Below are 144179 nucleotides of genomic sequence, written 5' to 3'. Positions count from 1 at the left end.
CATTAAGGCACATGATATAAAGAATAAGAATAAGAATAAGAATAAGAATAAGAATAAGAATAAGAATAAGAATAAGAATAAGAATAATGTCTGGGTTACTGCAATAAACCCGGCTAGTTTTGAACTAAACTAAACTCCAAAATGAGAGCAATGTTTTAACATTAAAAAAAATGTGTCTGTTTTGTATACAATCAGTTTTAGAAGGCAGTCTGAAGCTGTCCTGTTTGAAAAGTCAAAGCGCCTCTGACCTCGACTTTCTCCTCCCGGAGGTGGACCTTGCGGGCCAGTTGCTCCCGGGTGCCAACGTCCGGGTACTTGGTCTCCTGGAAGAGGCCTTCCAGAGCCTCCAGCTGCTCATCGGTGAAGATGGTGCGGTGCCTCCGCTTCCTGCGGCAATGCAGCTGGTTGAGGAGCTGCAGCTCGGTCCGCGACAGGCTGCCCATGTTCATATAGGACATCATCTGGTGCGGGACCGGAGAGATCAGCACCGATCCCGGGCTGTCGTAGCCTGCATGGCGGAGGGACGAAGAAACATCCCACACTGGTGAGTTGAAATGGTTGGAACAATCAAACTGCCACAGCGTGTATATACATATAAACAGTGCACATGAGTCATGTGGCTAATTGGAAACTCAGTTTTAGGTTGTATATATGCAGATTACAGCTGGTGCGTAAAATAACGGAAATGTGAAATTTAAGGGTTGTCTCTTTTTATCCACTTGAAGACTTCTTTCTCATGCCTTAAAAATAAACAAACTACAGACTTAAAACAACCTTTCCTTTTGTACGAATACAATTATGTTAAATTCATGCGTAAAGCAACAATTTGAAAACGGGTCAGTGACACTGAACCCGCAACAATACTGGGGTAAAAATACAGACATCACACATGCATCTGACAGCAGATTAAAAATATGTTCTGTATGGAATCGGTTTATGTGTAAATGTGCAGATTTTAGTTCACGCCTAAACTAAGGTTGCAATTGGTGATTTTACGCATAAAATTAGAGATAATATTTTGTCTTCTCAAGGAAATGTGTCGCGGAAACACAGATCGTAAAACATCAAGCACTTTAGGTAACAAAACAACTCTGTGGAATCACAATCTGCCATTTAAACAATATGTTGTCTCCGAAGTTTGGGGTCAAAATGAGACCTGGTGCAACGAAAAATACAGTTTATTATATGGTGTCTGCAAAAATATTACATTTTTATTATTGTTGATGTTACTTAGAGAAAAACGACCAATTGTGCATTTGAAACATAGACTATAAAAATATGAATGTGTGTTTAATTCTGTGTTGATCTCTGATGAGTTCCACGCCAAAATTGAAGTTAAGTAAAACAAGCAGGAGTTTGGCTGTCCTACCTGGCGGGATGCACGGGCACTGCTGCGGGCTGAGGCCGGGCACAGAGCCGCAGCACGGCGGAGCTCCTCCGGCGCCCTGGACATGCAGCTGACCGTAGTAGTAGCCGTTATATCCTATCCTGGTCCCGTTTACAGTCTGAACACCTGGGGGAGAAGGCCCGCATGTGGCCGAGTACAGTCCGTTGTAGTCGGTGTAGATAGAGTCCGTGAGGCCGGCAGACAGCACCACCGGGCCGCTCCGGTGCAGCAGCAGCGGCTCCTTGCAGCTTGGCCGGCCGGACAGGATGCTGTCGATGCTAAACATCCCGGCGGGCATCACACCGGTGATCTGCGGCTCGGAAGCGGGAAGAGTCGGAATATTTAAAATTGCTCGGTAAAAGAGAAAGTCCTGGACTGAAAGCTTTCAGTGCTGAGCGGAAAAGGTTCTCTTAAAACTGCGTCATGATGACTATGGAGGGTTTTTTCTTCTCTGCATGCGCAACTCCGCAAGCTCGTCTAGAGGATGCGGACTGGTTGTTTAAATGCGACCTGCTGAGAGCAGGGCTGTCTTTATACCCTGCTGACGTCACGGCTGCTCTGGGATCAGCTGCTGGAGCTCGCGGCGTGAATGGCCACAGATCTGTGTATTGAGAATTAATTCAATTAAGATAATCCGCACTGTTTGCAGACTTTTGGAAACTCTTTTGCTGGCTCACAGAAGCTCTTCCTAAAGAGTAATCCGATTATTTTCTCGTCAGTGAAGGCATCATAATCTAATGGAACACATTTGCATTAGTGTTTACAATAAGGGGTCAAGTCGGAGAGTGAAATCTAAAAATGCCAAATACCAAATATAAGGAATTTATTAATCAATTCATAATCTTTAAATTGTATTCAGCCAGTAAGGTTACCGGATATGCGTTCAATTGTTGTCAGTAGGTTTAAAATGGGATTTGTTGTTGCTTTTTATATAAAGCTAGTTAACGGCAAATCACAGCATGCTGGCAATTTTGCGAGTAAAAGTGATTAAGTCAGATTTTTCAATATAAATATTATTTAGAAAATTTAAAATCAGCGGTCATATCAATAGGTCTACACCAAACCTCAAATAATTTTGTTTTGTATTTATAATTTATAAATGCAGCCTACAAACGGACGACGTGCTATAAGGTGATTTATGTATTTGTCATGCCTTATCATCATTACTATGAATGTATTATTTATTATTAATTTAGTATTAGGATACTATAAACACTCCCAGGACATATACTTTAGAAGTTAATACAATATGATATGACCTAAAGATTTACAGCGACAACATGGGTAAAGGTGCAGTTAAACTGTAATCAAGGCTTTTATTTGCCTTTCTCTCCCCTTCCCCACATGCGTAAATGAATAATAACCATATATACATGTCAGACAGAAGCCTCTGGACATTATATCTGTGATTCATCTCATTAACCACCCTCCGCTCGCTTCTCCGCGGGGAGACGATCAGCGCGTTTCCTCCCAGGCAGCAGCTCCCTCTCTGCGGGTCAACAACGCCGAACATTTCCCCCCTGACCGAGATAAGATAACGGCCCATTATCGCCTCCATTCAGCCTGGAAAAAGAGTACTTATTGCATATTTACACCGCTAATCAACATGTGCTGAGTGGAGGTGGTTGTCTGTGTGTGTTTGTGGGGGTGCTGCTGTGGAGGAACGTGGATTCCCGGTTCAGACCTTAATGGGACTCACTGATTGCATTTAACACTCAATGTGTTCTTAACACATGCTCACGTCGAATGACAGATAAGTTTGTGATTTGAAAATGTGCCGTTTATATGGGAGATGATTAGCGCGGGACACACACAGTTCGGCTCTGTTTGCAGCGTATTGTCCTCCACTAATGCGGCAAAGAAACTGATTTCAATCATCTCCACAGATGAATTCCACGGACTTGTTTCCCTGCACGAAAATATGAATTACAATAATTGGACGTGCTATTTTAAATTGTGGATAAAAATATTTATCCGGCATTAACGTCATTCTACTACACACTGCGAAAACCATATCATAGAATATTGTCGAAAGAAAGAAAGAAAGAAAGAAAGAAAGAAAGAAAGAAAGCATTTTAAAATGTTCGTTACTCAGTATTTTTTTATATTTTAATATGTATAGCTTATTTATGGGAAACATGTTTTAACATGGACGCGTCGTTTTATTCCTGTTGAATAGATTGTGTTTTTTTGGGGAAACAAAAAAAAGACACATTTTGGAAGATTGAGGACTTCTGATAATGATGAAGAAAATAATCCCCACCAGCCTCCCGACGCAGCGATGTTGTTGACTAATGCAATAGTAATGTGCCATATGGGAATAACAAAGATTAAAACAAGGATATGCATTAACAAAGTTATATTAGAACACACATTATGATCCCGTGTTTCTTGCGTAATAATTATGTTTTCTGGTTTGTCATTCTGTGGAACCTCAGACAGCTGATGGGCATCACATTTTCATGATACAATAATATTTGTGTAATTTTGTTCTATTCCTTACTTCCACCCTATTCCCCTTCACAAACTATGTTCACAGATAACACATATGGATCATTCTTGTTCAAATAAATGTATAATTCTCTAAGTACCAAGAATGTGTGTTTACTATGTGTTGTCTCCAGAATGAACCTGTGTGCATTATTACCCTGTGAGAGTTATAACAAAAACATTGACCAGGGTCGTCATGTATACATTGTCCGAACTGCACATTGCTCTCTTGAGGCAACAAATGTAAAATAAGAATTTAGAAATGTATATAAAAATCAAATGCATCACAAAACATCAATGAAAGTTCTTTAGAGAGTCATTCTCATATGTTTGTTTGTTTTCCCATATGTGGCTCAACTTGAAATGTTATTCCCAATCCAAAATGCAACATTATATTGAATCATGAAAAACATGTCATCAGATATTACGTGTAAAGACTGAAATATTTCTAAAACCCCATTTATAAATATTTAAATTTTAGGGTCAGCTTTTTAGGGTGTGAGTCTCAAGAAGACTTGCTGTTGCCCCCAAAGCAATGACATTTAGTAGTAGAATATAGAATCTGAACTCAGCAGGTTACGGTTACTATTCCATACACATTTCTAGTGATATGAAAAGCAAAACAGGAATTGTAGGTTTAAAATCAACTTTAAATTGTATTTCCTTTCTAAATTCCAGCTCAAATAATTTACAGGTGGATAACATTTGAATGTGACACATTTTATTTTGTGTTTAATAGCACACATGGATGAGTTTTTCACCTCACCTGCATGCATGAAGTCCTGTTGTTGTTGTTGTTGTTGCCTTTTGATATGGAAACATGTTCTCCTTGCTGAAAAGCCTTTTCTGTAATACAGTCACACTGTGATTCCCGCCCAGTGGAGAATGGGAGAGAAAAAAAACATGGACATATGCTGTTATTATTTCCACCTTTATTTCTATATTTCTACCTCCAAGTGGCAGTGAAAGGGCCGAGTCAAAAGGGATTTCTATGAAATGAAACGTCCATTTGAAAATAAAAGCTGTGGAAAAGCGGCGTGAAGGCAGCACTTATAGGTGAATAGAAGCATCAATCAGTCTGCTGATGGAGGCTGAAGACTCACAAAGCTACAATAGCAGATGCATCTTTATATATCAGAGCCCTGATCTGAAAAACCTGGTTAAATACGACAAATAAAACAGGAAGACTTGGTAATGCATCCTTCCAAGAGGGGATAAATACATGGTGAGGGCTGTCCAGGCTTTCACACTGATGTCCTTTCACATTTGACTGCAGGAGAAAGTAAGCATCCACATCATTTACATAACTACAGCATCAGAAAATAACCAGATAGATAGATAGCTAGATAGATAGATAGATAGATAGATAGATAGATAGATAGATAGATAGATAGATAGATAGATAGATAGATAGATAGATAGATACACTTTACAAAAACACTTTATTTACATATTCTTAAAACAATAAACAGTTTACTAATAAAGTGTAACGAAAAATCATATTAACGTATCAAAAATATATTTATAAATAACAATTCTATAAATATATAAAAATTATCCAATAAAACACTGTGCAAAGTCTAAACATTCATTATTCACAGTGCAGATAATATTTTTAAAACACCAACGTTCTTTAAAAGTGTCGAGATCCCCGGTATGTTTGTAAAACCTAAAATCGAGCCAGAGTCTTGCCCTGATGTTACAGAGCCACACTGTCTTGGCCTCTTGCCCCTCTCTGTTGTCAACTCTGGTTTTCCTGCTGATGTATATGGCCATTTTAGCCTCTCCCGAGAGGAAGTTTAGGAGCTGCAATTTTTCTTTGTTGTCTTTTTTGTAGGCAACTCCCATGATAAAAACACTCTCGGTAAAAACTACGTTAAAAAGACTAAAAACCAATGTTAAAAGAGAGAAAAACTCTGTGAGTCTCTTACACTCAGTAAAAACATGGAATACAGTCTCACATAAATTGCAAAATGGACACTTGTTAAAAACAGCAGGATTAATAATAGAGATAAAAGCGTTACAAGTGACAGCACCATGTAAAATCCTCCACTTGAGGTCGGCTGTCCGCTTTTTGAGGGGAGGTTTGTAAAAAAAACCCACTGTGGGCCTGGTCCACTTCCTCCACCCAGTCTGTTACTCCACACAGTGGAGGGTCTGCTGCACAGGCCTTTCTTGTGGATGCTTTTCACACAGTTCGTATATAGAGTCTTTTTGTCGGCTCTGTGCAGCGTCAATCCTGGCGGGTTAGGGACCTTGAGCAGGGGACCGGTCAGTTCTCCCAGCCCTGGGCTCAGGTTGATTTCCGGAAAAGGGTCTGCTGGGTCTGGAGAAACCTTCCCGTCACAGTACATTTTTATTTGGCTACTCTCCTTCCCAGAGAGCCTCTGGCTCCACAGCTCCAGAATCCTCTCGGCCACTCGAGCGGAGGTCAGACCAAGCAGAGAGACCAGGGCTCGGGCATCGCTCAGCGCCGGCCCCACTGCATTCACCAGTTGCTGCAGGCACAGGGTTTTGGACCTGCACAGCGGGTGTGCTGCTGCTGCTGACATCCAGCCTGGCTCTGTATATTAAAGGCTCCTTCAACAACCAGTGCAGAGAGTCCGACTTTGGACACCTTTTATGATTAAAAAGGGCCCAAGACTTAAAAACACCCTGATAAAATGGAGGCAGCCCATTTTATTTTATTTTTTTAGAATCAGTTAAAAACAGAGCAGCATCCAGCCCCAGGTTATTTACACGTCAGAGAATGCAGTTGGTCCCATCTCTCCACACCAAATCAGCCGGGCCGGTAAGATATTTTTGTAAAAACTGAAGTCTAAAAGTGGCTGTTCGGCTGGCGAGGTGGACAAGGGCCTGTCCCCCCTCCTCTCTGGATAAAAACAGCACCCCCTGTGGCACCCAGTGTAGACCATCCCAAAAAAGGTCCACCATTTCTTTCTGTAGTTTTGCTAAAATACCTGAGCTAGGGTCTACACAGGTCAGACGGTGCCACAATTGGGATGCTACAAGGTTGTTTAAAACCAAAACCCTACCTTTAAAAGACTGAGGAAGCAGCCACTTCCACTTGGAAAGCTTTCCCTGAATCTTTTCTGTGACTTTCTCCCAGTTCTTCTGGACAATCATTTATTTTCCTAAAAACACACCAAGATATTTCAGGCCATCAGTTCTCCAGGTGAGGCTCTGGGGAAGAACTGGGAGACCGCCACGCCACTCCCTGACAGGAAGGGCCTCTCTTTTCTTCCAATTTACCCTCGCTGCCGATGTTACACTTAAACTATATACTATATCTGTTAAAATGTCCGCATCTCTCTGGCTTGTAATAAAAACAATAATATCGTCTGCGTATGCGAATAAAACAAATCTGCTATTAACACCAGGTAAAACCAGACCTTGTAGGTTGGAGCGTATTTTGTAGAGGAGAGGTTCCAGGGAGAGCCCCTCTACACACTCTAAAAGGAGCACATAGACTACCATTACACTTCAGCAAACTCTCAACTTCACTGTACAACACCTTGATCTTGTCTATGAAACCAGCACTGAACCCAAACTTCTCCATCACTTTCCAGAGGAAGTTGTGCTCAATGCGGTCAAAGGCCTTTTCCTGGTCTAGAGAAATCAGACCAGTATCAAAGCCCAATGAGCTGGAGACCTCCAAAATATCTCGAATTAGGTAGACATTGTCTACCATGGACCTGCCGGGCACACAGTAGGTCTGGTCCCGGTGGAGGTCTTACCATGGTCCCACCACTGCCTAAGACTGTTAAAATCACCTTTCCTCTGCCTAAAAACACTCCAGAAATAAATCAAAGCTTCTCTAATAATTGTTAAAACTGAGTTAAAATGCCAGTATGCGCTTCTTGGCAACACATTTCTAATAAAAACATTACATGAAAGCAAAGAGTGATCTGTAAAACCAACAGGTATAATATTGCACATTTTAAAAATGTTAAAATGATGTTTAAAATAATAAATAGGATCTAACCTGGCAGAGGAAATCTTATTTTCAGTGCAGTGGGACCATGTGTATTGTTTAGCATCTGCGTTCATCCTCCTCCATACATCCACCAGACCATGAGAGTGGACCAGCTGCCTCAGAACATGCTGGGACATTGGATGCGGCTCTGCGTGGTTCCGATCTAAAAAAACTAAAGTTAAAATCCCCCCCCAAGAATAAAAAATCCTCCGAAGCACAGCTATTTAAAACATCATTAATGTTTTGTAAAAACAACTTCCTCTCTGCACCGATTGTTGGGACATACACATTTATAAAAACAGCATTAAAAAGGTCAAACCGGGCTTTTACTAAAAGCAACCTCCCCTCGATAAAATGCTCGACCTCCAATGAGACTGGAGTAAAAGATTTGGAGAAGAGGAAGCCCACTCCTCCACTTAGAGATGTGTTGTGACTTCCCCTTGCCACTCCCTCCTCCAGTCTATCTTGTTAAAGCCGTCGCTGTGCGTCTCTTGTAAAAAAAAAGGACATCAACGTGTTTTAATTTTGCAGTTTCATATATTTGTGTCCTTTTATTAAAAACTATGGCTCCGTTCACATTAAAACACCCACTTTATCCATGGCTGAGATTTTAAAATAAAACATTAATAAAAATTAATTAATTAAAACACCCATCATCACTGTTTGTTTGTTTTTTTACTCTAAGCACAAGTTTTTTTAAACTAAAAACCTCCTGATCAATGAGGCCAGACTCCTCTCTTTGGCTCATATGGAATCTGGCTGAGGTAATAAAAACGACTAAATCCGGAAAGTAATCCTCAACTTTTACTCCGTGTTGGTTTTTTGTTTGTTGGAGAAAAACGTTCAACATTTCAGCTGCGCACTCCTCTTCACTAAAACTGTCTTCTGCCTGTCCCTGCTTCCTGACTGTCTGTCCTTCCTCTCCGACTTTACTATTCATGGGATCACTGGATGCATTCTTACTCTTTTTTTCCCGTTGTGTGGCAGGTTTTTGTTTTTTTGCCTCTTCCTCCATCTCAGCCTCTTCTACCTGCTCACTCCACGGAACCTGTATTTTACCTGTCTCCTCTCCTCCTACACCACCCATTTCCTCCTTTCGTTTCCTCTTACAATACCTGTCCCCTCTGCCTCTCCTACACCACCCATTTCCTCTACCTCTTCTACTCCCAAACCACCTGACTTTCTCTCCCTCTTTTTTTCTCTCTTTTTTTTCTTCTTTTTTTCCCACCACACCAAGTGAATTAACACCACCTATGCACCTCGATGATGCGGTGCACCCTCTCCACCTGGTCCAGGAAGATGACAACTGCCCCTTTCATCCGTGCCAGAGACTTCACACTGCCGTGTCCGACCTTGTCTCCCACAGCTAACCCGATCTCCTCAACGCTACACGGGAAGCCGGCTGATATTTTGATCCCGTGCTTCCTCGTCAGCTTGGTGTAGTCTTCATTTGCCATGACGTCAGACGCCGGCCGGCAGAACACCGGCAGGATAAAAACACCCAAAAGCACCCCAACTATCAACCAAAATGCACCAAAAAGTAAACTAAATCAAACTGTTACCAATGAACTAAGTGAAATCAAACCCATTATTAAATAAATAAACAAAAATAAAGTATCGAAATAGCACCTGCTCATGCTCAGCGTCTCACACAACCAAACTCCCAGCATACACCGAGAGAGAGAGAGAGAGACAGAGAGAGAGAGATTGTCTGATTGTCGTTTTCAGAATGTTAAAAATAATTGTCAAACACAGCACTCACCAATTATGATGAGGGATTTCACATGTTGTTAGACAATCCATCAATAAGTTTATTTGAAGCATTCTGAGAATGTTAAAGACATGGGATGATTGCCACAACACGTCCTAATTCTAAATAACAGAATATGTTGTTTGCCAATGACTCCCAAAACTACATATGACATGCCTATGTTGTCAAACGTTGCAGTTTTAAACAAGTTGTTGATATTGTGAATTGAAACAAAATCTATGTGACCTATGTAGCCTATGTGACGTTTGTGACATAAGTTAGGTAGCCGATGTGACATAAGTTAGGTAGCCTATGTGACCTATGTGATGTAAGTTAGGTATCCTATGTGACGTTTGTGACATAAATTAGGTAGATGATGTGACCTATGTGACGTAAGTTAGGTAGCCGATGTGACGTTTGTGACATAAGTTAGGTAGCCTATGTGACGTTTGTGACGTAAGTTAGGTAGCCGATGTGACGTTGGTGACGTAAATTAGGTAGCCGATAATATGTTGGTGACGTAAGTTAGGTATCCGATGTGACGTTTGTGACATAAGTTAGGTAGCCTATGTGACCTATGTGACGTAAGTTAGGTAGCCTATGTGACGTTTGTGACGTAAGTTAGGTAGCCTATGTGACGTTTGTGACGTAAGTTAGGTAGCCGATGTGACGTTGGTGACGTAAGTTAGGTAGCCAATGTGACGTTGGTGACGTAAGTTAGGTAGCCGATAATATGTTGGTGACGTAAGTTAGGTATCCGATGTGACATTTGTGACATAAGTTAGGTAGCCTATGTGACCTATGTGACGTAAGTTAGGTAGCCGATGTGACGTTTGTGACATAAGTTAGGTTGCCTATGTGACGTCTGTGATGTAAGTTAGGTAGCCTATGGGACCTATGTGACTTAAATTAGGTAGCCTATGTGATGTAAATGGAGTAGGCTTTTCAGCATTTCTATCTCTGTGTTCATGTAATCTCAAAAGAGGAAAATTGAGAATGCTGTCACGTTTCCTCAAGCATCTGCTGCATGATGTGGACTGTCAAGTCCAGAGTGGAGAAGGGGGAGGTGTTTACTGCATGGAAATGTATGGGTTTTTGTGGGGGTTAGGGTGGGCTGTGTGCTTCACATGTAGCTCTGACTAAATAAATGTGGTAAAAGAAGAGATGCAATGCAGGATAAAAAAAATAGCACAGAGCAGTGTTTGATTGATCATTTACTAATATTTTTTGATAATATGATTAACTGATTTATAAAGCATAGCATACCCTAAAATTATGCTGCAGCAAAGATTATTATGTAAGACTGGAGAATGGTTTAATATAAGTTCTGTTAATATTACTTATATTTGTTTTACTGTCACTACTGCTATCAGTCATTATTACTATAAAAAAGTATTGTTTTTACTGATACTACTATTTTTTACATTCACTATTACTTGTACTATTATCATTATCAATCTTAATAGTGTTACTATTGCTTTCACTATTAGTATTAGTTTTACCATCAGTTTTATATATTATTTGCTATCTTTCAAGTTCTCTATCTTACTGTTGCTAATACTTTTGCATTTACAATATTATTTTTCAACGATTGTCATTTTTCACTATTTCTATCACTATCACTGTTAACGTCACTATTATTTGTACTATTACTATTACCATAACTATCACTATCGCTATCACTATCACTCTCACTATTGACTACTGGTTTACATCATGGTAAACCGCATTAAACAAATGTCATAACATTGCATGTGTTCAAAGGAAAAAGTAATTAATAACATCTTTAAAATCTACTGAATGATGATGAAAATGATGTTTAACACAGATTGTTAATGTGTGTGTGTGTGTGTGTGTGTGTGTGTGTGTGTGTGTGTGTGTGTGTGTGTGTGTGTGTGCGTGGGTGTGTGTGTGCGTGTGTGTGTGTGTGTGTGTGTGTGTGTGTGTGTGTGTGTGTGTGCGTGTGTGTGTGTGTGTGTGTGTTAACTTCCTGTGTATTTGAAAGGAGACACAGAGAACTCTATTAATAGACTTCTCCCATAGACCATTCCACACACATCTGTGTTTGTCTTTCTATACTTGTGAGGACCCTAATTGACTTGATGCATTCTCGAGCCCATTATGTCACCCTAACCCCCACCATCATAACTAAATGCTTAACCCTAACCTTTACCCAAACCTAATTCTGACTTAACCTAAAATGTCCTCACTGCAATATTTTTAAAGTGGCATTGGTCCTCATAAAGATAGCAAATCAAGAACCTCACACACAACAGATATCTGTATTTATTGTTCATGTCAGATCCTCTGGCTGGATCGCGCTTGGGCTGCGTTCAATGTGTACGATGAAACCCATGTGTTGCTCAGAACAGTTTGCTACAGTTCAAGGAGCCCCCCCCCTCCTCCTCCTCATCATTCCCACCACTGCAACATGAAAAGCGTCTGGTTCTCGAACAAAACCACAAAGTGCCTGTAACCTGACCACACGTTTAATATTTGCCTCTCCCATCAAAGGGCAGGAATCACAAAATGTAGTTTTTGTTGAGCAGTCATGTACTTCACACATGAGGTTCAAGTAAGTTGTAAACATAATTATCCTCGCACAAAAAGGCCTCTGCTCACTGGGCAACAAGTGGCCATGATGAACGGAGCATTTCGATGCCTTTCATGCTTCTTCAATGAGATTCTGAAGACAAACACCAATTCACTTTTTATTTGGCCTTCCTTTAAAGCTGCATGAGGTAAACACTATAATAAAAAAAAAATGACTCACATTAAAGATTATATGATGAGCAGGAATCAGGCTAGTAATTATTTGTTGACTGAGACTCTAAACAACTGCTTAATTTGCTCATGCCTCGGACCAGGTATGGAAAAGACAACAGTGATTTAATATAAAGGCTATGAACCATATCATGTGAACAACACACTGCACACTAGAGCAGGGGTCTTCAACGATTTTCAGGCCAAGGACCTCCAAACTGGTGTAACTGGTGTTTAAGATTTTCACATCATCTTCTTGGGAGGACAGTCTTCCTCAGTTACCAGTCAAATGTTTTCAGAGCAGTTAGAAATAACCAACTACAGAAAGAGGAACAAGGTGTAAAAAGCGTCACAGTAAACAAAGTGTTCACATTTCAAATGTTAAACTTGTTTTTACTTGACTTTCTGAGAGTGGGTTGCAGATAACACACATAAAAGAGTAAAAAGTGTTTTATAATTTCCTGTGGTTTTGTCGATGGAATGCACTTTAGAGGCTTTCAAGTCAGTTGGGCATTTGGGTTGATTTTGTTAAGAACAGCCCTGAGCTGTTGGCAGGAGCAAGAGTTAAGATTTCAGATAAATAAACATACTATTCAAAAAGGGGACAAATGCAAATGTGTCCATTTTCAAAATGGCAGTGTGGTACCTGCTATTGAGCCATGCCTGTGTCAAGTCATTTTCTACTTAAATGGTTTCAATTCAGTGCTAACGTGGTGTTGTCAGAGGACATAAATGCCCCCGCCGCTTTCTTTCAGTCATCAATCATTCATTATTACCAGAATCCATCAGCCAATCCTGGTAATTACTGATTACAGGCAGGCAGTGATGTGGCAGGATCAAGGAAGCACACACACACACACAAACACACACACACACACACACACACACACACACACACACACACACACACACACACACACACACACACACATACACTGCTGTCTGAGTGTGTGTCATGTCCCGAATCAGAAACACATTTACACATTAGAAGGTCTGAAACATGCTCTCCGACTCCCCCTTCTTTTCACAGAGGTGCTACTTAACACACTTTGGAATTATAAGAAATTCAAATCAGCTCTACTGGCTGTGGCAGGAACATAATGGAACCTACAATTATTCTATCAAAACAAGCGGACACAGACGCTCCCTGGATGGATTGAACACATTAGAATATAAACCTTAGCCCTGTCTTTGAAATATCTTTTACATATCCACATAGGATTGTCATGGCAGTGTGTGAAAGGCATTCAGTGCGCATTTACATCCCTCCCATCACTTCTAACACTGTACACAATGTACGTTTCAAGTCTGTTCCAGTCATGATAGGATCTTACATGAGAGGTTTTAGACTCAAAATATTGCACAAATTTCATAATTTATAAAACAAACTACACTACCTTTCTGTACCTGAAATAGCATTAGAGACTGTCCACAGAAGCACTTTAACGCTCATTATATCATAAATCTTTATATGGTGTTTTCTAAATACCTTGAGACTGCTTCAAATGTCAATTAGGTCAACTGTTGGTGTACTGAATAATACATGGAAGTCATGTGAGTGTAGGTGAAAAGTGTCTATGTTTTTATGCACATTCTCAATTTGCACATTAAAGTGGAAAAGCTGTACATAATAAACATGTCAAAAAAATTATTTCACCTGTCCGACATGTAAAAGATTCAATAAATGCTGACGCAAGATGGATTTTCTGTGGAACAGACCTGGATGTGGGACCATCATCACTTAATCATGAGGTGAACACGAATGTCGGACACAGATTTCCTGGTAATCCATCCAATAGTTGTTGAGACATTTCACCATAAATGTCAACCTCATGGTGGCGCTACAGGTAAAGTCAGAGGATCACCAAAGTTATTGGCATTAATAAATGTCTGAATCAAACTTCAAGCAATCCATCCATTTGCTTTTGAGCACGCTGTGACTAATACAACCTTTAAGAGCATCTGCATGTGTGTTCCTTTTTGGTTTCATAGCTGATACATCTGAGCCTGAGATATTAAACCTCTGCAGGGTAGATGTTTCCATGCTGTAGCTGAGGAGCGGCCGCAGTGTGAGAGTACCTTTGCTTAGCTGGACAACAATGTAAAAAATAAATAAAACGTTAACGCACTCTCAATGTTAAGCTCTGGTCTTTTTTAAAAAGCAATATTTTATGGAGGACTGGCCATCAGATATCCAGAGAGCAAATTAAGGAGAGCGGTGACATGATGACAGAAAGCAGCTTTGTGGCAGCTGCATTTCCCCATGTGTTTCTGCTTCCAGTAGCTCTGGTGTATGGGCCAGACATAGACACTATCCAGGGCTGGTGGCAGTCACTTCCATCACACAATGATGATCTAGGATCTGTTCTCGTAGCAGTTTCAGAAGTCCAGATCTACTATGCTTGTTCCGAGCTTTGGAAGGCCTGACCTGAGTGCAACATATAAGTAACATTTTGTGCAACATTGGCTTTCCATGGACCATATTTCCCATCAACCCTATTGTTTCCGAGACCCACTGTTACTCCTAATTGCTTTTGGTTTCACTTTCAATGCCAAAGTAATGTATTGTGATCAGCCTTTGCTGGTTCCTCCATCAACAGCTAAATATTTACCAACTGCTCTTATTTATTCCATTTTAATTTTTTGCTTTATTGTTTACCTCTCTTCACAACATTAGTGTCTCCCATCTTTCTAACCGTTCCACCATAGCAAGAGTTATATCCATTTTTACTGAACTCTAAGTCCCACAGTGTGTTGAGACTAAGCTATGTTTGAACTTCAGCAGAGCTGGTGCATTCGGCTGCCGGAGTCTTACTGGACACTTTGTTAACTTTCCTTCCACTATAAAGCCTGGGCCTCAGTGCTCCGCAGCCTGCCTCATCTACCTTCAGAGGCCTGATAAATATCAAGTGTGGTGGCACAGCACCAAGACCCAGGGCACCAGGGGAAGGGGAGCACAGTGCAACTCTGAAACAGAACCAGATTGTTGAGACCTGGGAGGTATTACCTAGCCAGCACCTGGCTATAATGGGTCCCACCCCTCTGTGTAACTCAATCTAAAAGCTTAACTCTGTTGAGCTACTGGCAGAGGTCCCCCATTAATCCATTACAGGTGCCAAACAGCCCACTCTACCCACTGCAGGGGGAAAAGACGCTTCAATACCTGTAAAAAGATTTGCAGAGATATAATATATATTTCTTTCTATAGCTATTTAATACAGTTTGTCTTAAAACACAAGACATAATTTTCAGCAGAAGGATGTAAATCCTTTAAAACCTTGAGGTCTTATGAGGGATTGATATGAGACAATACCCCACTTAAACTCCCTGGTCACTTCTTGCCCCTGGAAATTAGAGCTGATTTTAACAGTGCCACCATTGTGATTTACAAATAATTTGACAGAGCAGCTAAAAATCTTTAATATCCACTGATGACAGAAAGGAATTAGCCGCATATTTTCCTCCAAACTTTTAATTGTCTTCCTCGTTGTGTAAGCCTGGGCCCTAATCCCATCTTTATATGGTTTGAGTATTAACCTCCGTCAAAAACACTGACACAGGTTGCCAGCCTGCTCCAAGGAGCCCTGTGCGAGGCAAGGTGCGTTTGTTCACCAGCCTCAACGTGGCCTTTGTTGGGCGCTAAGGGGGGGGGGGGGGGGGGAGAGTGGCAGCATGAGCAGTTATTCAGGAGCCTGAGAATCAATCCAGTATTACAGTTAAGCCATGTAATAATTACCATCATTACGGGTAACTGGAGCACGGAGATGACCAGGCTCTGCTCATAAACCTCAAGCTAAAGCTGCACCTTCCTTTAGACGTTGTCATACACATCATTTAATAATCTTGGAAATACATATCAATATTCCCCCGCAGCTGAAAAGTGTCAGAGCTTTGCCCCGCAGCTCTCGGGATCTGTGCTCTCTCCCAGGAGTTTACAAGGTCAACTTCCATATTTCCCCTTCCTTCCCAAGCACACTCTCAGAGTGGAAGTGAGAGGCTTTTACTGCAAGAATCTGTGTAAAACTCAATTATTGAGTTGGTTTTGGAGTAATTCAAATAATCATTACAAAGTGTTTTAATCACACACACACAGACACATGTTGTAAGAAGAGAAGACACCGCAGATCCAGTGCTGTGCAGGGGAGATATTCATTGCTTTTGGGAGATGGGCATTTAGCAGATCCTCTTAGCCGTCTGTGTGTGTTGGATGGAATTCACTCGCTATGTTGCCCCGTTTAAAACACTTCATGCCTGAAATCAACAGAACATTTCATTACAGCGAGCATATCTCTTGCAATAAACAATGCTTGATAATGCTTTAAAACCGTTACTCAACCTTAAACTACACCTTCTCAAATTTGACCCTCTCAGTTTGTTGTTATTGGCACGTAACTGCTGCAGATTTTTATCGTAGCTTGTGTAATTCAATAAGCATGAGGGCATTCTAGCAACAGCCTCAAACCAATTCACTGGGTTATGTTATGGTTAATGTAATACTCATTTAATATGCAGTTATTGGAAAAACCTGGGAGATATGCAGATAATACAACTGGGAATAAACAGCAAAAGGTTCCATACACAAGCTATTTCTTTCTTTCTGTGCAGACACAAAGGAAACAAGAGAAAAGTGCAGCGTCTGTAAACCACAGGCTTCATAGAAAATCATCTACTTATCCCTCACAATAAAATGCTTTAATACAAAACAGCATAAGCAAATGCAAATATAAAGGTCTATTCAAACTGGGAGACAATAAACATTGATGTCCAAGATACATGTAAACCTATACAAAGTAAAGCAGCCGTTAACTGTCTGTGAGAAAGTGAGTAAAAACCTTTGTACATTATATTTCTCAAGCAAATATTATTCTCCACTACAAGATGATATAAAATTATATTTCTATTTGTATTATCTTGTTCACACTTCATCTTTCGGGACTTTAGAGGCTGTGGAAGGGTGTTGTTTCTACTGGGCCTTCACAAGAAGGATCTAAATCTTATGTTTCTACAGTTTCTGTGTGATTCACGTACTGAGGTCTCAACACTCAGTGTCCTCTGAGCATCCAGCTGCAGGAGATGCTCAGACATCCAGGACTGAAAAAACCTTCTCTGCTGTTTTTCAAGAAAGAAATCGCAAAATTGCAAAAGTGTCCTAAAAACACTTAAACTTCAATCAAGCTGAGAGCGGTGGACTCACACCGTGTTGTCCACTCTAGAGAAGGCTTGTAAAATGTCAAGCATTGTTTATTTATTCAACAATGTACTTTAAATGACTATAATTTACATTGACTAATCCATACACACAGGGTAATTAATAAAATAGTAATATAAGAAGATGGCACTCTGCATGATAAGTATTTTTACTTTGATAAAAGTACATATTGTTGATAAAAAAGTACTATTACTCTGTGGTATTGTTTCTCTGTGAAAGTAAAGGATCTTGTTACACTACTGCTACACGTCCTTTGACCTATCTGTGTTATATTGTATATCACATGCAGAATATTACAATGTGTTCAGTATGAGGGAAGGACTGGATGTAAAGTCTCTCGTAGTTTAACCCCTTTGCTTGCTGCCTATTTACACCTGCAGCAGAATACACATCCACTCAGTTGGAGGGATCAGCCAGGAATTTGGCCGGCTAATTGGGTCTTAACTTTCCAGCAAGAGAATAGTCCTTCTCAGACTTTAGTACCCGAGTAAGGAGGGAAGAGGGAAAAAGTCTGTTTTGAACTCTAGTCGCCTTAATTTCCTCTGCAATGAAAGAGAAGAAAGATTAATGAAATATCCTCAAATCCATCCTGTTTCATTTCTATTAAATCAGCAGTGAAATTCAAGCGTCCTGCCCAAGTGAAGGAGGGGGGACTCTGGGATAAAGTTTCCCCATGTTCCTAAAGAGACTCCGTCGCTTTCTGCTGGTAACCGATGATTTTTTGAAAATTCAATTGTTGCTGAAGTCCGTATATCAAGTTGCGCTTTGATTCCCCCTCAGACTGAAAGTTATTTAATTATGCTGGGTTTTGTACAATGTGTGGGATAAATAAGACATGTTCCATGAGCCTGACATGCTTCTCTTTTACTGTGACGAGCATTTACAGAACTTTTCATAATTCACCCTATTGGATCAATGAATAAAAGCAGCTACAGTATATCACTAACTACACTACAGCATCCTTTAAATTCAGTTTGTGTATCCAGCCAGTTTGAGCTTTTGCCACAAATGGAGCTGCACTGAGTAGGTGTAGTGTTGATACAAATGCAAACAGCAGCCTCCTCAGTAGAGTCCATTGAAACAAACTGAGACGAGCCAATTGGAGTCCATGGAGTCGCCTAATCCCATCTCAATTAGAATGGACTAATAAGTATCCCTGTAATTAATCTGACAATAGAGGAAGCTGGGGAACAAACATCTTAAAGCACTAAAGCCATTAGACCTGCAGCTGTTTGTGTGTGTGTGTGTCTGTGTGTGTGTGTGTGTGTGTGTGTGTGTGTGTGTGTGTGTGTGTGTGTGTGTGTGTGTGTGTGTGTGTGTGTGTGTGTGTGTGTGTGTGTGTGTGTTTGGGGGTGTTGGGAGCTCTAGCCCAGGGGATGCTTGGAATACATGTACAATATAAAAACAGTTTAAAGCTGTTTGTATTAATAGTGGATCAAATGATTATGTGTAATGTGAGTGAGATCACATGTAGTGACAAATCCACAGAGAAGTAACAACTGTTCTACGTTCCCTTTGGCTCTACAGGACTTTCAGCTCATTGTTTGATTCAGTCTCATTTCCAACTGCAACAGCTGTTTTCAGCTAAAACCCTGTTTTGTATAGTGAAGCAACTCAGAGCAGGTGAGACAGGACAGGACGTTTTACATCAGGTAACTTGACAACAGGAGTTTTGAAATGCATTGAGCAGCTATAATGGCAACAACAACAACAGCAATGTCACTAATAACAAATAAACAAATAAAAGTCTAAAGTACAATATGTCCTTCTTATGTTTAAAGGTACAGTCAGTGATTCTAATCCAACGCACTTTTTGTCAAATTCAGTGAATATCTCCTCATGATCCGCTGGCTGTCGGTTGTGTGTGTGTGTTCATACACAACCCGGCTCTGTAAAGGGAAACAGACACACACAACACTATTGCAGCCAATCAGCAGCAGGGCACATTGGTGCAGTGGGAACAGGAAGGACGGTAAATCTTTTTCTTTCAAATATCTACAATCTTTCTCCAGAATGGCTGACTGCACCTTTAATGAAGGTGGATGTCAGTCTATAAGGTTACAAATTAAATCATTTAATCAATTTGAAATTTAATTTAACATTTGTGTGCATGTTATGTATGACAACATTAAAATAAACATTTCATACTTTAGTTTTCAGGTTTGAAAAAGAAAATCATAATTAGTGACAAAATGAAATTAAAAACTCATCTTTATCATTTAAATTAAATTATTTCAACTCATTTCTAATTGTTGCCTTTGTCAGGTTTGACTAAAGGGTTTGGGAGAGTCTTGTCATTATGAGCATTTTTATTTGAAAAATGTTTATTGTTATTTATGTTCTTATGTGTATTTATACTATTTGCTCTTCGTTAATATTTTAAAAACATTAGTTTTTTCGGACCTGTGTTGAGCTCATTGGTGTCCCCTGCAGTGCACAGATACGTTGAAAATCACATGTTTCACTTGTTTAAAAGTACAAGTTTAAAGAATACTCGGCGTATATGTAGCCATTTTTTCTTTAGAATTTTCTTTTAGTTGTTTTGTTGTTGGATGGACATAACATGTGCCTTATAAAAAACCTTATAATTCATGTGGAATATATAGAATTTTAATGCTGAGTTACCAAACTGTTCCTGGTTGTTGCGTAGCTCTGGTTATCTGCTCAGAGGGGGCATGGAGGTATACACAGGAGAGTGACTGTTGACCCCCTTTTTTCACCCACTCTCATCGCTCAAGCGTGTGTGTATACACACACAGTGGCCGTCAGCAGCAAATTGCCCATCAGACTGAGGACAGGCGGTTAGATGAGCGGACGGATGGCACCTTTAGGATGTGTGGCTTTTAAAACCCCATAAACCTCCTGAGCTGTTGGGCTAAAACTCTGCTCTCTGAGTGTGGACTGACAGTTGGCGTATTCCAGTTTGACGATGATTGGTTTACCGTGGAACACACACACACACACACACACACACACACACACACACACACACACACCTTTGTATTACTGTACTTTTGAAGGCCTCAACTAGCATAATCTCACCTTGGATGATTTCCCTCTCTTTCTGACCCCTCACATGACATTTGGTTCTCATAAGTATAGAAAACCCCGAACATGCACACACTCAAAAGCACCACCACCACCATTAGCCCTACTCCTCCAGCCTAAACTCTGCACTCTGTCATTTGGAACAATAATAAACAAGCGCAGAGTAGAGCTTAAAACCTGCTGAAATATATTACAAGGGAACAGTGTGGTTGTAAGTGTGTGCGTGTGTGTGTGTGTGGGGGGGGGGGGAGTGCACTTCAACGTCAGTGTAAGTCCCTGTGCCATGCTGACCAGGGCCAGGCTTGCCACATACACTTATCTGATCCTTACGGGTGGTCCAACCAGCGACGCCATGTTACTAAACCTCACAGATCTTGATGTCTTCTCCGCTCCAACACTCTCCCCGCGTGGATTTAGACCAAACCTGCAGGAACGATCGGAATGATGGAGAAGGGAGGGAAGGGGGAAATATGTGGTTGTGGACTGGGGCTTATACGCCTTTATTTTTTAATGTTGCTATTTTCTATTGGCTTAAATGGGTGAATGCTGTATTTTTTAAAACATAGCACAAAATGCCAGGAGTTTTTCTCAGGCGATGGTTGTTAAGCAGATATACAGCCAGTGTCACAGTTAATGGATCCATTGAAAGCCGGGTTTGTTCAAAGGATCACAATGAAAGTGATGGTGAAATAAAATTTTAAGCGTGTATAAAATAGGGACAAAAAATCTACATTTACCTTAGACAAAGACAGAATCACAGATTTTTAGAGAAGAGAAGAAATTAATTTTAGATAGAAAGACCAGATTTTACATTTCAGATTATTAATGTATTTAAATAATTGTATTTACTTCATTTAGCATCACATCAATATATTTTACCAGACTGTTATGGTAGAGACATACTGAACCCATCTTCATTGTTTTATTCAATAGAATCTTTGTACAAAAAGGAATAGAAGATATTTGTCTGAACGAGTCTTCAGAATTAATTATAGGATTGATTGACCTCTATGTGCTCACATACTGAACTGTTTACAGCAAACTAAAGTGCTTTCATCGTAGCACGGGAAGAGACAGGCATGCGGCACAATTCCTCCAGGTAATCACAGAAATAAATAATAAACTGTTTGCTATGCAGATCCAGATTATTATTATTTTTATATCATTGACTTTCACCCACTAGTTTACCCTGATAACATCAATACATAAAATAAAAAATGAAAGAATGAACCACGACTTTAGTTTTCATTTTAAGCGTCAATATTGTAGTTACCACTGACAAACACAGAGAGGAGCCCTTCTTATACCCCACACTGTTAACACATTTATCATTGCACAAAGCGGGAAAATAAATGTTTTGTCACAGTAGACACTTTGACATGTGACAGCAGGGAAAGTACAGCGTTAAATAACCAAATGAATGAAGGCTGAATTCTATTTAGTTGCTCCAGTTTCTGCTGTGAAAAAAGGAAAGAAATGGAAGCAATAAAGAAGAAGCTGCATATTAGGTGTCAACATCTGTTTAAGATAGTTACATCGTCATAAAAACGCTTTTTAAAATGAAAAACATAGCATATGTTTTATCATCATCTTTAAAATCATTGATATATTGAGAGACAGTAATCATCAATTTTGACACATCCTCATTTTTCTTATTTAGCATAACCTGTTCATATTTATTTTTCTTTGATGTAATGTTCTCATCCTGGCTTCTTGTTATGCATTTACATTCTCTCAATGGCAGCATGCAGTATGTGCACAGAGGACACTAAGGTCATGACCTTTGTACTCTTTTCTCAGACGGACAGTTTAAAGTTACACATCATGCAACAATCTATACACTGACCGTTCATAAATGTGACCTTAATTAGGCCAAACAAATCAATCAATCAGATGGTTAACCATTTTAATCCAGCACAATGTATTCCTCTCAAGAAACTGTGAAACATGCAGCTGTTTTCAACATCACAATCATGACCTAAAAATGGAACTTCAATCATGTGATAACAGGTATTCAAATAAAAGTAATGGTATATTAAAAAGTATTTACAAAAAATACATAAAATAATAAATTAAAGTTATATGAATTAAACAAGGAAAAGCATAATTAAAAGAAAATATTCCACATTGTCTGCCATTTAAAAGTATGACCCCAGTATTTCTAAAATCATAGGTATGGCCCTGAAAACACTTCTACTGCTGCAGCATTATTATATTTTGTCTTTTTCCAGAAAAGGCTCATCTGAATTGCATTGAGAGAATTATAGATATACATCTATATTAAAGATTACAAACATTGTTCTATTTATGGTCTTACATTGTCTCAGTTAAGTGTATCTTATTGAAGGTTCAATGTGTAATTCCGAGCCACCAAAGAAATAGGGCGCAGTGTTTCACCTCTAAACTAGATCCATTATATCTCTAATGTTCATATTTTAGTTGTAGTAGTTTGTCATATTTATTGTATTCTAATTTATTCTTAAATTGTGTATTGCATTTACTCCTGTGTAATGCCTGTCAGTCAGTCAGCAGGGCAAGAATACCAAGATTCGACCGAACTGCTGAAACTCTGATTTCCGGTCAGAAAACTGCTGTCTGATAATCTTCAGGCTGATCATCTGTGCTTACTGGGCTGATGTTAACGGGGCTGTAGTCCGTGTGACTTTAGGATAGTGGTGAAACAGCTTCCTGGTGGTGGTTTTCTTGTTTCTGCCAGTTTGAATGTAATCTAATAAACAAATTATAAAACAGGAACATGGCTGTAATCTTTACAAGCGAGTCAGACTTCTTCTCTCTGTACTGAGAGCAGACTGCAGCTACACTGACTCACTATCACCTCTAGAGGAACAAGTGGTATTACAGACTGGACGGAGCGCAGCTAGCTGTTAGCATGCTAACTTCAGGAGATAGCTCTGCAACACAACACACAGCCTTCTTTAACATCAACACTGTTACCTCTTCACACTCTGTTGATGATGTTAGTTCATTGTTTTAATGTTTTAAGTTTAAATTCTGGCAGATCTTACACATTGAACCTTTAAAGAAATCATCTCCTGTCTGTCATTATTAAAGCTTACATGTACACGTGTATGTCCCCCGACCTCTCTGTATCTAAACTAATCTAATTCATTCATCTTAGCTAACATGTCTAAATATCTACATCTAACTGTATGTCATAGGTCAAAAGTATATCATGAATAGTGTCACTGACAGTCTGCATAATTCCCATTTAAATAAAAACATATGGCATTTCATCATGTTCTGCAAAGCTTTCACATTAACTGAGCTGTAGCTTAGAGTGTTCCACTAAATTCATCATTACTCCTCTGCAGGAGAATTAAGCCATTGTGACACCGGCTTCAGCAGCTGGCAGGGTGTGTTACACATGAAAACATCAAAGAGGTGAATCTGATCTCAGGCTGCAGGAAACCAGCGCTAGCCTTTGCAGTGAACCTAGATGGCTTAATGTATGGGCTTTGTGTAGTCTGTGCAGAAATGTACATGCATGTGAACAACTCCCTCATTTGTCTTGCTTCAGGTGACAGACGAGAGCGGCTGATGAAACCTGCCTCTTCAGAGTCCATATGAAAATAATTATAGAGCGTGAGATGACTGGCTTTGATGAGGAGGAGGAGGCGGAGGAAGGCCGAGGAGAGCTAATACATAATCAATACAAACATTAACATTCATAGAGTTAAAGGTTGTTTTTGTTCCTCACTCTCAATTTAAATTAATGGAATTCTCCGTTTTCACTGTCTTTTGCAACAGATAGGAGGAAAACAAATCCAAAGGGAAGTGTCATTGTATTATACTATATTATAACATTCCAGTACAATTACTTTACGACACTAATGTGGCACATTTTAAGTGTACGGAGCCTCTGCAGGCCAAAAAATGGCATATTATATTAAATGTTGTTCCCACACTAGCTGTTTCTTGGGTTTCTATTTAACATCTCCTGTTAAGATGATAACTTGTAACTTCTGGACCTCCACTGAGTTGGGATCTTGTTGAAAAATTGTTGAACCTGATTAATCCTTCTCTAGCATTCAGTCGGGTCAGCGGAAGGGGAAGTTTTTTATGTCCAGTAGTTTAGTTTCTGAGATTGAGCATGAAAGTTTGTTCTTGACCTTCGTAAACTAAAGTGCTCTCCATACAGAGATATATATGTATATATATATATATATATATATATATATATATATATATATAAACTGAAGGTAACTACCAAAGCACCTGGAATGGTTCTGCTCTCGTTCTCCATGATATCCCTTGGAGATGATAACACCAGATCCACGACAGTAAATACATTTTTGTGTAAAAACCTTTGACAAGGCAAATAGCTTCTTATTGGCAGGCAATTTTAAAACACTCATATGTGAAAACAAGCAATATAAAAGTTTCTTATCCCCACATGAGGCTCGGGAAATCCCAAGTGTCTGAGCCTGGAATGAAAGTTGGAGTTGCATATCATGCACAGGCTATCTGTTATGTATATATATATATATATATATATATATATATATATATATATATATATATATATATATATATATATATATATGTATATATATATATATATATATATATATATATATATACATATATATATGTATATATATAGAGTAATGGCTTGGCCCATCCGCTGTAATTCCACAAATGCATTTGAGCTTTCGCATCATGTCAGCTTCACGTAGCAAACATAAGAAAACGATAACAGCATGTCAGTGATGAATAAAAAAACATATTAATTTGTCCACTATACATTTTGAATACACCATCAGCACAAACATGCACCTCTCCATTCAGTGAATATTGCTCTTGGCCTCAGCCTCGGCTGGATTAGATTGAATTGATAGAAGAAATGTATTGGAGATAGAGAATTAGAGGAGCATACCTCCTGCTACAATGCCTAATCACATGTGGTCAGAGTTACTCCATTTGCTGTTGTTTTTCCCCACAGCGGAATTTTATTAAGTTGTAAGAGATGTTTTTTAAATGAAATCTTCCATTTTAAGAGAGAGGAAATGTGATCATGGCATGTAGATATTGTGCAATTCAATAACTGATTATCAACTCCTAAGACGCCCGTATGAATAATATAATACATTGCATTGCTTTTGAGTTCTTTGACCTATTTATACAACAAAGAGATGATTGTATTTACTCTTTAACATTGCCGTTTAGTGGGGTTGGTCTTCCCAAATAAATATCATTGGACCCTTTTTGATAGTTAGATCCTTGCAATGAGGCTTTCAACATGCTTTCAAAAAATTCCAATTTGAAGTAATAATTCATAAATTGGACCCGTAAAAGAGTTTAACGGAGCTGAACTGCAAATAACACGAGGGGAACATGTAGTGTCTGGCCAAACCATTACATCACATTACCATAATAACAAGCAAAAGAACTAAAACATCTACACATAAACCGAGCCAGTTCCATAATAACTATGTATAATAACAACAACATTTCTTTACTTGCAAAATGATCTTCAATATAAACAAAGAGAAGTGTTCTCAGTGGCAGTGTTTGGTACAGTCTTGGGTCCAACTGCAGACATTTAAAGATGTCTTCCTCTACGTTTAAGGAGTTAGTTCACCCATCAACAGAATCATCGCATGTAGTGCTCACCTCCCTATGCTGTCTATGGTCCCAGAAAAAGCTTTCTATTAAATGGTGTTAAGGAGAGTGGAGAACCCAAAAAATGAAAGTGTATCAGTGAAGACTTCTAAGGAGTCCAAATCAAAGACAGCAAAAAAGTTTATAAAACATCGCTGTTCGCTAGACTATTGCTAAGTATTTCCTGATTATCCTCCTGGGAATTTCTGTTTGCACTGATATGCTTATTGGTAAATGGACTGCATTTATATAGCTTTTCCAATCTTTACAACACGTTAATTCACTCAGAGTCGGTGGCTACCATACAAGTGCACATCAGCTCGTCAGTAGGGATAACCATTCATACACACACTCACACTTAAACTCACACTCCAATTTGGGGTTCAGTATCTTGCCCAAGATCACTTTGACATGCTGACTGCAGGGGCTGGTGACCGAATCACAGACCGTCCGACTGCTGGACGATCACTCTACCTCCTGAGCCACAGCCGCCGTACCATAGAGAGCCCCAAGAAATGTTTGCCCCAATTTTGACCGTTTGACTGTGCCCCAACAGTCAATGTATGGAATGTGTGGATGTTAGCAGTAGCTAGCTAGCAAAGTAAACACATTGGAGTCATAAGGCCACAGGATAAATGCACCTTTTCTGCGAAGTGTCACAGAAGTGGCCAACGGAGTGTGTGAGTGTGTATGGTACCTTGTATGGTAGCCTGTGACTCTGTATGAATGTGTGTGAATGGGTGACATGTGTTGTAAAGCGCTTCAGTGATTGCAAAGATTGGAACAACTGGCTTAATAAATGCAGCCCATTTACACACAAAAAAACAAGTTCAAAACCTGTCAATGTGGAAGCTTTTTCATTGCTAATTGATGAACATAGAAGTTCATCAGAAACATTCTCTTGGGTAAAGATACAATATTTGGTTTGTTTTATTGTGCAGTACAATCCAGAGTTAATGCTTTTATGCTCCATCTTATTTGTGGTATTCATTTTTTCGAAATGAAAAGAGGGAAGATACACACAAGCGAGAGACGTTTACTTTGACCTGAACAGACTGCAGTCGGTATGAAGGCCTATTGAGTTTCAGCGTAAGGCTTGACCATTTACAATCCAATCTGAAGCGCCCGGAGGAAATTAGCTCTCCAGCTGTGCAGTGATCTCACACACATGGACACCCTGGTTGATCTCAGTTTCATCCTAACCATTTCACAAGCTGATAACCAAGAGTGTGCTGTCATAACACGCTGGTATTGCGTGCTCAGAGAAACCACGTTGGACACTGAACTAAACTGAGCTTGAAATTTGGATCTGATTGCATGGCTGCGTGCCGACTGCAATTGGCCACACTGGGAGTTGATGGTAGACTGAACCATAGCGTCCCGTACGCTGAATGCAGTAGACCATTTTTTATACTTGTTGTTCACCCCCATCGTAGAGGGCTTTGGTGAAAACGAGGGGGAAAAGTAGAGTCTAAATTAATAGGGGCCTGGTTCATCCTAACCATCCTCCCTTCAGCAGCCTGTTAGAGGCTTTCTCAAGTTTCCAATGACGCTACAAGCTAAGCGGAGGCACTGGGAAAGGGAGACGGGCTGAAGAGTAGAGTTTCCATCCCACCTACCATGTGGTGCCCTCACCGGACCTGAGCCCACTATAGCCGCATTTATCCTATTACACCAATCTGCTGGGATCCACTTCATACACAAAGAGTCGGAAAATGTGCAATACGATGGAATTGACAAGAAGCCGCAGTTGTGGTGCACATCATGTCCATGAATATAATTCCCATCGATTTGGGCTGCCAAACATCTCAGACCGGCTTAATACCTTTATATCAAATCCCTCTAAAAGCGTATAATTTCCAGTGATTGCTCACACTTGCGGCCTACTTACATTCTCATTGACAACCAGGCGGTGGCATGACTCCAGAGAACACACTCTGTCTATCTAGTGTTTCCGTGTGTTGCCAGCTTATTTATTCTGCACAGCTTTAAGTGGTGGCTGTGGAAAAGGGAGGAAACAAAGAGTCATTCTCAGACCATGTGTTAAGTTAATATAGAACTTTTTTCACGCTGTTCCGCTGCTGAGTGGGAAAATCTAGCATGCTTTAAGCCTTTTTCAGCTCGCACATATTTCAGAGTCCGAGTTGACAAACTGCAGAGCGTTTTACATCATCCATTTAAATGGCCAAGCGACATCTAAGCTGTCAGTAATGTTCTGCATGAATCTCTCGTAGCCCATAAGACTGAGTGAGATTGATCTACATTTCCTCTAAAACCCAATCAGTGGCTGTAGTATGGTGTACTCTTTTGAAGTCACTCTACTGTGAGATAATTAATACAACTGAACAGTAGGCCTACAGAGGTTGAAGGTGTTAAAGATTAATAAATTAATAAAGTGCCTGTAATAAAAATAAATCAAATGAATAAAGAGAGACTGAATACATGATATAACCATGAAATTGTGAAATAACTGACATTTTCATCCTGCTTTTTCATAATAAAATTATTTTTATTATGTCCCTTTTCCAAAGTTATTGTTCATTTTACAAAGGCATTTATCTCTGTGGCACAAGTGACAATTACAGAATAACTAATGTTTACATTTATTTGCCAAGATTCTCTTGAATCACCTGCTGTAAAGACATCATCATGAGCCATAGCTGACATTAGCTAACACGACCTAACATTAGCTAACATTAGGTAACATTAGCTAACATTAGCTAACATTAGCTAACATTAGGTAACATGCGCTAACATTAGCTAACATTAGCTAACATTAGCTAACATTAGCTAACATTGGCTAACATTAGCTAACATTAGCTAACATTGGCTAAAATTAGCTAACATTAGCTAACATTAGGTAGCATGAGCTAACATTAGCTGACATTAGCTAACTGCTTCTGTTCGTACCAGATCAAGTAAGACTGGAGCAGCAAAACCCCTGAGTGTCCTGATTGAGCAAAGGCTGTGTTTTAATGCCTGCGGCCGACCTCAGTTGCATATTTCATGCCTTGTAGCCTATATTGTAGCCTACATTACATTTCCGATGCAACATTGTGGTATCTTTCAGTATGATTTATGATAATATCAAAGAAAAGTGAAGTTTGGGATTTTCTGGCAGGGATGTAGGGTTGGGGCTGACTGTGCCAGTCCTGGTCGTTTCTATGATCTTCGTCAAGTAAACCACAAGTAGTGAGTAGGCCTACTTGCTTTTTCTTTCCCACTGTGACTCTTGCTAACCCGCCAGTGACCAAACAAAGTTAACCAGATCTGTTTCTATCTGGATGTCTTGCAGTGCAGCGTGCAATTTTGAATATATTTGAGGGGAAGTTTGTTCCAAGATGCCAGCTTCCATACCAAAGAGCGGCTGTGTGTTTGAGCACGTGCAGCAGCACCGCTCCAGTAGGCTTTATGTCACGAGTCCAAGCTCAAGTGAAGCAAAGGGTCACCAGTAGTCTCCGACCACACTTCCCAAAACAAAAACCAAGGAACAGACAGCATAAGAAACTGTCCAGCCCACAGTGAGCACTGAGTACTGGGTATATTTAGCGCCTTGAGATTGCTTTTAGCTTTGAAAGGTGCTTTATAAATACAATTTATTATTATTATTATTATTATTATTATTATTATTATTATTATTATTATTATTATTATTATTATTATTATTATTATATCAGTGCCCTTGTATTGTGTGTTGAATCATTTAAAAGGGGTTTTGGCAGCGTCATCACTGGCCCAAAATTTCAAAAAGTAGCCTACTTTAATAAATCTGCAGTTACTCGACAGAAGCGAAGGAAGATTCAGATTAATCAGAAAGTTTTGTTTGTAGATGTTGAAGGAAATGGAAAATCACGTGGAACAACAGACCAACTCTTTACTCTTGCAAGGATCCTGGAGGGGGCCTGGGAGTACACCCATCCGGTCTACATGTGTTTTGTGGATCTGGAGAAGGCGTATGACCGGATACTGTGGGAGGTGCTGCGGGAGTATGGGGTGAGGGGGTCACTTTTGAGGGCCATCCAATCCCTGTACGCCCAAAGCGAGAGTTGTGTCCGGATACTCGGCAGTAAGTCGGACTCGTTTCCCGTGAATATTGGACTCCGACAGGGCTGCGCTTTATCACCAATCCTGTCGTGATTTTCATGGATAGATAGAGGCGTAGTCGTGGAGGAGAGGGTTGCAGTTCGGTGACCTGAGGATCTCATCGCTGCTCTTTGCAGATGATGTGGTCCTTATGGCATCATCGGTCTGTGACCTTCAACAGTCACTGATCGGTTCGCAGCCGATGTGCAGCGGTTGGGATGAGGATCAGCACCTCCAAATCTGAGGCCATGGCTCTCAGCAGGAAACCGGTGGATTGCCTACTCCGGGTAGGGAATGAGCCATTACCCCAAGTGAAGGAGTTCAAGTACCTCGGGGTCTTGTTCGCGAGTGAGGGGACAATGGAGCGAGAGAGTTGGCCGGAGAATCGGAGCAGCGGGGGCGGTATTACAGTCACTTTACCGCCCCGTTGTGACGAAAAGAAGCTGAGCCAGAAGGCAAAGTATTCCACAGTATTCACAGTACTCACAGTATTCACATAATTCACAGTACTCACAGAATTCACAGTACTCACAGTATTCACAGTCTTCACAGTACTCACAGTACTCACAGTATTCATAGTATTCACAGTGTTCACAGTACTCACAGTGTTCACAGTACTCACAGTACTCACAGTACTCACATTATTCACAGTATTCACAGTATCACATTATCACAGATTACAGTATTACATTATTCACAGTATTCACAGTGTTCACAGTACTCTCAGTATTCACAGTATTCACAGTACTCACAGTACTCACAGTGTTCACAGTACTCACAGTATTCACAGTACTCACAGTACTCACAGTATTCACAGTACTCACAGTATTCACAGTATTCACAGTATTCACAGTATTCACAGTATTCACAGTACTCACAGTATTCACAGTATTCACAGTATTCACAGTACTCACAGTACTCACAGTATTCACAGTATTCACAGTATTCACAGTACTCACAGTATTCACAGTATTCACAGTATTCACAGTACTCACAGTATTCACAGTATTCACAGTATTCACAGTACTCACAGTACTCACAGTATTCACAGTACTCACAGTATTCACAGTATTCACAGTACTCACAGTACTCACAGTACTCACAGTATTCACAGTACTCACAGTACTCACAGCATTCACAGTACTAACAGTGTTCACAGTGTTCACAGTATTCACAGTATTCACAGTACTCACAGTATTCACAGTATTCACAGTTCTCAGAGTACTCACAGTATTCACAGTACTCACAGTATTCACAGTATTCAAAGTATTCACAGTGTTCACAGTACTCACAGTATTCACAGTATTCACAGTACTCACAGTACTCACAGTATTCACAGTATTCACAGTATTCACAGTACTCACAGTATTCACAGTATTCACAGTACTCACAGTATTCACAGTATTCACAGTATTCACAGTATTCACAGTATTCACAGTACTCACAGTATTCACAGTACTCACAGTATTCACAGTATTCACAGTACTCACAGTATTCACAGTATTCACAGTACTCACAGTATTCACAGTATTCACAGTATTCACAGTATTCACAGTACTCACAGTACTCACAGTATTCACAGTACTCAGAGTATTCACAGTACTCACAGTACTCTCAGTATTCACAGTATTCACAGTACTCACAGTATTCACAGTATTCACAGTGTTCACAGTACTCACAGTGTTCACATTAATCTCGTACTCACAGTAATCTCAGTATTCACAGTACTTCAAAGTATTATACAAGTAACTTACTAGTTTTTTTTTATTTGACAATTATTTAACAGTACTCACAGTTTCTCACAGCATTCACAGTACTAACAGCGTTCACAGTGTTCACAGTACTCACAGTATTAACAGTACTCACAGTACTCACAGTACTCACAGTACTCTCAGTATTCAACAGTATTCACAGTCTTCACAGTATTCACAGTATTCACAGTCTTCACAGTACTCACAGTACTCACAGTATTCAACAGTACTCACAGTACTCACAGTATTCACAGGTATTCACAGTACTCACAGTGTTCACAGTACTCACAGTGTTCACAGTATTTCACAGTACTCACAGTACTTACAGTATTAACAGTATAACAGTACTCACAGTATTCACAGTATTCACAGTACTCACAGTACTCACAGTTTTAACAGTACTCACAGTACTCACAGCATTTACAGATCTAACAGTGTTCACAGTGTTCACAGTATTCACAGTATTCACAGTACTCACAGTATTCAAAGTAATCCACAGTTCTCAGAGTACTCACAGTATTCACAGTACTCCAGTATTCACAGTATTCAAAGTATTCACAGTGTTCACAGTACTCACAGTATTCATTGTCTTCACAGTACTCACAGTACTCACAGTATTCACAGTATTCACAGTGTTCACAGTACTCACAGTATTCACAGTACTCACAGTGTTCACAGTACTCACAGTGTTCACAGTACTCACAGTATTCACAGTGTTCACAGTACTCACAGTATTCACAGTACTCACAGTGTTCACAGTATTCAAAGTACTCACAGTACTCACAGTATTAACAGTACTCACAGTATTCACAGTATTCACAGTATTCACAGTACTCACAGTACTCTCAGTATTCACAGAACTCAGAGTATTCACAGTATTCACAGTATTCACAGTACTCACAGTACTCATAGTATTCACAGTATTCAAAGTATTCACAGTACTCACAGTATTCACAGTACTCAGTACTCACAGTGTCACAGTACTCACAGCATTCACAGTACTAACAGCGTTCACAGTGTTCACAGTACTCACAGTATTAACAGTACTCACAGTACTCACAGCATTCACAGTACTAACAGTGTTCACAGTGTTCACAGTATTCACAGTACTCACATTATTCACAGTTTTCACAGTACTCACAGTATTCACAGTATTCACAGTATTCACAGTCTTCACAGTACTCACAGTACTCACAGTATTCACAGTATTCACAGTGTTCACAGTTCTCACAGTATTCACAGTACTCTCAGTGTTCACAGTATTCACAGTAATCACAGTACTTACAGTATTAACAGTACTCACAGTATTCACAGTATTCACATTATTCACAGTATTCACAGTATTCACATTATTCACATTATTCACAGTATTCACAGTACTCACAGTATTCACAGTATTCACAGTAATCACAGTACTTACAGTATTAACAGTACTCACAGTATTCACAGTATTCACAGTATTCACATTATTCACATTATTATTCACAGTATTCACATTATTCACCGTACTCACAGTACTCACAGTGTTCACAGTACTCACAGTACTCACAGTATTCACATTATTCACAGTATTCACAGTATTCACATTATTCACAGTATTAACAGTATTTACATTATTCACAGTATTCTCAGTGTTCCCAGTACTCTCAGTATTCACAGTATTCACAGCACTCACAGTACTCACAGTGTTCACAGTACTCACAGTACTCTCAGTATTCACAGTATTCAAAGTATTCACAGTACTCACAGTGTTCACAGTACTCACAGTACTCTCAGTATTCAAAGTATTCAAAGTATTCATAGTACTTACAGTATTCACAGTATTAACAGTACTCACGGTACTCACAGCATTCACAGTACTAACAGCGTTCACAGTGTTCACAGTACTCACAGTATTAACAGTACTCACAGTACTCACAGCATTCACAGTACTAACAGTGTTCACAGTGTTCACAGTATTCACAGTACTCACATTATTCACAGTTTTCACAGTACTCACAGTATTCACAGTATTCACAGTATTCACAGTCTTCACAGTACTCACAGTACTCACAGTATTCACAGTATTCACAGTGTTCACAGTTCTCACAGTATTCACAGTACTCTCAGTGTTCACAGTATTCACAGTAATCACAGTACTTACAGTATTACCAGTACTCACAGTATTCACAGTATTCACATTATTCACAGTATTCACAGTATTCACAGTATTCACATTATTCACATTATTCACAGTATTCACAGTACTCACAGTATTCACAGTATTCACAGTATTCACATTATTCACCGTACTCACAGTACTCACAGTATTCACAGTATTCACAGTATTCACATTATTCACAGTACTCACAGTGTTCACAGTATTCACAGTAATCACAGTACTTACAGTATTAACAGTATTCACAGTATTCACAGTATTCACATTATTCACAGTATTCACAGTATTCACAGTATTCACGGTACTCACAGTACTCACAGTATTCACATTATTCACAGTATTCACAGTACTCACAGTATTCACATAATTCACAGTACTCACAGTATTCACAGTACTCACAGTATTCACAGTCTTCACAGTACTCACAGTCTCACAGTACTCACTGTACTCACAGTATTCACAGTATTCACAGTGTTCACAGTTCTCACAGTATTCACAGTACTCACAGTGTTCATAGTATTCACAGTAATCACAGTAACTTGCAGTATTAACAGTACTCACAGTATTCACAGTATTCACAGTATTCACATTATTTCACAGTATTCACGTATTCACATTATTCACAGTATTCACAGTATTCACATTATTCACAGTATCACAGTGTTCACAGTACTCACAGTACTCACAGTATTCACAGTATTCACAGTATTCACAGTGTTCACAGTACTCAACAGTATTCACAGTACTCACAGTACTTACAGTATAACAGTACTCACAGTATTCACAGTATTCACAGTACTCACAGTACTCACAGTATTCACAGTATTCACAGTACTCACAGTATTCACAGTACTCACAGTGTTCACAGTGTTCACAGTATTCACAGTATTCACAGTACTCACAGTACTCACAGCATTCACAGTACTAACAGTGTTCACAGTGTTCACAGTATTCACAGTACTCACAGTATTCACAGTATTCACAGTACTCACAGTACTCACAGTACTCACAGTATTCACAGTATTCACAGTACTCACAGTATTCACAGTATTCACAGTATTCACAGTATTCACAGTACTCACAGTACTCACAGTATTCATAGTATTCACAGTACTCACAGTACTCACAGTATTAACAGTACTCACAGTTTTCACAGTATTCACAGTACTCACAGTACTCACAGTATTAACAGTACTCACAGTACTCACAGTACTCACAGTACTCATAGTGTTCACAGTGTTCACAGTACTCACAGTATTCACAGTATTCATATTGTTTACAGAACTCACAGTATTCACAGTGTTCACAGTAGTCACAGTACTCACAGTATTCATTGTCTTCACAGTACTCACAGTATTCACAGTATTCACAGTGTTCACAGTACTCACAGTATTCACAGTACTCACAGTGTTCACAGTATTCACAGTACTCACAGTATTCACAGTGTTCACAGTACTCACAGTATTCACAGTACTCACAGTGTTCACAGTATTCACAGTATTCACATTACTCACAGTACTCACAGTATTAACAGTACTCACAGTATTCACAGTATTCACAGAACTCAGAGTATTCACAGTATTCACAGTATTCACAGTACTCACAGTACTCTCAGTATTCACAGTATTCAAAGTATTCACAGTACTCACAGTGTTCACAGTACTCACACTACTCTCAGTATTCACAGTATTCAAAGTATTCACAGTACTCACAGTATTCACAGTATTCACAGTATTCACAGTACTCACAGTGTTCACAGTACTCACAGTATTCACAGTACTCACAGTACTTACAGTATTAACAGTACTCACAGTATTCACAGTATTCACAGTACTCACAGTACTTACAGTATTAACAGTACTCACAGTACTCACAGCATTTACAGTTCTAACAGTGTTCACAGTACTCACAGTACTCACAGCATTTACAGTTCTAACAGTGTTCACAGTGTTCACAGTATTCACAGTACTCACAGTGTTCACAGTATTCACAGTAATCACAGTACTTACAGTATTAACAGTACTCACAGTATTCACAGTATTCACAGTATTCACATTATTCACAGTATTCACAGTATTCACATTATTCACAGTATTCACAGTATTCACATTATTCACAGTATTCACAGTGTTCACAGTACTCTCAGTATTCACAGTATTCACAGTACTCACAGTGTTCACAGTGTTCACAGTACTCACAGTATTAACAGTACTCACAGTACTCACAGCATTCACAGTTCTAACAGTGTTCACAGTGTTCACAGTACTCACAGTATTAACAGTACTCACAGTACTCACAGCATTCACAGTACTAACAGTGTTCACAGTGTTCACAGTATTCACAGTACCCACATTATTCACAGTATTCACAGTACGCACAGTATTCACAGTATTCACAGTACTCACAGTGTTCACAGTGTTCACACTACTCACAGTATTAACAGTACTCACAGTACTCACAGCATTCACAGTACTAACAGCGTTCACAGTGTTCACAGTACTCACAGTATTATCAGTACTCACAGTACTCACAGCATTCACAGTACTAACAGTGTTCACAGTGTTCACAGTATTCACAGTACTCACATTATTCACAGTATTCACAGTACTCACAGTATTCACAGTATTCACAGTACTTACAGTACTCTCAGTATTCACAGTATTCACAGTCTTCACAGTACTCACAGTACTCACAGTATTCACAGTATTCACAGTGTTCACAGTTCTCACAGTATTCACAGTACTCACAGTGTTCACAGTATTCACAGTACTCACAGTATTTACAGTATTAACAGTACTCACAGTATTCACATTATTCACAGTACTCACAGTACTCACAGTATTAACAGTACTCACAGCATTCACAGTTCTAACAGTGTTCACAGTGTTCACAGTATTCACAGTACTCACAGTATTCAAAGTATTCACAGTTCTCAGATTACTCACAGTATTCACAGTACTCACAGTATTCACAGTATTCAAAGTATTCACAGTACTCACAGTATTCATTGTCTTCACAGTACTCACAGTACTCACAGTACTCACAGTATTCACAGTATTCACAGTGTTCATAGTACTCACAGTATTCACAGTACTCACAGTGTTCACAGTATTCACAGTACTCACAGTACTCACAGTACTCAAAGTATTAACAGTACTCACAGTATTCACAGTATTCACAGTACTCACAGTACTCACAGTGTTCACAGTGTTCACAGTGTTCACAGTATTCACAGTGTTCACAGTACTCAGTGTACTCACAGTACTCACAGTATTCACAGTATTCACAGTACTCACAGTACTCACAGTACTCACAGTACTCACATTATTCACAGTACTTACAGTACTCACAGTACTCATAGTGTTCACAGTGTTCACAGTACTCACAGTATTAACAGTACTCACAGCATTCACAGTACTAACAGTGTTCACAGTGTTCACAGTACTCACAGTATTAACAGTACTCACAGTACTCACAGCATTCACAGTACTAACAGTGTTCGCAGTACTCAGAGTACTCAGAGTACTCAGAGTACTCACAGTACTCACAGTATTCACCGTACTCACAGTACTCACAGTATTCACAGTATTCACAGTGTTCACAGTACTCACAGTACTCACAGTACTCCCAGTATTCACAGTACTCACAGTGTTCACAGTGTTCACAGTACTCACAGTACTCACAGTATTCACAGTACTCACAGTCCTCATAGTATTCACAGTACTCACCGTACTCACAGGACTCACAGTACTCACAGTACTCACAGTGGTTCATTGTGGTCATGCATGTGGAATGGAGAATTGTTTGATCTACAACATTATTAACTGAACAAGAGCTTTTTAAGAAACTCTTTGCCCACAGGTTCAACATATTCATGATTATGTGTTTATCGGTTTGTCCTGGTCTTTGTTCTGTGGTGATTGTATATTTATGTGTGTACTTGTCTGTAATCTGGCGGTGGATTACATCACACCCCTGTGGTTTTTCAATTACCCCAGTGACAGGCCGGCAGTCGTAATGACCTGTGAGAGCTCGGTTCTGTTCTTTGGCTACGTGGGCCCACCGTAAACCAGTTTGACTTTGGGTGTCTGTCAGAGCCGGCCTGTATTTACACATAACTCAAACAAGCACCCTGTGTGAGGTATTCTGGCTCTGGCTGACAAGACCAAGGTTGCCTATTCACCGCTGGAGCCCTCTCTCAGCCTAGACATGCTAATACCAGGAGGCTACGCTGATGGAAAAGGATAATAAAGCAATTTCTTTGTCAACAGCCAGGCGTGGATGATGTTGAGCTGTTGCATTTGGAAAGGAATGCAGATTTCTTAAGCTATCTTTCTTTTTCCTTCAGGCATCATCAATGCTAACGCTTCGGCCCCTGCGCCCTAGAAAATAATTCAGATGAAGTGGTCCCATTTTGAGCCTATCCATCCCCTCCTATCCCCATCCTACTGATTTGTAGGTAAATCATGGCTGTCAGTATAGTAGCAACCCTGATTAAAGTTCAGGGGTTTAATAGATCATTTTAAATAACCCCCAAATTACTCCCCTCTCCCCAGCCGATCCACCTGGACCCCTGCCCTGGGTGCATGGCAGTCTTCAGCCGTCGCAGGGCGAGCCAAGTCCAGCCTCGTGGTTCCTGCCTATTCCCCCAGGATGGTGCGCTGCAGGCCTAGACCAACATTCTCAGCTGTGTTCAATCTGTTCTGAGACAAGCTGGCTATGAGAAAATGCGAAGGGAAAAGGCACTTGTGCACACACACCCACACAACACACACATACAGGAGGAGAGACATGGAAAATCCTGGACAGTTAGCGCACTTTGTCCACTTGGTTCAGCTGGAATCTGTCTAGAAACACCCTGACTCACACACACACACACACACACACACACACACACACACACACACACACACACACACACACACACACACACGCACACGCACACACACGCACACACCACCTCCACCTCCCAGCTCCCCGGGTGACTGGAGTCCGTTCCAATTAATCGTGTTTAACCATTCTAATCACACTTTAGCACATTAATCCTATTTTCAATCCAAAACACATTTTAGACGACCAGCATGTGGCCTGCTGATTTTTTTTCTTTCAATTTTTTTTTTTTATTGTTACCGCAAATTAGACGAAACCCAGAACCGGCTGCAGGCCCCTGCTTCAGCCTGCACTCTCATTGAACCTCGACTTTCAATCTCTTTTTTTCCCCTCCTCAACTCATAGGTAGAATTTATAGCATGACGCTGATGCCTTCACTCAAAATATGTCCCTGCAGAATTTAACAATTACCTCGGGTGAGGTAATAAGTAAAAGGCTCGGTATGAGGAAGTGCACTTTTTCTCCTTGATTAGGTTGTATTATTTGTATCATGTGGACACAGTCCCAGTATCTTATCAGTTTGACATCCTAAGTCACCAAGACAGGCAGATAATTTGAGCCCAATCCATCTGCTGTGGAGCAGCGCTGGAGGGCGGGCTGGTCATGATACTGTATCTACACTCTCATTTAATGCTTTTGGAATACATTTGAGCTGTATAATTTCACTATGGATCATCTGGGGGCCAACAGTTATCAAGAAGAGGGAGGTTGTTGTTCTGTGAAATTACGTCTTTGAGGTCCTAAAAGAAAAAGAAAGTGGTGTTTTCTGCCTGTTTTTGTGTGTTTGGAGACTTTCATATTGGCAGCAGTGGAGGTGTTTAGCGCCCCCCAAGGTTCCTCCTGGAAAGCCATAGAAAAATCTCAGATTTAACCTCTCCTGGAGCTCTTAAAACCTTACAGCCAGGGGTCCTGTAAAAGGTGCTGGTGCATTGATAATTGAGCACTGCAAAGCAAACAAAGCGTCAGAAATGATGTTTTAATGGGCACTTTTGTTACTGCCGGTAGAATGCAAGACACATTAAGCTAATTGAGTTTTAGAGTCTGTGTAAAACTGGCAAAGAGTAATATTCAAAATTATGAAAATAAACAAAAGGGCTACTCATAGGAAAACAAATGACTTGGAAGCTGAGTAAACTGAGTGACATCACTGAGTCCCTGCTCAGCGTGTGGGTAGAATGATGTAATGGGAGCCCGAGCTGCACGCCTGCCATTGACTTCTCTAACCTTAAAGCCACCCCCCCCAAACCAGCCATACACCCAGCCACAGCGGTGCTCTGACCGACATGTTTTAATTAATCACAAGTTCATTAATGCTGAGAGGCGAGCCTGCGACTATTCAACACAGGAAAAAACACTTGTGGTGGCATGACAAGTTCTCCTCTTAATGTGGCTGCTTAACATAATGGTGAAAAAACAGACATTAATCCACAAGGAAGTGGGAGGGCAGAGAGCTGCAAGTGTTCTGCATAAGCTCTTGTTAGATGCAAACACACAGGAGTTAAAGTCAGAGTCAACAGCTCCTATCCTCAGAGGTCAAACAGAGCACTGCACACTAACAGTTGGTTGGATTGTAAGTACTAAACGTTTCCTGTGTAATGAAATGTACACTTGATACCAGTATGTGATTTAACAGAATGCTAGGATATATTTTTGTATTACATATCTTAACCATGTTTATGTCTTTAATAAAAACAAAATGCATGATAAAAAACAAAATTACAAGTCCTCCGAACTAAACAACACAATGCAGGACATATAAAATGCTTTTTACATTTAATGTCTTCCAAAACCATTTTCTGATCTAACACCCCTATCATTAACCTTTGGCTAGTTTTAGAAACAGAACTTGGTCAGAGTTACGGAAAGGTCATGGTTTGGGTTAAAATAACTATTTAATTAAGATTAGGGGACCTTGGTTTAACATTATAACCTACAACTGTATCTACTGAAACAAAAATTGTCTTATTCCCCTTTTTTACTTTGATGTGGCCGTTGTTTGGGCCATAGAGGGTCTTCCTTAGGTACACATGTGAACACATATCTGTACTTTTGTCAATATGTGATAACACATCACATAACATCTCCTGATTAAATGATTGTTAAATGTATACTCAATATTCGTCTTTGTGAGGGTGAACATAAGATTCTCATCTAAAAATGATGTTTTAGAAGATGTTGTTTCATGCTATTGATTTGGCAAATAAATCATACATGCATGGAACTAATATGTCAAAACTGTCACAGTGTCCTTACACAATTTGGTACACCTAACAAGTCAAATGTTAAACGTTCGACATCTTATAAAGGTTTAAGTAAAAAAAGACACTGAACATTTGTTATGCAAGTAAGAATATGTGGCCAAGAGTAAGGCCTGATATCAAATGACTCATCAGGCTGAATAGTTGATAATGATGATTTGACATCCCATCATGAATTGTCATGAGAAACAGGGTGGGAACTTATTCACCTTTACCTGAGGAAGAACATCTGCAGTGTAATCACTGTCAGTAATATCCATAATATGCATAACTTTCAACTTTTGGTTTGAATAATAAATACAAAGGTTCAGATATATTTTTTATAAACATAATAAATTAGTTATCTTCAAACATTAAATTACTTCACGTAATCCTCAAGTTTGGAAATTTCACAGGATTCATTTTAGTTTTAAACATTTTGAAAGTTTGGTTAACTTCAGATAATCTAAAGTACAACAGTGCTTTTCATGCGTTGTCTATTTATTTGTACTGTACTCCTGTTACAGTGAACCTGCTCCATTTTAGCACAACAGAGACAAATCTCACTCACCAATTACATTATTGTTTACTCCCAGCAGGAAGTGATTTCCACGACCAGGACGGAATCCGCATTGTTCCTCTTCAATCAGAGGTTCAGTACCTTGGAGTAGACTTTACCAGGGAGGCTGAGAAGTGTGATACCCCTGTAGTTGGCACACACTCTCTGGTCCCCCTTTTTAAATAGGGGAACCACCCTCCGTCTGCCAACCCCTAGGCACTGTCCCAGACTTCCACGCAATGTTGACGAGGCGTGTCAACCCAATGAAAGTGTTTTTTTTTTTTAATCATTACTGCCAACGGGACAATAATGAGACATAATAGTTATGGTTTTAACTTTAGTGTGCTTGCTTATGTGATATGCCTCATGTACTTGCTGTTGTGATTTTGATCTCAAAACAGTTCTCACTAAATAGATGAGATTCGAAGCTTTCTAAAAATATGTGACATTGCGCAATAACTAACGTGTGGACAGCCCACCGGCGGGCCGTCCACCTCTTATGAGGTTTTAACAAATATTAATGATAATTATTACATTACAGTCATTCTCATCCAGAGAGACTTACAGTGAACTAACTACAGGGACAGTCTCCATGGAGCAGCTCAGGGTTAAGTGCTTTGCTCAGGGGCACAATGGTGGCAGCCCTGGTATTGAACTCACCACCTTCTGGTGTTCTGTTTGGAAACCGAACCACTAGACCATCACCACCAATTATTATCAATAAAATGATTAATATTAATAAAATCATTAATAGGGTTGATACTAACATGGTACTACAATTGTGTACATGCGGCAGATCAAAAATCACTAAACTGTCTTCATATTATGGGTGTATTTATGTTTCGTTATATCATGTTGTTCTTGCTGTGTTGCTGCTGTTTGTTTCTTCTTTGTCTTGTACTGTCAATTGTTTTTCACGCTGTTTTAATGCTGGTGATGTCTAAAACAATCATCCTACAATATGGACAGTGAACTGCAAGTTCAGTGCAGAGCAAGAACACGATGCCTTCTGGACTAGAAAACATGTTGGCAGTGAAGATAAACCATCTTTAAAACTATATAAACTGAATTATTAAGAGAAAGGAGTGTGTATCACCTTCTTGTCACTCAGTGGAGCTCCAACATACGTGGTCGGCTGTTAGATTCCCAGCCTGACTCACCTTTTAACTTTTCAAATCCAGGTTTGGATTTCTGTCACAAAGTGTGTAATGCAGTAAAACCACAACAAACACAGTTGAAACTGACAGGTTGTCCAATTTTATTTAGCCTCCATCAATTGGATCCCAGCTCAGAAAAGGTATAATTTGTTACATAACCTCGCCTGATGGCTCAGCACTGCTGCTGAAACATGGTGACCTGAGTATGAAGATCCTTACTATCCCATAAAAGTATATGGAGTCGGGCAGCTGGAGCTAATAAACGGCTGCTGAACCCTGTAAAACCTTTATAAGTTCCTGCCCGAGGGTGAACAGGAGAATGGGGAGTAAAAAATACAGGATGAACTACAGGGGAAGGCACCAATAAATCTGCAAGGATTAGGATTGAAAACAGGGATCATACGTTTACTGTCAGAATGAGTCAAACGTGTCTTCTGTCAGACTTGCTTGACAGTGGATGGTGTAAATGGTGCAGGCTGGCCACACAGATAGAGACAGCTGCATTGGGATTATCAGAGAAAGTCTTTGACCTTTATCACAAGCTCAAAGTGCCCCGACTAGAAATAAGTAGGTGTAATGGCAAGAAGGAAAAAAAGCCAGCACTTATTTGAGTGTTCCTATCCAAATACCCACCATCTACTTGGCAAACACCTTCACAGTGAAAGAGGCATGCTTTATGAGAGTGTTAGCTGAATTAACAAATTGCGACGCAAACGAGAAACATGCCTAAAAGTAAAAACAACCCGGTATGTTTGTCTGATTTCCAGCAGACTCCACCACCCCTTCCATCTCCCTGGAATTGTAGCCCTGACTCTAAAAGTCTAAAAGTATTAAGAGGGCGGTTTGTGACATATGCCCCCTTTTTTTAAGCCGAGGTGTTTTTTCCTATTAGATTTATAATGTTCTGCAGTTTTTGGGAGAGCCAAACATTAGCAAGTTGCAGGCTTCTGGCCCCAAGAAACACATGTAGTGGCCGTGCCCTGACAGCAGAGTAATATGCACTGTCAGGAGAATTCAGACACAACAGGACTTAAATGGGAGGCTTCGCTGATGCCTGTCTGTAATTGCCCCAGGTCACGGCCGCTGCTTCACTGCAGATGACCCAGGCAGGCATTATATATTATTACAAGACAAGGACTCCAAACCCCTCATAAAATTAACTATCAAGGGTATTTCTCCCAACTTTTAGCTCTGGAGTCCTGGACTTTGTAAAAATCAAGACCCCCCTTCTGTATATACTTTTTTTTCCACCCCCCTGTCTTTTTTGAACATTAATTCCCAACAATGGTACTTTTCATTTGAGTGAGAGCAGAGTAAGGCAAGACTCTGTCAGCATATGGTGAAGAGTGAGGGGATCCAAAGATGACCCGGCTAATGGACGATCACTGAAAGGGAAATATCTTTGCCCGAAATGCTACAGAGCGCTTTCTCTCCCGACTCTGATGGTTACTGCTTATGTAAGTGTCAAAAATATCCCAGCCTTGGCATATTACAAGCTGCTACTAAGCCTGAAAGTGTTGTTTTTGCTTCTTCGTAGAGTGCAGTCGCTGCCTGCTCTGCCTGTAACCTCATTTTCAGACAATCAGCTTTTAAAAAACTGCTATTTGAAGGGAAAGTGAAGCTCACAAGTTGCGTGGAAGCTAATTTTTAAAACATATGTGCACAAGTCAAAATGTCCTAAAGACCGAGGAATCTTAATGAGGTATTTGGAAATGGCCATCAGACAAAAGTCAACCTTCATTTGATTAATGCTCCCTTTAAATGACCCTCTCCCAACATGTTCACGATCCAGCCCTGTATGAGATGATATGTGGACTATTACTGATAACTCTGCTTGTTGAAAAGCTTTGGTTAAGTGGATAGAAGAATCCCAGCGAGAGCTATCATATGTCTGTTGGAAACCAGACTTTTTTCATCCAACACTTAATTCCTTTTTTCCATTATGAAGCTAATGCATAACCTTTTTTTTGTTTTTATTCTTCAGCAATATGTTATTTGTGACCGAAATTTAAGTTCCTTAAGGTTTATGAAAATAGCTTATTGTTTTATGGTGTGTTTTTTTCATTTTTACGTGGCTTATTTTTACATTTAGTGTTAATTTAGCCCATATTAATGTCAACAACCTCAGACAAGCTCTGTGTGAAAAGTCCTGATTCCTGATTATTTATTATGGACAAGAAGTATTACAAGCATTACATTTCTCCATTCTGTCCTCTCACAGGTGTGTGCAAGGCACTTTCATTACAAAAAATATTTGTAACAACTTACATTTTGGCAACTAACACCTCGACAAACCAGGCCAGTGTCTCATATTGGACAACTCAGCAGGTCACAATTCACTTTTAGATGCAACGTTGTAGAATTGAAAGTGTATCTGCCTATGAGCCCTGGAGCCTCCACATCTACATGTTTCTTCTGTGGAATTGGAATCCATTGTAAATTACATGAATTCAAGTTTACAACAGATGCTGGGAGTCTAAACTTTGTACCGTCACCTTTCAAGCCTGAGGGTGAGCTCATAATAAAAAGATAGACACTGGGTATTTGGTATTTGAGCTTCTTTTTTTCATCTTCATCTTCAGTCATCTTCTCAGGCTCAAATCAGATCCAAACATTCACATTTCCACCCAACTTTTTTAACCTTCAACCTAAAGTCAACCATCTGAAACCGAATACCTGAAGCTAACTGTGATTTATGGAGCCTGTTAAAAGCACTACACAGCCTGGACATGAGCAGCTCAGTGACAGGCTGAATGTGAAGAACAAGGAACTTAGTAACCATTTAGTTGACTTTGTATAAAGAAAATAATACAATATAAATATTACCTTTACTCTAATTGAAACTATGCTGTAATCAGTTTCTCTTGCTTTTCTTTTTAAAACATTAGCACAGTTTATTGTTTTTGTTTATTGTGAACATTTAACATTGTGAAATGGAACTACTTGGTTATGTTTAGGAAAAGTAGTTGGGGTTCAAATAAATTTAGGACATAGTTACTACGTTACGTGTGGGACGTGGTTACGTACAGTAATAATGTAGTTATTTACTGTAACTTCAAACAACTCAACATTTTTACTTTTTTGGGTTTCAGATGGGACATGAACAGCGGCCTCCTGGGTGAGAGTTCTGTGTTTGTTGGACTCACCCATCCACCCCAACCTCCTCTCTATAATACCACATCCGTTTATGGCCAATAGAGGGTGGTGTCTAACCACTGATGTAAATATGGGTTGTAATAAGTTGCTTGCACAGACGACCTCGTTTCGTCTTTTTCGGTTGAGGACGGCTCTGCAGTCGTGTTGAACTACATTAGCTTAATAAATTATAGCTAACTATGGTTTTTTCTATCCGTCATCTGTGATAGTTGCTTTGTCATGAATATTTAACGTTATGAAGGAGATTTGAATCCAAGCATTTAGGTGCTTTAAAGCCGCATTTAATGATAATTAAAAAAAGGTACGATTTTGGGACATTTTATGCCTTTTTTTTAAAGAGACACAGGAAATGTAGGGAACACAGCAGTAAATGACATGCATGAGAGCAGTGAGACTGAACAAAGTGATAAAGTTGCGGGTCATAAAAACAAAACATTGAGCTAAAAGAGACTAAAAAGCTCAATTGAACTGTGGGGATCTGCAGAGTTGGTGACCATCCTTGGGGTTTGACACTATGAGCAAAACCTTTCACAAACTTCTTTTGATTGTTCATTTAAGACTAAGGATTAGTGCAGCTTTAAATCTGAATTAAAATGTTTTATCTTGCATCAAAGCTGCAATAACCACAACAAGCTGGCTGTTAAATGGTTCCGTATATTTCAGGAGAGCAGGCTGAGCAGAAAGCCTCACAATGCATCACTTGTGTTGGTGAATTGCAACCGCACACATCTCATCCAGCATTATGGAAGCTGCAATACATAAGCTTCAGATAAACAGTCCTATACTATAATGCATTCGATGCAAGATTGCCTTAATGTTTCGCAGCTCTTTTGAAGCTTCCCTGAGCTGTAAGGCCCTTATCATCTCTCCTAATGCATAGGTAATCACATGTGTGTCACTTCTCAACACTTCCCCCCTGACAGGCCAATCGGCCGGCCACTCCAAACATAAAAAACATCCTTTTTACAACATGTTTTTTCCCTCCTTTCGGATTTTTTTTATTGCTCCAAAGCCTGTGATGGACACCCAGGGAGACTGTGTGACACTGATGGCTGGGTGACGGCATCATTTCCATGAGTAAAATATCAAGCCCCTGTCAGACCTGTCAACTCTCCCACACGCCATCACACAAACACACACAAACTCAAAGATATGTATTTTTTTCATTGTTGACTTTTCTGTTTGACTGTCAAATTGATGCAATAGCTCACGGGAAGAAAGAAAACATTCGAATTCACGTGTGAAACTGGAGGGGCCGGCGGGACGCTGCTCCTCTTCGCTCAGTGGTTTTACCGTTTGGCTGGCTGGGGCCCCGAGTAGGCGTAGAGAGATGACAGCACTTAGCCCCAGCACAACTCATTTTGTTTTCACTTGGCACCATGTACAGACACTATGGGTTAAAGAGGTTTGTGGAAAAAAAGTCATTTGTCTCTTCTGTTTTGTTTTCCTTCATTCTTGTTGACTCGCAGACTTTTTTTGTTTATTTTCTCATGGACATATGGGGTATTTTCTTCTTTCAAGGAAACGTTCCACAATGTTATGAGGCAAGTGTCAATAAGTGTGAATATTTTAATTTGTATCTTTATTTTTTTTATTTAAATTGAAAGAGAATCATTTAAAAAACACGAGCTTAGCCTTTCAAAATATCTAAATATTTTTTTAACTGCGGGTTGCAGAAAAAATACCAAGGACATGACCTCAGTGTCCTCAAAGGATTTTATTGTGTGTATGAAGGTCGGACGCTGTTTTCATCTTTATCTGTTTAAAACCCAATTTTTGTTTGATTTTTACTCTGTTGCACGTTGTTGTGTGCAATTACTATTTCCTGCTAATGAATACCTTATCTCATGTCATATTGGGAAACAAATACAAAGTTAAGATTGTTATACTTTTACAGCTGACCGTAAGCCTGTTTTTTAATACAATTTACTTTCCTCAATTTACTAAAGGAAACATATAATTTCTGGTTTCTGAACTCCCAATTTGTCCTATTATTAAAGTTTCAGGAATGTATAGCACAATAATAACATGAGAACAGTTGTAACAAAATGATATGAAGTAAAAATTAAAGCAAGGGCCATGAAAAAACGAATAAAACGTTTATTTTCATTACTTATTTAATCAAAAACATCCGTGTACACTTCCATTACACAATTCAACAAAAAAGATAAACTCAAATCTAACAAAGTACTTGAGATTCCATGATTAAAAAGATTTGTTTTTATTTTAGCTCAATAATTCTTCATTATCCTCTCTCTTTCAAAAAACAATACGTTTGGTGCTGCTCGAACCTATTCATAATTTATTTACATAAAAATACTTCTTAACTTCAACCATTTCACTTTTCATTTATTGAAAGGTCATCTCCAAAACAAAACAAAAGTGCAACGTTTATAACTCTTATCAACTAACATTTATATATAATATGAAATTTAAGGGCCCAACACAGATCCTAGTGGGACTCCATATAATCTGTTCAGATTTACTAACGGCAAAAAATGTACATTTTCCATACATGAACTGTTACATGGTATTTAAGAATACGCCTGTAGGATGCAAAATAATGTGTCATGATGTATGATATAATACTATATTTATATTATATTGAAAGAAATATCTGATATTCTATACATACACAAAGATAAATACATAAACATATATATCTATACATATCTATGTATGCATACATACATAAGCACACGTCGACATCTTTGATATTTTTCAATTCAGCTAATTTTATTTCAAAGACTATAAATTAACATAAAACATATAGCAGAATTTAATAATGTCATTCTTTTTACGTTTAATAATCAGATCCCTACATTTTTGCAGATTGTTCATCCCATATAATCATTTGCTACACACAATATACTTGAATTAGAAAATATGTATTTATTATAGAAAACATAGAAAATATTAGCACATAAAATATAAAACTTCATTCTAAAACTACAAAATAAACACATCAAAGGAAAAATGCACCCCCGTCCCCCGTCCCACACACACACACACACACACACACACACACACACACACACACACACACACACACACACACACACACACTGAATCCTCTGTTGCTGTGACGGACAGAAAAAGCGTCTCAGGCGTCATTTGTCAGCTCCCGAGCTGTTTGCTAAGAGGATCGTCTGTAAAATGTGACGGCAGCCCTCGGCTCCTGATATGTTTTCTCTACATTAGGGGCCTAATGAGGAAAGCAAACAGATATCGCTGCTTCTTATTTGAGGACAATTGTTGCTGATGAGTCGGAGGGATAAGGAGCGGAGGATGTGGAGGAAATTGGGCCCCAGGCTTCTTTCTTGGGCCAGGCAGGAGGCTGCTGGTAAAGCTTGAATAACAAATGAGTTTTGCTGAGGATTTGGCTAATCATCTCAGGCCGCCGCCGCCCCAGGACAACTGGACTTATCAGAGAAAGAGAGGGAGAGAGAGGGAGAGAGAGAGAGCCAGCACTTGAACTGCAGACCCCGGGCCCCAATTAACGGTGACCACAAATGAAAAGCAGCTGGCAATAATTACATAATTAAAGTGCCTAGGGGGAAGAAAAGCATAATTTCTGCAGCTATCGCCATAAATCTTGTGCTGTCCGAGCCCATACGTTTAACATGAACTTCTCCTGAGCAGGTTAATGCATTACTCATATAAAAACACAGTATCTCTTTGTGTTTTGCTTGGACCTGCTTTATAACAAAGAGTGCGGGCCGGCCGGCCGGCTCTCTCTGCTGGAGCGTGAAGAGCGACACCTCCACTTACCTCCATGTGTGAACTTTCTCTCCTTTTTTCCCTTTTTCTCCAAGCGTATCTGAATTGGAGATATTACTGACTGTATCATAACAGACTGTTGCTGGGATAAAGCATGTTCAGGAAATCGATCTTGCCAGTCCCGTTACTGAGAGGGAAAGGTATTACAGCCCTGTTGCCATGAGGCAGCACATTTAGTTGTTTAGAATTTCTTTTACCGTTTTTGATCGTTTCTTTTGGTTTGGCAATTTGTTTGACGATGGCCACCTCGAGCCTGAACGATACCCTATGTGCGCTTTAAAAAAAAAAAAATCCTACAATCACATTCACATTTCCAAATTAGCATTGAAAACCTCAAAGCGAACATTTGGTTTTACTTTGGATAATTCCGCTGAAACTCAGACGGTAACTTCTACCCTGAAAACTCTGCAGCCACCAACAGATGAGCAATTAAGAAATTACAGCCATTTGGCAAAGTAAGCCATAAACACCTTTAAGTGTATTGTGAATGGGCTCAGCACGTTCCTCTGGGCCCTCCGTGATCTTTTGTCAGACGCTCTCGGGATGATTAATAGTTTAATTTTTCAAAATTATTTAGACACACAAATAATTTTATACAACGAGGGGCTATTATCACATCTTGTAATAGACATGTTACAATGATGAAAGCTTTAATTTGTTTTTAGAGCACTTACAGGGGTTAAAAAAGCCACCTCGCTCCCCATCATCAATCATGTGTCACTTAACACAAGTGTTATATTATGTGAGAAATGCAAATATGCCGGTTTAAATGCATGCTGTCAGACAGCTGGCTTTCCCCGGCTCTTTGAATCTCTGCTTACTGTTTTCACTGTAAAGAAAATTACAAGGAGTCATCTGGCAGAGGATCTGTGCCGCTGGATGGAGGACGGGATTGGCAGCAGGCACGACGCCGCTTTCAGGTAGGCTGTAATTAAAATGGACAGACACTGTGAAGGGAGATGTATGGATGTTATAGAAGACAGAGATGATATATTAATATTGTGGGTTTTATCCTTGAATATTCAATACAGCAAATGGGATAACAAATCATAACACAGAAATTAATCTCTAATGTAAAGAAACCAAAATAGTTCTAATTATTTTTTCACAACTTATATCTCTTTTTGTATAAAACTGTGCGGCCCTCTTATTTTCTTTGTTCATGCAGGTAGAGATCCTGAGAGCCAATGAAAGAAAGAGTGATGACAAGATCAGCATCTTAAACTGAGACCACCAGGACTGCATTGGGAAGTAATGAATGAAGAACAGTATTCTCATCAGAAGTGGATTTAAAACTGATTTTGTTTTTGAAGTCTTCATTAATGAACAATTCCCCCACCTGGTTAAGTATACGATGTTAAGATGTTACATTGGTAATCTCTTTTCATTTCTATTAAATGCTTTTCATAGAGTGTTTTGCTTGATATAGTTGGGTTTAAGGGAAAACTGAAAATATAGAGCGGGAAACTGTTTTTTATAGACTGATCATGAAAGAACTTTCCTCAATCAGCGTATTCACAGTGTTGGCCTCTCTGACCTTCCATACTAATGCCGTTTCTTGTAAGTTCATTCAACCTCAGCCAAAGCTGTACAGTTTCTTGTAAGTTCTCTGACCACACTTCTCTCTCCAAAGTTAAAATAGAGCTCGCCCTTTGCTCGACCTTACAGTAGCAGCATTAGGTTAGGTTAGTCAACAGAGACTTTATATGAAGATGAATGTCTGCGTCTTCGTTGGTACAGAAGCCGAGGATTACGGATGAAGAAAGGAAAGTAGAATTATTTCCAAACCTTGACTCAAAGTGTTCCTTGTAGAAGGCCAAGTGTTGCATGTGTAGTTCAAACAGATTACAAAGCTCCGAGCAGCTGAAGGTCCAGGAATCTCCTCAGCTGAAGGTCAGCCGGGTTCCCACTGCTCTTCACAGGTTTTCTTTTCCACAACCGAAGATGATGTTGTGTTGTATTGTAGGAGAGTTCAAAAGGTAGAGAAGTATGAAGGTAAAAGGTTCCTGCATGAAAGTTAATCACTGTGGCGGGGCCAAAATGTGAAGCAGATTTATCATTATTTATGTTCCTTTCATTTCTGTGGGTTTTAAAGCGATCCGGCTCTGTACTGTAAATGAGTTTTCTGTGCCTGTTTTTCTAACTGGTCTTGTTGACACATCAGCGTGCTGCCACACAAACGCAGACCTGATTGGGACCATGAGTGTTCCAGTGCATTTCAAGTGTCTTGACAGACTTCAGGGTTAAGATGTTCTGAATTAGATTTGAATTACAACCACTAAATGCCCCTGTCAGAGCTAATTACGGCTGACGCTGCCCATGTGCGTGCGGCTGAATCGCTCTTATGCGAGAGGCACAGAGCTTAAACAAAGAAATACTCCCAAAGCATCGCCACAGAAATTGTCAGTGTAAAAGGGTTTTCTCAGCTAAGAATGCTAATCCACACTCTCTGGCCGTTGTTTGGCAGACAAAGAAAGGCCTGCGGAACATTCTCACTAGAGGTGTTGTTCTGCACATAGAAGGCATTATTTGGAAGTAAAAAAAACAAACAATTTTTTTTAAAGAACAACAATATTATTCTCTGAAATTATTTTATGTTTCACCAGGTTAAATCCGTCCATCTCTCCTGATGACAGAGATGAGTGGTTAGCATAGAGCTCTATTATAACACCGGTCCAGAGGGAGGAGCTAAATGTCCCTCAGCGGCTGCAGATGTTTAAGCTCACTCTTCCTGACACAGTAATTGCCCGGGGAGGCGAGGTATCTTTAAACAACGGTCAGCGTCGGTGAGAAAAATGAAAGGACGATGAAATGAATTAAAATTCTTGTATGAAACGGTGAAAATAAACAGCATGCCTGAAATGGCACCAACAGTCCACAGAGACGGACTCTGTGAGTTCTCAGGCGTCCGGGCTGCCAGCGCTGACATCACAGGGGGCTCCGGCTCTCTCTCGCTTCACTGACAGCTCAGGTGTGAAAGTTTCAGCTCCAGAGAATCAAAGAGCTGCCAACCCTCCTTCCTTTACCTCGAATCACATGTTACTCTAAAGCAGCCCATGTCCGGATTTCACTTTAATCAAGGTATTGTTTTACACTTTTAACACTCACATTTTACACCCCCAGTTTGATTACTAAGAAGTGCTGCCTCTGCTGGACACAGTGCAAACGGTGCTGCACAGGAGGAAGCAGACACTGTAACACTGCATGTGTACAGAATACTACCAGGATATAGTTCTGCAAAATCTAATGGATAACTTTCTGAGTTGTAATACACACTTTGAAATCATCCTCCATATTTGTTCAAGAGACTCAGCTCTCAGAGTTTTTTCATTTGTCCCATCCCTTCATTATTTGAACTCTGGTTGTACATTTGTATTTGCAATAATTGTGATGAGAATGATAAGCACAGCAGACCCCAGTGGTTTAAATCAGCGCTTTTACCTTAAAGGGTCAACCAAATTAAAGCAAGTTAGTGAGAACAAACTATTCAAAGCATTCACCTCACTGTATTGGTGTGGAGGCAGACTCTCAAAACCCAAACTACGTGCATGGCTAGATACCACTGCAGGTACGTGATCTTTTTTTTTAATAATGTGGGTTAATGATCTAAAGCACAGGTGTCAAACTCAAGGCCTGTTATTTTGGACCAGTTTTTTTAAATCTTCAATCCAATCTGTTATACTCTGGGGGCAGATAGTAGAAATAAAACATGATGAGTAAATCTCTGTGAACGATTATGTAACACAAGGGCACAGTTTATTATTAACTTATATGAATTCTTCCTGACTGCCAGAGAAGTGTGTAATACCTGGATGATGTAGATACCGTCTGCCTCAGGGAAAAGGGAATAGAAGACGCTCCTTTATTAAACCTCTTCAAACTAAATTTACTATTATTAATTACTATGATTTACTAAAGTCCAGGAACATCTGCTCCATTGTATGATGCTTTTGTAATACTGAGGTCAAATCGTGTCGGTCATGGTTGCAAACTGTTGAATATAATCTGATTCTCAGGTATTTGTCCTGAATGAGTCCTTTGACTCCAGTCTGCGTCCTGACAGCACGCAGGCCTCGGGACTGAGAAGATCTCCTCTGCAGCACATCAGCAGTGTGAGCGCGAGCTGAGTAGCCACATGTTTATGTCCGTTATATGTTTGTTTATAGTGGAGAAGAAAATGTTAAATCACCTCTATCTTTGCCAACAGAAATTTCAGAATGTTTTTTAAAACACAGCATTAATGCCTTTACGTCATTTTTGTACAGGCGTATTATTGTTTTCTCTCAAATATCGTTTTTGAGCCCAGCACGGTTTATTCATGTTTACAATGGCTCTCATGAGCTCTGATGTAATTGGACTCTAAAAAACCGATCCAGCAACACCTCGTTACTCGCTGAGGTAGCCTTGCTGTTGCCTTTGCCCCCTCAACCTCTCAAGGTGCCCATTTCGTGACGCAAACAGGACCACCCCCCTACAACCGACAGCCTGCCACTGACCTGTCCCCCCCCCCCTACCTCTACATCGGTGTGTGTTACACACAGCAAGTGCAAATTAGTTTAGTGAGTAATATGCAGAGTCTCCAGCCAGGGTTCATGAAGCATGTTTAAGGAAAACAGTTACAGAGGCAGGATTAGAGCGGGATTTGGCCGGCCATAAATATATCACAGCTTCATTAAACATGGACGGCACAGGAGGGGAAAAGTGAATAGGACGGGTGACTTGAGAAGGGTGGTGTGGGGGTCCGTGAGTTTGATATTTAGGTTGGGGGGCCTCGACAAAGCTGAGCTAATTCTCTTATTGTGGACTTGAAGGAGGGTTGTTAGGAGTGCTGCAAGTCCTGAAAGTCTTTCCTTCTGAAAGCACTTCATTAAGGGCCTCCCCGCACTGCTGCTCCGGGAAGCATTAAACAGCTGAGGGTGAAAGATGAGAGGCCTGAGCCAGTTCAGCCCAAAGTGCAGCCTTGATTTGGTCCATTTATGCCTCATCATTGGCCAGCGGGGTCTCAGTTTACACCGCTGGTGGAGAGTCACAGTTGGACAAATTAGCTTTGATGCAGTTTAGGGATGTTGCACAAACAACCAGTTGCGAATTTGGAAGGATTACTTTGTCTGAAACGATTCAGCTTGATAGTCTCCAAAAGGAGAAAAGTGCAAAAAAGCAGAGAGGCAGCAATTGAGTCAGATTACAGGCGAGGACCAGTTTACTATATATTGTTTATAATGTAGCTTTGTGTCAAATGTTAAAAAGTACCAGAACTGTTTTAAACTGTGTGTTTAGAAAAAACATTAGTTTGTACAATAATTTATAATATTGCTCTTATTTTACATTTTAATTGCTCGTACTTTGTTTATTACTGTCTACACCGTGTATGTGAAAACATACTTCATAAACAGGATTCAGATTCTGTTTCATTACAATATTTATGGATGGACTCCTGCCGTCATTTTGAATAACTAACTAGCTAACTAGCTAACTAGCTATGTAGGGTGAATCTTGCCCTTTAAACTCTGATTGGTAGATTGTCTCCAAACGAAACAGCAGAACTATTGGAATAGCTTTACACATGAGAGATGTTCCATAGAGCTGATGGAAGCAACTAAAACTAAATATATTACCACCCTGAATTCTGTTGTCTGCATGCCATCTGTCACAAAGCCTCATGCAAATACACCACTGCAAGTCAACTCAACGCTAAAGCTGTATGGGGCCAACAGAGATATTTACAGCAGGGGAAAAGCCACCCTAATAACACTGTAATATTATACTTATGCTCCTTATTTTTCTTCCAAAAAGTGCATGTGTCATATTGGTCTCCCCCCTACAAATAGGAATTGAGGGTATTGCACCGTGGCATTTCTGTCTGGCTCATGAACAGTCGGTCCAAATGGAACCCAGGTCCCATCTCTCTGCTCCAAAATGGCACGGTTGTTAAGAAGGAAAATACATGAGACGAGAGGCTTGGATATCAGATTATCATTAAGTAGCACCAGATCTCCTGGTATTTTGTCGTAGATTTTGGTATTAAATCTCTGCTTCAAAGTGACTAATTACGCTAAGTCCTGATTTCATGGTCACAGCTGTCCCATATTACCAATCACAACAGCTCCACATAGACTGCTGCGGTTTCTCTGCACGAGGAGATGCTGCGGCTTATCTGCGGCGGTATCAATGTCACTAACACGCTCAGCAGAACCATCTGGACTGATACCTCCATCTCATCTTCATCAGCCTCAGCCGTCACCACAGGCATGACCCAAATTCCAGGGGTTTACCTTCAGTCTTTATTAAAGGTACAAATGTAGTGAGTCTGCATCTCTTTCCCTTCACGCTCCATTTCTTGACTCACTCACACTTTTAGCAACATGTCACGCTTGATCAACAAGTCACTGTTGTATCCTACAGAGTGTGTGGGAGCTCGGCCAATGTGTGGATGGCCAAGAAAAGATGTCCACAGCTTAACTTTCTGCGGTCATCGGCTGTTAACAGCCAATCAGACTTCTTATGCTTCCCTGTGTGATGTATACCGAGTTCACACTTCAAACATTAGCCCCCGATTTTCCACTCGCCGACAATTTTTAGAGCTCCTTGACATAAATCCAGATCAGAGGCAGATCAGAGGTAGATCTGCGCGTGAGCGCTGGGAGAACTGTTCAAAGATGCCGAGAGGCTCTCTGATGCATCGCAGGAACATCCCAGATATCTGGAAGACTTAATATCTGGACCTGTCGGGGAGATACGGCCAGTGAGAGTGCAAGCCAAGGTTTGAGGGGAAACCTGGGGAGGGGTCGCCTGTAGAATTAGTAAAGACGTGTGGAAACAGGATATGAAATTGTGTGCCGGCGACATCATCAACAAGCCTGATTACGAGCTTGGTATTACATTATTTACAGCCTCACTTGTCGCGTGTGTTTTTGTGACAAATCGTAGTTGGAGAGCAGACCTGGTCGTAGTGTGAGAAGCATAACGACGTCAACACTCATTACAAGACAGCCGGGTGTGTCGTGTGAACTTGGCTCAACCGTGGAGTATAACATGGAATGTTTTTAGAGCCATGCTGTCCCCCAGACACTGCACTGTTCGTTACAGTCCACAGAAGGAAATTGTTGTGCAGAATAAACAATGTCCTCGTGCTAATGTTTGCCTTGAGAGCAGTGTAAGAGGACAGGTTGTGGGATCATTGGGAGGTTGATCTTGAACGATTCAGCAAACCTCAACTCCATCAGCAATGTTTTAAATCCTTTACATATCTGCATATGGCAACTTTATAATAAGGAACGATTGTGGTCATGGGAATTAAACTATGATGGTTGCTTTATGGTCAAGGTTGGGCAACTAAAAACACCTGGTGAAGATTAAATCATCATTTAAGTGAACATTAACTGTTGGGTTCCCCTCATGCGCTGCAGAATGTTCCACTATAAACGTAACTTCTAAGGACGCTGGGCTGATGTGTCTTTGAGAACGGGTGCTGGAGGATCTGACCATCTGCTCTTCACATTTGGATTCTTTGGACTCTTTTATGAAAGCAGAGACCAAAGGTCAGTTGGTTACTGAAATCATTAAGTGTGTAGATATCCGTTCTGGAACTTGTATCCTTTTCTACTTCAGGAACATCCCACCTATAACCTGGAGCTTCCCATGAACTATGTTGTGAATCTTTAATATAGGTTCTGCCCCTGTATTTAAAATGAATAATTATGAACTGTTGGGTACGACATACTGTAGTGTGGCTGCCAGTCTGAGGCTCCCAGTTTTACAAACCCCTTCATAGTGTTGGGTTTGAAACTAGCAAGTCTGGTTAATAACAAATAGTTCAAAGGTCACTGAAATGGAAATCCGAGAGTAATTATTAAAAAATAGTTAATAATTGGTTTGACGCACAAGTATCAATATAAAATGATAGCCAGTTATTGCAGTCTCATAAAATATACTAGACCATGAATAAGGAACTCTGATTAATAATGAAGTTAATCATTATAAACCCAATGACCATATCAATTGCTAGTAAAGGTTGAAGGATGTTGAATACTTAGTATTAGTACATAGTAGAGTTTGGCAATACTCCTTCTTGTACAACATTAAACAGCATGTATATTCCAAACAGCATTTAGGAAGATAATAAATGTAAAACACACACTTGGGGAGTGTGCATGTCTGTGCAGACAACACTAATGTTATCCATTAGATCAATACGACAGATCACACCATAAAGCTCAGTAAAGAAAAAACTAATCAAAACGTGTACTCACGTATTCATCTTTTTAAAAATGATTGGTAGTTTTGCTCCATACAGAGGCAGTAATACTTAATACTTTTGTGTTTGTTGTAGACCAATAACAATCAAAAGCACAGCTGTGAAGTCCTGAAAGTGATTTATTTGGATTTGCCATTTTTACCATTTTGTTATTAGAAAGAAAATATAAATGTTGCATGAAAGAAGTTCATAATAAAAGATAAGAATTCTCAAGTGTTTACAATATGTTTCTGCACCAAAGTGATCTTTAAAAGCAAATTAAATGGTCTGTACACATTTGAAATACATACTGTATATATATTGAATATAAGAATACGACATTACACTATTGTTTGTGTAGTTCATGCGTTTTCAGCTTTCCGCTGTAATTGTTAACACAAAGTCTTTCTTTAAACAAAGTCTCAAAGTGTGTTAACCAAGATGCACTGTGCAAAGGCAGTCAGTCAGTCAGACACACACACACACACACACACACACACACACACACACACACCCACACACACCCACACACACACACACACACACACACACACACACAATGAAATGGTCCAAACGTCACTGCCAATCCCTTCCTCCTGTGGTGCTTCATGATTGTACACATGATACGCAGACAGAGGAGCTCGACGTGATCACTGTCTGATGTGAACCGACGGGCCAATTGCTGCGGTCCAACGCTCAAAGCACACAACAATCACTCGACTTAGTTTCTCTTCTAATAATGCATTTCTGATGCTAGCGTGCTGGGCCTTCAGAGCACCAGGCACAATCAAGCTAATATTTTCGTCTTGAGTTACTAACGACTAATAATCATAGGCTAGCATAGTGGAAATATTAAGCTGGGCTCGGCTCAGCTGGGCCGGGCTGTGCTCCCCTACAGAGGCACGATGCCATTTTGGCACGAGATAGTTAATGTAATAAAGTAGAGTCCGTGCCTTTTAGTGTTTGGGAGACTAGAAACTGTCAGTCGTGGAGAACATCAAACTCATACAACTGCTCTAACCAGTTCTGCTGTCACGATAAACTTTATTTATCGTGGAGTCCCAAAAAATCTGACAGATAAACATCCAAACAATTGTTTAGGGCCATGAAGGTGTGCTCTTGAATAACAGCCTTAGTATAATAAAGTTGTCACGTGTGCATTTCTGTTGTGAGTGCAGATTTAAAAAATGAGGTACAGCATGTTAATTAGTCAACTTTAGAGATGTTGGTCATAGCCAGGCTAGTTCTGTCCCCCCACTTCCACTCTCCATGCTAAGCTAGGCTAAACAGCTGACTGGAGCTCTGTACATGAAGTCGAGTTTTCTTTTTCCTTTTTTTTTTAAGTCTGTTCACGTTCAGTTTTTCTCACAAAAGCACATTCGGCTCTATTTTCCTAAAACTGGGCTCAGACGCCAACACAAGCGAAATCTCCGGGCACAATGACAAACGGGCGTGACCAGAACATTTTTGTAATTTTGGTAAAGACAGGCGTTGGCACAAACCATGCACAGCTGGGCGCAATGTGGATATATTATTAGTAGGAGGAATATCGAATCAGCAGGTGGAGTCGGGCGAGCATCAGTAATGACCGTCTCTCATCTCCTCTACACACAACCTATCATGAAAAACTCACTTTCTATGTGTTTGGACACATACAGTTCATTTGACACAAACCGTAAAATAAGACAACGGCTCCCCTTCCTATGTCACATGCAGGCTCGTAAGAATATACCGACCCCCACCCGGATATCCCCCCACAACCCACGGCGCGAGAACTACCTTCACATTCTGTAATGCAAGCCAATCCGAGCAGACTGGACTTTTTGACAAGGGAGGGGCTTAGAGAGACAGAGGGTGAATACAGTTATATTCAGATGGACAGAATGCAAAAAATAAAGGTGCTTTTTTGTTGTTGTTGTTGTCAAAACCTAAATAAAAGTATGAACCTGAAAATTAGGATAATATGTGACCTTAGAAAGCAGCAGCAGAAGGAACAGGGAGGCTGAGTGAGATAAGCTCATCTCCATGAAACACTGTGAAGTTATGAAATACAAATTCATAATTATTTACAATAATTAATATACATCACCCCAGATATGCTGTCAGTATGTTTCTATTGATTTTGATAATTTCTTTATTACCTCTTGACCTTGTGCAGTTATAGTATTTAATTATGGGTCAACTGATTTAGAGATAATTGCAGGTTCGTGCTGAGCCGGAGCGGGTAAGCTCATGCGTATGAGCCACAACTGCAAATATTTACAGTTCTGGTCACCATTATTGGCACCCTTAAATTTCTTGTATAAAATGTACAAAGTTTGTATCATCAGAATATTGTAATATGATGACTTACATGTAGTAATTTAAAAGAAGAAATAGAAAATATGACCTGGACAGTAATAAAGGCACCCTTCCTTAATATTTGGTTGCACACCCTTTGGCAACGATGACTGCCTCCAAACGTTTCTTGTAGCCATCTATAAGCTTCTTGCACTTGTCAGCTGGTAGTTTCTCCCACTCTTCCTTTGCCATTTGTTCAAGCTCTTGGTGTTTGCAGGATTCCTTTCCTCAATGGCAGATTTCAGTTCTCTCCAAAGACTTTTAATGGGATTGAGATCAGGTCTCATTGCTGGCCAGTTTAAAACAGTAAATATTTTCCTTTTCAACCATTCTTGAGTGCTTTTGGATGTGTTCTTTGGGTCTTTATCGTGCTGGAGAACCCATGATCTTTGACCCAAACCTAGTTTTCTTACACTGGATAGCACATCTCGCTCTAAAATCCCTTGGTAATCTTCTGATTTCATGATTCCTTCAATACGGTCAAGGCCTCCAGTACCAGAGACAGCAAAGCAGCCCCACAACATTATGGATCATCCACCATGCTTAACTGTAGGTAGGGTCTTCTTTTCCTTATAAGCTTCATTTCGTCTATAAACTAATCGCTGGTGTGCATTGCCAAAAAGCTCTATTTTGGTTTCGTCTGTCCACAGAACATTTGCCCAGAAGGATTGTGGTTTGTCCAGGTACTCTTTGGCAAAGATCAGTGGATCCTTTTTATGTCTTTTTGTTCAGCAGTGAGGTCCTCCTTGGCCTTCGCCCATAAAGCCCTTCTTGGTTTAGTGTGCGGCGTATGGTACGTGTTGAAAGCATGACTCCAGATTGTTCCAGGTCACCCTTCAGGTCTTTGGACGTTTTACGTGGTGTTTTTTCCACAGTTAGCACCAACCTTCGAAGACTTCTCGCATTGATTTTCATCTTAGCCCCACGACGTCCAGGGAGGTTCTTAACAGTGCCATGCTTAGCAAACTTCTTAATAACGTTGTGCACTGTTGCAACAGAGATACCAAGGTCTTTGGAGATGGCCTTGCACCCTTTAGAGGTCTTGTGTTTGGTGATAATAGCACTTCTGATGCTCTCAGACAGCTCCCTTGTCTTCACCATTGTGAAAAAGGAACAGGCAATAACAAGTGGCTCTTTTAAGCATTAAAGTCATCCTTCATTGGTTAATTCAAGTCAAAGGCAAGTCAAAGACAACTGCCCTGTGTCTGCAAACGTAATTTTGTTTGAGCAATAAAATTGCACTTCACAGCCTAATCTGCATCAACACAATCTCAGCTGCTCCTCCCACCTCGAAGGAAACCTGTTGGATTGGTGCCAGGATGTTACCAAACAGGTGCCAGGATGTTACCAAACAGGTGCCAGGATGTTAACAAACAGGTGCCAGGATGTTACCAAACAGGTGCCAGGATGTTAACAAACAGGTGCCAGGATGTTACCAAACAGGTGCCAGGATGTTAACAAACAGGTGCCAGGATGTTAACAAACAGGTGCCAGGATGTTACCAAACAGGTGCCAGGATGTTACCAAACAGGTGCCAGGATGTTACCAAACAGGTGCCAGGATGTTACCAAACAGGTGCAGATGCGTTTGCTCCTTTGCGCCTGCAGGAAAATGGAGCTCATTGTGCACAGCAGCCTTTTCTATCATTTGGAAACATTATTTACATGTTTTCTTCTTCACTGCCTTACTGCCACAGCCTGCAGATCAGTGGAATAGTGATGAATACATAATTAAAATGTATTCTGACATGACATTCTGTAGATAACAGTCTGAATGCAGAGGACCTCCTGCTGATTGCTGATGAGAAGACACAACATGGTCCAGACTTTCACAGCAGTTTACTATTAAAGGCTTTGATCTTTTTATTGAAAGGCAAGAAGAAGAAACTTTTGATTATTTTTGAAATTATTGTTGGATTTCTGGTTATTGGAGGTTTGTCATCAGAGGCTCAGGTCTGAGTCCATGAAATGTCTTCTAAGATGAATACACTTGTGGGAGGAGGTAAAAATCATATTTATTCCTGCGTTTGAATGAAGTGCAATATTAATTGAGAGTGAGAGTGAAATGTAGAAACAGCTTGCGGTCTACGAGAACGAAGATTGAGCCAACGGCAAAGCTGATATGTTTCTGACGTATTATTATCTGTATAATAAGGTTTTTTTTTTCACAAGAGTTGGCATGACTAAAGGGACACACACACACACACACACACACACACACACACACACACAGACCTCTGATGGTGTGAGTATCCCTTTCCATCAGCCAACCTAATATCATACTTTTACTGTGATTCACCCCCTCTCGTTCAGCTGGGCTCATATCATATTTAAAGTTGCTATGATTGAGTCCCCCCCTGTTGATGGCATATTTCTCATTTAGGTTAAATCAAAGAGACGTGGTGTCAGACCTAACCACCGCTCATTACCATCATCGCAGGAGTACAGGGAGCAATTTACCTGTGGAGACGTGGTAATGCTGAATGGAAATAGGTCGAGCAGGAGCTGAAATGATATTTTAATTATGTAGCACCTCTCCCACCGTTCCCATGCTGCTATCCGAGCCTCCGACGCCCAAACCTCATTTCAATATTTGCGTCTCATCAGACAGAGGGGAAGGGGACGAGTGTTGGAAGGGTGGAGGGTGGTGGACGTGTCCACGCAGCGCCCTCTGCACAAACAAAACAGCAGCATCGCACAAAGTTGACATTGTGTTGATTATCTGCCTAAGTAGCTGCTTCTCCTACTCACTAACACTCTGTAAGGCTTCAATCAGCAGCTTGATTCTCATCGACTACTGCTTCGCTTCGCTTTCATGGTGGAGGATGAAGCTGCTGTGGGATCAGGTGTTACTGAAGCTGCAAACTAAAAGCGGCTTCAGAAAGAACCAGAGAAATGAAAAAAAAAACATTTAGCAGAATTAGCTTAAAGCATTTTACTTCCTTCGTCTCCATCTAGTCCTCGGACTAATCTTGATAAATTAAAGCAGCATTAGGAAACAATGGGAGCATCTCTTGACTGTTTGAATATGGGGAATAGGGGGAGCTTAATAGATAATAATAAATAAGTGAGCATGATTGGCTTGGGTTCGAGGATACGGATTAAGAAATGAGTTGATCGCAAGACTGAAAGATGATCCTCCTGCTGAAGCTGCTGTGGTGTAGTGAGACAGAGCTGTGTATAATATATATAATATACATAATACATAATATAATATAGTGGGTGCTGCTGATGAGCCTCAGCAGTGAGCTGGGCTCATGCAGAGCTCTCTCAGCACTACATCTCTAACAGACTGCGTGGGAACAAACCAGGCGAGTCACTTACATACTAGGAGGTTATGAAATGTGGCGACCATAAATATTTTACATTTCAACTATTAAATAAAGGCATAAAAAAAGGCCAAAACCAAAGGATTGTTGTTAACATCCATCCACTTGCTTCAACTTACTGTACTTACCTCATGTAGTCTTTTCCCTTGTGAAACCGGAACATATTGTAAATATAATATAATATGAAATACTCCTGATAAAGCATAAAGCTCACCTGTGTGTGCTTAAAGACCTGCAATGAATTATTCCTCTTTCTGGGCACACATAACAGCAGTACTCCCTTTGACCAGAGGGTGGCACCAGAATAATCAATTTACACTTGGAATGAACTTTCAAATGAAATGATTTATCCATCATCTGAAGACAGGACTGGGAGACAGAGATATTATATTTGCCTGTCAGTATTTCTATGAGCGAGATTATTCATTCATAATTTAAATACAAATATTTAACCAATTTAAAATACTTGTTAGTTTTGTTACGGATTATAATCAAATGCTACAGTGCAGACACATACTGGGCAGTCTGCCTATTAAAGGAACAGTCCAACATTCTGTGAAACACACTTTTTGTTTGCTCTTCCTAAGAGTTATACGAGAAGATGGATATCAGTCTTCACAGCTGGAGTCACAATGTGGTTAGGAGGTGATGGTCTGTGTATTGTTTTACTTTCTGCTCTGTCTTTATGCTAAGCTAGGCTAACTCATCCTAACTCACCTGAATGAGCTGGTGAACTATGCCCTCGAGATTCTTTTAGATTAGAAGTGGCCTGATGGTGTTGGAGGACGGCTTAGGTAGTCGCCAACTTTCACATTCATGATGCGAGTGTCCATGTTTCAGCAAATATTTTTGGAATATTGCCAGTAGTTGCTGACACATTGTGCAAGATTAATGTGTGTACATCTGCAAAACAGTGAATTAAGCCCACAGGACGACGTGATTGACCATACCATTACTTTTATTGTAGATATACTGGGCTACAATTATAAAAAAGAAAAAAAGAAACAATCCAAACAAACAAAATTAAAGGTATTTATGATCCATAAGGTGCAGACCGCAGACCACTGCAGCTCGGTATACAGTATGAGTGAGGAGTTCTATTCCAATGTCCCTTAAACATCTGCTGCAGGCTGTGACGGCCCGTAGCTCCCCACACTGATGACAGCTCATCACTCCGTTCAGCTCCTCTGCTGGTGTTCTGCCCCCCTCCCCCACACCCACCGCTGCGCTCTATGCTGGCTTCACGAGACCAATATCTTCTCCCCCCACACTTTCATTGTTTATCAAAGACATTTCAGATCTCTGTTAACATTGATCACGCTCGACCATTAAAGGAATAAGCCACCCAAAAACACCACTGTTGGAAAACATGTCGACTATCAGGGTTAGTCAAATGTAGAGACATCCCATCCAGCTGCTGTAAGCCGTGAGTGCACTCTCAGAACTTTTGATTCAATGGATGTAAAGAGGAAATATCTCCCAACTGATTTACATTAGGAACAGATATTTAAACAGATAACTGATGGCATCTAAAGCTAAAGTTTGTAGAAGCTGCTCGTCCTGATCCAGGACAGTCAAACTAAGTATTATAATCCTGGAGCAGCCAGACATACGAGTCCCTGTTCAGCCCTCACAGCTTTCTAAATGTGTCATGGTGTGTATGAACAAGAAAGGTCTCTTATTACAGACACATTACAGCATTATTAACTTTCAACAGAAGAGACCTGTCGGGTCAATCAGGAGATTTTATTACTTTGCACCAGCCTGAAGTCATTAGTTCAGTTACTTTCCAGATTAAGATGTTACAGATGAAAAGCTGATCAATTTAATACAGCACTGTATGTAATACAATGTGCTGTTTGTGTTCCACCAAAGAGTCAAGCACAGATTAGAGACAAGTCCAAAAACTAAAGTACAGTTGTTTGTTTACACTCCCTGTTGTACGGACACACTGAGCAAGTTTTTCTTTCTTCCAAATATGAACAGTAGTTTAAATTGTACAATTTATACAAGCTGGTGTATAAGTAGAGCGGGCATGTTAAAGATACGGGTTGACTGAGTGGATTTTTCCTTTATCTTCCGGATGAAGGGCTGGTGGAGGCTCGCCTTCCAAACCTGCACACCACAGGAGCAGGAGAGGCGGGAGAGTCCATATCAAAGTAGTCAGAGAATTAAGCCCAGATTCAAGTCATGACTGGACGTGGGTACACGACGCCCACGCAGCTTTGCCCCGAATTGCAGATTCCTTTACAGTGTATTTGTCAGATGACGACCTGCAGGCACATCTCCTCTCCCCTCCCACAGCCCCTTATTCTCTCTTTAAATAGCTCAGAGTAATACCAGCAATCCAAACAGCAGCAAAGCCTGAACCACAAGTTAGTCCTCTTAACATCACGGCATCATATATATACGTCTTTTTTCCCCTCCATCTTTCACTCCCTTTCACACTCTGACATGAGGTAAAGTATGGCGCCCAAGTGCAATGCTCAATTGTGCTACAATTACAAAAGAAAGAAAAGGAAAAAAATTGCCAGTACGAGAACACGTCGTCTGCTCCGACCAACGCAGGACTGACTCAACTTCAGCACTCGCACACCCCCCTCGATTATAAACTAAAACATACACGGCTCCTGGATGTTGATGCCACTTGTGGCCGACAAGATGAATTATGATCCTTATTTTCATCAGTCACAGACAAAACAATAGAGTGTGTGTGTGGCACCATATGAGGGATTTCACATTCTTTTCTTTAGTAAGCTCCCCCTCGGAGACTCGCACATTATTAGTGTGTTGAAGCGGTGGACAAGTGGAAACGGTAGCGTTGGAAGGTGTGTGACCTTCCAGATACACTCTCCAACGAGACGACACACACGTCCCACAGGAGGGTTCAGTGCACACAGGTACACCTGACACAGGACAGATTGCACTCTTCACTTACTGCAGAAAGATGAGTTATTGATTTTAAATATGAGAACTGAAGGCTTTCAAAAATTCACTCTTTAATATTGTGAGGCAGAGGGGATAATAACTAATATTTAACTCATTTAAATCTCGACTCTCCAACAGAGAAGGCACCGAGTTGTGTTTCTCAACACGTGACACCAATGACTGAAGTACTGTCGACTCAGTGAAACACGTGCGTCTTATGTTTATGCGACGGTCCCGTTATCAAAGCAGAAACACGAGAGTGGGTGTCAGCGTCAGAGTTACTGAATTGCAGTCTTGCAGAAATGAACACTTGAGGTAGAAGCACCTGTGGGTGGATTATAGGACTACAGCCATATTAACAAAGTCAAACCACACAGGCACCAGTCTCTTTCAAAGTATGTTCCCCTCGGCCTGGATATCGGAGTAAATGTTTAAGAGTGCAATCTGATTACCTCTACTAGTATTTACCCATGTGATCAATCAATCCCCCCCCCCCCCCCCGTTTGTTTTTTACCCACAATTCAAAAACAGATTCTCAACCGATGAAGTTAACAGAAACTATTTGGGCGTATGTGCAGAGAAACACTTCCTGCCCCCCAGTGTCCACCTCCAGTTTGGGAGGAGACGGTGACAGATCCTCTGCAGCTTGGTGGCTGGCGAACGGGAAACCAAAATCAGACAGATTTCCAAAATTAAAAAGGTCAAATAAAGAGGTATTATAGTTACAGTGCAAAAAAAGATGAGAAATTCAAGCTTAATACAAAAAACATAGCACCAAACAAAAATATATATAAAGACAAGAAAATGCATGCAATTAACTGAGGTATTCAAGTGAACAAAGGGCTTATTGATGAGGGGAACATTTAGAGATGAGCAGAAATGAGTCAGAACAGAAAACACACAAATAAAAGGCTGGTATCCTTCTCTGTAGGAATCCACTTCAGCCTTATAGTGTCACATCTGTTATAGCTTTGGTAGGTACGGGATGTGAGGAACACTAGTGTGTTGAAATTAATTGGCCTTTTTCACAAAGACTGTATTTGAAAAGATTCTGAGCCTTACGCGAGTATCCAATGTAGAAAAGTCTGCAGCATATTGAACGTGTGATATGTCTTTCTCTTTGTGTATCAAAACTGGATGACTCGCTTCGTGGAAAGACATTTAGTGCGCAAGAATGACTTATTCAATTCCATCCATTCTTGGTATCAAAACATGTTAAACCAAATCACCAAGATAATGCCATTAACATCGAATCTCACTCTCACACACTCCAGATATATCCATAGATTTAGAACATTTATAGAAGCAATCCAGTTGTCATGGTTTATACTTTAACTACAAGAACATGCAACCTCAAGTGCGCTTAAAAACTACTTTAAATTACAGTAACTGGGAATGTTGAAATTCCTATCCGTTTAGCAGGATATGAGGGTGAGCCTTAGCAACTAAGGCCAAGAATATCAATCATGGATCTTATTATTTTTATATATATTTATATACTTTGCTACGTATATGATTTTGGTGTCAATGTGACCACACGATTCTCAAAGTAACAGACCCTAATGGAATAAGTGCAAAAATGATTAAGAATACCATTTCAAGACAGATTTCAGACAGAAGTGCCACCAGCTGTTTGCTCCAGTGGTATCTGTTCGCCACGTCTGCCGCAAGCCTTTTCAAAAGCGCTTACAAACTGAGTGGCACGAGTGCACAGGCTGAGGAGTTTAGCGTTTTCTGTTGTTTTCTTCTTCCTACATACTTTGATTTACACCTTTGATTGAACTATGTACAATCTAACACTACACAATAAGCACACGCCTCATCTCATCGACATAGAGGTTAACCAAAAACTAAATGGTGAGGGAAAGACATTGGGACCTGACCTTCTTTTAAACACTTCTGCTAAACGTTAATAAAGCACTCATGTGATTACACAAAGCAGAGAGGGAAAGCAAAGATTGTGTTTGCGCAAAAAAAAAAAAAAAAAAGGTAAAAGATCTGATGTGAAATCAGTTATGAGATTGGTCTGCTCCTTCTGTTGCGTGTCCACACAGTGTTCCCTGGCTGCCTTGGTTGTGCCGTTGCAGGCTGAAGATGCGGGGCTCGCATCGCGCTGTGTTGGAAGCCGATGTTGCTTTTTCTCCGTTAGCGTCAGTAGCTTAGGTGCTAATGCTGAGAGCGCCGAGGAGGAGCTCAGTTGCTTTGGACCTGAGGTTGATTGGCTTTGAGGCTGCGCAGAGCTCGTCGCGCCGCCGCCGACTTGGCGATCCGGTAGCTGCGGCCGACTCCTTTGAACTTGCCCTTACCGACGACCTCCACAGTCACCCGGACCTTCCCATCATACGTTCTCTCTGCAGGACTGCACAAACAGGAACAACACAGTGCAACAGACTGATGTTAGAGACCGACCTTCATTCCTCATTTCTACTGTTACACATGTGATGCAAACTCAAAACCTCCATGTTTACCTGCCGTCTTGTTACATTCGGTATAAAAAGGAACATTTGCACAGCACCAACTGTCATCAGTAGTTATACATTGTGCGGTTTTGTTTAGAAAATTGACATTTTGACATATTGTTTTCCGCTTCCCTTCTTTTATCCCAAAACAATTTGTGTAATTATTTACCGACAGAAATAAATATCTAATGAAAAAATAAGTTTGTTTCCAGTCGCTTACATTTTGCAGTTTTGAATCGCTGTTAATTAAATGTAAATAATCCAACATAGATTGATGACATTAAAAACATTGCAGCGGTTCACGGGCTGCATCTCCCAGAAGGACACGTTTGTCGGCATGTTTGGTCCGTGCAGTGACACATTCACACAAACCCTCTGTACAATCATCCCCTTCATACACTGCCCGGTCACCACCTGGATTTAACTCAGCAGATCGGTAAGAGCCTTCCATTGGATCATTACTGCAGTGATTAATATGGTTCTGCTGGCAACAAGTTATTTAACATTGTTATTTCAAACAACTGTAAACTTGAATAAGTTTCTCACCTGAAACTACATTTTACAAGATAAGATTACCTTTGAACACATCATGATAATGTTATACCTCACCTTCGCCCAATACTTTTTTACTGAATAAAGCCTGAATGCACCTTACTGCAAGTCAATAGCACCTCCGCTACCGGCTGCTAACAGATAACGTTACCTAGCTCTACTCCTGCTTATTTAAACACATGTGGTGTTCACAATGTAGCATTGTCAGGAAGAAATAGGGTTTAATTAATAAATAATCATAAAGTCAAGTGTTTCTGCGTACTGTGCGAGTGTTTGGTGCGAGAGAGAGAGAGAGAGAGAGAGAGAGAGAGCCAGCGAGAGAGCCAGAGCCAGAGAGAGAGAGAGACAGAGACAGACAGAGACAGAGAGAGCGAGACAGAGAGAGCGAGAGAGAGCCAGAGCCAGAGAGAGAGAGAGAGAGAGCGAGAGAGACAGAGAGAGAGCGAGAGAGACAGAGAGAGAGCCAGAGAGAGAGAGAGACAGAGAGAGAGAGAGAGAGCGAGAGCGAGAGACAGAGAGAGAGAGAGACAGAGAGAGAGAGAGACAGAGAGAGAGCCAGAGAGAGAGAGAGAGAGAGCGAGAGCGAGAGACAGAGAGCGAGAGAGAGAGAGCGAGAGACAGAGAGCGAGAGACAGAGAGCGAGAGACAGAGAGAGCGAGAGACAGAGACAGAGCGAGAGACAGAGCGAGAGACAGAGAGGTGGATGCACCGCTGTCGGAGAGAGAGCAGAGGACAGAACTGCGGTCCAAGGCACACGGCCAGACTCAGAGCAGGATCCACATTTAAAATGTCTTTTTCCTTTCCCATTTTAACGCATTGATGAGACGCCGTTAGTCTCGAATCTTCCGGTACTTCCGGTACTTTAGAAAAACGTCAGAACTGTCAGATTTTCACAATTGTGGCATGGACTTGGTATCTAAGTATCGGTTCTCGTGACACCACTAAAATGTATTTCTGTTAAAAAAAGTGGGAGCTCATGTGTATTATAGGTTATTCACCGTTTTTAGCAACCAGACTTAATTTCATACATCTCGTTATTTGTACAGTGTTTATAAAAATGTGTTTTATAGCCGAGCTACAAATCTGCTCTGCATTCGTTCATTCTGTCCAATTCAAATGTAAATGATGTTTATACCATTTTAATTTTTAAGGCTACATGATAATAACCATAATTCTTTTTATTAACCTCCTAAAAAACCCGGTGGTGTCTGGGGGCTGCAGCCGGCAGTTTTAAAGCTGGAGTGCAGAAACTGTTATCCTATGAAGCAACAAATAAACCCAATGAATCCATTGGTACCCACTATGCCCACCAGTGTCTTAATTTAGTTTTAGTTTATTTCTGATTTATGACTACAACAGTGTGACCCAGTGCTGAGCTGCATTACATCTGTCAGATGATGTACACATCTTGTATGGCATAAACATACGTCGGAATGGAAAATATATATATTTTTTAATCAACACATGACTTCAAATGAAGATGGTGCATATTTTCTGGATAGATACAATAACATAGAACTGAATGCTGGTGCAGCCCCTAACAGCTATGAAATGAATACCAGCACATTGGACATGAACACTAATCTTTCCCCTCTAGGTGAGTCTGAGCCATCGGATACAGTTCTGTGTCGGTGCTGATCTCCTACCTGAACTTGGCAGTTTCAGGTTCCATCTCCAGCAGCTCCCTCACAGGAGAGCGTGGCACATTGGCAGAGAATTTCTCTTCTCAAGTGAGAGGATGGAGGGTGAGAAAAAGAAAAAGAAAAGGTGGCATCAGAAACATCTTCAACTTGTCAACAGAATTGGCCAGAGAAATCCTGAATGTCAGCTGAGCTCCCTGCGGGAACTGCTCAACAATCTTAGTTGTCAAAAAAATACATGCTTTCACTCTTCCTCACCTATAAGTGGCCTCATCATTGGATAATACACTTGCCACACCGTCTCCAATGACATCCTGCTGTCCATGTAAATCGCACCGGCTAGCGACTCAAAAATATCCCCCATGGCCTTCGGGACCTCGATGTCCTCCTCCTTCTCCTCGTCTTCTTCAGAGCGTCGCAGCTGCTCGCCAGAAACACACAAAGTTGTTAGAAAAATCTACAATTATGTGGTAGAATTCGCTAACAAACAACTTTTAAAGATGTAGAGCTTTAATGATTAGGATCTTTACAAAAACGATTTTTGAGTAACCAGCCATGAACAATATTTAGTCTTTTAACGCTTTTTTAAAACAAAATTAAATGTAAACAATCAGGTTCTGACTAAATACTTTTCTCCGCTGTGTGTTGTCCACCTCAGGCTGCTCCAACATATTTTGGTTCTGAAACTCTTCTCGTGAAACAGCAGAGCTCAGTGTTCAGGTCGCTGCTTCTCAATGTCAGCCGGGACTGAACGAGGCTTTCTCTGGTTACAATGTCTAACGTGTGCTGCAGACCTCATCACACATGTAACTGAGTAACTGAACATGCCAACGTGAAGCTATTCTGTTGTCAGGTGTGTGCTCTCTGTCAACAGTTTGTCGTAGACGGTAGTTCCCCCTTAAATATTATCAATATGGCTGAAGTGCATCTACGGTTGCAAAATTCCAGGAATATTTAGGAATTAACAGGAATGCAAAGGAAATAATGGGGTAATTTGCTCAGGCTGTATTTACCATGACATATGTAGATAGAAACAAACCGTTTACCACATCACCGGGAGACATCATACATTTATTTGTCAAATACATACAGTTTGAAATGGGCCATGTGGTGAGTTTAAAGTGAACAGCTCATTTATAAAAGAAATGCTTTACAATAAAGACTGGATGGAAACGTATGAATTAAAAACAGCCTACGACCCAAACGGTAACGGTGTTAAGAAGTTATAAACTGTACTTTGCTGTCGCACACTATCTGCTGGTTAACTGAAATATCACACAAGAGATTCAAATACATTCGCTCCAGTAATATAATCTAAACTTGATGAAAGCACACAGTCCTTTAGCCGAGTGCAGAAGTGAGGGCTGCACATGATGGAGAACGCACTGCGCATGCAGAGGGTTGTCATTTTACTCAATTTCTATTTAATAGGATGCTTGTATATTATCTGTACATGTGATGGTAGAGTTGAGTATTTCCCCCCCAAATAAATTCACTGTTAAAAAGTTAGTTGTTATTTTGAAATTGTGCAAAAACTGCAACATTTCTGAGCTTAAGTTCCCTTAGAAATGTTCAAACCTAAACATGTCTAATGCAGAGAGTCAGTGTGTGTCTGAGTTTTAAATATATGAAGGGAGGTCTTCAAGTAAACACAATGTTTTAAATTGCACTAAAAAAACTTTTAAAGTATCAAATGAACGTATAGACATTCCTCCAGTAAGACTGTTCATGCACTGACACTACATGGAACAGTTCAAAGCATCAGCAGCTTCATGTTGTTTCATGAATCGTGAGCAGAGTAGTGATTAGTGAGTGCTACCATTTCACTGCTCTACATTTCTTTCAGCTGTATTTTCCATGCGTTTGTGTAGCATGTTGTCCCTCAGGCATAAAGTACCTCTCCAGGAGAATGAGAGGAGATCTGGTGACATTTCCAGGCAAATTAAATCCAACTGCATTTTCTCCTCAGTGCTGAAATCATTGGAATATGAAACAGATTCATAGAAGCTGACAGCCTGGTTATTCAGGCAGAACTTTTTAAATGCTGACTTTAATTTTAAGGGGGAAACTACAACGGCATAGATTAGGTTTCATGCTTCAGGGCTTTGTTGTTCAGTACTGACGCTTGCTGTGTTTTTGGTAGACGCAGGACTCACCTCAGAGTCCATGCCTTGCATCTCGTTCTTCTCCAGCTGGAACTGCACAAAGTCATCGATGACGTGGAAAAGCTCGGGCGAAATGGCCTTGAAGTACTTGTGGTAGTCGTACTTGACGGCCAGAGAGGCAAAGATGGTGTTGTTGACGAGTGCAGAGCGCAGGTCCGTCAGCACGCCGGGAGAGTGCTGCCGTGGGTCTTCATAAAGGTGCTTTGTTATGAGGTAGTCTAAAATTGCATCGCCAAGGAACTCCAGCCGCTGGTAACAATCTGAAGAGAACTTAAACAGTCAGACATGTGGGCGGGTGCACATTCAACAATGGATGCAATGACTAAAACTCTCAGACAATTATCACCAACTGTACAGTTCCCCACAGTTCGCCTGAGCATGTTATTGTGCCTTATGGATATTCTAGTCCAGGGGTGGGGAACCTCTAACCTCCGGGCCGTATACGGCCCGCGAAACCATTTGATCTGGCCCTCAAGGTAATTCATTAACGCACGCAAAGAAATTCACTAGAAAAAAACCCAAAGAAATCTAGAAGCCAATAGAATAAATCGGGCAACTGTCCTTATTAATAATAATAATAATAATAATAATAATAATAATAATAATAATAATAATAATAATAATAATAAGCACTTTTCTAGAAACTGAAAGACACTTGACAGAGTGAGTGATACAAAAAAAAAAAACGAAAAAAAAAAAAAGGGAACACAACACGAGCGGAACGTGTCATCACGTTCCGTGATGAGACTTCAGCTGCAGCGAGGCTGATGACTAGTACCAAGATTAAAGTACGGAAAGGAGAAGGGGAAACAAGGGTGGATATTTGACAGAGATATTTAGTAGTCAAATATTGAACTCCTTTAGCCTAAGGGATATCTGACAGAAACATACGAGTCACAGCAGAGAAGACGAGTAGTCAGATATTGCCTTAGACTGAAAAGGTTAAACCAGCGTGTTTAATAACGGTTTTATCTGGATTTTACCATAAACGAAATCTGGGACTCACAGTGACGATTGTGTTTTAACTTACTTTATACAACGGGGACAAAGGGAAGTAAAGTATCGACCAGAGAAGTCTAAAAGTTTAACACAACTCTAACAATTGGGGAAACCATAACGTGTTATCTGCTATTTTAATTCTGCTATTTTTATAATGCTACTTCACTCATTTACATCAACACTGTGATTATTGTACTGTAAATGCTCTTATTCTGTCTATTGTTGTACTAATTGTTATGTTTTTGCTGTGAAGCACTTTGGGCTGCAATTCTTGTATAAAAGGTGCTATACAAATAAAGCTTATTATTATCACGTGGTCAAATAATCTCGACCGTCATTACTGCACGAAACATGCTGAACTGCAGGAGCTGAAAGGACGAGTGCGTTTGGATAAAGTTAACGCTCTTCGGCGGAGTTTGGCCCAACAAGCAGCTCTCTGCAGAGCGGAACATACAAACATGGAAAGATAGATCCGTAGACCACCACACCAAGAACAGACTATTCCACCACTGCTGTGCAATATTCACTTTATTTTCTATCAACCACTTGCTACTTATATTATTTTGTATTATATTTTATTATTGTTTACTGCCTTTTTACTTCATATATTCTTTTGCTGTGACAAGATACATTTCCCCGTTGTGGGACTAATAAAGGATTGTTTTCTGATAAAACAGAAAGATACATGGATAAAAAAGATATGTTTTGCACAGCATAAAAGAAAAGTGAAATGAATGGGCTGTGTCTTAAAAAAATTGCAGAGGTTATGAGTTCAATAATTAGTATGGCCCTCGAAGGATGTTGTAAAAAAGAAAATGGTCCTTCATAGGAAAAAGGTTCCCCACCCCTGAAGGCAGACACTGTACACGGCCTGCTCAGCAGCAGACAGCACACAGCCACAGTGAGAGACTCTCTGGTGAACATAGTGCAGCATTTAGCAGAGAACGAGACAGATTTCCCTCAAGAAGTGGTGGAGACTAAAAGCAGAGCAGAGATTATTGGACTTACATCCATCTGAATAGGAACTATTCATAAATCAATTACAAGGTTTGTGTGTAAAGTCCTTTTCGAGTTTCAAACGAGTATGAACTAAATTGGATTGCAAAGTTAACAAGTGACTTTGTCAGGAAAGATTTCAGTAATGTGTAAATGAGCAGCTGTGAAACATCTGTCGTGCTGTCCAATCAAAAGTTAAAGTCACTGCAGCATCACAAGCTGGAATATAACTTGCAAAAAACAACCCTTTCCGGAGGCTAAAAGATGTATTAAACCTTCTATTAATGTGAATTCACAAATTAGAAAATAATTTCTATTAGAAAATTACCTCCATTACTCCAAGTAACTAGCTAGCTTCAGTTCCACCTGTCTGTGTAGTTGGTGTAAAACTAATATTTACGTGGAAACTAGCTTCTGTGGTGCAACCCATTTTGCTTTGGAAATGTCCACCGAGTAAACACATAAACAGGAGACGTTTGAACATCCAAACAGCTGATTCAACCACTGCAGGCTGCCAAGAACACAACTCCAACTGTTGCTAATGCTGTTCAGTTGACTGTTAGTAAACACAACTACTTGAAAAAGTGATTTTTACAGCTCATTCTCCCAAAGTAGCCAACAAACGTATTGCAGCTTTAAATGTCAATAACACTAAATTGAATTCCTATGTTTTGGAGATGCCTGTGCAGAGCTGGGCAGCGTTCACTCAATGACATACATTGACCCATTTACACAGTTCCATGTCCAGCCAAGTTTCTTTAGTCAGTCATATTTAATCTAACTAAGCATCTACATCTCAATTTCTCAACATCTAATGCCACCAATAGTTTGCATCATTTCCAAATAACTCAATTTGTTCACCAGATGATACTTCTAATCCCCAAACACTGACCTGTGATGGTGTTGTAATGGTAGGAAGCGTGGGTGAAGGCCTGCAGAAGGTAAGCCTTGTTCTGAAAGGTGTAGTTGATCTTTCTTTCAAAGTTCTCGAAGCCGGAGATGAGGTGGTTGAGAGTTGGCTCTGCGTCCGGATGGTCCAGCAGGCAGCGGGGGGGGATCTTCAGCCAGCCGTAGCACAAGTCGATGGTGGTGATGTGACAGCTTTGCACCAGCGCGCCCGTCAGGGTCCCTCTCTCCAATGGTAACACCTGTTGTCGTCAAAAACAACTCTTAGTACCTGTGGGGAACCCCCCCCCCCCAGAGTTCTGAAGAGCACCTATACACACGTATATCTGTAACATCCTATGAGCCTGATGGCTGCTGGTGGAGCTCCATCAGTCTGGGAAACTACTATCCAAGATGTGGAGCAGGCAAACTGAATGGAGTTGTCTCTCTGTCAGTCATATAAAACGCCTGCTCTCTCTCACACTGAACTTCAGTCAAGCAGCTCGACTCGCTAATGTTAGGTTAGACTAGGCAAGACAGGAGAGCTGTGTGGTGTTCATGGCGCCTCTGAAAACCGCAATAATCACAGTATTGATGTAAATAAAAGCAGTTGGCACATCTGCATTCATTATGTTTGACTTTTTTTTATTTCATCTTTTTAATGTGCGACTTTAAAATGTGTGACTTTTTAATGTGTGCTTGCCCAAAGTATTGCCGAGTCATGCAGTTTAGAGAGAACAGTGAGGGGGGTCCTCGCTCACCTTGAGGCCCAGTGAGCAGAGGAACATCTGTGCTGCTCTCTCTCCACAGCTGGTCAAGTAGCAGCCCAGCAGAGCCTCCACACAGTCAGCAATGCTCTTGTCGGCGATGCACTGCTCCGTGTGCAGGTCGTAGGAGATCGACTGCTTGCCGAGCTCTGTGCCGCAATTCTCCTCAGACGGATCCCAAAAGCCCACCACAAAGTCGTCCTCCTCTCCAGCCTTGCTGGGATCCAGGTAGCACATGGCGTCCCACGAGCTGTAGTCAAACTCCTCGGCAGAGGGCCCGCTGGGCGCCGGCTCCGGGGGACAGTGGGCTGTGGTGGGCTGAAGGGGCTTCTTGGGGGCTTTCCATTCGTGCGGAGACTCCACGGGGGGGGAGGAGGTTGAGGTTGAGGCTGGGGTGAGGGAGGGAGGGAAGCTGCTCAGGGAGATCTTCTTCCCAAACGCACCAGAGCCCAACAGCATGTTGTCAATGAACTTGATGTGCTCCTTGTAATACTCCAGATCGTCCTCCATGTTCACTTCATCCTTTGGCTCTTCTTTCAATATCAGCTCACCTTCCTCATCCACCTCCTCATCCACCTCCTCACACTCCTCCTCGTCCTCATCAAAGTCATTTCCAGACTGCCCGTTGGCCAGAAGCTCCTCTTTGGCCTGGATGATGGATGCAAACAGGAAGGAAAGCAAAGTTAAAAGGAAATGAAAGAAGGAAATTAAGCAGGAGCTTAGTCATGATTAAGAAACTGACGAGTCATTTTTATGTATTAAATTAAAGCTTCCTGATGTAGAGAAACAGACCCTAAGAAGCAATCCATCACACATCAAGGGTCACGGATTCAATGTTACACCTCGTAACGAGAGCTGAATCTATTTGCTGATTAATAAATTAGTCACTGTTGTAAAAACATGCTGCAACAATTTAGATAGTGAAGCAAAAATTACAACACTGTCTAGTTCAACCTACTGATCTGCTTATAAGTGTTATATGATTTTCTGGACAACAAAAAACATGTTAGTCATTGATGGTAATAGTTGTTAGTTACATCCCTTACTCAGATTTGAAACATATTTTTAGGCTGAGCTTGTAACCGCAGCATCTGTGGACATGCAGAGTCAAATTCGATAGTGGAGATAAAATCTTATATCACTGTATTTGGACATTCCTATAATAAAATAGTAAAATCTAATATTGTCATAAATCAATCCTTCTTAAGCTTTACCTTTAATGCCTGATGCTCCCCATCATCATATAACCTCACCCTACCACAGGGTGGTGTTGCTGTAAATGTGACCCCTCATTTGTTTGTTAAAACGTTCATTCCTGCACATGGTGACAGTCAGTGACTGTGTAGGTAGTGGTTTGGTACAATAAGCTGATAAGTTGACTGCTTGGTCTTTAATACATTTTGCCTAAATTCTTCACCTGTAATTGTGTTAATGTATTTTTTATGCACTTTGAGCTGCTTGGTTGTACCAAGTGCTGCATAAAGATATCATCATAATCTTAGTGTAGTAGCATTACATATTGTTTTTATTTTCACATAGCACACCAATTATTATTTCATATGAAATGTAGGAGTAACTCTAGAGACTAACCCTAAACACAAACATGGTGTGTTGCCAGACAAGGTGAAAGCCTGCCCTCTAGTGGCCTTGAAGAAGAAGAAGAAGAAGAAGAAGAAGAAGAAGAAGAAGAAGAAGAAGAAGAAGAAGAAGAAGGAAGATGAAGAAGGAAGAAGAAGATGAAGGAAGATGAAGAAGAAGGAAGAAGAAAGAAGAAGAAGAAAGAAGAAGAAGAAGAAGAAGGAAGAAGGAAGATGAAGAAGAAGACAAGAAGAGAAGAAGAAATCTCCCCTCTATAATCGCCCGAACTCCAACGCCCCTCCGTCCTACTCCTGCTCCGACTAATTCCTCCCTCCCCCTCCTCCTCCTCCTACTCCCTCCTCCTCCGCCTCCCCTCCCTCATCCTCGCCTCCTCCCTTCCTCCCCTCCTCCCTCCTCATCCCCTCTCCTCCCGCCTTCCTCTCCTCCTCCCCTCCTCCTCTCCTCCTCCTCCTCCTCCCCTCCCTCCCTCCTCCTCCTCCTCCCTCCTCCTCCTCCTCCTCCTCCTCCCTCCTCCTCCCTCCTCCTCCCTCCTCCCCCCCCCTCCTCCTCCCCCTCCTCCTCCCTCCTCCTCCTCCTCCTCCTCCTCCGTCCTCCCTCCTCCTCCTCCTCCTCCTCCTCCTCCTCTCCTCCCTCCTCCTCCTCCTCAAGAAGAAGAAGAAGAAGAAGATCCACTGACCTCCTCTGAGTCCAGTATGTCTGTGCTGCTCTTGTCCTGGTTGACCACGTAGCCAGGAGGCAGCCAGTTAACAGGGGGGTCGAAGATGGACACCACCATCCTGCTGGGGAGCCCTTTCTTCTTCCCCAGACGGTACAGGTTACAGTTGCTCACCTGGACATGGGCCGACACAGCCTCATCAGTAACATAATGCAGCCTAGAGTCATTGTTTACTGTTACAACAGCATATCTCTCACTGAGTAACCACAGCAGCACCTATAATAACAGGTAACTTTATTGCATCCCATAGTTTGCCATTAGGGCTGTAATAATACATGTATTCGTACCGAACCGTTTGGTACAGGACAATAATTAATGCTATAGTGTTTATCGCTGCGTACAGAATTTATATTGCTTCACAGTGCTTAAGTTTGCTTCATTAACATGGTTTCAGTGTTATCATCGAACCCGAGTAAAGAATCTCCAGGACAAATGAGCAAACGTTCACTGATGAGCCCTTGGAAATAGAAGCAATTCATAGAAGCAATAAAATGTCTTCAAACTGTCAATACTGATGCCCCATGGTTAGAATAAACGCAACAGAATCAGGCTCATCTCACCTTCTTGCTGCGCATGTAGCTAAGTCGTCCCTCGTGCGCATCAGGGTAGGTACAGAACAGGTATGTGGTGATGGCATGCTTGAGGAAAGAGTCTCCGAGCATCTCCAGCCGCTCCAGGTTGAAGCCGTCGCTGGCGTTGGATAGGGTCAGGGCCTGCAGGATGAGGCCAGGGTTGGGCCCCAGGCTTTTGGGGGAGTCTCTTGCCTCGGCTCTGTGCGGATCAGGAGAAGGTGCTGTGGGAGCTTCCTGGCTGCAGATTGAGGTAGCTTTATTTGCATGGTCTGAGGTCCTCCCTGGTGTACATTCATCACTAGGCTGTGGAGGACTGGAGCTGGGCTTCTTCAAGCTGGGAGAGGGCTGCACAGGAACTGAGGTAGTGCTTTGTATTGATTCAGGACTCTGTAGCCCAGGGGAGCTGGGCTCACAGCGTTGGCAGTTGTCATGTTGGTGAAGGTGCTCGTCTCGGTGGCCATCGCCATCACAGTTGGTGACTCGGGCAGTGCCGTTGGTTAGGTTTTTCGTGCATGCCGCTTCTCCGGGCTCCAGGTCCATAAGGGGCTCCTGCTCGGGACTACTAGGACATAACAGGGAGTTGGGGTCAGGGGATACAGTCTCTTGGTGCTGACAGGGACCGTCCTCATCTTCACTGCAGGAGTCAGTGCAGGAGATGAACGTTTTGCTGTCAATAGATCTCTTCCAGCCGAAGTCCAGGTTTGGGTACCTGCCACACACAGACCATTGACAATTGAATGTGGGTAAACTGGTTGGGGTACGTTTAAACACAAATGATCAACATCTGAAAAGGTCAAAAGATTTAGCATTTTTATAACATTATATTTCTAAGCAGGCCTGTTTTCATCTGCCTGGACCTTCCTGCCTACTGATAAACTGCCACAGTCAGTCAATTAAAAAACTATTGCCTGAGTTGCCACCATATTGGGTTTGGAAATCCTTTTGAGTGTGTTATAAACACTCCACTAACCCTGTGAAATCTCTTAACTCACTGTCTTGCCTGTGTGTAGTTGTAGTGTAACAGTAGAGCAAAATAAAGTATCATCTCATGTATATGTGGTTTAGTGTACGCAGCAGAAACCTGAAGTCAGGGGGGAGCGTCTGAGCTCCTACGCCAGCTTCACTGGCTGTCTGGGCTCGGAGCTCCTCGGCAGTCAGAAGGCAGTGGAGGCGGTAGAGGATGCTGGGCAGACACACTGCTTTCCTCCACAGGGAGGCAGGGATGGGGTGGATGGCACACAGTTCTGGAACCAGGATCTGACAAATACAATACAATATTAGACTGGGACTGTTGAAGTGCAGAAAAAATGGAAGGTCATGGAGCTGAAACTAATTTCTGTTATGTTGCTCACACAACATATCTAAATCTGCTCCAGGATCGGCTTCTAGATTTGTGTCACAGCAGATATTTAAAAAACTCAATGTTGTTCAAAAATGTCCATAATGAAAACGTGTCAAAATTAAATAAAAAGCAACCTTTGAAATGAAATAAAAAAGTAATGTTTATAAAAGATAAATAGTATGAAAGACAATCTATCTATCTATCGAGAGATCGATCGAGAATCTATCCATCGAGAATCTATCCATCGAGAGATCGATCGAAAATCTATCCAACTATCGATCGAAAATCTATCCAACTATCGATCGAGAATCTATCCATCGAGAATCTATCCATCGATCGATCGAGAATCTATCCATCGATCGATCGAGAATCTATCCATCGAGAATCTATCGATCGATCAAGAATCTATCTATCGATCAAGAATCTATCTATCGATCAAGAATCTATCTATCGATCAAGAATCTATCTATCGATCAAGAATCTATCGATCGATCAAGAATCTATCTATCCATCAATCGAGAATCTATCCATCGATCGATAGATAATAGAGAGATAGATTATCTATCGAGAGAGAGAGATAGATTATCTATCTATCTATCTATCTATCTATCTATCTATCTATCGAGAGAGAGAGAAACCCAAAGACAGGATTTTACAACTCTGGAAAGTCATCAGGGCAAAGATCATTTATACCTCTTCTCTACAATCACAAGGGAAATGCAGTGTGTTATTAGAGGAAGCAGCATTGCTGCTAAAGTGAAGCCAGGTGTACCTTTTGTTTGTTTTGCCAGAGCCCAACACAATGGTCTCACTGACATGAATGACTGATTTGTTTTTTTTACCACAGTGTGACCAAAGAAGCAGCTGTTACCTGTTTGTTCTGCAGACTCTCCCACTTGGCTTTCCTCTTCTCTGCACTGCTGAGTGGCAGGGCTTTGCCCTTCTGGTTCAGGTGCCGAGGGGTTAACAGGTTCAGTCTGAGAGCAGAAGAAAACAAGAGCCTTAACTTTATACCTGTCCAAATAATAATCATGTACAAAGTGCTGACATGACACTGGGACTTTATATGACTGTGCGTTCAAATTTGGCTTTTGCTAATCCAATTAGACAAGACCAAGGACCAACTCAAATTACTCTGAAAATATGTCTTACAGAAAACTCCAGATTTAGCTTTGCACTTCAGACTCACAATGAACCGTTAAAAAAACGCAGAACCAGAGGTATCATCTTTTTTATGTCTTGCATTTGCACCTTATTTACCCAAAATGCAAATGGCCTGCATCAGTTCTGTCTGAGATTCAGGTGCGTTATGCTAGTAACAGCTAACATACCCTGCAGCAAAGATGAGCCGGCTACAGAGCTCTGTAAGATCACTGCTTTCTAACTCCACACTCCCCGAGTTGTTTTTACTTTTCAAACGTGTACGCTTTAGCCCAGACTGACGCTAACTCAAGGGAAATTTATCAGACTTCACACAGCTCCCTCTGGAGTCACAAAAGGCTTTATATTACTTTGCTTTTTAAAATTCCTATCAAATGATCCAAACAGCAGATTACAGCCATCAATGCTCCCTGTGCTGCTGACCTTGAGGAGGTGTGGTCTACATCAAGAAGCGGCTGGTTTAGGTTGGACAGGTCCAGGTTGTACTTGGTTTTGTAGTACTCAGCAAATGTCTCATACTCCGGTGAAGGAAACTTGCTGAGAGGCGTCAGGTCTGTGTAGACATCGGCAACATAGAAGCGATGAGGCTGGTCAAAGTTACGATACCTGGCAGAGGAGAAGAGTGATTAAGGAGCTAAAACATCACATTTATACAAAGGAAACAATAAGTCCATGCCAATATTCTGAAAACATGACGGTACTTGTAAAATGTAGTTTCAGGTGAGAGACTTATTCAAGTTTACAGTTGTTTGAAGGAGATGTTTCCACAGCAATATAAAACTGATATTACAGGGAAATACGACCCGTTAAACAAAATACAGTAATCAAACGTAAATAAGAAGTTTATGATGAATTACATGAGATTTATTGTTTTGTTTTTTACCGCGCTATCCAATTGGCATCAAGAAACTGGTATTGGTATGGACTACCAACTGTCTGGTATCGTCTGGTATCCCCATTTATACACAGTTACTGTAATATGTTCACATGGTCCAGATGTACCTTGGAATGATGACAGCATCCTGGTAGTCCTCCAGCTTGAAGGTGAAGGGGTTCTGCTTGGTGTACTGAGTGGTAGGAATGCCAGTGCGGGCCTCCGACTTCTCAATGTCCTCCATGAACTTGAAGTCCATATCTAGTGTGTTGGAGTCCTCAACTGAATGAGCAGCAGAGAGAGGATAATGGGAGGAAACTAACTCGCATGTCCATACCTTGGAAAGTAATCCAACAAGTTTGACAGTGATTCTACTCACCAACATTCAGAGGTAGAACGCAGTAAGCTGAGTCAGCCAGCGTGGGCTTGAACTCCAGTGCAGGTTTCTCCAGGCGGAGGATATGGGAGAAGATGTACTGGTGCAGGCGGGTGATGAGGTCGAGGTGGGCGGTGCTGAGCGTGAAGCCGGACTTCTGCAGCTCGATTGAGATGGTCACCTCACCCGAGCGAGTGTACACCGGGAAATGGGGGATCTGGACATAAGTAAAGCTTCAGCTACCATCCACAACCAATGATGACATTCCTAAAAGTGAAAACATGTCAGTGTGATCTGAGAGGTGACTGGAAGGTGACATACTCGAGGTATGGGCTTGGCAGTCAGGATGCCGAAGCACCTGGTGGTGTCTTCCGGTGGGTAGAGCTTCCTCCTGCGAAAGTTGAGTTCATCAGGGAGCGGCGTGGTGAGCCCCATCCCAATCACATAAAGGTAGTACGTCTGCTCTGGCACAGCGTAACTGTCCCGCAGACACTCTGGTATCTGGAGAGGACAAAAATATCAGTCAATTTACAAAATTCCAATACAATAAAAAGTCTAAATAATCAGATATCGTTAAACAAATAACTGTAGACTGACCTTTTGGATTATTTCCATTTGATATTTATATCATTTTAGAGTGCTACGGATAACAATGGGAATTTAATTTAAATGTTTGTATAATTGTGATATATACTTTTCACACATCCCTGTGGAGGTTGGGGGCATTGAACCTGAGTGGGCAATGTTCAAAACCTCTATTGCTGAAGCTGCGGTGATGAGCTGTGGTCTCAAGGTCTTAGGTGACTCAAGGGGCGGTAACCCTCGAACCCGGTGGACCCCGGTGGTCAGGGAAGCCGTCCGACTGAAGAAGGAGTCCTTCCGGGTTATGTTATCTGGGAGGACTCCGGAAACAGTTGCAGGGTACCGAAGGACTAGAAGGGCGGCAGCCTCTGTCGTGTCAGAGGCAAAGCAGCGGGTGTGAGAGAAGTTCGGAGAAGCTATGGAGAAGGACTATCGGTCGGCACCAAGGTGCTTCTGGAAAGCCATGCGGCACCTCAGGTGGGGGAAGCGGGGAACCATCCAAGCTGTGTACAGCAAGGGTGGGACCCTGCTGATTTTGACTGAGAAGGTTATCGGGCGGTGGAAGGAGCACTTTGAGGAACTCCTGAATTTGACAAACACGCCCTCTATGGTAGAGGCAGAGCTGGAAGCTGATGGGGGATCATCGTCAATTTCCCTGACGGAAGTCACTGAGGTAGTCAAACAACTCCACAGTGGCAAAGCCGCAGGGATTGATGAGATCCGTCCAGAAATGCTGAAGGCTTTGGATGTTGAGGGGCTGTCTTGGTTGACACGCCTCGTCAACATTGCGTGGAATTCTGGGACAGTGCCTAGGGGGTGGCAGACCGGGGTCGTGGTTCCCCTATTTAAAAAAAGGGGAGTGTGTGCCAACTACAGGGATATTATACTTCTTAGCCTCCCTGGTAAAGTCTACTCCAAGGTACTGGAAAGGAGGGTTCGGCCGGTAGTCGAACCTCTGATTGAAGAGGAACAATGCGGATTCTGTCCTAGTCGTGGAACAACGGACCAACTCTTCACTCTTGCAAGGATCCTGGAGGGGGCCTGGGAGTACGCCCATCCGGTCTACATGTGTTTTGTGGATCTGGAGAAGGCTTATGACCGGGTCCCCCGGGTGATACTGTGAGAGTATGGGGTGAAGGGGTCACTTTTGAGGGCCATCTAATCCCTGTACGCCCAAAGCGAGAGTTGTGTCCGGATACTCGGCAGTAAGTCGGACTCGTTCCCAGTGAATGTTGGCCTCCGCCAGGGCTGCGCTTTATCACCAATCCTGTTGGACAGGATATCGAGGCGTAGTCGTGGAGGAGAGGGGTTGCAGTTCGGTGGCCTGAGGATCTCATCGCTGCTCTTTGCAGATGATGTGGTCCTTATGGCATCATCGGTCTGTGACCTTCAACAGTCACTGGATCGGTTCGCCGAGTGTGAGGCGGTTGGGATGAGGATCAGCACCTCAAAATCTGAGGCCATGTCTCTCAGCAGGAAACCGGTGGATTGCCTACTCCGGGTAGGGAATGAGCCATTACCCCAAGTGAAGGAGTTCAAGTACCTCGGGGTCTTGTTCGCGAGTGAGGGGACAATGGAGCGAGAGATTGGCCTGGAGAATCGGAGCAGCGGGGCCGGTACTGCAGTCGATTTACCGCACCGTTGTGACGAAAAGAGAGCTGAACCAGAAGGCAAAGCTCTCAATCTACCGGTCAATCTTCGTTCCTACCCTCACCTATGGTCATGAAGGCTGGGTCATGACCGAATGAACGAGATCACGGTACAAGCGGCCGAAAATGGGTTTTCTCAGACGGGTGGCTGGCGTCTTCCTTTGAGATAGGGTGAGAAGCTCAGCCATCCGTGAGAAACTCGGAGTAGAGCCACTGCTCCTTTACGTCGAAAGGAGCCAGTTGAGGTGGTTCGGGCATCTAGTAACGATGCCACCTGGGGGCCTCCCTAGGGAGGTGTTCCAGGCACGTCCAGCTGGGCGGAGACCCCGGGGAAGACCCAGGACTCGGTGGAGAGATTATATCTCCTCACTGGCCTGGGAACGCCTCGGGATCCCCCAGTCGGAGCTGGAGGATGTGGCCCGGAGAAGGGAAGATTGGGGTTCCTTACTGGAGCTGCTGCCCTCGCGACCTGACCCTGGATAAGCGGTAGACGATGGATGGATGGTATAATTGTGATTTGTGAGACCAATATTGTGATTATGATTTAAATTTAAAATATCTTTGTATAATTTAATCTACAGGCGTGTATTGATCGTCTACATATACGTATTTATAAAAAGAAAAGTGAAGAGTGCTACTTGTTGTTGAGCACCTCCAGCAATCAGGATCAGCATCATTTCACACCTCGATGGCGTCCAGGTAAAGCAACGCCGGAGCAATCTCTAATTAAGCTCACATTGGAGATACTACTTCACTGCATACTAGACGTTTCTGCTCAATAATTGACAAAACATTCAAATTGGCATTATATTTATTGTTAACAGCTTAGGGTTGCACAATAAAGCGAATTATGTACTTGTTAATTGCAATCAGGATTTTGGCTTCCCACAATTAAATAACATGATTGCCTGTGATGTTGACGATATTGAGATATAAAAATCTGTGCTACGTTTATAGAAAATGCGGCTGCATATCAAATTAAGTGCTTCCTAAACCAACGATCGAAATGTTCCCTTTTCACCTGTGGGGAGCCGGCATGCCACTCTGCTCTCACACAGCAGCAGCCTGTGAATAACTTTCCGGAAAGTTGCGAATGTAGTCCAGAGTAGAAGATAAATATATTGTATATTTCTGTTGTACTATAGTCTGCAGCCTACACCGTCTCAGATAACCTACAACCAATGATTAGTATTGTTTACAAGAGCTTAAAAGTGTCCATTTTATTAATGTTGCTTTCACAATGCAGCAGATGGGTGCATGTAACTTTAAAATGTTGAATATTACTGTATTTTTTCATATCGCAATACACATCACAATAACCCTCTTTTGTACATTCGTAGGATTGCAGCAAGTGAAAGAAGTGCTTCGTTAATTTAAATGTGAAAGAACAATAAACATAATTTGGCGCTAAAAATCATTGACTAATAATCATTTATCTCAATGTTGATCAAAATAATCGTGATCATCATTTTGGCCATAATCGTGCAGCCCTATAACAGCTACGGTAATATAAACAAACTGTTTGTAGGTCAACTTTGTTTTTAACTGCTGATTCCTGGTGTTACTGCAGCTCTGCGATGGAGCTGAACAGGATTGACAACAACAGCTGCTTTACAGAGCAGAAGGTCTGCGTCAGATTGTTTTTAATGATCACTTTAAAACAATGATATAGTATGACATTATTAGTCAATAATACAGACACTGGAGCTTTAGTAAGTAATATAGTAGCCAGCTCATAGAGCACACGTCAGACAGAATGTCTTTTTAATCCTGAATATAAAATATAAAAATGATTAACTGTTTGATGAGAGATGTGTGAGAATTCAGCGAGGCATTACTAAACATGCTTTGAGATACTAATAAGTCCGCATCCACCGAGAGTGAGTGAACCTGAACTGTAACGCACAAGACTTTCTTACGGCTTTAGGGTAGCACTGCCTCCTCTTGGTGGAGCCGGGCCGGCCTGGTACACTGGTCTCCTCCTCATCATGGAGGTCCAGCTCCTCTTCATATTTCACCGTCTCCTTTCCCACCGGCATCAGGTGATCATCCAGCTCACCTGGGTTGGAAGAAAGCAAGATAAACAGATGGCAAACAGGGGAAAGTTATATCCAGGCTGAAAGTGAATAGTTTTTCCTAATCATGCATCTGCAAAATCTCAATTCTGGTTTTACCTATTTTGTGAAGTTTCTCACAACAGAGTAGAGCAACTGCTTTCTCTGCCAGTCTGGCACAGATCATCGAAGGACCCTGTGAAGACGGTCACACATCAATCAAATGAACGAACCTGGAGAAGTTATTACTAAACCCCAGGAGGGAGATTGTATTAGTGAACGCTGATGAAATCAATAAAGTGCTGAAATGTGGGGGGGGGAAATGAACATACGGGACAAACCATTACCAAAATTCTTAAATGTAGATGTTCTTCCTCACCTTAAGAGGAACTCGCAGAGGGGAGTTGATGGGTAAGTAGAGTGTGGACTGGAAGCGTTCGCCCTGCTTCTCTGCAGTTTTACACTTAGGTGCTAAGTGAGTGAAAGGGTCACTGGGCAGCCGAGCACAATACCTGAGCACCAGAGCAAAGAAGACGATAAGGAAAGGGATTTATAAGTGGGCATGTTTACTAAATGGATTTAGGATTGAAAGACTTTGCAGAAACGTCCCCCGACCTGTTAATGTGTCCTATGGCTGTGTTGATGGTGACCCGGGGACCTCCATCCTCAGAGCGAAGCACGTAGGGAGGGAGAATGTTGTCATCGTCCAGAACCTGCTCCACTTCATACTCACTCGCCTCCACTGACTTGGAGCACTTGTTCCTTAAGATCTGCTCAAAAAAAATAATCATCATCACTACCTCATTCTGCTTCACTTTCAACTATTACATAATCTTTCCACTAACATACAGGATCAGAAACTAACTTAACATTAACAACGTTTGCATTTCTCCGAACATTATTCAAATAATAAAGTATTGACTAAAAGAACCTTTTCTATGGCCTTGTAGGTAGTGAGGTCTTCTTCGAATGTTTGGGTCCTCTCTCTGTCAGCGAGCATGATGTAGTTGGAGACGGGTGCTCGAGCTCTGCCTTTGGACTGGACGTAGGACCGGTACTCTGTGGGCAGGTCGAACCGCACCACCAGGTTACACTTTGGGATGTCCACGCCTTCCTCCACGATGCTGGTGGCGATCAGCAGGTTGGTTTCATGAGCCCGGAATTTGCGGAGAACCTGTGAGAGAAAGGGGGGGGCAAACAGAATAGTCTTTAATTAGCCGCAATAAAAATTTCTCAACCAAATGACATTCACAGGCTTCTCACATAATTTCTTAAAATGTCCCGTGTCTCCAGCTGTTCAGTGTCTGACTATCTCTATCTCTATATTATATTTAAACAAAATGAAATTAAAAAACACCTTGAATTTTGAGGGTTTTTTTGTTGGGTTCCATTGGGGGGCGCTGAATGGTACAATGGTAGGGAAATTACTGACATACCTCCTCCTGCTTCCTGAACTCCACCTCCATCTGCTTGTTCCGTGGCTGGTTCTTGCCGATGCTGTGGCCGGTGATGAAGTTGCTGCTGATGTAAGCGAGCTCTGGGTCCTGCTTCCCTGCTTCTTTGATCAGACTGAGGATGAAACACAGACATTTTAAAACTTCTCTCAGCTGCACTGGCACAACCATCATCATTCTGCATGTACGAGGCTATGAAGATGACAGAGCCTACCGATTGAGGACGACAGCTGTGTAGCGCCTCTCCACGAAGATGATCCCACACAGGATGTTGGTAAACGGTGAGGGAAAGTTGGCTTCAGGCCTCTCTTTGACCTCCACCTCCTCATCCTCATCTTCATCCTCAGAGTCGCTCCAGGACACATAGTTGTCCTGGTTGCGGTTGTTGTACCACTCGACACTTTCAAACTGCTGCCGCTCGAAAGGCTTGTATTCGTGCAGGATCTCGAGCAGCCGGAGGACCTTGGGGGTGACGAACTTGAGATCCAGTGACGCGGGGGAGAAGTGCTCCTCGCACAGGGCGTGCACTTTGCGCAGGATGGTGTCGGTGAAGAGCAGAAACTTGCGGGTGAGCTCCTCCTGCTCATGTTTGATGTACTTCTGAAGCTCCCGCACCATGATGCCTGCTGCCTTATCTGCACACCAGGGTCCCAGCACCTGAAGCACGGCCCGGCAGTCACTCAGCACCTGCACAGGACAGAGAGGGAGTTGGACTTGTTTCTTCCTCACATACAGCCTCAAGAACCTTTCTGGCAACATTTTTATGAACTCATGAACTGCATATCGACCAGAGGAACCTAGATCTGAATTTAGCACCTGGGTCATCGTCCGTCCCCGCCCGCTAAAACATTATTGGTTGCCAGTAGTATCAAGATTATGACGAATAGTCGATAAAGAAAAACGTGAGTAAACAAAATGGAGCTTAAAGCTGCCTTAATAGATCTTTTTGCCACTTTGTTGTAAACACAACATTGGCATATAATAAGCTTATAAAGCTGTTGATGGCAAACTGATTAGCAAACAGTTGCTCATCATCCATCAGTTACTGAGCAACATTCTGTTGTTCCTGATTATATTCTCCTTTTAGCTCCGTTAGTTCTGTGCACAATGTAACTTATAAAATTACATTCACAACATTTCTATCCTTCTTTCTCTGTACTTCTGGCACGGCCAACATTTCAATTCAGTTTGGAATAAGATAGTAAAATGACTTTTAAATTAGACATGGTCATAGTCAGGATCATCCCGAAGGCTCCACTGAAAGTCAAGAAAAGCATGATGAATGTAAATTGAATTATTAAGATATCTTTCCCTTTTTAATTGTCTCCAACACTGTACAGTTCAGGGTCACATGGAACATTTCAGCAAACATCTGGAGGAAAACATTGTAAAAACACAGTAAGCTTCAGTCAAAGTCAGGGGGATCTATAACACTTCTCTCTTAACCCTTATTATGGAAACTGTTTTGTCAGATTAGGACTTTTTTGGTGACTTCACATATTCAAGACTTATTTAATATACAATGTGAAATATTGTATTTGGTATAAAAAAATGTGAGAAAAGATTTGCTGCATTGCAATTCTTTCAGCTCTGGGTACCAGGATCGTGCATCAAATCCAAAGTTAGACAAAACAGCGGCTGACTTCAGTGCAGTGTTTTACAGAGCTGCTGATGAGCTATGGAGGCTTATTGCTGAGGACTCGATGAAGTGCAGTGTCGAGTGTGGAGGTGGAGAAACGCTTCAAGCAGCAATACCGGAGGCCAAGCAGTCGGCCGATTGGGAAAATAATGAATTACAGATAAAACACATCAACTCCTTATAGCTCTGACCTGTTTGGAGATGAATGTGGGATCACGGTCCTCTCTGGCAACACAAATGTTGCAGTCGTTCAGGAAGTGGATTGCTTCATCCAGCTCCACCTGCAGACTGGAAGAGAGACCACTCTTATCCATGTAGGGGCCACAGTCCAGCACCACTTCTCTGGGCTGAGAGGCGTATCTGAAATATAACAGCGCACAGGTTACATTCAGCATGCACCTACGAGTCATTGATGTTCATTCATCGGTTGATTTTACAAACTAGCTCTCTGTTTGAATGAAGTGTAATCAATTAAATCACTTGACGCCATGTTTAGTTGTTACAAACACACATTTAGTCAGAGATATACAGTAGTTGTTGTCCCCTGGTATAACTCCTATATAATGGCTTGTAGTACCTGTCCAGGACTACAAGGTCAGTGGCAGTCTCAGCGTTGCTCTTCAGAATCCTCTCCAGATTCTGGATCTTCTGTTCCAGCTCTGATGGGTCACACTTTCCATTCAGAATGGAGGCTGTGAGACCCAGGACACGAGGACAGCACGAGCAGCCCTCAAACAGCTGCACAGGGAGAGAAGAGAGCGAGGTCATTCACAGTTCTCTTGGACCACTGTCCTGCAAACAAAGAAACACCCACAATCTCACCTTCATTATCTCACAGTAAGGGTGGTCTGTGATGGCCAGGTGGCAATCATCAAAAACCACTAAGTTGATTTTAGACAACGGTAAGATTTTTTTCCTCAGAATATGCAGGAATATGTGGCAAGTCATGACCAGCACCTGTAAAACAGAAAGTATAGAAAGACAGGAGGGGAGAGAATATTATTGTAAACAATGACCAGAGACAATGATGAAGGTGCAAATAACTTAATAAAAGCCATAAAAGCCAATCATTAGTCCGGAGTTAGACGCAATGGTGTCAGTCGATGCACTTTGCACCTGTACTAAAGAAGCACCTAGACCTACTCTTAAAACTGACAAAACTCACAACATGGAAGCATGGAGCTAGTGTGAACTTATTAAGACAAATGAGGCAATGAGAATGATGAGCACACCTGATTCTGGAGTATCTCTCGACTCCACCGTTGGTCAGTCCACGCTGAGGTCTGCTCCACATCTGTGTACTCTCCCACTTGGAGGTCAGAGTGAGTCCTGACCGCAGCCGCTTGCTGAACTACAGTCAGAGCTGGACAATGTAGACAAACCGTAAGCTTGGAATTCAAATGAACTTATTGTTGGTGAAACTTGAGAATGAACAATGAACGTTATCAAAATGTATTCAATAATTCACAGAAGTGGCAAACGGCAGTGTGTATTGCAGGTACCTGTGTTCACCAGAAAAACGGTCCTCTTCGCATTTTCGTGGTAATGTCCACGGATTTGGTGGGAGAGCTCTTTTGTTAGAAGTACTGCAATAAAGGTCTTCCCTGAGCCAGTATTCAAGCAGACGATCGTATTATGTTCAATAGCTGCTTCAAGAAGTTCTACCTGTGGAGGAAGGTACAGGTTCACATATGGAAATTTAATAAACACAAATATGTTTCTGTTACATTAACGTTACTTTAGGCTGCACATACAATACATCAAGCAGCTCGTGAACTCCTCCATCCTTACCTGATATTTCCTCGGTGTATAGATGTTATCATGGATAGCCTCCTGTTGCCATGGCAGACCAAAGAAAGGCCCCATGGGTGAAGTGGCAGGGGTGACAAGCTGTAGGCCTGCCATGCTTCAAAGAGGTGGAGGCGAGGGGGCTGTGCTCCTCCAGTCGTCTACTTTATCTCATTTCATAAGCCTCTTCTTTTCAGAAGTTCACTGTCAGGAGAGATGAGGGTACTGTTTTAATGTACTGGAGACGGCACATACACAAGTGGACACTTTGTCTCACTCTTCATTCAGAAAGCTGAGAAACCCCATCAGCAAAGCCAGGGGTGAGAAGAGACACCTCAGCTGCAGAGTTTCTGGAACTGCTGAAATAATGTTGTTCAACCAGTGAACTAGTCCAGTGCGCAGAATCTCGAGGTAGGTTTATGAGCCAGCTTCTTTGTCCAGGCGACGTCTCTTCATCAACTCGTTTAGAGCTCAAGAGCAGCTTGATTAGAGCTTGTTCACAATGTGACAGCAGCAGGTTTAGAGCCTCTTTGTAGATTTGATTGGAGCTTGAGAAACAGCTTGTTTAGAACTTATTAGGAAAATGAGGGAAGCTTAGAGCTGAAGAACAAATAGTTTGGCATTTCTTTAGAAAATCACAACAGTGTGTTTGGAGTTTGTTATGGATGTGAGAAAAGGTTGTTTAAAACTACTTTAGACCATCACAACAGCTGGTTAAGAGTTCAGGAGCAGCTTATTTAGAGCGTATTTAGAATGTGACAATAGCTTGTTTAGAGCTTCCTTAAATCTAGAAGAAAAAACTTCTATCGAACATGACAACAGCTTGTTTGGAGCTTGATAACACACTTGAGTCCTGTGTTTCCAACTCTATGAGTATTGGGCCATGGTACATTATAGCGTTGTGATGAATTCTAAATTCTAAATTCTTAAAAAGCCGTTTTGGCACTTTGGAACATGACATTGCTTACAGCTTGCTTGGAGCTTTATTAGAGCTTGAAGCATGTGGTTTAGATATTGGAAATGGCTTGTTTAGAGATTAAGAACAGCTTGTTTACAGCTTGAGACCAAAAGATAAAAGGGAAGATTACTTGGTTAATAGACTGGAATAATGCTAACACAATTATTGTCTTAGGAAATATACTTACAGGTAACAACTGTGACTTTTTGGATAAGCAGACAACACTTAATCTGGGCTTCATGATAGAAATATCTCTGAATCAAGTACTGATGCTCCCCCACATTTAGTTGGAAACAGACCTGAAAAACCAAACACAGAGAACATTGTTATAATCTTGCATTGCACAGATTTATATAAGTCTATATAACGGTGTAATAATAGACAATAAATACTTTATTCTGGCTGTAGAAAGCAGTAATAACAATTGATGAAGGCTTCCGAAGTAGCTATAAATAACAACCTACAACAGAATCTCTTCATTCACCATGAATATAAAATGTAGAGGAAGCATTCCAGTTAGCTTAGCTTCCACAGAGACGACATCTGTTACACATGTGCTGATACTGGGATGTTTGAAAGTAAACATCTCACCTCTACACAAATGGGAAGTGTCAGGGACCGTGAGTGGAGCTCAGCTCTGCAAAGACAAAAGCAGAGAGGAAATGAGAACGGTTTGACACTGCTGGCTGCCAGATGCTGACAAAGGTACAGTGAGCAGAGGAAAGAAGAAACCATCACGCCACTGCGTTTCCCACACAGACTTTACCAAATATGTGTGAATTTGGCAACCCAATTCAGCATTTATTATTCAAAAGATTTACTACACGTCCTTAATTGATTAACTGGTGGTGGCGTGACGCTGCCAGGGAAGCGGAGGGAGAGCTCGGCTCAGCCTGCGTCGCCTCTCGACCTCAGCTGTCTGGATTGGACTCGCAGTGGGACGACAGACAGGCTTCGAGGGAGACAGACACACACACACACACACACACACACACACACACACACGCACACCACACCACACGCACACACACACAGCAAGTTCTGTGGGAAACACTTCTGGACTCAGACAAGCTTTTCATCTCAGCCCAGAATCACCACCACAGCACACGACTGGTGTGAGTGCTGCTGAGCCCGACTGCTATAACCCATCGGAGCGGAAAACACGAGTCTTTACAATAATGGAGCGGCTCACATTTGCTGGTGATAAAAACATAATGCAACCTGATGCTCATCTAAGGAGCTTCATTCAAACAGTTAATCAAATCTAACCAGGTGATGTGTTGATCTGAGCCAAGATGGAAGTTTGGCAGTGAGTTCTCTGACAAATCAAAGCAGAACAGAAGCACAGCACTGATTCAAATACTGGCAACACTTGAAGCGTACAAGTTGTCAACACTAAGCTCAGTAGGGTTTAACAGAAATGTGGACCTGAATGTGGCCTGTGATGTGATGACATCTTGGGTCAAAGGCAACTACACCTTTGGAGCTGCATTTCATACATTATGATGATCTACAGAAGTCTTATGAATTAATGTTGTACTTTTACAGTACACACTGCTGGAGAAGGGTTGGGTGATAGGACGAATATATTGGCTGAGTACAACGGTGGTTGTTTCTCTTTTTATTTTGCTAATTTTATGGTCTGCCTCAGAAGAGCGAGAGAGTCGCTGATCACAGCTGTGGAAAGAGAGAGAGCGAGGGAAACAGCTGTAGAGCTGCCACATCACATCTCACAGTTTGTTTTGACAAAAGCAGAATTGGTGATTATTGGAACGTTTGAAAGTTCCTATTGAGTTTGAAATAAGTGTGTAAATCCTACAAGAAAATAAATAAAGAACACCAGGCTATATGTACATAGATACAATATACAGAAGGGAGACCCGGGAAAAACATTTAAGATTTAGGACTGGATTTGTTTGGGATATTGTACAGCACAGGTTTGGAAACTTGAAAGTTGGTTGTGTTTCAATTGTCAAAAATATTGCAAGTAAAAATAAGTAAGTAATATTTAAGTAATAACTCAGTAATATTAACCACTACTGCACTATACTACTCTGTGGAAACTGATTGTACCGGATTTAAAAAAGGGGTGTAAGAAAATATTGATAAACTTGAGTATCGCAATATTAGGTTTTTGATGCTGTATTGATTCTCAAAAACGCAATCGATTCTTTATTAATAGTTTACTTACAAAGAATTGTGGCAGACAGTGGCTCAGATTGCACAAAAGATAGAGCTATAATGTTGGATGTTACAGGGACTGTGATAAATGCAGACCCCACTGTTATCATTGCATAAATAAAGTTAACAGTGTTTTACTCAGATTGTATACATGTGTGTTCTTTATACTATACTTATTTTATTTTAAATCGCAGTATATCGTCTTGCTTACAGTATCGTAATAAATTAAATCGAAACCCCTGTATCATGATATGTATCGTATGGCCATATTCTTGCCTATAAACAGCCCTAGTTTTAAATAATTTCTTTGACACCAGAAATATGAGTCACTTGATTTTGTTGCAGAAATCAAAGAGCTCCTGGTGAAAATGATATTACTCTGCATACAACTCTGGATTAATGATGCAACACTGACGACTGGTCTGTAGCCGTTGGCAACATTGTAAAGCTGCACAGCAGGCGGCATCGACAGGTGTCATCACAGCTTGATGTGCAGCTCCATGTCAATACACACTGCTGTCCCATTTCCAAGTGTTAATGTTCCGGAAAAGGCACAATTTTAACACATTGCCACATCCTGACTACTGTACTAATGCTTCTTCTTAAGAATCCTGCTGCCTAGCAAAACCACAGGAGGAAGACTTTAAAAATGGACAGGACGTCACTAATTGAGATTTGGCTCATTAAATTCTGTTCCTTACTTTCTGTTTACATTCAGCATTTTACTAGTTTTTCATCCTGTAAAACACAAACTTCTCTCTGTATAGCATACACAGAAAATCCAGCAGCACCGAGATTGAAAAGTGTTTAAGTGTCACATGCCGATTCTGAGTGGTATGTCCCTGATACTGTTACTGCTATTATTGGTATGTTGCTGCTGTTCTATTGGCATATGGCCAATAAAAACAGTGTGTCACTAACACATACTATTCTCCACCAGCATATGACAATTCTTACTGACATTATGCCTCTGCTGACTAATAGTATTTCTAGTTAATGAATGCTATACTATTTCAGTGTGTAACCTGGTGGGGCCATAGCTACATAATAACTCTGTATGGTGAGTATTTGGAAAACCAGTGTTTCTAAAATGGCTTCTCAAACTAATTTGCATTAGAATTGATCAGATGGCCTACGACTTTGTATGTTCAGATATTTACCTTAACACTAGTATTGTATCTGTAAATGTGACTGTACTTAATATGGTCTTAAGAATTACAGGAATGCTAGGTCCAACACAGACAGACAGAGAAAAAGACTTAAAGTACTTTTCAAACATATCAATTTGCAGGAATACTTATGCGTGTTGTCTGCAAGGGGCGTAAGTAACCTTGATCTTCTACACCTGTGAGCTCATATTGACACACCTGCCCTTGTCCTACAGTTCTGCACAAGGCTTGCCGGCGGAAAGAGAGGAAGGTGTCTCTGGTAGCTAACGATATATAAAGCAAGACATAGAACACAAAGCCAGAATTATTATTATTTGTACTGCACATATTCAGTTCTGTCATTACCTTTATAACCTGGGGCCAGTAGGATATTCATTTCTACGATTCTCTGTAACGTTACTCGGTATGCTAACACTACATTAGCAGCTTTCTCTCTCAAAGTGTAAGCATGAATATGGCAATTAAAAGCCTTTAACTAGACACTTAAATTAGAGTTACTAGCAGAGACCATGCTGAGTAACATTGGCTAGCTAGTTAGCAGCTAAACTAAGCAGCTACATGTCTGCCAAGCACATAACGTTATAGATGAGTAACGGATTTAATAGACGTGACCACAAAGTTAAAGCAATTGTATACAAAATGTGGCGATGCCTTATTGAGATGACCTGCACACTAACGTGAAGCAAAGCCTCTCAAGTTCCTTGGCCTCATTATTGGTGGAAAAGTATGAACCAATAACGCTAGCTTATATTAACAAACAACCGGGCGCTAACGTTACCATACATTACATTAGCTTATTTACGTTACGTTATCTTAGCTGATACCGTGTTGTAAAGAAAGACCAAATAATGTCTCAGATCACTTATTAGCCCCTTACATAGCGTTACCGACTGGGAAAAGACTCATAACTGCAATGGAAACCCTCTTACAGCGTTCAACAGGGGACCTGAACCTAGCATTGGCTAGCGAACGTTACATTAACGGACAGTGCCTGTCTGAAACCAGTTAGCTATTGACCTGACTGTGTTAATGGCCAAAGGCATGTGTGTGAGTGTGCTTGCCTGGCCCCAACTTTGTGATTTACAGAAACTGAAACAGGGCTTCAGCCTAAATGTACAGCGTGTAACGCAATACAACGCCTGACTACAGACACCATGCACCATCACCGTGTCAACCTAGCCAGTTTGCTAACTAGCTAATAGCTAGCAAGGCCAACACATGCAATAGGAGTAACGTTATTCAAGAAAGACGAATCATATAATTCGCTACATAATCTCACCTGATGTATTTTTTTCAATTGATAGTCTTGGCTCAAAAGACTTGAAATCATTGGTTGGATATCCTCACTGCCATTCACTATTGCTGTCCCGATTTGGTGGCTACTCGTTCACTGTGGGACCACTTCCTTTCACCCGGGCCTCTGTTACGCCAAAATATTAACGTAAACTTCGTAACTGCCAGTCGTATTTTGGCACGCTATTCTACTAAAGTGAACGAGAATCCATGTCCTTCGTAATGTGCTAAAAGTCTGGAGGTCTCTGCAGTTCCACAGTCACTGGCCTCGTTTCAGGGAAGATGAAACAAAACACTGGTTAACTATATTATATATTATATATTATATATTATATATTATATATTATATATTATATATTATATATTATATATTATATATTATATTACAGTTTAGCAGCTGTTCTTGCTGTTCTTGACTGCACATTTCAAAAAATAAATAAACAAAATAACATCAATCTTAATCACTAATTAAAGGTACAATGTGTAGTTCTGACTTCAGAGCCACCTGATCCAAAGAAATAGGGGGCAGTATTTCACCTCTACTACTGGGTCAATATGATCTAAATTCATCAATCATCAAAACCATCAGTTATTATATATAATATTTTAGTTGGATTAGTTTGGCATATTTATTGTAGTTATACTCTTCTACTGTTGATATATTTTCTGTGTATGTGTCTGCCTGTCTGCCTGTCTGCCTGTCTGCCTGTCTGTCTGTCTGTCTGTCTGTCTGTCAGTTCATTAGAGCAGTCTGCTGAAACTCTGAGAGTCTAACCATCTCTGCTATCTAATAATCTTCTTGTGCAATGTTACGTTTTGATAGTTTGTATATTGACATGGGTCAGGGCGGGGAGTCGTTTAAATCAGTGCTATCTGTCCGTCTTCCAGCCACTTCACTGACGGTGAGGACGAGGCGAGGGTGTGAGTCGTTTTCTTGTTTCTTTCATTTTGGATTTAATCAAATAAACTATTAAAACGTGCAGGGATCATGAATGTAATGTTGACAAGCCTTGAGTCTGCCTGAGTCAGACAGCTGTACTTCTTCTCTATGTACTGAGAGCAGACTGCAGCTACATTGACTCACTATCACCTCTAGAGGAATAAGTGGTATTACAGGCTGGACGGAGCGCAGCTAGCTGTTAGCATGCTAACTTCAGGAGATATCTCTGCAACACAACACAGAGACGTCTTTGACATAACGTCAACACAGTTACCTCTTCACACTCTGTTCATAATGTTATTTTATTGTTTTAATGTTTTAAATTTAAATGCTGGCAGACCTTAATATTGTAGCTTTAATCTGCAGTAACACTTACATTTAGCCAAATAACATTTTGACTTGAATAAAATATATCGATAACAGATAAATGGAACCTTCCCAAATACCAAGATTTTGTTAATTCCCCAAGGGTACATTAAGATATTGCAGCAGAAGCATATACATAGATTTCTCTCATTATACACTGACACTCATCCTTTTCTCTGCCACTTCCTCCAGACTGTCCAGCAGCCCAACCACACAGTCGAGGCGGGAAAAACAGCTGAAAAGCACAATGTGATGCATCTAATCGTATGTGTGCCTATACAGTGATATAACTCAAGGTAAACATACTGTACATTGGGTTTAGATGATCACATGAACACGAAACAAATGTGTGGTGACAGCTGTCAGCAGAAATAGTATTGTCTTGTGAATTATATGCAAACCCAAAAACAAATAAAGCCAGTGGACAAACTCATAGAGCAAACAAAGACCAAAGACACAGTTAAAATGTATGTTTGCATCATAGTCAGAAAAGATGAAGTTGTGGAAGAGTCCAAGCTAATTGAATCTGTTGATCTGAATGACATTTTGAGTAGACTAAACGCTTTTATAATTATCAACAAAATTACTATAAACATATTTTACATTTACATTAGTAGAATAAAAAAATATATATTTTCCCAATCCAAAAGAGCTCAGGATTTACAACTAATGGGTAGGAAAAAGCTGAAGAACTCGGAGCTTGAATGTCGAATCAAAACAGCAATCTCCTGATGTAATCTATATATTTATTTAACGCAATAAGTCAAACAAAGAAAATATTCTCAGCTGAGGACACATTTCGCGTCGCCGTTTCCATAGACCGCATGGCTCCAAGAGCCCCATCGTTGCGGTCTCACGGCTCCGCTCCAGGTGTGTCCCGAGAGTCGTAAAACATGCGGCTACCTAGAAGGAGTAGGCGTTGACCTTCTCCTCATTGGTCCCAGTTTGGCGCCTACACGCTCCTCCGTCAGCAGTCAGGAAGTAATGGTTTGTTGACCTGTTCTCTTAAAGGGGAAGTGTCCCTATTATGTTTGTAATACTCTCAGTGCAGAAAATACATAATAACAGAGAAACATATTCGTAGTGTAGATATATATATATATATATATATATATATATTGATTGAGGTAAACAATTACATACGATAGTCTTTCCAATATGGATTAATTTACCTGACACAACCAAATTGCATCAACATTTCACTGCCTTTGGGTGCTCCTTTACATATTCAGCCACTTTCCCCACTGAGTTTGTTCAGCCCTCCTGAAGTCGTCGGCTGTGTGACACGATGTCCTCTGGGCGGCAGCATTAACACAGAGACATAGCTGTTCAGATCGCAGGACAACCGGTGCCTTGAATACTGTGTGACATGTGTCTTGTTCCTTTCCCACAAAGGCCTGCAGAAAATAAAGCACTGTAACATAATCTGCATGTTTCAGAGAGGCACACTCAATACTCACATCTATTTAACACTACGTGGAACTGGATTTAAAGCCCATTTAACAGAAAATGGTCAAACGTCAGATTGAATATACTTAACTAATGGCATTTATGAAACTATTGATACACTCAGAACGAGAGAGAAGCCTGGAAAATAATTATTTTTAAATAGTGTTAAATAAAATAAATAAATTAAACAAACGTAAGAACAAAAATAAACATGCTTGTGGATTACATTGCTGTGACCATTTAAAATCTTAACAAAACTAAAGTATATATATATATATATATAAGTAAAGTGTGAAACAAAAACAAAATATTCACAGTTCTTTTATACATCTGCCTGAATGTCACTGTTAAAACATTATTGCTATGAAACTTTAAAGCTGCATTGATCATTTGGTTTTAGGTTTTTTTCCACCTGGGGGCAGCACTCCTCAACAAGCTGAAAATATACATGTTTCACATTTTGCAGGAGAAACAGAGAAACATCAGAGTTCATTTGGAGTTGTGTTTGTGTTGATTCATTCTCCCTTTAACTCTGGTTTGGTCTCCACCATCTCCTGAAAAATATATCCGACTCTGATGTCTTTACCGAATCTCTCCAATACGTTCATCAGCGAGTCTCTCTGTGTCTGTCAGATACTGAACCAAAGCAGCATATTTTCTTTAAAACCAAAACAATAAACTAAAAGGCTAAAAGGCTCAATAGAGCTGAGAACTGCAGATTTGAATTATCATTTTCTGTGGGTTTGTCCCTCTTTCACATTTGACCCATTGTTCATGTAAAAATATGAATTAATGCTGCTTAAAAAAAAGCTGAATAACATTAGTAATTATATTTTATTTGACATATTTAAAACTTTATGTTTGAACCAATTTAAAGTATTCATAGGATCTTCCAAAACCGTAAGAAGCCAGAACAAAACACACACAACAAGAGACAAAGGGTTTAAAGATGTCATTTATTGCACTTGACTGGTGCTGTTGAAACAATTAGGTTCCAATACAAAAGCTAATATTCTTTTACTAGGTCAGTCCTTTCAGTGTTTTGGTGGTGGGGGTGTGAGGGGTGGCTGGTACGGTCCTGTGACCATGGAGACACAAACACACAGTCACAGTCTACTGTATCCTTGTAAAGGCCTTAAACTGCCGTACTCTTTCCATAAGTCCTGCCCCGACTCAGAGGGACAACCACAGTGTTGTGGGACTCGTGATTCTAGCCAGCCGTTGCAGACTTATACAGAAAGTCGTGATGCATTTATGGTCAAACAGTTCCAAACCTAGAGGGCACTTTATCACCTTTTCGTGCCACATAAATCTAATCCTTATTCTAATCTTAATTGTAAAGTGGTTCCACTCTAAACACAAAGTTAAGCCTGGCCCTAACCCAGACCTAATTCTTATCTAAAGCCTAATCCTATACAAACGTTTATGTTTAATGCTTACCTAACGTATGCTAATTGTAATCTTAATTCTACCTCAGGTTGTAAAGACCACAGGTGTCCTTATCCTTATTTCTGCTTGTTTCCTGTATGATTATGTAACCTCATTAAATAATTATGTTTCAATCTCAACATTACAAGGTTCGATAAAGAAACATATTTTATGATTTCCAGCTTTGTTTCGTCACCATCCGAATGATTATTTTTAAATTTTAACATTAACACGACACCTGAAATTCAGAGATTCTAATGAACAACTTACTTACTGACATTAGCAGCTAACCAGTATTATTATTATTATTATTATTATTATTATTATTATTATAATAATAAACTGTAGATACAAACTAAATAGAGTAGCTCTTGGTTGAAGTGACTGGCTAAATGTCTTCAGAAAACTGAGCGGTGTCCCATTTCCAAACTAAAGTCATTCTAAGGTTTTGTGTATGTAGTTTATTCAAATAAGTCAATATGCAGATTAAATCCACTTGAAGTTTGCGCGCCTGTCTTTGTCTGTACATTTATATCATTTACGAAAGCAAATACATTTTGAAATGTAATGCTTTTTATCACCATGAGGAAGTGTGTTACATGAACGCGTCTGTTCATTCTCAGAGTAACAGAGTAGCAAATCTATCAGTGTATTCCACTAGTTTTCCCAATAAGTACATTTACTTAAGTACTGTACTTATGTACAATTTAAAGGTACTTTACTTGGTTCCATTGGTGCTCATATTGCATCCTCTCCTGACAGTACAAACATAAATGGACTTTTTGTACAGTAACCGGTAAAACAGGATACGAGGACAATTAGCATACAGTCTGCTCTGTATGCATTCAGTGAAGTGTTTGGAGTTGGGACACAGCTCTCGTTCTCTCCAGGATAATAGTAGAAAATACAACAACATACACAGATGTGAGCTGCGCTGTGCTGTAGAGACGACACAGTTTGTACTGAGCTGGAACAGCCTCCGTCCGTGGATGGAGGAGCTGTATTAATATCCAGAGTAAACACAGACTTCGTCATCGTGCTTCATTACAGACAATGTTCAAAAATAACATATAGAAAGATATTTCATTGTAAAGCATTCTCTTTCCATTGACAAGCTCAAGCATAGTTCAATCACATAAAACATTTCTTTGTCATAAAACTTTTGAAAAATCCATAATGAGCCATAAAATATTACAAATACATATTCTGCCTCAACTATTATGCAATATAGAGCTGGGGTAATGCTTTAGGAAAAGCGTTAGTCTCCACTTTCTACGTGTTAAAAACAAGCGCTCCATCACTGTGTGGTGAGTTGTGTACTTTCTGTACGGGCACTTCCACCTCTATCTTTGGCAGTTTGGACTATTTTTCAAAAGTGCAACAGATCTAAATCCCCACCATTAGTTGTCTTGGCTCAAAAAAGCCAAGCTGTATCATCTATATTCTTGTTTTCTTGTTTCTGCTTCAGTTTCACCATCTCCAGTTTTTATTATCAGCTTAAAGTAGATTTACTTTTAACATCTTCTTAAATGGCTATTCAGATATTCAGGCAACTGTGCGTCCATAAATCCAGTGTGTGTGTGTGTGTGTGTGTGTGTGTGTGTGTTGTGTGTGTGTGTGTGTGTGTGTGTGTGTGTGTGTGTGTGTATATATATATATATGTGTTGTGTGTGGTTGGAAAATACGATGGGAGGACTTCTTGAACCCATGAAGCTGGAACATCATTTAGAATAAGGAAAGTATTACTGACTAGTATAAAAACTGCCAAGCAACACAACTACTCTTAATATCAGTACTGCCACACAAGCTGCACATATAGCCCCTTTCACACATGCATTGCAACCCTTAGATTATCTCGATGTTACCGAGTCATGCAGACTGGACATCGAACTGACTTCCCCCCGCCAGCTCCCGAGTGCAAAGTCTGTGTGAGGTCTTATTGTGCGGAGAATTCACAGCAAGCCAGTGGGCGTGATGATGATGTTTCTATCGTGGCTGGCGTGAAACCGGAAGAAAACAAACATACAAGGAAGAAGAAGAAGAGGAAGAAGAAGAAGAAGAAGAAGAAGAAGAAGAAGAAGAAGAAGAAGAAGAAGAAGAAGAAGAAGAAGAAGAAGAAGAAGAAGAAGAAGAAGAAGAAGAAGAAGAAGAAGAAGAAGAAGAAGAAGAAGAAGAGAAGAACATTTACATGAAAACGGCAGTGAACATTTTTAAGTGGAGAAATTCTGGAACTTCTGTCAACGTCGAAATCCTCAGTCAAATTCAAGGAACATCTCGAGACTTGTTTATGATCAAATTACAAACCAGCTACGTGACCGCTGTGTCGTCCACGTCATGTCGTGCCTCCTGCAGGCTCTACCCAGACGCCACCGCTCAACTGATCTCCTGTTATGTACATGTGTGAAAGGGAAACTCTGGACTATGTTGGCACCTGATTCCCCAGACATTATCCAGAGTTCATATGGCTTATAAGTATTATACACTATACACAAATATCTGGCACTAAAAATAATAAGCGTGAGAGTCTGACCAGCTTGCAGCCGGAGACCTCTTCCAGCAGGGCCATGAGGATGTGTCCGTCCTGGATGTCCCGGAAAAGATCATGGACCTCAATAGGCGGGTCACACTGAAAATGGAGAAAAAAAAAAAAGAAGACAGAGAGGAGAGGAGAGAGATGAGAATTAGAGCTGCAACGCTTCGTAAACTTATCGATAAGTAGATCAACGAAAAAATTATCGGCATCTATTATATTATCTTTGATAATTGATTTAGTCACTTTTCAAGCAAACATGTCAAATACTTTCTGTTTCTAGCTTCTTAAATGTGAAGATGTTATGCTTTTCTTCGTCATACATGATCTTTTGCATTTTTTTTGGCAGATTAAATCGATAATGAAAATAACTGTTAGTTGCAGCCTGAGAACAGAAATGGATAACCAGACGGGTGCATGGTCAATGCTTTTATCCCCACTTAAACTTTATAAATCTTCTACATTTGGATGTCAAAAAATGCAACCCAAGAACTGAAAATTCAATCAAGAGGCATTCAATAAGTGCAAATGCATTCATTTAAATGTTCGATGTGTAAAATATGCCAGAATTTAAAACTTAAAACACTAAAATAACAAACATTACCAACAGAATGTGAAGCAGTAACAGTGTGTTGCAGAAAAATCTACTGAAGTTAGCATGCTAACAGCTAGCTGCGCTAGTCTTGTAATATCACTTGTTCCTCTAGAGGTGATAGTGAGTCAGTGTAGCTGCAGTCTGAAAACTAACGTAACGAACTGTACGGAGCCCAGCTAACGTTAGTGTCACAGTAAACACACGAATAGGTAAAGACAACGATAGGCTGACGCCACACATGAAATTGATAAGATCGCAGTGTTATTTTAGCCGGCTCTTTCAGCAGCAGAATTCTGCGTATTCTTGCCCACTGACTGAAAAATACACAGTAAATATAACAACACTAGAAGAGAGAGCTATATAGCTGTAGAATACAATACACAATATAAAGAATACATTAGCGTACTAAAACTTAGAATACAATACATATACCAAACTAATACATCTAATATATAAACATAGGTTAACATGATGACTATATATATATATATATATATATATATATTTTACAGGTGGCTCTGAACAGTGTTAAAATCCACCACTGTGCCACCGTTCCTCTCAAACACATCCTTCAACTTTAATTCAAAAACATTGGATGACAATGAACAACACGTGTCTGTGTCAAATAACTGCCAGTGAAACATTACTCCTCACACACTGCTGTACGCTTTCAGGAACAATATGGGCGTAGAGGGGTGTTTATACTGTGAACTATCATTTATCTTCTATGTAAACTCCGTCAGTTACCCACAACATGCCTGAGCCAACATTTAGCCCCGTTATCACAACAACTTGTCTGAACATGGTGAACGGGTTACCGGTGGTGAGGGGGGTGAAATGACTGGAACGCTCCAAGATGAAGAAGACAAATGTATGATTGTTAATTAGTGGGTCAGACATTTGATGCAGGGCCAAAGAGTGAGTAAGAGAAGAGAGGCTCATTGTGTGAGAGAAAACAAAAGATTTGATCAGACGCTCAGCTCACCCAGACTCATCCAGACTCACCCAGACTCATCCAGACTCACCCAGACTCATCCAGACTCACCCAGACTCACTCAGCCTCATCCAGACTCATCCAGACTCACTCAGCCTCATCCAGACTCACCCAGACTCACCCAGACTCACTCAGCCTCATCCAGACTCACTCAGCCTCATCCAGACTCACTCAGCCTCATCCAGACTCATTCAGACTCATTCAGACTCACTCAGCCTTATCCAGACTCATTCAGCCTCATCCAGCCTCACCCAGACTCACCCAGACTCACCCAGCCTCATCCAGCCTCACCCAGACTCACTCAGCCTCATCCAGACTCATCCAGACTCACTCAGCCTCATCTAGACTCATTCAGCCTCATCCAGACTCATCCAGACTCACCCAGCCTCATCCAGCCTCATCCAGACTCACCCAGACTCACCCAGCCTCATCCAGCTTCACCCAGCCTCACCCAGACTCACCCAGACTCATCCAGACTCATCCAGACTCACCCCTGTTGTGGGACTGAGAACAGAGAGTAAAGATAGAAGTTTCCACAGAGACACAGCGTGTCAGTGTAAACACAATGACGTAAGGCTCTGCTGGAGCGTGCCGTGTATAAATGTGCAGGTGTACTGTAACTATGGCAGTGAAACCATTACTTTCATCTCACAGTGCAGTCATTTGATATGAGAGGTCTATCAATGGACAGGTGTGTGTTTAGCATGACAAAGTGGAGGTAGAGTACATGGGAGATGTAATGTTGGGTCTCTTTAAATTAAAGAGTACAGTACCTTCTCTTTATGAAAAGTGTCTTGAGATATTTTCTGTTATGATCTGGTGCTATATAAAAATGTGGTAAGGGAAGCACCTAATATTGATTAAATAGACTGATATTATACAAATATATATATGCTATATAAATACACTATAATTTTGTCAAATGGATTTTTTCTGGACTGAAATTTTATTACGTAGGTTAATCTGTACACATGTCTAGTGCATGTCTGTCCGTCCTGAAAAAGCGTCCCTCCTCTGTTTCTCTACCTGAGGTTTGTTGCACTTTCTCCACGTGGAAGGGTTTTTTAGGAGAGTTTTTCCTGAACTGGACAGAGGGGTCTAATGACAGAGGGTGTATGCTGTACAGATTGTAAAGCCTGTGAGGCTTTTATCATTTATAAACAAAATAATTAAATGGTAAATATAAATATAAATAAAATAAAGTAAATAATGTAAATAATCCCAAAATAATAAATAAATGGTCAATGACTTAAGAATAAGATGTTTGAGGCAGATACTGAGTTTAAAAAGTCTAATGATGTCTAGGCCTAAATTTCCCTCAGGATGAATAAAGTATATATCTATCTAGGCCAACATTCATTATTTTATATAACAACATAGTTAGTGTGACATTTTCTGTATAAAAACTTTACTTGTCATGGCTCTTGTGTACAAACTGTCTAATGAGGCACTCAAACATATCGGTCCATCTGTAGGCTGGGCTCTAATTTCCACATACAATTATTTTCTTATATTTATTTATTGATGTGATTTTACCTCTATGATAGTAAGGGAGGCTGTCACACGCTCAAATAAATGTGAAAATTAATAAATACATAATGAATGTATTTATTCAGTCGACAAAATAATGTTTATATGATGGTAATTTGTTTGTATCTAATGTATCGATCACATCTGTGTATTTGTGTGTGTCCCCTCTGAGCCTCCATGCCACCCTGGTTCTAGTCCCTTTCATTGGTTACCTCGGAGCATTTCTCCTGTTTGGCCCTAAGCTCCTCCAGCAGAGGAGGGGCCCCTCATTGTTCACGTACAGCAGCAGCTAGCTGGGTGGTTTGGGGAGGAAAACGACCACCTTGGGCTAGCTAGACCTGTAACATTGCCACAGTTCTCTCACATTAACACTTTACTCCCTAATGAAACTTTAATGCTGTACACACAAGCAGTTCCAGACAACCACATGTATAATTCATAGAGTGAGATGAAGAGACTGTGTTTTATGTGCAGCGCTTGTCTCAGCTGCAGTGTAAAACGCATACAGTGAGCGTGGTGGGGCAATCCCAGCTTCATGATACAGTCTGTGAGGAAGATTTAGGGTGGAGTGGCCATGAAAGAAGCCGTCTTGCTCCACCCAGACGGTAAATGAAGCTCAGCGAGCAGCTCTGTAATAACCATGATTACGGTGTCGCCTCTTTGTGTATTTTCTGCAGCCATGAAGCTATCAACAAACCTTTTCTAAATGCAGGTTCATCCATCGGGTGAAGGTCCTCTTCTGAACCAGCTCTCTTTCCACTGCAAGAGAAAGAGAAGAAGAAAGACTTAAATCATCAGGAGAGTGAAGCCAAGGCCACAGTGTCTAAAGAAGCAGGCGAGCAAGAATCAGCCCTCGCCAAAGGCACATCACCATAGCAAGAAAAAAGCATGGTAAACACACACACACACACACACACACGATTTTGATTTCTAACTAAATAACTGATATTACTGCAGTAATCACCATACTTTAAACATTTAAGGACACACACACACAAAATGGTGCCGTTTATCAAATATAGACTGAACCTAAAAGCATTACATGTTGTGTTATTAGTAAATGCCGAGTTACTACATTTTCCATGATACAGTTACCACTATACAGTACTCAATATGTTAAATGTTCTTTTTTTTTAAATTTGAAGCTGAAATTGGTGTTGAAAGGTGGCGAATGAAGCTTTGAAAGTATGTCATCACTCAATTTGAATAAAGTGATCATGGATTAATGAGTGTTGTTATTGTGGTTCTAAAAATCTATGTTAAGGTGCTGTTAGTTAATACAGCTGTGTGCCTCACTTTGTGTGACACTTTATGAAAATTCAGTTTTTAAAAGCTAAATGCCAACAAATATGGATTGAAGCAGAATATTTGGAACATGTTGTGAATTTTGGAAACGATTACATCATGTTTGGATCACACGAGTCTGAAACAATCCTACAAAGCCACAACAAGAATCTAATTCTACCAATAGTATAATACTAATAATATTATCTGTAGACTAATCTTTATGTTAGCATACATTGTGTTAGCATGCTGATGTTAGCGTGCGGATGTTAGCGTGCTGATGTTAGAGTGCTGACATTAGCGTGCTTATGTTAGCGTGCTGATGTTAGCGTGCTGATGTTAGCGTGCTGATGTTAGCATTTAGCTTAAGACAGCTTCACAGAGCCTCCAGCTTGGCTGTAGACTCAGAGCATGACAGCATAACATATCTTTGTAATGATGGACCTACAGGTGAGCGTGACAAGTTACAAAGTCAGTTTAGCTAACATACTAAAATGTATTGTTCCTGAGTTGTTATAATTACAGGTCTAAATAACAGGATTGGGAGGAGACTGCAGCATATTTACTGTTGATTTTCTCCTGAAGGAGCTTTAGTCTGCTCAGTCCACACTGACTGCTGCACCAGTCTGCAGACATATGGGGGGAATGGCAACCAGAGAGGGTGGGAGGAACTCTGGAGAGGTTACCATGGTAGCAAAGTCAGCTGTTATTCATCTTGTGTCCAGTATGGCTCACTGGAGGCACTGAGGCTAACTCAGTACACACACCAAGGGTTTTGAGCTTTGGCTGCTGTATGGATATTGATAGATAGATAGATACTTTATTGATCCCGAGGGAAATATAGGATTGTTTAGGATTGATTGTTTCTTCCTCCAGTGAGGCATGGTGGGGAAGACAGTAGAAAACACAGATACAGGACTAAAATATGTTGCTCTTCATCATGGGCGGGGGTTAAGGTTGCTGTCCATATTGTCGACTTAGATGTAGAGCAGTGGCATGTTGAGGGCCTACTGATTTGTTAATGTGTTCCACCAATGGATTAGCAGTCTGTCCTGTGGAGTGCTTACTGATGCCCCAAATGCAGAGAATTTCTCCCACTGTTCTCAGACAATGCTGGAGTTTGGTTGGTATTCAAGAGGCGTCGCTGAGTCTTCAATGCATGAATCTTTGTCAGAGCAGAAATAGGGAGGTGGTGGAGGAGGAAGGGAAGGAGGGAGGTGAGAGAAGAGAAAGAGGATGACAAGAAAAGGAGTTGACGGGGAGTGAGAGAGCCTGAAGGGAGATGAGCAGAGATTAAATGAGAGCATGTTCAAGAACATTATTGAAACAACCATCGCTACAAACTAAAGAAAAAGTTCAACTAATTGTTGGCATTTGGTATCCATTGATGCAAACGTATTGATAGACTAGCATGTGATGCAGCCAAATGATTAAACACTTATTGTATAACCCATGCCATATTATCTGCAACTCAATCCATCTTCCACTTCGCAACAAGTTAACCACCGTTCATAATGGAAAGTCAGTGTGCACTAAACAAAAGCACAATACAAAGAAAGATTGAAAGCGTAATGCTCTGCTACAGCTCCTAAAGCAGACAAGCATCCTGTACACACGACATCTATTGCACGTCTGTCCGTGCTGGGAGAGGGATCCCTCCTCAGTTGCTCTCCCTGAGGTTTCTTCCATTTTTCCCCCTTTAATTATGGGGTTTCTTTTAGGACGTTTTTCCTTGTGCGATGCGAGGATCTAAGGACAGAAGGCGTCGTATCCTGTACAGTCTGTAAAGCGCACTGAGACAAATGTATCATTTGTGATATTGGGCTATATAAATAAACTTAATTTGATTTGACATGTCCAAAGACCGGCTGCAGCTTCCTTCTTAATATGTATTATTTATGGCCCGGCAGCACTGTCAGACAGAATTAATCTATCATAAATTCAAATTGTGATTTCTGTCTTCACCTCAGTGTGGCAGCACCATTCTGTACCTCTGTCACTCCTCCGCCAGGAACGATGGAAATTACAATATTTCTTCACAGAGAGTTGCCATGGCTAAGATTCAATGTAAAGAGACACTATCAGTCAGATTTAGACAGCACCAAAGCAAGCTATGAAATACATTAATCGCAAAACAAAAAATGTTTTACAGATGGTGGCACTAAAGGAATCATCAAGGACTAATCCACTGGAGACCTTGAATATTCCCAGTTGCGTGTCTTGTGTTTTCTAACTGGAAAAAAAACTAATTTGAAGTTCAACTGGCAACAACAGCACAGGGAACAGAAGGGGCAACCAACAGGGAAGAGACTTCTCTCTTGGCCACTTGCATAAAATAAATCACTAGAGCTTACAATATGGCACATTCATCAGGATACAGTCTGAGGTATCCAAACGAGTCCGGATACGGTGACCTAATCTTTCATAAAAGCGTCAAACACTGAAGCCACTCAAGACGCCGAGCAGTCAGCAGTCTCTCCCTAACAGAAACCAGACCTCCGCTGTGGATAATATACCTGGAAAATGACATCAGCTAACGACATTACTTACTGCACATACGAGGCCCCTTTTAAAGTTATGGGCATTTTATTTTACAAGTCGGACTCTGTGTGTTTCCCACGGTGAGTAATTACATAATTACTCACCAAATGGGTATTGTTAATGTAATGTGGAAAATGGCAGCTTTGCAAAAATGCCTACAAAGCACTTGTATGTGCTGCAGAAAAGAAAGTGTGTAAAAGAGGGCGTCAGCGTTACTGTTTGATCATTTACTCTGAGGCCCAGCAACATGAGGAGCGTCCTAATGATACCTCGGTTTGTTCTGCCTGGTTAGTTTGCTGTAAGCATGTATGTGCCACTGTATACTAAATTCATCACTTTTCCTTGATTGTATGGTTTTAGACACATGAGCCCACAGAGTGTCCTGCTCAGGGATAATAAGTCAAACAGCATCAGTGTACATGGACCCTTTGAAGGGACCCGACACCATGGTTTACAACTCCTTAAGTAAAAGACTACTTCTTCCTCTACGGAGGCTGAACAACATTCTCCCAAACGATATTCCCAAATTTGGTGTTTTGATGTTAGTGGTGGAGAGCCACGTTTAACTGGAGCGACCTGAAGCATGTTTTTACGCTGCTTTACCCTGTTTTCTGAGCGTACCTACGGTGATTGTGTGTCGGGCTCAAAGCACTGCTGGACGAGGGATCCTGTGTAGACACAGATGGACCCCTGAAGCTCTGGTGTCGTGTTGTCCACATTATTTGAATCCTGTGTATACACGGTGTAACACATTACTGCAAAATCTTCCATATGTCATTTAACTGGATTGAGATCTGGTGAAGGCCGTAGCATTTGTTCAGGTTCTAACTTGATGCATGTGCTTGACCCGGTTTATACTATTGACACACAGCCTGGGGCCAAGCAGGTACTTCAATAACTTACAGGTTCCACATTTTGGGAAAAATGCTTGTTTGGTTTCTTGAAGTGAGTTAGGGCATTATTATCAATCGCATGTCTGTCTTAAGTCTGGAGCTGGAGTCAGGACGTGGTTAGCGTAGCTTAGCATAAAGACTGGAAGCACGGGGAAACAGCTAGCCTAGCTCTGCCCGAAGTTCACTCAATAAAATCAATATATGTTTGAATGACAAATGGTTTAATGTTGGCAAATTTATATATAGAAAATGAATCAAAGAGATAACCTGCAAATTCTACTGCTGTAAAATCTAAAAGGTGGTTTTGAACCTTTAGTATACAAAGAATAGACTTTTCCTTTACGTCTGAGTTACGCTTGTGTAAGATGAGCCTTGCTTTGGTTAGTCTTATTTGTTTGCCATGCAAACAGAGGAGGCGCAGCTAGTATACCAAAACCACATGGACACGTTTAGCATGACAACTCTTTTATTACACTCTGGGTGGAGAGGGCACAAAGGGAGCAAGCAAATATAATTTAGGGGCGATTAGATCTGGAGGCTATAAATGAACACACATCTATACGAAAAAAGCTAGATACGCAGTGAGTGACTCTTTTGTGGGGTTTTGTGGCGTCAGTGTGTTTGGTTTGTGAATCCCAACCAAAGTACACAAGTGAATTGTCTTGTGTTGCTTCAGAGGAGGGTTAATGGATATCAGACACACAGAATGCATTTTCTTCTCCATCGCTCCTTTAGACCATAATTGCAAAGACAAACATTCCCAGTCTATGTCATAAACTTTGTATAATCAAGTAGTCTTGTTGAGAGTTGAGATTGAGGTCATATTGGAGACCTGAGAGCAAGAAACATTCCTAATCAGACATCCACTCAACACAACGCAAGAACAACACAAATCAGGCCAGACAACCACAATACAACTTGTGAAAACAACTTTAAATGTAAAAAAAGAGTTTGCTGTTCATCCCATTGAAAGTACAGTACACAGAGTACACAGAGTACAGATCAGTGCGTACATTTGGAATATCTGCAGTTATGTAGTTACTGGATGGTGCAATGTAAATGAGGGGAAGCTTTATAGATGATTGTCATGAGATTATTATTTATTTTTGTCACTAAGAAAGTACATCCAACTTTGTGATACAGAGAGCAATGATGAACATGACATGTGTAGTTTGTGATAAAGTGTAATGCACTGTGATAAACAGGGTTTAGCTGCTGCAGTGTTACAGCTCATTTATCAGACTTACACGTATATTTGGAAGGCGTACCACCAGAACACTGGGCCATCACCACCCACAGTAATAATGGGGATTGTGACGATACAGCATATCTCTGTATATTCAATTAAACATGTTTCACTCTATATATCTGTGTTCACACTTTGTTTTGACGGGATAGTAAAATAAATGGTGTGTGTGTCAGTTGTTATAGTCAGACGATAGATCCCTGTGGTGTCCCATCACTGATGTAAAGAAAGTAACTGAGGTAAAGAAGTAACCTCGACTGCAGGTCTGAACTTTAATTCTGTGTGCAGATAACAAGCAGAGCCACATCTCCACCTGCTAAAGAAGAGTAAAGCACACACATGCAGGGTGAACACAATGGCAGCTACGGTAACCACAACACACCAAATAAACACAAGAGCCGTCTGCCAGTGAGCGCCCACTGTACAGACTGCAGGACAGAGGTGGCCAGCCTTTTACACCCCCCAGCTACTTATACCAGACATTCAAGTGCAACTGGAAACTAACAGACAGGGATGAAAGTTATGAAAGAACATTTTCATCTCCAGTCACCACTATGCTACTCAAGAGTCCTAACACAACAAGTTGACACTTATGAGTTTTGGTTTGTAGCAAGAATTATAACCTACAGTTAACTTTGCAAGCACTTTCTAATGATTGATGAATTCTAATCCAGTATCAAATCTGCTTATCAAATACGAAACCTCTCTGGGAACCATCACCTTATCGTGGTGGAGAGGTTTGTGTGTCCCTATGAACCTGAGAGCTGTGTTGTCTGGAGCCTAGTGCTCCTGGTAGGGTCTCCCAAGGCAAATTGGTCTCAGGTGAGGGGCCAGACTAAGAATGGTTCAAAAACGACTTCATGAAAGAAAGGGAAAGGAAAGGAGAGACCCTGCCCAGAGGGAGGGCCCGACAGCGAGCGCCTGGTGGCCGGGTTTGCCACGGAGCCCGGTCGGGCACAGCCCGAAGAAGCTACGTGGTGCCTCCCATCCATCCATCCTGTGGGCCCACCACTCATGGGAAAAACCGCTGGGGTCGGGTGCGCTGTCACACGGGTGGCAGTGATGGTCAGGGACCTCGACGGACCAGACCCGGGCAGCAGAGGCTGGCTCTGGGGACGTAGAACGTCACCTCTCTGTGGGGGAAGGAGCCGGAACTAGTGCGGGAGGTGGATCGCTACCAGTTGGATCTGGTGGGGCTTACCTCCACGCACAGTCTTGGCTCTGGAACCGTACTCCTGGATAGGGGTTGGACTCTATTCTTCTCCGGAGTTGCCCAAGGTGTGAGGAGTCGGGCCGGGGTGGGGATACTCACTAGCCCCCGGCTGAGCGCCGCTACGTTGGAGTTTATCCCGGTGGACGAGAGGGTCACCTCCCTACGCCTTCGGGTTATGGGGGGGAAAACTCTGACTGTTGTTTGTGCCTATGCCCCAAACCGCAGTTCTGAGTATTCGGCCTTCTTGGAGACCCTGAATGAAGCCCTGCAGGGGGCTCCAGTAGGGGACTCCGTAGTCTTGCTGGGAGACTTCAACGCACACGTGGGAAACAATGGAGACACCTGGAGAGGCGTGATTGGGAGGAAGGGCCTCCCTGATCTAAACCCGAACGGTCGTTTGTTGTTGGACTTCTGTGCTAGTCATGGAATGGCCATAACAAACACCATGTTCGAACATAAGGATGCTCATAAGTGCACGTGGTACCAGAGCACCCTAGGCCAAAGGTCAATGATTGATTTCGTAATCGTATCATCTGATCTGAGGCCGCATGTTTTGGACACTCGGGTGAAGAGAGGGGCGGAGCTGTCGACTGATCACCATCTGGTGGTGAGTTGGATCAAGGGGTGGGGGGAGACTCTGGACAGACCTGGTAAACCCAAACGGGTAGTGCGGGTGAACTGGGAACGTCTGGAGGAAGCCCCTGTCCTGGGGATCTTTAACTCACACCTCCGGCGGAGCTTTTCAGCCATCCCTGTGGAGGTTGGGGGCATTGAACCTGAGTGGGCGATGTTCAAAACCTCTATTGCTGAAGCTGCGGTGATGAGCTGTGGTCTCAAGGTCTTAGGTGCCTCAAGGGGCGGTAACCCTCGAACACCGTGGACCCCGGTGGTCAGGGAAGCCGTCCGACTGAAGAAGGAGTCCTTCCGGGTTATGTTATCCGGGAGGACTCCGGAAACAGTTGCAGGGTATCAAAGGACTAGAAGGGCGGCAGCTTCTGCCGTGTCAGAGGCAAAGTAGCGGGTGTGGGAGAAGTTCGGAGAAGCTATGGAGAAGGACTTTCGGTCGGCACCAAGGTGCTTCTGGAAAACCATCCGGCACCTCAGGAGGGGGAAGCGAGGAACCATCCAAGCTGTGTACAGCAAGGGTGGGACCCTGCTGACTTCAACTGAGAAGGTTATCGGCCGCTGGAAGGAGGACTTTAAGGAACTCCTGAATCCGACTAACATGCCCTCTATGGTTGAGGCAGAGCTGGAAGCTGATGGGGGATCATCGTCAATTTCCCTGATGGAAGTCACTGAGGTAGTCAAACAACTCCACAGTGGCAAAGCCGCAGGGGTTGATGAGATCCGTCCAGAAATGCTGAAGGCTTTGGGTGTTGAGGGGCTGTCTTGGTTGACACGCCTCGTCAACATTGCGTGGAAGTCTGGGACAGTGCCTAGGGGTTGGCAGACCGGGGTGGTGGTTCCCCTATTTAAAAAGGGGGACCAGGGGTATCACACTTCTTAGCCTCCCTGGTAAAGTCTACTCCAAGGTACTGGAAAGGAGGGTTCGGCCGGTAGTCGAACCTCTGATTGAAGAGGAACAATGCGGATTCTGTCCTGGTCGTGGAACAACAGACCAACTCTTTACTCTTGCAAGGATCCTGGAGGGGGCCTGGGTGTACGCCCATCCGGTCTACATGTGTTTTGTGGATCTGGAGAAGGCGTATGACCGGGTCCCCCGGGTGATACTGTGGGAGGTGCTGCGGGAGTATGGGGTGAGGGGGTCACTTTTGAGGGCCATCCAATCCCTGTACGCCCGAAGCGAGAGTTGTGTCCGGATACTCGCCAGTAAGTCGGACTCGTTTCCCGTGAATGTTGGCCTCCGCCAGGGCTGCGCTTTATCACCAATCCTGTTCGTGATTTTCATGGATAGGATATCGAGGCGTAGTCGTGGAGGAGAGGGGTTGCAGTTCGGTGACCTGAGGATCTCATCGCTGCTCTTTGCAGATGATGTGGTCCTTATGGCATCATCGGTCTGTGACCTTCAACAGTCACTGGATCGGTTCGCAGCCAAGTGTGCAGCGGTTGGGATGAGGATCAGCACCTCCAAATCTGAGGCCATGGCTTTCAGCAGGAAACCGGTGGATTGCCTACTCCGGGTAGGGAATGAGCCATTACCCCAAGTGAAGGAGTTCAAGTACCTCGGGGTCTTGTTCGAGAGTGAGGGGACAAAGGAGCTAGAGATTGGCCGGAGAATCGGAGCAGCGGGGGCGGTATTACAGTCACTTTACCGCACCGTTGTGACGAAAAGAGAGTGAGATCCGTGAGAGACTCGGAGTAGAGCCGCTGCTCCTTTACGTTGAAAGGAGCCAGTTGAGGTGGTTCGGGCATCTAGTAAGGATGCCACCTGGGCGCCTCCCTAGGGAGGTGTTCCAGGCACGTCCAGCTGGGAGGAGACCCCGGGGAAGACCCAGGACTCGGTGGAGAGATTATATCTCCTCACTGGCCTGGGAACGCCTCAGGATCCCCCAGTCGGAGTTGGAGGATGTGGCCCTGAGAAGGGAAGATTGGGGTTCCTTACTGGAGCTGCTGCCCCCGCGACCCGATCCCGGATAAGCGGTAGACGATGGATGGATGGATGGATGAATCAAAGTTAAACTGGGAGATGTTTTAAAGCGACTGGTGATCAGGAGTTGAACTGCAGGAACACAGTTCACTGGCGGTCACACAGCGTTGAGCTGCAGAGACACGGTGATCAGATCACACACACAGATGTGCACTGTTGACCTCGTCCTCTGCCTTAAGGCTGCAGGGAGACATGCAGGGTCAACACCCTTTCGTTACATATAGTGACCGTAAAATCTCTTAAGTAGACTTTTTGCTAACTTGTTATGTTTAGTACAACTTCCTTCTCTACGTACATAATGCTCGGCTCCAGGAAGCTCTAATTCACACAGAGTGCATTTATAGACTGTTAAGACGATCATTTAGTGAATCAATGAATAACAAGACAAGGTGTGTCCTGGTAGTGTGAGCGATTAATCACATCACAAGTTATATGTTCATCAATCAGAGCAGGGCCACGGGGGGAAAGCTTTGAGCAAATGTTTCTATGTTTTCTAACTGCTTAAAAAATTGCTTGATTTAAAAGGATTTAATTTGGGAAATAATGCTTTAGATGTGAGATAGTAACAACTCTGATTTCATATTCAAGATGAGAACACGAAGACGACTTCTTTCACTGGGATAAAACAGGAAAACAAGAACGCCTACAGATGATCTGGAACCAGCCACACAAATCCCAAACTCACTTTGAACACAGACTCAGGAGATGAAAGACACCGAGAGACAGAGGCACTTTGAAGGTTCATCATCAGACTGCAGGTTTGTATCTGAATGTAGCCCAAAGTAATAGTTAGAATATGAGAAATAGAGAGGTCTCTTATTGAAATATTCATGCAGCAGCTGTGACGGGGGCATCCCTTTAGACTGCAGTGCTGCATCATCAAGGTGTTACATAACTGCACAGTTCACAGACAGGCTCATTTCATCAGCTTGTTCTTGTTGTTTTAGATCTGTGTACAGATGTAATGCATCAGCTTCTATGATCACACTATTATCTGAATTTTGATATATGGTAAAAATGTTAAACTCCATTGGAGTTCAGGAAAAGTGTGTTTATTAAATGTTGAAAACTAGCATGTAGGTATAACTGTAAAATGCAATATCTTCATATGAGCTTTTTCTCACAGTATGACTATATAACAAAACAAAAATGGAATTGTTATTAATTATAAATGTAGGTGAGAATTAGTTTTAGAAATTTCAAGTAGCATTTACTTTACTAGTCTGAGTTGTGCAGCTTTGACTTTCATATTTCTAACTTCTTTAGCAATGTCACTGTTTTCCCAGACCTCAGCTATTATTACTATAGTACTATGTGTTCCACTCAAAAACACAAGTTGTATAAAAAAGCAGAAGTTGCAATGATCAGCCCCGACGTCACAATTGTGGTACCAACTGACGATATCAGTACCGTACTGTACACCCAGACTCTGTATATTCTCTGTGATCCGTTTTACACACAAACAGCACTGAATGCACAGGAGCTGCCGATGAGTCGGCAGGTGTTGAAATACATTATGTTGATGTCCAGTGGGGAGAACTGCACCATGGTACCTCCCAAGTGTTATGTTGGGACAAACAGCTTGCTGTGTATAACCAATGGTTGATAGTGAATGCTATCAAGTGGACTTATTGACAGGACTTGTAATGTTTGGGTAAGTAACAACAGTAATATCTTACTGTGTAGCTTACAGTAACACAGAAGGTCACATGTCCTGTAGCAACGCTGGCTCTCAGTTGTCCACTTTAGAAGCTCAAGGGTTAATCTGCAGAAGAGCTTGTCGGATGGTGGGAGTTTTGGAAACCCCCCCCCACTCACACACACCTTCAAGACGTTGGATTAGGGGGTCTGTGTTCACCATTTCTGTAACTGTGGTCAGCTGTGTGGAGGTGAGACGTTAAGCAGTTTCAACTTCTCTCTCAGATCTTTGTTTCCACTCTTTACACAACTATTTCTAGCATTATGTGTGCCGTTATCCCCATATTTAAAAAAATGAATACAAATAAATATAGCATCTCCCCCCTCTCTATGAGGGCTAGTTTTCCACCAATGTGACCTTTCAGAGAAACTATAAACACGTCTGATTTCTGCCACGGTCCACCACAATGTGCTGCTGCAGCCGACCCTGAGGTGCCGTTTCTAAAAATGTTTTATTTTCTTCCTTTAACATTCAAAACATATGACATTACAGTTGATATTTCTGTACACAAACAGGTGAGGAGTCAGTTAAGGTGAAGGCCGCTTGTCTCACCCTAGTTACTCCTACCTGAGGATGATGTCATTGACTCGACTTCCATGTGTTTCTACAGCCTGTGATTCAGGACAAAGAACATAAAGTGATTCTATCTTCACAAGGATGACTGATACGATGTGTTTAAAGGGGATTACAAAGATCTTATGAGCTCTGTATATTTGACTGCACACACTGTATACTTAGCAAACACTAAGTGATAAAGAGCTTTTGATCCTACAGATGAAATCAGAAAGACCGCCTTTGAGAAAGCTCCTGTCTGAACTGTCTAACTGCCTGAACTGAGAGCTCAACACAACACACACTGTCTGATGTCATCCTGCATCAAACATCACCCACATTCCAGCAGATTACACAAACCAGCAGCTTCTAAGAGGACGTTCATGGGTACGATTTAACTGATAAGCTCATACAACACCTGAGGAAAAATAAATAAAGGAGTTTTTAGCAGGAGCTTAAAGGTGAACTGAGCATTAGATGCTGCCATCTTTGGAATAAGAGAAAAACATGATGGCGTAAAAGCTTTTCTGACTGAAGGGGAAAAGAAGTGAGTCATCAGGAGAGAGAGTACCGGCAGCTCAGGCTGAATCGGTGCAAAATTGAAAAGCAATCCCTGGTGGGTGTGTGTTTTTCTGTGGAGCTTATACCTGCTCAGTGAAGGCCCCCGGGGGCCGCAGGGCAACCCGAGAGCATCGTCTCTTAGAAACACTGCGTGGTGAGGCACATGGCTCTCGGAAAGTTATTAACCCTGTGAAGGCAGCTCTGCTTCAGTGTACCGTTAGTGCTGTTCCTGCCAGTTCACTGAGCCAGCGGTGGAACCACCTGCATCTCATAAAAACCAGCCTTCCACACCAATCATACACTGGAGACAAAGAGTGAGCCAACAGGCTTACATCACCCACCGGTGCAGCTTTATCTCACAATATAACTACTGACCTTTTCAGAAAATACACAGTATTTTTAGAGGGGAAATGTGTGCTTTATAAAAGGAGCACTGTTCAGGCGTGTTTCTGTGAGCACTAACAAAGGGAATGCTGAGGAAAGACAGTGGGAGGGACTTTAAGCTGCTCACGACAGGAGGAATTTATGTCAGAATGCACTTAAACAGTTGGACATCAACAGAGGTAAACATGTCAAATGTCAGCTGTTGCTAATAGCGGTAATTCTGTGAGTGACTTGATGACAGAACCAAAATGTTACTTGGTTTGTGTGTCTGTAGGTGAGCAAAGAGACTCCACTCTGGAACACCAATCAGAAAGAGACTCCACTCTGGAACACCAATCAGAAAGAGACTCCACTCTGGAACACCAATCAGAAAGAGACTCCACTCTGGAACACCAATCAGAAAGAGACTCCACTCTGGAACACCAATCAGAAAGAGACTCCACTCTGGAACACCAATCAGAAAGAGACTCCACTCTGGAACACCAATCAGAAAGAGACTCCACTCTGGAACACCAATCAGAAAGAGACTCCACTCTGGAACACCAATCAGAAAGAGACTCCACTCTGGAACACCAATCAGAAAGAGACTCCACTCTGGAACACCAATCAGAAAGAGACTCCACTGCAGCTCAGCCCCTCCAGAGCCTTACTGCTGGCTTCATACTGATCTTTCATCACCACCTCCACAGAAAGCAGGTGCTTATTCATCATGTGGCCTGTCAGCCTCATGGTCAGCCCACACTTCCACACACCCACACCGAGTGCACTGACAGAGTTAATACCTCACTCGTTAGTTCACTTCATCACTTGCCGTTAGAGAAGGGATGTTATACAATCCCAATATAGTGTCGAAAGTCTTAACATACAATACAGTTGCAGATTGTTGAATGTGCTTTAGCAGCTATTGTGGTTCAAAATCAAAAAAGGTGGCCTGGAACACGTCCAAGTCAGCTGAATGTTAATATTTGACAGCTAACGCTGTGTAGACCAGTTAATAAGGGACAAAAGTGCCTCGTACATTAGTGACTCATATGTATGGAAGGACTACAGTGTGGCGCTCTGCAGCCAGTGGTGCACCACACGAGTCCAAAAACACTTTATTCTCTTTTGAAAAAACACAAAAAAAACTACTAGAGCAGAATGTCATCAAAGTTTAGATATCAGAGGAAGTGAGGAGAATGTGTTAATAATCCTTCGTCGTACACTGACACGGATCAGCCAATGACGATGCTAACATGATGACTTCTACCATAATGTTTCCCATGTTTACGGGCGTGTTAGCATGCTAATATTAGCGAGTTAGCAGTAAACACAAATTGCAGCTGAGCAGGACGTGAATGTCATTAGCCTTGGCAGGTTGTTTCGACCTGAAGATAACGATCGATACAATATGAAGTGATGAGCAAAGTGATCTGGACCAGAGCTGAACCGACACACCATCCATACAGCAACTCTGCTGATTATCTTGCACTACAATTTCAAATTTGCTGAGATTAAAACTCCATCTGTGGCAATGGGAGAGTGACTGAGTGAATATGAGTGATTGGTTGTGAATGCTGGGTGACTGACTGATGAGTGAATCACTCTTTGAGAATGAATGAATGGATACAGTGGGTGGAGTGAAAGAAAACGAATGACAGGAGAAATAAAATAATTAATCTTGATAAAAAATGATGCAAAATTATACTGAAGCTTTTCAGGTATAAAAGCATAATGAATCAAAAACTGTATTTGACCTGTTCTAAGAGTTCCCCAGCTGCACCCTGTTATTATATGAGGCCATGGAGCTCTTTGTTGTTTGAACTCAACCTGTGGAGATCTAATTTACCTCAAAGACTGACTGACAGAGAGAGACAGACGTCTGTCTGTCTGTCTGTCTGTCTGTCTGTCTCTCTCTCTCTCTGTCTCTCTCTGTCTCTCTCTCTGTCTCTCTCTCTGTCTCTCTCTGTCTCTCTGTACTGAAACAACAGAGAGGAGCTGCTGCTACTTTGTCTAAGCAAATGAATCGTACATTTGAAGTCTGGAAATAAAATGAAAAGCCTGTGCAGACTGCTTTGCATAAAGTTCTTTGAATTCTTCCGTGTCTATTTGTGCAGCTTTGTATCAACTGATCCTTTAATGACACATGTCAACATTTCTGAACAATTTTTTTCCTTAACTGGAATGGAACAGGCAACTGACTTGTACTTGTACTGCCTCTAACTTCAGTCAGAAGCTAAATTGAGCAGGATTAACAGGAGTTACCAGGCCAGAAGGAGCTTCACTAATGATTACGATGTTTTGTGAATGTAGCCCTGGACTACAGATGTGGTACGTGCATCAGCATCTTCCCACAGCACAGTCTTTGAAAACAATCTGCAATCTGCAAACCGCAGTCTTCTGGCATGATGTATGTGTGACATGTGCTTCCCCATCACAAATTCTGCTGTTACTCAGTAAATATCAGCCTAAGGTCAGTGCATAGAGTATTTTCACCTGAAACAGTTTATAAAAGCTTTGCCGCAGGAGCGACTGGAAGAGGAAATTCAAAAACAACGAGGGGATGAACTAAAGAGAAGGGGCCTTTGTTGTCGCCACCCCTTCTGACCTCCAGGGAACTCACAGCAGAGTTTGTGAAGGCTGAGGCTCTTTGCCATCCAGCCCGCTCCTGGATGTAGGGGGACTGGGCACGAGTTCAGGAATGCCATATTCAGCGCAGTGTGAGCAGCAGAGGCTGTGCTGTGAGGCTTCCTTTAAACATGTGATTATTAAAGACTTCTGACATTGTTGGTCGTGGAGGGAACTGGACATTCTTGAAATGTAAAAATAAACTTCTGTGCTCTCCGGTTAGGGTTCAACATGGTATAGTTAACTGTAATGTTTCTTCTTTATTAAAGTAAATGACAAGCCCAGGCCGGGCCCCGGAGGAGGGGTTGACTGCAGCCCAATTGGCTGTTGTTACAGCACTCCAGCAACGTTTTCAGAAACTTGGCGTGCCTCTGAAAACCACCACGTTTTATCCGGCTCGATCTCAAACTTGCGGTTTACTAGCCCACTTTTTATTTGCCCCGGGCAAGTGGGCAATCCTATTGTTGAGCCCTGCGACAAACTATGTAATGGAGACACAAATTCTAAATTACAACAAAGACATGTTTGGCTTTACTTACTTACTTTCATCGCTGTTGATGGCTAGCAAGTGGTCATTGTGTACCAGGAAAACCCCTGAATGCTCTTTAGATTGTATACTATGTTCACTGGAAGCAAAGGGTCAGGTACAGGACAGGACACCACGAGCCTGCTGTTATCAAAAACAAACACCTGTGTGTGTGTGTGTGTGTGTGTGTGTGAGAGTGAGAGACAGAGACAGAGACACAGAGACACAGAGAGACAGATAGATAGATAGATAGATAGATAGATAGATAGATAGATAGATAGATAGATAGATAGATAGATAGATAGATAGATAGATAGAGAGAGACTGAGAGAGAGAGAGAGAGAGAGAGAGAGAGAGAGAGACAGACAGATAGAGAGAGAGAGATAGAGAGACAGACAGATAGAGAGAGAGAGATAGACAGATAGACAGAGAGATAGAGAGAGAGAGAGAGACAGAGAGATAGAGAGAGAGAGAGAGAGAGAGACAGAGAGAGAGAGAGAGACAGATAGAGAGAGAGATAGAGATACAGACAGATAGATAGAGAGATAGACAGAGAGATAGAGAGACAGACAGACAGATAGATAGAGAGACAGACAGACAGATAGAGAGAGAGAGAGATAGAGAGACAGACAGACAGATAGAGAGACAGAGAGATAGAGAGACAGACAGACAGATAGATAGAGAGACAGACAGACAGACAGATAGAGAGAGAGAGAGATAGAGAGACAGACAGACAGATAGAGAGATAGACAGACAGAGAGAGAGAGAGAGAGATAGAGAGACAGACAGACAGATAGAGAGATAGACAGAGAGAGAGAGAGAGCGACAGATAGAGAGAGAGATAGACAGAGAGAGAGAGAGACAGATAGAGAGAGAGATAGAGAGACAGACAGATAGATAGAGAGATAGACAGAGAGAGAGAGAGAGAGAGAGAGAGAGAGAGAGAGAGAGAGAGAGAGATAGAGAGAGAGACAGAGAGATAGACAGACAGACAGATAGAGAGAGAGATAGAGAGACAGACAGACAGACAGAGAGGTAGAGAGACAGATAGATGGAGAGACAGATAGATAGATAGAGCGATAGAGAGACAGACAGATAGATAGAGCGATAGAGAGACAGATAGATAGAGCGATAGAGAGATAGAGAGACAGAGAGAGACAGAGAGACAGAGAGACAGAGACAGATAGATAGAGAGACAGACAGATAGATAGAGAGATAGATGGAGAGACAGATAGATAGATAGATAGAGCGATAGAGAGACAGATAGATAGAGCGATAGAGAGATAGAGAGACAGAGAGAGAGACAGAGAGAGAGACAGAGAGACAGACAGATAGAGAGAGAGATAGAGACAGACAGATAGATAGAGAGATAGACAGAGATAGAGAGACAGACAGACAGACAGATAGAGAGAGAGAGAGATAGATAGACAGACAGACAGACAGAGAGATAGAGAGAGAGAGACAGAGAGACAGAGACAGAGACAGATAGAGAGACAGATAGACAGATAGAGAGATAGAGATAGAGATAGAGAGACAGACAGATAGAGAGATAGAGATAGAGAGATAGAGACAGATAGATGGATAGATAGATTGAGAGATAGAGAGAGAACGGTGTGTGATTTGTGAATGTTGAGCTCAGAGTCTCCAGCTCTGTATGTGCTTCCCCCTCTCTCCTCTCATCATGAGTTATGTAACAGCCTCCAGGTCATTGTTTTAAAGCACTCGCTGCTCTTCCAGCTTTCATGCAGAGAATCACAGCCACTCATCAGATGGCTCAGGCCAACCCCTGCATGTTGCAAAGAATATGGGAAAAAGCACTAAACTTCTGCAGTTTTTTCAAGAGGCTATAAGGGTCCAAAAAGCTGAAACCTGTGCCACTAACATGCACTGAATCTGCACACATACAGCAGAGACAGGTTGTGGAGTTCGGTTCCTAAAGCACACGAGTCTGGTCGTGTGCTTTGGAACGCAGTTTTGTCCTCTGCTCCCTCTCCCTCTCCCTCTCCGCTGTTGGTTGTTAGCTGTATCGGAGGTGTTATTGACTTGAGCTTAGTTGTTTTTACAGCAATATACAAATGATATTAGAGGGAATTATGAGCTGTTAAACATAATGACGAAAAAACATTTTTAAAACGGTAATAAAGGAGTGTGTGTTGAAATACATTGGATTTATTTTTTTGTTTTTTCAAAGATGGGAATTTACTTCGCCACGGGAAGCAGATTTTTTTCGGCCCTTAGCTCACATATAATGAAAGTGAAGCCCTAAAACTTAAAGTTGCACAAATCCAGTGGTTATTCACAGAGACAAACAGCTCCTCTTTTTCTCAGGGGTTGGAGGAGACCAAAGCAGAACTAAAGAGAGAGAATACTGGAGTTACATTCATCAGGTGGACACAAACATGACTGTGTCAGCTGGATGTGTGAATAGGCAGCTGTTTGCGTCACACAGTACTCTTATCTCTACAGTCATATTTGATGCTCATCTCTGCATAATGTTACACTATTGGAGAGTTCCAGTTCTTGCCGATTACAGGCGTTGTTAATCTGGGTTAGAGCTGAACAAAGCCTTCATTCTCATCGCACTCATTAAATCAATTCCTTCCGCTTTAAAGAGCACTAGTTGATAGTCTGCTGCTCTTATCTCTGTAAAGCCTGCCTGGCAGACGTGCAGCCCTTACAGTGTAGTCCAGTTCAAACAGCAGAGCAAGTCATTTCAAACTTCTCGGTCATTGTGGCCTCTCTGCAATGTGAACAAACATACTGTATAATATGTTTTTAATCATACTGTTGTCCTTATACTTTCTTCTATCTATGGTGCTTTTACTGTCATGTATTTCTAAATAAACCAATTGATAATGGATCTATTGGAAATTGAAAGTTACATTAAGGAAAATCTTCCCCGTAGAAAATCAATAAAAACTTCACTTGTTGAAACATGAAGTGACTTCAGTCATGTGATCAAACCTGGACAAGTTCCATTTTCTATAAAAGCCTATGAGTCATGGTTTAAATAAAGCTTGAGTTGAGAATATTTTACCACTGATGTGTGTTTTCAGATAAAAATAAATTACGTCCCTGCTCAAGTGATGTAACTTTCTTTTCTGGGTTCATTTTGTTTATTTGTGTGAAGAACTGGCTAAAGACAATGTGACATCATCCCACTGAAAGTGTTTCACTGATCTCATCCACAACATCCACAGTGAACATCAAGTTCTGCTAATCCAGTAAAAACAAGCAGCAATTTGAGCTTCTTTCAACCTGCTCCTACAGTCACACAGGAATACATCACTGCTCTCAACTAGTTACAACACAATTTCAAGGAAACCATGTGGAACATCTGAGAGACCAAACTGAAGCCAAAGTGGATTAGAACGTAATCTGGGTCTAAAAAATTATTTTTAATATAAAGAGACAGAAAGCCAGTCAGTCAACTATTTAACTATTTAATACACTAATCCTTTCAGCTGTAAACTAATGTGTCCTGCTCCCAGCTACTGTTCTACAGAGTGCCTTCCTGGGACCACAAACACTGTTTACATGCTTTGCTCTTTACACACAGTGTGCACTGGATGAATGAAGTACCTGCACACAGTTATATTGTGTGGCACCAGCACAGTGATCGATGGGCTCAGACTGTGGCAGAGCTCTGCTGTTTACCAGCTCGCTATGAAAGTGCTGAAAAGCTCCCACACACTCCGAAGTTCCACAAATCCGAAACAAACGATGCAGAAAGTCACACTGAGGTTGTGCATGCGTGGCTGCTCGGGACACTCGCCGGCTCCCACAGCAGTAATGTATCACCAGAGCCGGCAGGAAGCTCCTACCTTGCAGGTTCTGTACTCGGATGTCGCTGATCTGTCCGATAAATTCCTCCCGCTCGAACCAGTCTTCCCACTCGTGTCCAGCCATCTGGAGCCGCGGAGAGTGCTGCAGGGATCCCGGGCAGGAACACTGAGGAAGCTCCCCCCGGCTGAGGAGGAGAAGCTGCTGCAGCGGGCAGACGGGCTGTCTATTGTCCGGCCGGCCGACCGAGAGCCATGCAAGGCGGGTACACACGGGAGGGTTTCACTCACTGGCTGGACATCGCGGGTATTTACAGCGGGAGCTCCGGGAGGACAGCCCGTGGAGAGGAGAGGAGAGCAGGGCAGGAAGGAGCTGCAGCACCTGGTTGGTATTTCCGAGGTGGGATGGAGCTGATCCAATCCCCGCCCCCCGCCCCCCCCCCTCTCTCTCTCTCTCTCTCTCTCTCTCTCTCTCACACACATACACAAACAAACACACACACTACTCCAATAATCAGCAGGGTTTGATATTTGTTTAATCATTTATGCTGAGTAAAACTTTATTTATGTTATAAAGTGCTTCACTGTTGAAAGATGATACCAGCATTTAAATACATGAATTCATTATTTATTTGACATGTTCTGCATTGTTCTAGCTGATTTTAAGTTCCCATCTTAACCTCTGGGACACATGTTGAGTCTTCACAGACACTAGAACATGTGCACATACAGTCAAACCAAAACTGTGAACCCTGTAGACTCACTGGACATTATGAAAATTAAACAATTGGACTTTTATATCAGTATCACTCAACTGCTTTATCACTTCTGTTGTTTCCCATAGCATCACATCATGTGACGTGAAGGGCAGGCTCGACAGACCACAGACAATACTGTGAAAGGATGCCTGCATCTCAACTCTATAATGCATGTGTTTCCTCACTGGAGAGATACATACAGTAAGTCAGTTTGAAAAATGATTGACACACGTTCAATCTACTGATCAAGGTTAGATTTCAAGGTTTCAACAATAGATGTAAAAAGACACGATCATTATCACAACATGGTCAACAATCACTAAAAGACAATGAATGAACATGTAAAGTGCAAACGTAAATACAGTTAGATGGATATTATTAAATATTAATAATCACTAACAATAAGAGATTTTTAGTGTTTGTACTGTAAATGCAGGGAGATGAAGAACTATGTTTTTATTCTATCCTTTGGTATTCATGTGTCATGATTCTCTTTTGAGTTTTTGTGCTTTTAAATTCCTAATAAAAATCAAATGACATCATAAAGAGACGGTTCCCTAAAATGTGTTTCTTTATCAATTGCGACCAAGAAATGTATTTAATGAACATGTCACTAATCTGAGGGGAAGAACTTTACAATGTAACACCGTTTCAAAACACATGTTTACCATTTCTGTACTTCAATTGCTTGTCATTTATGGACGATACCAGTGAAGTGACATCACAATGAACACACACAGTAGTGTCTCACACACACGCTGCCACAGACACTCACGAGCGCACCAACATGGATCAATCTGCCGCTAGATCTAAAGTGAGATGAGTGAGAGAGATTACGCAACGATTTGTTGATCATAAGAAAAATGTAGAATAATGTCAATTTGTTGTCAAAGGTGTTCCTTAACATCCTGTGACCTTGAGTTGTGTAAAGGTCATTCATGATTACAATAACAATGACCTGCTGCAGGTGCACCCGTCTGAGAAAACCCATTTTGGTCGCTTGTACCTGTGATCTCGTTCTTTAGGTCATGACCCAGCCTTCATGACCATAGGTGAGGGTAGGAACGAAGATCGACCGGTATATTGAGAGCTTTGCCTTCTGGCTCAGCTCTCTTTTCGTCACAACGGTGCGGTAAAGTGACTGTAATACCGCCCCCGCTGCTCCGATTCTCCGGCCAATCTCTCGCTCCATTGTCCCCTCACTCGCGAACAAGACCCCGAGGTACTTGAACTCCTTCACTTGGGGTAATGGCTCATTCCCTGCCCAGAGTAGACAATCCACCAGTTTCCTGCTGAGAGCCATGGCCTCAGATTTGGAGGTGCTGATCCTCATCCCAACCGCTGCACACTCGGCTGCGAACCGATCCAGTGACTGTTGAAGGTCACAGACCGATGATGCCATAAGGACCACATCATCTGCAAAGAGCAGCGATGAGATCCTCAGGTCACCAAACTGCAACCCCTCTCCTCCACGACTACGCCTCGATATCCTATCCATGAAAATCACGAACAGGATTGGTGATAAAGCGCAGCCCTGGCGGAGGCCAACATTCACGGGAAACGAGTCCGACTTACTGCCGAGTATCCGGACACAACTCTCGCTTTGGGCGTACAGGGATTGGATGGCCCTCAAGAGTGACCCCCTCACCCCATTACTCCCGCAGCACCTCCCACAGAATTACCTGGGGGACCCGGTCATACGCCTTCTCCAGATCCACAAAACACATGTAGACCGGATGGGCGTACTCCCAGGCCATCTCCAGGATCCTTGGGAGAGTGAAGAGTTGGTCTGTTGTTCCACGACCAGGACGGAATCCGCATTGTTCCTCTTCAATCAGAGGTTCGACTACCGGCCGAACCCTCCTTTCCAGTACCTTGGAGTAGACTTTACCAGGGAGGCTGAGAAGTGTGATACCCCTGTAGTTGGCACACACTCTCTGGTCCCCCTTTTTAAATAGGGGAACCACCACCCCGGTCTGCCAACCCCTAGGCACTGTCCCAGACTTCCACGCAATGCAAAGAAACCTACTCTCTGAATATTTTGTCTGTGTTATATGACAAAAATAATTGTGTTGTGTGTTTTACTGGTATAACAAAAACTCCTAAATACATGCTTGAGTTGGATTATGTGAAAACAAGTCACTATCTTGTGCAGAGCACTGGTTCAGTATTTGTTCAGGTTTAATTTGTGCATACACAGCTGAACGAGGCTGCTCAGTAAATGTGCAGCTGAAGAGTGAAGCTTCTTCCTGTGTGTCATTAAGTGAAGTCTGCTCTCTGTACACTGTCACCACACGGGAAGTGAGGATCATATTAGTGAAGCCTGTTTATACACTTCAGACACACAGACATCTCTCAGTTTACAGTGGAGCTGCAAGACAGCGCTGAAGCAAAGAAGTCTTCACTGGCATCTTTTTTTGGTTCGAGCCATTTGTATGTTTGAAGGATGATATGAAACCAGTTCAGGTTAAAGGCTATCCCCATATTAACAGTGTACGCAGGACTGAGACGTTATTCATCATGTTAAGTCATGGAGTCATGTTAAGTCATGGAAAGAACATTTCTAAGATTTTAAGAAGCAAAACTTAAGGTCTCTTTAGTGAAGAGCAAGATATCTTGATAATCACAGCCAGACTAGCGGAATATTTCACAGGAATATTCTTTGGATTATTGAAAACTAATGTCCAGATTATCATAAACAAAAGCTTCCTGTTGATTCCACGTGAGCCTCAAACGCATGGTATAGTCTACAGACTTGTATTTATTATTATTATTTTTATACTTGTTTATCTAACTTGTTTCAGTGTCTTTGTCTCCAATAACATTAGTGTCAGAAGGTTTTCACGGGATATGACTGAAACTGGGAGCTCACACTGCGATGACACAGAGCTGGTAGAAAAACAATAAAATATCCCATATAAAATAGCATTTAGAAATATTTTGTAATTGCTTTTGGTGAGAAACGATGAATGCAAACTTTTGTTTGGAAGAACTTTAAAGGTTCAGTGTGTAATTCCACCTGCTTCACAGATATAGGGGGCAGTATGTCTGCCTGCCTGTCTGTCTGTCTGTATGCCTGCCTGTCAGTCTGCCTGTCTGTCTGTATGCATGTCTGTCAGTCTGCCTGTCTGTCTGTATGCATGTCTGTCAGTCTGCCTGCCTGTCTGTCTGCCTGCCTGTCTGTCTGTCTGTATGCATGTCTGTCAGTCTGCCTGTCTGTCTGTATGCATGTCTGTCAGTCTGCCTGTCTGTCTGTATGCATGTCTGTCAGTCTGCCTGTCTGCCTGTCAGTCTGCCTGCCTGTCTGTCTGTCTGTCTGTCTGCCTGCCTGTCTGTCTGTATGCATGTCTGTCAGTCTGCCTGTCTGTCTGTATGCATGTCTGTCAGTCTGCCTGTCTGCCTGCCTGTCTGCCTGCCTGTCTGTCTGTCTGTCAGTTCATTGCAGCAGTCTGTTGAGACAGTGGCTCTAAATATCTCTGCTGTCTGTATATCTTCACGTGGAGCTCAGATATGTGTGTTTGCTGTACTCCGGGCGGTAGAGACGAGCAAACACATCCGGCTCAGATACGGCCGATATATCTCAGCACCAGGAGTAACAACCGGCTGATGGAGCGCTGAGTCCAACCTGTGGAATAGCAGCAACAGAAAGTTTCATGATCCGAGTCGGCTGAATCAGTGCTAACTGCTCATTGCTAATTGCTGTATCTTGTTTGTTTAATATATACGCAAACAGAAATGTAAAAACAATAATTTGTCATTGTGGAGCCTCTTGTCCACAGTCCGTTACAGGGATGACAGAGAGAGTATAGGGTCACACACACAGCTTTATTCGCTCACAGGTAAGCTTTCTATCACAAGCACACTAACAGGTCGCTCTCCAGTCGGTCACTCTGCTGTTCGTCGCTCTCCAGGCTGCGCTGCGTCTTGGCTCACCAAGCGTCTCCGTCTCCTCTGGAACCCAGCCTACTGCAAGAGAACAGAACCAGGCCATCACCGTGCATTTATTATGTGACTGATTACCTGATTCCGTTCAGCTGTCTGGCCTCCAGCTGGGACACTCCTGTCCCTCCCCAGCAGCCGGCGCCCTAACCACACCCCACTGCCACAGTCATTTTAGGGGGAGTAACATGCTAAACTGCTTCTTGAAAAACATCAGCTGCATGCAGTTACTGTGCATCATCACAGTGAAGTTAACACCTGCAGTAGCATCATGCAGGCAGAGAGATACAAAAACCTAAACAAATGCTGAACAGCCCATCGTGGGCGGATACAGTTTGTCAAGAAATAAATATTAATTCCAGATTTTTTCTCCTTGTGCACTCACTCTCGATAGAATGTGTGGTAGAACGGAAACAAGTAGTTGATTAGGCAAGTTTATTTATATAGCACATTTCAACAACAAGGAAATTCAAAGTGCTTTACAAAAAAGAAGTGTAAAAGAAACACATTATAAAATGATATTGTAATACATTTAAAAACATTAATGAGACAAGAGATTGTCAAAAAATAATCAGCAACTATTTTGATAATCGATAAATAATCATTTTAATAATTTCTCCATCAAAACTGCCAAATATTTGTTGGTTTCATCTTCGTCAATGTAAGATTTTTTATTTTGTTTCTCACATATGGTCGGAATATTATCATCTTTTTAGACATTTGGTCGAATACATCACCTTAGAATGTCAAAAATGTTCACTATTTTCTGACATTGTATAGACCAAACAATTAATCAAGAAAATAATGAGCAGATTAATATTGAATATGATGAATATTTAGGTGGTAGATGAAGATGAATTTGGACAGAGCCAGGCTGGCTGTTTCCCTCTGCCTCCAGTCTTTATGCTAAGCTAAAACAAGCTAACGATGTCCATTAGATTAATACCACCTTCTCATCTCAGGAAGGAAGCAGAAATCATATTTCTCAAAATGTTGAACTATGTAATACTTTAATGAACATTAGTAGAACTATGTCTGGGAAGGTTCACAAAAAGGCTTTTGAGAGTTCAGCCAAGTGCAGTTATATTTAAAACAAGAAGACTTTTAAATGCCAGATTTTTAAATACAACATCATTTATTTCTCTAAAGCTTTTCTCGGACCAGGCTGCACTGTGTTTCTCCCACGTGTACAAACCCACACAAGCTAATACACAACCTGGGACTTCTATAAATACATACAGATGAGAGGGGGACATTTGCATGCTGACCCACATTAAGCCAGTGTGACAGTTAGGAGGTTATTTTCTCCTCCTTAGATGTCAGTGCACCCCCGCCCACTCAATGTAAAGCAGAGGCAGATGTTACGTAACTATTTCAGAGCAAAGTGATCATCTTCCTAAAGTGAATCAACCTTAAAGTTCATTCTAATCTTTGATGAGCTAAAATGAGAAACTCGCCAGCCGATATCTCGAGTAATCTGTTTAAAAGCCATCTGGCACATCTCACCGCACCCAGCTGTTCAACAAATAAAACAAGCTTACAGCCATACTTCCACCGGAACAATTTCTGACAATTAGCACACCACTGATCCAGTCCCAGAGATGAACATGCTTCTGTGAGTCGCTCCACTGCTGTTGTCTCTCTGATGTGGATCTTTATGTGGCTCAATCCCATGTGTGATCACATCCTTGTGTTGGGCTCATTGACCCTTTGTGAGTGCGGCTTCCATCTGTAAGTGCATCAGCCTTCTAATTGCTGGTGGGGAATGCAGAGAATGCCACAGATGAGAGGTTCTGCACAGTAACAAGAGAGAATGTTTGCTGTGGGATGCAAAACAGTTCAGCAGCCGACCGTCTTTAAAACACGGACCCCGTCTCGTTTACCGTTTGTGTGTGACTTTTCTGCCGTCATCACCATTCATATCCATACAACAACTGTGATATGATTACATTGTTTACTAGAGCACAAAGTTATTCATAGATCCATCCTCTTAGTTTTGCTCTTGAAGTGGATTGATGTAATACACTTTTGGTCTTTTGTGAAGAAGCAAGGCCATGACCTTGCTTCTTTAGGAGAGTGGAGGGGATCCAGTGGAAGAGGGGACCCTCTGAGGTCCAACATGGGGGTGCTCCTTGGTCTTCAGGTGGTTGTTGTTGCACCATCTGATGAAGCTCTCCATTAGTCCTCTGTACTTCCTCTTTGTTGATGCATCCAACAATGGAGGAGTCATCTGAAAACGTTTTAAAGTGGCAGAACCCAGAGTTGAGTGTGCCGTTGTTTCATATCACAACCTCAGAGGCACAGGCTACTCTGACGTGCTGCAGCCGGCCAGTGGGGTAGAGTGTGTGTGTGTGTGTGTGTGTGTGTGTGTGTGTGTGTGTGTGTGTGTGTGTGTGTGTGTGTGTGTGTGTGTGTGTGTGTGTGTGTGTGTATGTGTGTGATCCATGTTGTAGTGTCAGGGTGTATCACCAGGCGCTAATCCCTAAGAAGAAAGGGCTGTAGGATGTTACCGGCTGTCTTCTGAAGAGGGGGAGGCAGCGATGTTCTTGATGGACCTTTCACTTAGAGACGCATTATTTATACTAACTGTGACACTTATGAGTCACAATCCTGAACACATTCATCAACTTTTCACATTCTGCTAGCACCGAGTGAATGTTTTAACATTTCTGAAGTTTCTTCGGGAACATCATGTAACTTACTGCAGAACATTAAGCTGTGACAGAGTTGGTAGTGAAGACATCAGGAACAACAGGAAGTGAGCCATAACTCATAAGCCATAAGAAATACTTCTATTTATCTATATCGACAAGCAAACTGGAGTGTCTGCTTCCTCCTCAGCTGTCTGTGAGTCACGCAGTAGTACGGAGGCGTTGATGCTGTTTCTACAGGCGTCATGTCATTAGAGTCCTCAGGAGAGCTCTCCATCAGACCCACACACACGGTTGGTGCTTCTTAATGGAGAGATAAGGCTAACGGGAAACAGTCACTGCCTGCAGGGCACTCAACCAATCAGGAAGAAGACACAAGGCTATATTTAATTGTATCTGGATTTGTGTCCAGGCATACTGTACATGTTGAATTATGGATCATTTTCATTTTCTTCTAAAGGGCTAAAGAGACCTTGAACTCTATTTCTCCCCATAGATTTCCCTTAAAGCTGCACTTCAGTATTCTTTGTGTTAACTATGGATGCATTGACGTGTGTAGTGTAAAACAGTTGGCTCATGAATGAAACAACAGAGAAATATCACAAACTCTGCAATTCCCTTCATCTCTATGAAGCTTTTTAGCTTCATTTAGCTCAGCTCAGCTTTACCCCTTGCCTGCTACCTATTGACTGGTCCTTGTGGATTATTATCATCCCGCTGTGGATCAGTGTACTCGACTATAACCTGCTCCTGACTACTAATAAAGGTCATTACCAATTATCCTTGGTTTCCTGTGTGCTGCACTTGGGTCCACCATCGACTTGCACGAGAGGACGATAGCCACATTAGCTGTGGAGGCACGCCAGTCATCCTCTGCTCATGAGCAGGCGTTAGCTTTCTTAGCCACTCAGTTGCAGCAGCTAACAGCGGCTCTGACTCAGCAAGCAGCGCCTCCTCCCGTGGTTTCTCCACCTGCTTCCGCACACACGGCGCTTGGATTCACACCCCGGGTAGGAACTCTGGCGCGCTACACCGGTGATCCGGAGGGCTGCAGCCCGTTTCTCACAAACTGTTCCATCCTGTTCGCGTTTCTTTTGATATGCCAGATTCACTGGATGGGTTAATCGAACTCACGCAGGGCCGGGTTTCTTCTTCGTGGAGAAGAAAGATAAGTCACTGAGGCCCTGCATCGACTACCAGGGCCTAAATGACATCACAGTAAAGAACCGCTATCCTCTGCCGCTCATCTCCTCCGCCTTTGAGTTGCTACAGGGTGCGACTGTTTTCAACAAGTTAGATTTAAGAAACGCCTACCATTTGGTCCGGATCCAGGAGGGAGATGAATGGAAGACTACTTTCAATACCTCATCTGGACACTATGAATATTTGGTAATGCCTTTTGGCCTTACCAATGCACCATCCGTTTTCCAGGCCTTGGTGAATGACATGCTTCTCGACATGTTGAACAAACTCGTGTTTGTTTATCTGGATGACATTCTGATCTTCTCCAAGATCCTGAAAGAACATGTACATCATGTCCAGGCTGTCCTCCAGCGTCTCCTAGAGAACTCTCTGTTTGTAAAGACCGAGAAGTGCAAATTTCACACCTCCTCTGTCTCTTTTCTGGGATATATTGTGGGACAGGTGACTGTACAGATGGAGCCCACCAAGTTGACAGCTGTCACTTCATGGCCTGTTCCGGACACTTGCAAACAACTGCAACAATTCCTGGGGTTCGCCAACTTCTACTGGTGGGCCAGAAGGTTTGGCTGTCCACTCAGGACATTCCATTACGGGTGAAATCGAAGAAGTTGGCGCCTAGGTTTATCGGGCCATTTGAGATTCTGAAGGTCATCAATCCAGTGGCAGTAAGACTCAGACTACCTCGTACCATGCAGATTCACCCGACTATTCATGTTTCTAAGATTAAGCCAGTTCAGGAGAGTTTGCTGGTTCCGGCTACTCCACCTCCTCGGTACATCGATGGTGGTCTCACCTATACGTTTCGCCGCCTGCTCCGTTCCCGTCGCCGTGGGAGAGGCCTCCAGTATTTGGTGGACTGGGAGGGGTATGGGCCTGAAGAGAGGTTGTGGGTCCCTGCTCGACATGTTCTGGACACCCAGCTCATCAGGGAGTTCCACCAACGTCACCCTGATCAGCCGGCTAGACCTACCACACCAATAAGCAGGGATACTATTGGGACTTTTCCTTCCCTTCCTACTGACTTATCCAATGAGGACAGTGAGGAACCACCCTCGGACAAAGGCGAAAGTTCTTAGGGAGGAGAAGAGAGGGAGGGTAACAGGATTGCCTCAGATGAGTCCCAGGTACTAGCCACAACTTTCCTGATGGAAAACCAAAAGAAACGAGTCAAGTCGAGTAGAGCCGGAGAGACAAACAAGTTCCTCTCCTTCCTGTCACAACCATGGTGACCATCTCCCTGTCCGTCTGTTGTGTGACTGCACACACACACACACACACACACACTACATGCAGTGAGAGGTAGTCCACACTTGACTGCACAAACACACACACACACACACACACACACACACACACACACACACACACACACACACACACACTACATGCAGTGAGAGGTAGTCCACACTTGACTGCACAAACACAAAGCTGGTGTTATCATGCAGCTCTGTGACATCTCAGGAAGTATTACTGTGTGCTCAGCGAGAACTTGACTCTGGAACATAATGAAACTGTGTCGTATGAAGAGGGGCATCATGGGGGGGACTAACTTAGAAGTCAACAATAACAATCGCATACAAATCTGATAGTTTCCAACTAGCAGGATCAAATGATAATTCCGAATTCATTTTATATAACCTGTGTTTAATTTTGCAAACTGTGGACGACACACTCAGGCTCAGCTGGTCCCCACACGGTGTCCTGCATGAGCTTTACAGTCTTATATCACCCAGAGGAGTTTACTGTAACACTGGATTCTGCTCTTTATATCTTTATATCTTCTGTCGACTCCTTTTTACCTCCATGGTGCTCAGCACACACACACTGGAGATGCTGTAGAATGAGAATGACTTCCATTGTTAGTGCAAACCTTGCTGGTGCTCCCCACCACTGCTCGAACACTCAAAAATCTGTAGAGGCCAATACATCCTGACTGTTAGTCCTTTGTGAGCATCGATGATCCCACACATCCCATAATACAAGTCATTAATGTCTTTCATGATTAGACCCCCTGCACCTCCTAAATGCCCACTTCACACCTTCAGTAGCATGTTAAATGGTGATGAGGCAGGGAAGTTTTAGTAAAGATGCAGATACAGCATTACTACCTCTAAAGCAGGGGTGGGGAACCTCCGGCCTCCATTTGATCCGGCCCTCGAGGTAATTTGTAAAACGCACGCAAATAAAATCCACTAGCAAAAACATGGCAAACTGCACGAGCTGAAAGGACGAGTGCGTTTGGATAAAGTTAACGCTCTTCGGCGGAGTTTGGCCCAACAAGCAGCTCTCTGCAGAGCGGAACATACAAACATGGAAAGATAGATCCGTAGACCACCACACCAAGAACAGACTATTCCACCACTGCTGTGCAATATTCACTTTATTTTCTATCAACCACTTGCTACTTATATTATTTTGTATTATATTTTATTATTGTTTACTGCCTTTTTACTTCATATATTCTTTTGCTGTGACAAGATACATTTCCCCGTTGTGGGACTAATAAAGGATTGTTTTCTGATAAAACGGAAAGATACATGGATAAAAAAGTAGATTTTTTGCACAGCATAAAAGAAAAGTGAAATGAATGGGCTGCGTCTTAAATTTTTTTACAGAGGTTATGAGTTCAATAATTAGTACGGCCCTCGAAGGATGTTGTAAAAAATAAATAAAAATGGCCCTAAAACAGATTCCCCACCCCTGATCTAAAGGTCTTTCTGAGAGTAAAGTGTTACTACCCCTGACTTCATTGTGAAGGTTAGATTAACGAGACATAAATTCACTCTGCTTTGGTTATTTTAGCATCAGAGTCAGAAGGACATCTTTGTAAAAACGCTGCAGATTGATGAGGACTGGAAGCTCGTGTCTGGCAGAGTGTGAGCTCCAGATTGCAGCACAGCTCGGTGGACTGGCTGGGAGGACGAGGTGAGAGCAGCGTAGGAGGCTGCACAATATCTCACTTACTGTGTATTTGTACAATGTGTACTTCTAAAGTACACCGTTTCTGTTGTAAACAAATCCCAGAGACCAAAAGCAGAAGTTACTTTCTGCACCACCTGCCTCCATCAGTGGAGTCTTCAGGGTTAAACAATCTCTTCTCTTCAGCGGAGCAGTCGTCTCCAGAGACAGGAAGTAAATGGAAAGTGTTAGCCCTCTGTAAGAAGTGTGAAATGATCTTATCATCTTGTATAATGCCGGTGGTTAATATGAGCTCCACTGGCAGCAGGAGTCAAACGATCAAAAACACAAACACTAGAATATTCAAATTGCCTTTTTATTTCATCAGAATAAAAAACATTGGTTAAATACAAGCTCTGTTGAATAATATCACACTTTTCTTCTGTTTCAAAACCTTAATAAAATAGAATAGAATAGAATTTTACAAAAAAGCTCACATGTCAATCATTACCTGGATAATTAATAATTTCATAACGAAGACTTTTATCTGAGAAGACTCTGGCATTTAGGACATTTTTGCATAAAGTGTATTCAAACTATTCTTCTGTATGTTTGTCACACACGCTGTACGTAAAGGACCAGCTGTGCTCAGATTCAAGTCATTTCATATGTTGCATAAGGTATCCATGGACACAAAGTAGGATCTGAGGCTGCCAAGCGACACATGCATAAAGAGGCAGAGGTACCACGAAGCCTAATTATAGATTCATATACAATGCATTAAACCTTCTGTTTAACTTGCTTATATAACAGTTTACAGTACAATGTTACATAGTGAATACATAAAGGTGGTTATGGCACAGAGTGCAGCTCAACTGTACTTCACTTGGTAAAGCTTTAAGGCCAAGAAAGTCATGTTAGTGAAAGCGTGTGCGATATTAACTCCATACGTTTCCCATAAACATGATGGTTTTATGTAGTGAAGATGACTCAGAATCCTGAAACCAAACCCGTGAGATGCCATCTGGAGCCAAAGTCTCCACCTTGTGCAGAAACCACCATAAACAGTGTCGGCCAGAACTCGCCATAACAGTCATGGTGGGAATAGAATGACATGGACAGTGTCGGTCTGAATGAATTTCAATGAATAATAGGTTAGTTTTCATTTCTGAAAAAGGGACAGCTCTAGTATGGAAACTCAAACTGCTTTTTCGTAACATAACAGCCCAATAAAAGCTAAATCTTTCCATATCGTGTAAACACAGCATCAAACGAGAATCAGCCCTCTGTGAGCAGGAGGGTAAAGCTTTTCGTTTCTCATTGGGAGTTATGATGTAGAAATGTTCCATCTTTGTCCCAAACACAAGTGGAATTTAATATTAGATCAGAAACATGCAGTACTTTGTGAAGCTGCTGCTGCAAAAAAAGGCACAGATGCCTGATTCATGCTCGAAGCATCAGTGAGGATCGCGAGTGACGTCCCAACATCAGCCGCGGGGGAGGAGTCCTGCGCGGGACTTTGTGTGGCGGGAGGAGCCCGAGGACAAACCCGCACAGTATAAAAGAGCAAACGTTTCCTCGCCACGACTCCACAGGTCCGTGCGACCAGTCGTGCAAAAAGCAAAACTCACCAAGAATACATTCACTTGATTTGGTCACTGTTGCCACGGCAACATGATAAATCAATAACACACACACAAACCCAGCCAAAGAAGGGAAAGTAACTGTGTGTGTGTGTGTGTGTGTGTGTGTGTGTGTGTGTGTGTGTGTGTGTGTGTGTGTGTGTGTGTGTGTGTGTGTGTGTGGAGGTGTATTTTAGGGCTGTGTGGTTTGAAAAGAGAGAATGCAGGATAAAAAAGTGATTGCAAGTTATTTTAGTTTTGAGCACACTGTGGTCCAACACAAGGTTCGGGGCCAAAGCACAGCACACGGCTCTCTGATGCTTTTCACTGTGTAATGAAGACAGATCAGTGTTCAAGCCAAAGCACTCCAACTGCTCACATGAGATGCTTGTACAGGTCAAAAGTAAGAACAAAGTGCTGACACACGATTAGACCTAAAGTATGACACCTGCTCCTGCATCACTACGAGCAGATGAGCGCTCATCAGTGCTCACAGGATACAAATAAAGATTACAAATATTAATCTTACATGCAAGAACACAAAACAACTGAGGTTATAATGTCAACATTCTACAGAATCAACCTAAAAGGAGCGTTTTTGGTTCAAAGTATATTCTGCAAATACTAAACAAATACTGAGTAAAGATGATTATGATTATTATTATTATTATTATTATTATATCCATGTGTACTGCTTAGACTAACCCGTCAGTGAGTGAGTCACACACACCTGCATGTCCACAGCTGGGTTTGGTTTTGGTTACTTTATGTAGATCGCTCTCTTTAGGAGCCTGCCTCAAGTGAGCACAGGAGGAACTACAGTTTTCAGTACTTCCACACAGACTTCATTGCTCAGCCCTGGAGTTTGCCGCATGGGTGTGATACATGTGCAGCTAACAAATAATACACAAAGCATATTTCTCATAATGTAGAATATGTACAGTAAACCACAGCAACATGTTTCCCTTTTAAAGTAAGACAGATAGAAGAAACCCTCAAAGAGATGCTGCTCGAGAAACATCTGTTAGTGTGCAGCACTGCTTCACTTTATCTGTTTGATATGTTCAGTGATCAAAGACAACTTCATGAAGGGAAAATATGATCTCTCTGTTCAGGTCACAGCTGAAGCATTAGCCAAGTAGCTCTCAGTATGAACTTACAGGTCCTAGTTGATCTTAGAACACGAGAATCTTTAGAAAGATTAAACATATTAAAATATAAAGCTGCACTTTGTAGTTCCTTGCAAACTGGTTATTGAACGCATCATTAGAACAGCTGATGGCTTTACCTCAGAGAGTCTTTGGTTTGTCTTCTGGCACATGTTTGTATATACAAACATTTAAACTCATGAGTTCTTATAGAGGCCAGCGGGTAAAACGGTTTTCTTTTTGTGTCTCCTAGAGTTTTATTTGCGTGGAAATTATGATTTTTATGTTTCTTGTGTAATAAGACAAGCTGGTGTATTTATTATTTGAATGAGATTAGTTGGTTTTGTGTAGTAACTACAACATTTAAATGATATGATGTTGTGTCCTGTCTCTACGGCGGTTCTATCCATAAAGGCTTAAAGCTCCAAACGAGAACAATATGCAAACATGAACAATTTCTCGTTTTAAGGACATATGTTTTTGTCATGATGGCAGCAACGGCCTGATGAAGAGTTATATTGGTGATTATTAAAGCAAAGCTATTTCAAGTTTAGATGAACATAATTTCATCTCCATTAGCTCAAAGCCGACTTAACAGACGAAGATGTTTAACCTGCAAAGGAGCAGGAGGTGAGCTTTAGTCCAGCATGTGTAGCATCAGAAGATGTGCATGCTCCTCTAGGGGATGGTTTCCATCACAGATTGTGGTCCATGCTAGTACAGAGGGTTTGGAAGGATTCACTGGTGTTAGCAAAGCTGTGAGAAATGAGTGTAAGATTTGTTGCAAAGCCTTTAGATTGTGTGGTGCCGTTTGTGCTCTGGTATCAGAGCACAGGGCTGTGAAATAAGATGTTACTTGATCTAAGGAGGTGTTCCTATGTGGGGGGGGGTCCTTCGTAACGGAGCATGATGTTGAAGGATCGGGCGAAGTTGTTGGAGAGGGAGCAGCTGTTGCCTTCGTCCATGAGCGGCAGCAGGAAGGCCAGCAGCAGCAGAGCCAGCAGGAGGAGCCAGAGAGGAAGAGCCAGCCGACACACCCGCTGCCACAGGCCGGGCTTCTGCAACAACACGTTAACATACATACACTGTTGTCATTTAGGCTTTACAATTAAAAAACATGTTTCAGAATCAAAAATTCAGTTCCTGTCTTTACCAAAAGGGTTACATTGAGACAGTATGTATGACAATAATGATGTATCTATGATCTGTTAATTATATCCTATACATCGATACGTTTATCATCATTTGTTTCTTCCTCCTCTGCGGTTGATTGTCATTGTATCTCATCATATTGTTATATTTTGTTTTGTATGCCCTGTAACTGTATCATTTCTTAAAATAAGAGTAAAAGTCTACAACAGGAGTCAATTTAGAAAAAAACTGGCTTTTTGCTATATTTGGAAGGACAGAGGGCTGCAACAGAAGCACATGGGATACTTCTACGATAAGAGAATATACAGCCAATAATGATCACGTGATCGGTTGAATAGTCATCAGCTGTTATCTTCATAACCATTT

At 41.7% G+C, this 144179-nt stretch overlaps 4 protein-coding genes across 6 annotated transcripts in view; all 4 read right to left on the bottom strand.

The window, feature by feature from the left end:
* The window catches only part of gsc (goosecoid), a 3191-nt gene extending 1319 nt beyond the window's left edge, over nt 1-1872 (bottom strand). Inside the window, exons 1-2 of one of the 2 annotated variants that reach the window (XM_029460958.1) lie at nt 1370-1872; nt 249-541 (exon numbers count right to left, since the gene is read on the bottom strand). In XM_029460958.1, coding sequence (XP_029316818.1) covers nt 249-541; nt 1370-1685 — 609 coding nt within the window. In that variant the 5' untranslated portion in view covers nt 1686-1872. The remainder of the gene's footprint in view (nt 1-248; nt 542-1369) is intronic. The other variant, XM_029460959.1, reaches the window with a different exon arrangement.
* A 65476-nt stretch (nt 1873-67348) lies between these two features.
* dicer1 (dicer 1, ribonuclease type III) lies at nt 67349-98836 on the bottom strand. The gene is made up of 30 exons (XM_029460385.1): nt 98701-98836; nt 94663-94708; nt 94259-94370; nt 93117-93317; nt 92828-92990; nt 92558-92688; nt 92148-92282; nt 91903-92063; nt 91517-91685; nt 89901-90373; nt 89669-89801; nt 89164-89406; nt 88848-89002; nt 88612-88744; nt 88353-88428; nt 88098-88237; nt 84269-84448; nt 83951-84164; nt 83700-83853; nt 83121-83303; nt 82408-82513; nt 81276-81451; nt 80183-80903; nt 79584-79736; nt 77303-77956; nt 76549-76804; nt 73653-73921; nt 71755-71917; nt 71503-71578; nt 67349-69204 (listed from the first exon to the last, which is right to left on the bottom strand). Exons 4-30 carry the CDS (start codon nt 93228-93230, stop codon nt 69039-69041), a joined length of 5697 nt encoding a protein of 1898 aa, XP_029316245.1. The 5' UTR covers nt 93231-93317; nt 94259-94370; nt 94663-94708; nt 98701-98836; the 3' UTR covers nt 67349-69038.
* A 5787-nt stretch (nt 98837-104623) lies between these two features.
* Nucleotides 104624-128848, bottom strand: LOC115027861 (calmin-like). Its single transcript, XM_029461390.1, has 4 exons — nt 128485-128848; nt 109244-109305; nt 105428-105523; nt 104624-104892 (listed from the first exon to the last, which is right to left on the bottom strand). Exons 1-4 carry the CDS (start codon nt 128567-128569, stop codon nt 104884-104886), a joined length of 252 nt encoding a protein of 83 aa, XP_029317250.1. The 5' UTR covers nt 128570-128848; the 3' UTR covers nt 104624-104883.
* An 11401-nt stretch (nt 128849-140249) lies between these two features.
* The window catches only part of syne3 (spectrin repeat containing, nuclear envelope family member 3), a 49862-nt gene continuing 45932 nt past the window's right edge, over nt 140250-144179 (bottom strand). For both annotated transcript variants that reach the window (XM_029460503.1, XM_029460504.1), the window contains one exon: nt 140250-143719. In XM_029460503.1, coding sequence (XP_029316363.1) covers nt 143537-143719 — 183 coding nt within the window. In that variant the 3' untranslated portion in view covers nt 140250-143536. The remainder of the gene's footprint in view (nt 143720-144179) is intronic.

This window comes from Cottoperca gobio, chromosome 22, assembly GCF_900634415.1.
Source record: "Cottoperca gobio chromosome 22, fCotGob3.1, whole genome shotgun sequence".
Lineage (NCBI taxonomy): Eukaryota > Metazoa > Chordata > Actinopteri > Perciformes > Bovichtidae > Cottoperca > Cottoperca gobio.
Note: the sequence above shows the minus strand (reverse complement) of the source record. Positions and strands in the feature narration are given on the sequence as shown.

Coding starts and splice junctions, on each gene's coding strand:
- dicer1 (XM_029460385.1), bottom strand. CDS start 93,230: ATGGCAGGCCTACAGCTTGTCACCCCTGCCACTTCACCCATGGGGCCT. Junction 92,064..92,147: donor CTTACTGTGAGATAATGAAG/GTGAGATTGTGG, acceptor CTCCCTGTGCAG/CTGTTTGAGGGCTGCTCGTG. Junction 89,407..89,668: donor AGTTCAGGAAGCAGGAGGAG/GTATGTCAGTAA, acceptor TTTCTCTCACAG/GTTCTCCGCAAATTCCGGGC.
- LOC115027861 (XM_029461390.1), bottom strand. CDS start 128,569: ATGGCTGGACACGAGTGGGAAGACTGGTTCGAGCGGGAGGAATTTATC. Junction 109,306..128,484: donor CCGAGTACAGAACCTGCAAG/GTAGGAGCTTCC, acceptor TTTCTCTTGCAG/TGGAAAGAGAGCTGGTTCAG. Junction 105,524..109,243: donor TGAACCTGCATTTAGAAAAG/GTTTGTTGATAG, acceptor CTCCATTTTCAG/TGTGACCCGCCTATTGAGGT.